The sequence below is a fragment of the Giraffa tippelskirchi genome, chromosome 14, assembly GCF_054371585.1.
Source record: "Giraffa tippelskirchi isolate mGirTip1 chromosome 14, T2T-mGirTip1v1.2.pri, whole genome shotgun sequence".
Classification (NCBI taxonomy): domain Eukaryota; kingdom Metazoa; phylum Chordata; class Mammalia; order Artiodactyla; family Giraffidae; genus Giraffa; species Giraffa tippelskirchi.
In genome coordinates this window covers 39,359,174-39,503,352 of record NC_137288.1, presented here as the reverse complement: position 1 = coordinate 39,503,352, position 144,179 = coordinate 39,359,174, and the positions used below count along the sequence as shown (strand labels likewise).

Genomic DNA, 144,179 nt, shown 5'->3' with positions numbered 1-144,179 from the left:
TGAAGAACGCTGGAAACGGTAAACTTGAATAATTACAAAATACTCATTTTTTTAAATGCATTGAAATAAATTTACTGATTAGAACAAAAAATAATAGCAATGCATCATGAAGTTAATATTATAAACAAAAATAAAATATAACAATAATACAAAGGATAGAGTGATATAAATGGAATTAACTTGATGTGAGGCTTGTTTTAAAGTGTTATATCCTTAATTTAAGTTGAATTTTAATAAAGATGAATATGACAATTCTTATAACAAAGGAATAAAATATAATTCAAAAATTATAATGTATATATAAAATGAATAAAATATACAATGAATATTTAAACATATATATAAGTAAAATATAGTAAAATATATGAAAGTAAATTTCCAATAGAGAAGATAGAATGAAATTTTGGACTCTTTAATGAAATTAAAGATTTAATATTAATAACGTGACAGAAGTTTTGTAAGAGAATAGAGAGACTTGAGGAAGAAGATGCCATTTTATATAGGGGATAAGTGAGTGGGGAGGATTAAAGACAGAATACAAATACCCTGAAGTACATTTTAATACATCTTTTATCCTTGCATTAATATTGTTGAAAGACCCCTATAGACATGTTCTTTGAATCAGCATCAGTTGCCATTGGACCAAATCAGGTGTCATTTTAAGTTCCACCATATTTGGAAAACACAATTTTCATAGAATTTTTTCAAGGAAACCATACCTTGGTTAATGTCAATGTCTTTAATTTTGATTGAAATAATTTTATATACTTTTCATAAAACTGAGAAATATCCATTCAACATAAAATTCTTTGCAGTTGGAGAAATTCTGTTTTGTGTAACCAACTATCTTTCAAGGAGTTCTCCATACTTAGGTCTGTATCCTGTGGGTATCTAAACTTTAATTGATGATTCATATGCATTTCACTTGAATTTTCACATACTTGTCCCTACTCACACTAAAAAACATTTAAGTTAATCATTGCACAGTCCCTGGTCTCAAATGTTTAATCATACCTTTTAATTTTTCAGAAGACTGAAATAACAAGAGCCCCTTTGATATTCCTGTATCTAGTGTGGTAGGTGGATAAAAGATTCTCCAGAGTGACATTCTTTTTATCAATGAAATTGTTTCTATCATCTAAGCACCTGTTAGATATCTGGAAGCATGGATTCAAATGATGGTTTCTGTGATATCTATAAACCTATAGAAAACTCAGAAGACATCTCCTGGTGCTTCCCCTACCCTATGGATGAGAAAACAGTGGGTGGAGAACCATAAAGTTATTTCTCTTTTAAATTGTCATTTACTTCCAAATAATCACATGTCATGATCTTAATAGGTGTAGGGTAACTTGGATAATGTGCCTTACCTGGTTTCCCTCCAAATCAGATAGGTAATAAAAGTGTTAGTTGCTCAATCGTGTCCAACTCTTTGAGGTCCCTTGGACTGTAGCCTGCCAGTCACCCCTGGCCATGAAATTCTCCAGGCAAGAATACTGGAGTAAGATGCCATTCCCTACTCCAGAAGATCTTCCCAACCCAGGGATCAAACCAAGATATCTCCCACATTGCAGGCAGATTCTTTTCTATCTGAGCCACCAGGGAAGCTCAATAAAAATTATATCAGAATAAAAACAATCTCATATACATTTCCTGTTTGTATTTTTTATCACTTCTTTTTAGTTCAGATTGGTGCTATTTTTTTAAATAATCAAATATGTGTTACAACCAAAGCAACAACTTTCAAATTTGTTAGCATAAAGAATGGTTACTTACACTCCAAATTTTATTTTCTTATATATTATAAATATAAGTAAGTAACTCAGACTTCTTGAATCAAAACAATTAGTACATCATAAAATATTTAGCACTTTAGCTTTTAGACAAATGATCTAATAACAAAAGTTGGTTAATTTATTTTCTTTTCTCTCCAGTGTTAACCTTCAGTGGGAGCTTTGCATGTGTTTTATCTTAAATTTATGCAAAAATAGATGAACATTTCCTAGCAATCATTTGTTTTGCATTTTTGCTGTCAGCCATTTTCTAAACCACCTGCTGTATTTGCCTTATGTTAAAAGTACGCTGTTGACAGTTACTAATAATGCAGATTAAATTTGCTTATGATGACAAGCAAAACACTAAGTAAAAACAAAACAATATAATCCTGCATCTGTTTTCTCTGTTTAAGTGGTGGCTTAAATACATTTGATTTGCAAGAGCACTAATTTATTACCATTTGGCAAGTCTTACTGAACTGAGATATAGACAGTATGTGAAAGAGAATATAATTACACAGTCTTTCAAGTATGGATCTGTTTTATAAAGTTAAAAGTATGTATGTAGTCTAAAACAAACCACTTTCGGTTCTTGTTAAATTTTCAGAAGTCATGAGAATTTGCCACTAAGATATATTGTCATTAATAAATGAAAACCTCTAAGCTGAAGACGAGCATCTTTTCTGAAGGCAAAAATTGTCAAGGCAGTCATGGATTTTCCATTTTGCATGTCCTTCTACTTTATTCTTCTTGGTGTGCATCTAAAAAAAAAGCAGCACAAAACAAGAACTTTTAAAGCTTAAAAGATGATGATTAAGACCTGACCCAGGGGACATTTGTTATAACAGGCCTGTGTTTGGAGAGTAGAAAAATGATGGATGTGATAGATAATTGTCCCTGGGACCCATGTATTTTGACCTGAAGAATTAGCCCTGCTTTGACAGACCTTCACTGTGAATTGTGGCTATCTCTGATGTTTCCATTTATTTAACAAGAAAAATATATGGACACTCATGATCCCATAGTCCTTGCCGCATGATCGCTTCTTGGATGCTTTTAACTCAGAGATTAATTCTTTGCATTTATTGAGGCAAAAGCAATATAAGCAAATTAGATTCAATTTATCCTTGTAAATAATGTAGAAATTGTAAATTATTATGCAGAATACTCATGTATATATCAAAAATAAGCTTTTTGTATTTAACACAATGAATTAATTTTTGACCATCTATGTTATCCTGATATATTGTCTCACACACTTTTGTTTTAAGGCCATCCATAAACAGATTCATATGAAATATCTGATTTGGCCAATGCAGCATTTAATCAGTCCTACCAGGAGTGAAAGTGAAAGTGTTAGTGGCTCAATCGTGAAGCCTTTCCTTCTTATACCTTACCTGTCCTAACCTGCCTCTTTCCAACCTATTCAATTAGGTTAGACACCTCTCTTGTGTCCTCAGAAGTGTATTCTATAAAATTCTTAAGTTTTCACAAATCATATTAAACATATTTGTTTGTATGTTAGTATTTCCCACTAGATGTTCAGCCACGTTAGGGAGGATAATATATTTTTTTCTTCAGTTATCACTCTTAGCCCCATTTCGAGGAACATTGTCCTACACAATTATTCAACATATAAGCAAAATATCATTAGTGCTACAACTAGCAACCAAAATGCTGAGGTTACCCAGATGGTGTGTCACGTTACATATTGATAATGACACAATTACATGGCAACGCTTAACCAATAATTTAGTTAAGTTGAAGCAAACTGCAGAAACAGCAATGCGTAAACATTGCTGAAAGATCTCATGTAGTTACAACAAGTTTCTCAAGATCAGTCTGCTGAAAAAGTCCTTTGTAGTGAGATTGTTTTAATTTTCATTTTTGATTTTGAAGCAATTTCAAATTTACTGAAAAGTTGTGAGCACAGTAAAGCATACTGCCTTTTATCCATCGTATAGATTCACTAATTATTAGCATTTTGGCACATTTTCTTTTCTTTATCTATATTATTGTTATTATTATTTATGAACTATTGTTACTGAATTATCTGAGAGTAACTGCAATACTTTGGCCACCTGATGCAAAGAACCCACTCATTGGAAAACACCCTGATGCTGAGAAAGATTGAAGGCAGGAGGAGAAAGGGATGATAGAGGATGAGATGGTTGGATGGCATCACCGACTGAATGGACATGAGTTTGAGTAAGTTCCGGGAGTTGATGATGGGCAGGGAAGCCTGGCATGCTGCAGTCCATGGAGTCACAAAGAGTTGGACATGACTGAGTGACTGAACTGAACTGAACAGAACCGGAATATGTATCTCTTAAGAATAAATACATTCACTTCTAGACTATCAGTATGATTATCAAATGCATCTAATTTAAAATGTGTACCTATTATTACCTAATGTTTAGTTTGTATTATATTTTCCCGATTGTCCAATAATTCCCTCTATGTATTTTCTTTTCCCAAATCAGAATCCAAACCAAGACTACCCTCTGCATTGAGCTGTCATCTCTTCAGCCTCCTTTAATCTGGAAATATCTTTCATGACATTTCTGTCTTTGAAGATACAGACTTGTTCTTTTTGTAGACAGGGCTTGTCTGATGTTTGTTTGTGATTACATTCAGGTTATGCTTTTTTGGCAAGAACACGGCATAAGTGGTGTTATCTTCTCAGAGTATCACATTAGGAGGCACGTCATGCCAGTTTGTACTCAATATTGGTACAATATTGATGTTAACTTCACACTTGTGAAGTTGGTGCCTGCCAAGTATCTCATCATAAAGTTACCACTTTCTGTTTGAAATCTGGGAGAAAAACAACTTAAAATTTATGAAATGTTTTATTCTTCACCGAATTTTCACCCAATATTTTTAGCATTTATTGATGATTATTGGCTAAATTAATTATAATCATGATATTGATAGTTACTGATGATAAAAAGATGATTTTATCACTGTTTAATTCTTTCTCCAGTTAGTGATTTATATGTAACTGTAAGGAAGAACTCTTCCATCTTTCTTATTAATTAGCTAATTCATCTATTTATGTGGGTTTCCCTTGTGGCTCAATGGTAAAGAATCTGCCTGCAATGCGAGAGACCTGGATTCAATCCCTGGGTTGGGGAGATCCCCTGGAGAAGGGAAAGGCTACCCATTCCAGTATTCTGGCCTAGAGAATTCCATGGACTCTATAGTCCATGGGGTCACAAAGAGTTGGACAGGACTGAGTGACTTTCATTTTCACTTCTATTTATGTACTTATTTATAACTTTGAGCTTCATGGATTCTTATTTTTTTCCCTTGGGTTTTCATTACTGTCTATGTGTATATATATATATATGTTTTGTTTTGTTTTGTTTTGTTTGGTGCTTAAATTGTCTCAGATTTGACTAATTGAAGTTCCTTCAAGTAGGCTTTACAGCCTTTTGTCATGCTCACTAACTTTTCTTATCTCCTTATTTTCTGACACCCCTAGTTATGCCACAGTTACTTTTTACACTCCTTACCCTAACCTTAGTCTTTATGAGAAAATTCTTAGGTAGGACTGTGTAATTTTGTTATGTGTTTCCAGATTCCACTCCATAGGTATGGAGCCACTTTGTATTCCTGCTAGTCATGTATAACACAGTCTATTTAGGCACATATCCTGTATTTCCTATTTGGCAAATGAGTGATGGTATATCTGTATAATTTTTCATTTATGAGTGTTTTGTGAAGTCGTCTGTAATTGTTGTGTTTTTATTTTTTTATAATTAGTATATAATTGCTTTACAATGTCGTGTTTGTTTCGGCAGTATGATGAAGAGAGTCAGCTGTATATATATATATATATATATATATATATATATATATATATAAAACGCCTCCCTCTTAGAACTCTCTCCTACTCCGCACCCCTATCCCACCCATCTGGATCATTACAGAGCACCCAAGCTGAGCTTCCTATGCTTTATAGCAGGTTCCCACTAGCTATCTATTTTACATATGGTAGTGTATATATGACACAGCAATCCCACTCCTGGAATATCCCCTGAGAAAACCATAATTCAGAAAGGTACATGTACCCCAGGGTTCATTGCAGCCTTATGAACTATAGTCCACCAGGGTCCTCTGTCCTTGGAATTTTCCAGGCAAGAATACTGGAGTAGGTTGGCATTTCTCCTCAGGGGATCTTCCCAACACAGGGATTGAACATGCGTCTCCTGCATTGGGAGGCGGGTTCTTTACCACTGAGCCACCTCAGAAGCCCCTGCCTTAAAATGTTTCCTATCATACTTCAAGTTCCTTTTACAGTATTTTTCAATAGATGTGCAACAATAGATATTGTTTGGAAGAGGAGTATTTCATATTTATCACATCAATGATAATTCTTGCCATCAGCAACTTATTTTTTCCCCCAAATATTTAGCCAATATATTTATTGGGTGGGCTTCCCTGGTGGCTCAGATGGGTAAAGAATCTGCCTTCAATGCAGGAGACCTGGGTTTGATCCCTAGGTTGGGAAGATGCCCTGAAGGTGGGAATGGCTACCCACTCTGGTATTCTTGCCTGGGAAATCCCATGGACAGAGGAGCCTGTTGGGCTACAGTCCATGGGGTCACAAAGAGTCAGACACGACTAAAGTGACTTAGCATGTATATAACCACCATAGGTCCTCTGACCAGGTGTCATTTGAGTTAATAGAGGGAAGCTGAGTTCAGTTCAGAAGCCAAGGAATCGGTTTTACTCTTTGATCAAAGAATGGAGAGGTGCAGGATCCCACCACTAGAGCACAGGCTTTCCCCACAGGCTGTGGGTGGGATTGCTTTAGGGCCATCAGGGCAGTAGGGAGGGGATGGAGTTCTCATGGGAAGGGCAGCTCTGCTGCTGGAGCTCCAGATCAGGGGGCCCAGCTCAGTGGCTCTGCACATGGCCCAGTGCTGCCTGCTTGAAATGAGTGTCATGAGCAACACTTTTGCACACGAACCACCAGGCATAGGAGCGGAGGTGTCACAGCAGCCATTTTGCACCAGGACAGGGGTCTAAAGCGTTAGGAGAGAGGTTTCTGCATGCACCCCCCTGTGAGCACAGGAAATGAAGCACAAAGGAAAAGGAAAAAAAAAAAATTAGACTTGGATTCTATTTTTATTTCCTAGTAATTGTTAGTGGGCTTTGTGGATGACACTCCCTCCCTATTAATTTCATCTATCTTTTTTATAGAATTCTACTATTGAATTTTATATTGTGTTTTATTAATATGTTTGTGATTTTTATTTTAACAAAAAGAGCACCCCTCTTTTAACTCCTGTCATTTTGGATTATAAATTGATATCTAGCTATTCAGGCTCTTGACATGTCTCTTCAAAATTTTGGGCTACTTTCATAAATTTACACTTTCAAATAGACTCCTTCCCTGCCAATTCCAATAAGAACATTTAGAATTTTGATGATAAGTGCTTTAAATTTGTTTCTTATTTTGAGATGAATTGACAGCTTTACAATGTAAAGCCTTCATAACTATGAACACAATTTATTATTTTAAGTACTTCTTAAAAATATAAAGTGCTATTTATTACCTTATGTCTTCCTGAGAAGTTACATTTTTTTTCTAATTTAATGACTCTGATGGATTTTTAAAATTTCTAGTGTTTGTTTTATACCTACTGGTCCCAATTTACTTGATTCTACAGTGAGATCCTTCTCACTAGAAAAATAGGGGTTACTAGCCAATACTAATCCCTACTAAGGTCAAAAAAGACAAGGATTATTGTGTCTCAAATTCCTAGTCATGTCATTTTTTACTGCATAAATGTTTTGAGAAATGGCTACTTGATAAATAAATGAAAGAGTTAATCAAATTATGCCCTAGATGTGACATGTAAAGCTATAATATTCAATCAATATAAAAGGCAGACTTTTTCTTCCCCATGTTTTAAGGAAAGGATTAAATTAGTTTCTCTTAGTAAGAATGTGTGTGTGCACTCAGTCATGTCTGACTCTGCTACTCGATAGACTACAGCCTGCCAGGCTCCCCTGTCCATGGAATTTCCAGGCAAGAGTACCAGAGTGGGTGGCCATTTCCTTCTCCAGGGGATCTTCCCAACTGAGGGATCAAACTCACATCTCTTGCATCTCCTGCAATGACAGGTGGATTCTTTACCAGCTGAGCCACTGAGGAAGCCCTGGTGATAAGAATAGGAAAATCTCAACCATTTTTATTCTGAATTGAAATAGAATTAAAGCCTGTAAGTTGGGCAATTGAAATCAAAGCTTCTAAAAATCTATATGTGTGTTTGTGTCTGAGTGTTTTTGTTAGAATATAGGTATGAAATATTTCAATATCTAGTAAAAACTGTTTTCTATGCATTTTAGATATTATTAATTATCAAGTTAAGATGGATATTACTTCTGTCAACTACAGTAAAGTGAAGAGATTATTATGGGCATAATAGCAAAATTAAAAAGTATAGAGAACGGTCAATAATATATCCAGAAAGTTTAGGTTTTTCCTTTCACTTGCTATCAAATGCCTAGACCATGATTACACATTAGAAGTCTTGATGATGACTTTCTACCCTACCTTTGGTTTCCACTCCAGCCTCACCAATAATAAAACTGGTATAGTGAAAAAAAAAATTGATTCTTAGATTTCATTATTAGGATGGTGGTGGCTAGAGGAGAGTGCAAAATTATGATTAATTACTCTCCTTAAAAGTTCATCAATAATTTCTAAAATAATTCTACAATGACAAGAGAAAAGACTGTAGGATTTCAATATCTTTAGACCATGACATTTTTGTACCTTGTTTATGTCCCTGGATATGTTCCAATGTCTCCTACTTTATAGTCTATGGGAACTGGAATAAAATTTGTATCCTACTGTTGTATGAAAATTGTGTAAATCTTAATTATGGTGAATTGGTCCATAGCGCTTTTCAGGTCTACTATATCCTTATCTTTTCTGTATATTTATTTTATTAATATCTGAGAGTTTTATATGAAACTACAATGACAAATCTTAATTATTTACTTAAAAAATAATTGTAATACACAGTGGAACTATAAGTAACTTTGTTCTGTATTTTTCAAGTCTCCTGTAAATGTATTATCATATTTTATAATTAAAAAATTAAAAAGTAAGAGAAAAAGTTCATTAATAAGAAATATAGAGAATTAAATAGCTATCAAAGTACTAATAAAAGAAAAACTGGAACTAGAATACATCAGTGTTTCTGTTAAAAGGTCTAAGACACCAAATGGTCTTATACCAGATGACTAGCCTTGGTTCCTTAGATACAAATATCCCTAGAATGGAAAATAATTCATTTGTTAAGTAACCAGTTTTGTAGAATAGCACTAAAAAACATAGCCATCTTCTTCTGTTCAATTTTTATTCACTGGAAAAAATACTATTCTAATAAGTTGGTCATCTATCAGACTTTTCTAAAAGGAAAAGTTTTACATGTGAGAGTTATTTTCAAAAATTATTATTTTAAAACATTTTTTGTAATTTATTCTGAATTGAGGGCAGGAGGAGAAGGGGACGACAGAGGATGATATGGTTGGATGGCATCACTGACTCGATGGACATGGGTTTGGGTAAACTCCGGGAGTTGGTGATGGACAGGGAGGCCTGGTGTGCTGCGATTCATGGGGTCACAAAGAATCGGACATGACTGAGCAATTGAACTGAACTTAACTGAACTGATTCTGAATTATAGAGGAGGCCACAGAATTCTCTATAAAACTATACTTTGTTGATTTTTGAGAGTGGGGGGGACACAGACTCCAGGATTGTGCAACAGCGATACAGTTGAACCCACTTTATACCCAATCCCTTTTATTTCCTTTCAGTTTAAGATTTGTATAATTTCCTTCCATGTTTGTCATTTTTATTAGATATATTCATGTATCATTAAAAATATGAGTATATTTTATTTAATTTATATAAACTCTACCATATCATATGCTTGGTTCAACAACTTGCTTTATCCACTAAATTTCAATCTTGTCAATATATGAGACGTTTCAAATAAATTATATAGTTATTTAACCTTTTAATGTACTTGAGTTTATTGATATGCCTATTGACAGATTTTTAGGTGGTTTCCAACCTAAAACATTATATCTCGTTTGTGTTTACAAACCTTGAACAAATTTTCTGGTAAGCAGAAATGATGTATTCTAGATGACTAGTTAGCTAGAGAAAGAGAAAGACAGAGCGAGACAGAAAGAGACAGAGGGAGAGAGAGAGTTAGGTTATAAATATGTATTTTCAATTTTATTAGGTTTTATTAATATTCTCAAGAGTGGTGAAAACTGAAGTGTGTGCAAATTCTTGCCATCCCGTGTCTTTATCAACATTTGATTTTTTTATGAGTTTTTAATATTGGCCAATGTAATGGATATGCAATATGTTTATTGTTTTCTCAATTTTATTTTCTGTTTATTAGTGAGTTGAGCATGTTGTCATAGGTTAACTGGCCACTTGGATTTACTCATATGTTATTTGCTTTTTATTTTTTCTGCCACTATAGGATTTTTCATTTTTTATTATTAATTATAAGATTTTTTCCCTTTGAAATATATCTTTAAAAAAATCTATGATGAAATTATATTCAGTTTGCTGCTTGTCTTTTAACTCTGTACTGTCTTACGGTGTATCTGGTGTACCAGACTACTTAATTTTGCCCTAATCAGATGTATTTGTTTGTTTATCTCTTTGCCTTAGTGATTTGTACTTTTGTTCTCTTATGTAAGAAATCTGTTTTTTATTGAACTCATTAAAGTATTTATGCACTTTCTTCTTGGTTTCATGTAGTTTGACACTACATTCTAGGTTTTACATAAAGTTTTTATTTACTATAACATGTAGTTGGAAACCACTTATGTTCTTTCCACAGATGAACAACTAATAATCTGCCTAAAAATTCAGTTAATAGTTAAAGGCATATATTTCTGGGCTCTCTGGTTTATATGTTAATCTATTTGTCTCTTTCTATATCTCTATCAGACTGGTAATTCTGGCTTTGCAATCCATGTTGACATTTGTATGTTTAATTTAGTGCCTGAGAGGTTTATTAGTAGATTTTTATTTTCAGATTTTCAGTTTGTTTGTCTCTGAAGTTTGGGTAATTTCACTCCAATTTTTAAATACTTATTTGTCAACCTCAAAAAAATTCTATTAGAATTTGATAAGAAGTATACTGAATTTACAGATGAATGATATTTTTAGGATATTAATTCTTCCCAGTCTTGAATAAGTACTAATAGCTCTCAGTAGTCATAAATTGAAAGATTAAGTATTAAAAGATGTTAACTCTCATAAAACTCGGGCTTCCCTGATAGCTCAGTTGGTAAAGAATCTACCTGCAATGCAGGAGAGCCCGGTTCGATTCCTGGGTCAGGAAGATCCGCTGGAGAAGGATAGGCTACCCAGTCCAGTATTCCTGGGCTTCCGTTGTGACTCAGCTGGTAAAGAATCTGCCTGCAACACAGGAGACCTGGGTTTGATCTCTGGATTGGGAAGATCCCCTGGAGAAAGGAATGGTTACCCACTCCAGTATTCTGGCCTGGAGAATTCCATGGACCGTATAGTCCATGGGGTTGCAGAGTCGGACAGGACTGAGCAACTTACACTTTCACTTCACTTTTACTTCCACTTCTCATAAAATTAATCTATAAAATCAAAGCAATATCTGACAAATAACAATTTTGGGAACTTCCCAAGTGGCTCAGTTGGTAAAAAATCTGCCTGCCAATGCAGGAGACATAAGAGACTCTGAGTTTGATCCCTGGGTCGGAAAGATCCCCTTGGAGTAGGAAATGGCAGCTCACTCCAGTATTCTTGCCTGGAAAATTCTATGGAGAGAGGAACCTGGTGGGATACAGTCCATGGGGTCACAAAGAGTCAGACATGACAGCGCATGTGCATGTAGAAACACACACAAAACACACACATAAAGTGATTGTAAAATTTATATGTGAATGTAAAAAATCAAGGAAAGCAAAGGCAAATTTTTCAAAGAAAAAGAACAGAGAAGATAGACTTTAACCAATAGAAAGATGTATTTTAACACTGAATTCATTAAGAAGGCAGTTTTAGTGTAAGAAATATCAGTTAGACCAGTGCAATAGAAGAGAGACAGACAGATTATGGTTTCCTGATTTATGACAGAGAATACAATGAAATGAAGTTAAAAGGATAGTGTTTTCAATAAATATTGGAAGACCAATTTGTATCCATATTGGGTAAATGAAAGAATATTAATTCCTATATCACATACTATATTCCTGACAAAAATGGGGGGAAAATTTATTTGAGCTTTGGGTAAGGAAATGTGTATAAATTATACAAAAACAAGAATCATAAATAAAAAATGAAAATTTGTAAATTGTCTATATGAAATATGAACTATTTTTTGGAAAGACAAAATTAAGATAATGAAAAGATAAGCTATAGGCATGGAGTATATATATATATATATATATAAGTTCTTATAAGCAATAAAAAAGAGGCAGAAGTCAAATGGAAAATTGGATAAAGTACTTGAGCTATTAAAGAATGGGAATAATCAAATGTTCACTACAAATTAAAAGAGGCTCTAACTCATTGATAATTAGAGAAAATAAATTCAAAATATGGTGCTACTCTATACCAAAAAAAAAAATTAATGAAATGAAAAGATAGATAAGAGATTTTTTAATGGCAATGTGGAATTTCTGGAATTTCCTGCAGGTGTTTCACTATAAAAGTAATTGCCCGTGTATAATAAAGGTACCTGTGACCCAGTAAATCTGCTTCTAAATGGATCAATTCAGTTCAGTCACTCAGTTGTGTTCAACTCTGCAACCCCATGACTGCATCATGCCAGGCTTCCCTGTCCTTCACTGTCTCCCAGAGTTTGCTCAAACTCATGTCCATTGAGTTGGTGCTGTCCATCCAACCATCTCATCCTCTGTTGCCCCCTTCTCCTCCTGTCCTTAGTCTTTCCCAGCATCACGGTCTTTTCCAATGAGTTGGGCCTTTGCAACAGGTGGCTGAAGTGTTGGAGTTTCAGCTTCAGCATCAGTCCTTCTAGTGAACATTCAGGGTTGATTTCCTTTAGGATTGACTGGTTTGATCTCCTTTCTGTCCAAGGGACACTCAAGAGTCTTCTTCAGTATCACAGCTTGAAAACATCAAGTCTTTGGTGTTCAGCCTTCGTTATGGTCTAGCTTCCTCATCCATACATGACTACTGGGAAAACCATACCTTTGACTAGACGGACCTTTTGCAGCAAAGTGATGTCTCTGCTTTTTAATAGGCTGTTCAAGTTCTTCATAGCTTTTCTTCCAAGGAACAAGTGTCTTTAATTTCATGGTTTCAGTCACCATCCACAGACATTTTGGAGCCCAAGAAAATAAAGTCTGTCACTGTTTCCATTTTTTCCCCCATCTCCTTGCCATGAAGTGATCAGTTCAGTTCAGTTGCTCAGTCATGTCTGACTCTTTGTGACCCCATGAACCGCAGCATGCCAGGCCTCCCTGTCCATCACCAACTCCCGGAGTCCACCCGAACCCACGTCCATTGAGTCGGTGATGCCATCCAACCATCTCATCCTCTGTCGTCCACTTCTCCTCCTGCCTTCAATCTTTCCTACCATCAGGGTTTTTCAAATGAGTCAGCTCTTCGCATCAGGTGGCCAACGTATTGGAGTTTCAGCTTCAACATCAGTCCTTCCAGTGAACACCCAGGACTGATCTCCTTTAGGATGGACTGGTTGGATCTCCTTGCAGTCCAAGGCACTCTCAAGAGTCTTCACCAGCACCACAGTTCAAAAGCATCAATTCTTCTGAGCTCAGCTTTATTTATAGTCCAGCTCTCACATCCATACATGACCAATGGAAAAACTATAGCTTTGACTAGATGGACCTTTGTTGACAATGTAATGTCTCTGCTTTTTAATATGCTGCTTAGGTTGGTCATAACTTTCCTTCCAAGGAGTAAGCATCTTTTAATTTCATGGCTGCAGTCACCATCTGCAGTGATTTTGGAGCCCAGAAAAATAAAGTAACCACTGTTTTCACTGTTTCCTCATCTGTTTGCCATGAAGTGATGGGACCGGATGCCATGATCTTAGTTTTCTGAATGTTGAGCTTTAAGCCAACTTTTTCACTTTCCTCTTTCACTTTCATCAAGAGGCTCTTTAGTTCTTCACTTTCTGCTATAAGGTGGTGTCATCTGCATAGCTGAGGTTATTGATATTTCTCTCAGCAATCTTGATTCCAGCTTGTGCTTCCTCCAGCCCAGCATTTCTCATGATGTACTCTGCATATAATTTAAATAAGCAGGGTGACAATTTACAGCCTTGACGTACTCCTTTTCCTATTTGGAACCAGTCTGTTGTTCCATGCCTGTTCTAACTATTGCTTCCTGACCTGCATACAGGTTTCTCAAGAGGCACGTCAGGTGGTCTGGTATTCCCATCTCCTTCAGAATTTTCCACAGTTTATTGTGATCCACACAGTCAAAGGCTTTGACATAGTCAATAAAGCAGAAATAGCTCAACTGGAATTCCATCACCTCCACTAGCTTTGTTCATAGTGATGCTTCCTAAGGCCCACTTGACTTCACATTCCCGGATGTCTGGCTCTAAGTGAGTGTGAGTGATCACACCATCATGATTATCTGGGTCCCTAAAATATTTGTGCATAAATTTATATTTACCAAAAGTCATATACAAGACTCTTAATAGAACTGTTCACAAAACTCAACACAAATTCCATTCATAAATAAACTATGATACATCTAAATAATGGAATCTCATATATATATATATATATATATATGAAGATACATAATAACAAAAACAATGCTACTATAATCAGTAGCACTGATGAAACAAAAAACAGTATTCAGTAAAAGATGTTATTAAAAAGGAGTACACAGCACGAGATTCTGTAAAGTTTAAGAACAGAGTAAATGCATCCATGGAGTAGTAACCAAAAGAGTGGTTATCCTTGTGGTAGAGAATTTAGACCCTGGAATGAGATGTGAGGGACTTGTCTTAGTTGCTAGAAATGCCTATTTCTTGTTCTAGGTGCTTTTTACACAGATATATTCACTCTGTGAAGGTGTTTTACCCCCTTTAGATCTTTGTGCTTGTCTCAATGTGTGTTTATATGACTCTAATCAGGAGACAGTTCATCAATTATTTTAATAGGAATGCTTTACAAAAATAAATTGTTTACTTATTGTTGACCTAAAAAAAGGGGGATCACACCATAGAATCACAGCAGCAACAACTGGGAGGAGCATTCTCCCCCCATGACCAAGCGTAAAGGGAAGACATTAGCATTTTTAAATCATGGAAGATTGAAAGAATGATGTCAAGTAAGAAAAACAGACCTTTGGGGAAGAGAGCATTGGTCTGTACTTGGAGAAGGGGTCGGTGGAGTTAGCGCCCAGACCCCAGAGCTAGAAACACCCCATGGTTGGTGTTAGTGTCTCTGAGAGACACAATGCAGCTGGTTCTTTAAATATTGCAGAAAACAGCTAAGAGTTGATACAAGGGAAGAAAACTGCAGTGGTAGAATCATTATGCTGGGGAAATGGACAGGAATAAAACACACAGGGAGGCAGGCAGTGAGAAGCAAGTCCACCTCTTCCAAATCTGCAGCGTCCCTCTGGCACTCCTATTGGCAGAGCTAACCGGGAACTGGCAGATCAAAAATGGAGTTTCAGCATCTCCACCACTAATCACTAATCAGTGTGCAGACTAATGAGCTCAAAGTAGAGAGGCAACAGCTTGACAACTGACAAAGCATAATACTTCAACAGAAATCATCCTCCTCCCGAAAAGGGAAAAAAATAATTATACAGGAATTAGAATCAATAATGAGAGATTATTTTATGTCCATAATTTCTAGCTGAGACACAAAACTAAGAAGCTATGAAATAAAGAGCTTATAGTCATATATTAATAAGTTATGAATGCACTTATCAGTATAAACAAGGTTAAAATTTAAGTGATAAACTGAAATAAAAAACCACCCACTTCTCAAAGATCTAATTATCCCAAAATTTAAGTGACTTCTATGATTCATTGAAAAGAACGGTGATCCAATAGGAAAATGTGCGCATGTGCAAATTATTTGAAGAAGCAGTTCAACAAAAAGGGAATACATACTTCTCTTACTTATGTGCATAATTCCAAACTCATTTAAAATTAAAAGTAAATTAAATTTAAAATTATACTAAAATTGTATCAGATTGTTAAACATCTGACAAAATAGTGTGTTGATAAAGATATGGAGAAATAACAATTATATATTCCTGGTGGGACCCTAATAAAAATATTTCTAAAAATAACAAATGTTCATGCCATTTAACCAACATTTCCTCTCTCAGGAAATGGTCTATAAAGATAATCAAATAGATGCAACATGCCATATTTAAAAGTGATTCATTATCTTTAAAGTGTATTTATGGTTGTTAAGGAAAAATTGTTATTGCTAATCAAAAGTTATGAAACAAGCATGGATATTATATAATTTTTGCTTCTAAAAAGAAAATAATTTATTAATTTACCTATATTTGTATAGAATATTCCTTAAATTAGGGCTTCCCCAGCGGCTGAGAGGTAAAGAATCTGCCTACAACACAGGCGAGGCACAGGAGATGAGGGTTCAATCCCTGGGTTGGGAAGATCTCCTGGAGAAGGAAATGGCAACCCATGCTGGGTTTCTTGCCTGGAAAAGCCCATGGAGAGAGAAACCTGGCAGGCTACAGTCCATGGGGTTACAAAAAAGTCAGACAAGACTTAGGGAAAACAACAGCAAATTCCTTAAGTAGTATTCAAAGAAACCTGATAATAGCAGTTGCCTGTGGGGACTGTATGTGCTCAGATTAGAAAAAGGGTGAGAGATACTTCACTATATGCTTCACACTATAAAAAAATAAATAAATAAGATTATTTTGTATTCATGGCAACCATAAATTTTCAGTACTTTCAGTCTCCTCACAGGTAACTTAAATTATTAGAGTCATTTCCATTCATTTCTCCCATCCATGCTTTATTCAGCAGGAGAGTAAGAAAGATATGGGAAGTAGAATGACATCATTCTTCAGAAATAATTATTAATGTCAAGCCATCATATTGTAAAGCAATGACTCATGTAATTGTACTGGTTTGAAATAGAATAATATTTCTCCGTGGGTAGATACTGTACATTTATGTTAATCGTAAATATTTATTCAATTTCCAATATCTGAATATATTATTAGTGTATTGGTACATTACATGCTGTTAATATTGGTTCCACATTTTAATTTTTATGTGAAGATTTTAACTATTGATATTCTTATGTATGTGAATAATACTGATGATAACAGAACAGTAGGGTTTTGAAGCTCTGTGAGATTTGTTGAGCTCTTAGAGGAATATTATATTTTTCAAGCTAGTTAGGTTTGGCACAGTTAATATTGAAATCTATAAACTACCTTTTTATTCCCCTAATGACAAATAGAATTGTTATAGCTAAGTTAGTGATCAGATTTGTAGCTATTTCAACCATCTGTGAATGAGCTACAAACAGAAATGAGCCCCTAGTAGAGATTTAACACATTTTGCATCATCTCACATCAGCTACTACTTTCAAATACTTATGCATAAGAGTAAGTTAAAATAGCTATCACTCACTTAGTCTTTATCAAATTACAAGCAGTGCACCATGCACTTTATACACAAATGTCACTGTCCAGCATATGACCTTGGGAACACTTACTGGGTTGTCTGGTAAAGAACTGGTCAGAAAAATGGGGTTCTCCTATCCAGGAGGAAAGGCTAGTCTTGCCCTCAGCTTTGAGGGAGAAAGATCCCAGTTTTTCAGTCTCAGAGACTGCAGCCAGGCCTCCTAACCTTCCTTGAAGAGGTTTGCTCCAAATTTGCTCCAAAATTTTTGCTCTTATAGCATTCTGTTTTTCACTGAGTCCCTCGAGTCCACTCCCATGCTCTATTCATTAAAAACAGAACGAAACAACAGAGGAGCGGCTTTTCTCGACTGACTGGAGTCATTCTGCAGAATTCCAGACTCACTGTGTGGCCAGCTGTGCCCTAGACCTACCACGTGTTTCAAAAGAAGGCCAAGAGAAGTCATTCTGTTTTATAAATCGCTGCTTCAAATGCCAGTATTTGCTCCAAACTTCTTCCATAACACATTATCCCTTTTCAATTGTCATAGAGAATCACATTACTTATAACATTATATGAAGCTTCCCTCATAGCACATCGGTAAAGAATCTGCCTGCAATGCAGGAGGCCCGGGTTTGATTCCTGGGTCGGGAAGATCCTCTGGAGAAGGGAATGGCAACCCGCTGCAGTATTCTTGCCTGGAGAATCCCATGGACAGAGGAGCCTAGTGGGCTCCAGTTCATAGGGTCGCAAAGAGTCAGACATGACTGAAGTGACTTAGCACATACACACTATATAATGTAACCACATCTACCTGTGTAAAAAATAGCCTTAAAATATCTTTACTTTTTCCTCCTCTGTTTCTCTATTTTTCCTTTTTTGAAGAACATTGACAGAGCATTTAGGAAAATTACATTCTAACACCCAGTTAGAATGACATGTAGAAAGCTATTCCAATTTCCTAGCCTGCTTTCTTGTAATTTACACAAAAGCTTAGTGAACTCTATTCAAATTCATAGATAAAAACTCTAATCTGCTTTAGAATCAAGTAAGTTTTAATCAGTTTCTACAGTAACACCAATATTAGTAAAACAGCTAATTTTCTTAGCTAAGTTTGATTTAAATAAAAGTGGAGACAAAAGTAAAATAGATAACATTACGCTACACATAGTTTTTTGACTTTCACATTTTCAATTTTTCAAATCATGAACTGTTCCATGAACAATAGGCTTAGACAGAACACAGTTAATAGAGTCTAGGACATATTTTTTACAAGTAAAATTTTAATCTGCCTTGCATTTTTAATTGTGCATTGAAAACTGGTAGATGTGCTCAGATGCTTCTTGACTGCAAATAACAGAAATCCCCTGGGACTAACTTAAAAAGAAACCCATCAGAAAATATTAGAGCTTTCAGTCTAAAAGATGCAGGCAAGACAGGACCTCCCAACCAGTGGGCTATAGAAAGAGATCATGCCCTTGCTCTCATTGTCTGGTCTGGTTGCTCTAGTCTGGGAGTCTAGTCCTGGCTGGCAGATCTTTACCTCTCCATAGGTGTGTTAGTAAACCCTGACTACTCATGACAGTTTAGTTTCACTCTTGAAGAAACCATTCCCTAGTGTATGGATCCAGTTGGCCAAACCCTGTCACAGGTGAGCATGTAGATACCAGAGAGTGCGAGAAGGACCATCTGACCCTTTGGGGCTACTGTAGAGGGAAGCAGTCTCCACTGCTCCTGTGTGTGATTCCTTTCAAACCAACAGGTGTTTAGATGCTTCACAGCCCCACTTTAACAGGGTAATTGTTGTTGTTCAGTGGCAAAGTAGTGTCTGTTTGTGACCCCATAGACGGTGGCACTCCAGGCTCCTCTGTCCATGGGATTTCCCAGGCAAGAATACTGGTATGAGTTGCCATCTTCCTTGGAAGATCTCACTTCCAAGAGATCTTCCCAACCCAGGGATCAAACCTGTGTCTCCTGCTTGGCAGGTGGATTCTTTACCACAAAAACAAAAACCAATTATTCCTGCTGTTGTCTTTTCATTCACATCCAATGACTATACTCCCCTTCCTAACATAGCATTGCACAGCTTGTTAAATTCATGTAAAAAAAACTTTACAAATGATATCATCATTTGATTTCACACCTTCAGGGACAGGAATTCAAAAGAGATGTTATTACTTTTTGAAGAATTAGAAAACCACGCCTCAGAAAAGCTGTGTAACGTCTTCATAAACACATACAAAAGTTTGAAACAGAGAGAGGCAGCACACTTTGGCTTCCTTTCTACAGTAACATACTGGTAAATGTTTGGTTAAAAAAATAATTGGATGTTTACTTCTTTCAGCAACGGCCCTGTATCCATGAGGATGCATTGGACCTCAAGCTACAGAATACACAACTAGCATTGTCCTACAATTGTAGACAGTTGTTATATCACAGAAATATAAGTCTCAAATTGGGGCTGCTCCAGGCTAGATAATATATCAGTTCAGTGATGTCAGACCCTTTTCACTTCCATCACTCTTAGCTGCTCCTCATGGCAGCATTGCCATGCATAACACACACAAACAACCCCAGCTACAGACAGGAAGTCACAGACTTGCCTTTTAAGCCTCTTAAATCGAGAGACCCTCCCCAGAGATCCAGGGCACTCTTCCCCTGAACCCAATCTGACAACAATATGGCAGTGGATGTCTAACCCAATCAATTTTGTTTGAAGATACTGAAATAAAGTTCCTCCTTGCAGAGAATGTCTTGTAAATGTGTTGAAGATACTTTTCTTTATCATTGTTGCCTTTGCATTGTAGTTATTGCAAAATTTTTCAAGGCAGTAGACAACTGCAGCATTCATGGGCACATGCCATAAAATGCCATTCAAGTCAGCTGTACAGGATCTGTGTAGGAGCTTGACATGTCATGAAAGTTCTCTAGTAATGAGTGAATGTTTAACACTTTGTGTTATGTTAGACATGCTATCAGCTCTTTCAGACTTTTTTACTTTGTTTTGTTTTTAATACTGCGAGGTTTAACACTTTATGTTATGTTAGATATGCTCTCAATACTTTGAGAAATTTTTGTTTTGTTTTAAATAGTGTGAGTGCTCCCTGTCCGATGTGTAAATTTATGATTAAGAATGCTGCCAGTTGTTTGATATTGGGAATGATTCACTATTGAAAAGAAAATCTCCTAATAATTTCAAATTTCTGGATTGGTTTAAGTGAAAAAGACATAGAAATACCAAGACGAATTGTTTATTAAAGACTGTCCGTTTGCAACTACACATGTGTGAGAATCAGTTTGAGAGGTCAGATGTAGTGAGGGGAACAGAAATGGAATGTGTTTATGTGTTTGTTTTGAAACTATAAAAAAATAAGTTTTTTTAATAATGTGCAGAGATATAGACTTGTAAGTTTTGGTTATAAAGTAAGCCTTATGAAATCTAATGCTAGGCTACCTCATCAATATAAGAAGAGAAAAATTAGAGAAAATTTTTATTTCAGTTACATCAGGGGAAAAAAGCTGGCATAAATGGAGTGAAATTTTCTAGAATTAAATTTTGCATCTTTTTCCTGTCACAGATACAATTTTCTCCCAAGTTTTACCAATGAATAGGGAAATGTAAGATTTCATAAATGTACTATAATCATTTAAGTATTTAAGACAGGCATCTTTTCAGAAATTATATTTATTTATTCGGGTGAGTTCAGCTGCTCAGTCGTGTCCAACTATTGGCGACCCCATGGGATGCAGCACGCCGGGCCTCCCTGTCCATCACCGACTCCCGGAGTTTACTCAGACTCATGTCCATTGAGTCAGTGATGCCATCCAACCACCTCATCCTCTGTCGTCCCCTTCTCCCCCTGCCTTCAATCTTTCCCAGCATCAGGGTCTTTTCAAATGAGTCGGTTCTTCGCATCAGGTGGCCAAACTATTGAAGTCTCAGCTTCAGCATCAGTCCTTGTGATGAACACCCAGGGCTGATCTCTTTAGGATGGACTGGTTGGATCTCCTTGCAGTCCAAGGGACTCTCAAGAGTCTTCTCCAACACAACGGTTTCAAAGCATCAGTTCTTCAGTGCTCACCTTTCTTTATACTCCAACTCTCACATCCATACATGAATACTGGAAAAACCACAGCCTTGACTAAATGGACCTTTGTTGGCAAAGTAATGTCTTTGCTTTTTAATATGCTGTCCAGGTTGATCATAGCTTTTCTTCCAAGGAGCAAGCATCTTTTAATTTCATTGCTGCAGTTACCATCTGCAGTGATTTTGGAGCCCAAAAAATTAAGTCAATCACTGTTTCCACTGTTTCCCCATCTATTTGCCATGAAGTGATGAGACCGGATGCCATGATCTTAGTTTTCTAAATGTTGAGGTTTAAGCCAACTTTTTCACTCTCCTCTTTCACTTTCATCAAGAGGCTCTTTAGTTCTTCTTCGCTTTCTGCCATAAGGGTGGTATCATCTGCATATGTAAGATTATTGATATTTTTCCCGGCAATCTTGATTCCTGCTTGTGCTTCGTCCATTCTGGCATTTTGCATGATGTACTCTGCATATAAGTTAAATAAGTAGGGTGACAATATACAGCCTTGATGTACTCCTTTCCCATTTTGAAACCAGTCTGTTGTTCCATGTCCCGTTCTAGCTGTTGCTTCTTGACCTACATACAGTTTCCTCAGGAGGCAAGTCAGGTGGTCTGCTATTCCCATCTCTAAGAATTTTCCACAGTGTTTTGACCCACACGGTCAAAGGCTTGGCGTAGTCAATAAAGCAGAAATAGATGTTTTTCTGGAACTCTCTTCCTTTTTCGATGATCCAGAGGATGTTGGCGATTTGATCTCTGGTTCCTCTGCCTTTGTGTGGTCGCAAAGAGTCAGACAGGACTGAGCAACTGAACTAAACTGAACTCCTCTGCCTTTTCTAAATCCAGCTTGAACATCTGGTAGTTCACAATTCACGTACTGTTGAAACCTGGCTTGGAGAATTTTGAGCATTACTTTATTTATTGCAGTTATATATATTATGGTATATTAAGCATGTTTATTTAAGCTTAAAAGTAATCACATAGGTCCTATTTTTGTTTACTATGGATACATGTTCTTTGGATTTTCTTGTGTACTACTTAGAAAAATTTTATTTTTCTTATGTATCAGTTACTATCAGAGACTGTTAAAATTTGCCATATGATTGTGGTTGCATCAATTTCTTCATTGTGATTCTGATTTTTGTGTGTCATGTAAATTTCAAAATGCTTATATTATTGTCATATCAAGAATTTTATTTTTCCTTTATGCCTATTTTTCTGATATTCATATAAATCAATACTAGCTCCCAATTTGTCTTTTTGTATCCCTTTAGTTTTCTTTTTAGTGACAGATTTTCTTTGTTCTTAACTTTATGTCTTCTGTAAACAGAGAAAAAAAAGCCAAATTGTATCTTTTGATCAATCTGAAATGCATTAGCTTTCACCTTCTGATGTGTTTAGATACCATTTCATTTTGTGCTTCCTTTCTTTTTCTTTTTATGACTTTTTTACAGTGTTCACATCTATTGGTTGTTATCATTATTATTTTTTCTGTCACATAGACATAATTTCTCTATATTTTAGTGAGTATATGAGTATTCAGCTTAATATATCTGTACTTCATCAGTATCTCTCACTTTATCTTCTCAAAATGAAGAAATTTACATGATAGTCTAAAGTCAAATTCTCCCATCACTTCTTTTCAGATTTCTGTTTAGTATTTTAGTTTAACCTTGATCCTGATTCATTCTAAATTATACTTAATTTTACCAAACAGCCATTATTATTACACAGCTCTGAATTCTGTATTAAACATTTATTCTCAAGGAAGTAATTTTATTATTCCATTTTAAATAGCAAAGTCTTATTTACATGTGCCCATTTGCTTGCCAATATCTTTACTTCCACTGCTTCTGGGACTTCATTATCTTCAAGGATGTTTCCTCTTCTTTCTCAAACACATCCTCTAGTGATTCTTTCAATGATAGATGCATTTGTTTCTCTGAAAATGTATTTATTTCATCTTCAGCTCTGAATGATCATTTAAATAAATACACGCTTCTACATTGAGAAATAACTTTTTCATTATTTTTAAGATATCATCACAGCATCTTATATTTCTTTCCTGTTGCAGACTCTGCAGTCAGTTTAATTTGCTTATATTTGAGAACGATCTTTGAGAAACTTTATCTCTGTTGTTCTAGAGTTGCAATATCTTGCCTGGGGGTGGGCTTATTATTATTTGTGGAATTTAGGAATCTGAAAAGTCCTTATTTATAACTCTTTGAATATTTTCTCTCGCTTGTTTTCTTTGTTCTGTACTTCTGGAATTACTCATTAGTATACATTGAATCTTATCCTATTCTTTATGTTATTTTTCTACATGACTTTTTGGTAAACATCTTTTTAAATTTCCCAGTTCATCAATTTTCTCTGCAGTTGTCTCAGATCTGCTGTTTAGTCCTTCTTCCCCACTGAGTTTTCATTTCGATAATGCCATTTTTATTTCTAGAACATCTATTTTATTATTTTGCAAAATCACACATTTGGCTTCATAGTGTGTTATTATTTTCTCATGTTATTAATTTTGTACTCATTATCAGAGAGCATTCTGTTATTTGAAGTTCCTTGGTACATAATCTTCTGCTTTAGTGCTTCCTGGTCCTTAATCTTTGAGGATTGCTTTTATCTTATGTCATTTTAGCTATGGTACATACCTACAGTGGGCTTCCCTGGTGAATCAGTGGTAAAGACTTCACCTGCCAGTGCAGGAGACATGAGTCAGGGAGGTCCCCAGCACAAGGAAATGGCAACCCACTTCAGTATTCTTGCCTAGAAAATCTCATGGACAGAGGAGTCTGGCAGACTACAGTCCACGAGGTCACAAAAGAGTCAGATACAACTTAGTTACTAAACAGCAACAACATACCTATTGCTACTGCTACTGCTAAGTCGCTTCAGTCGTGTCCGACTCTGTGCGACCCCATAGACGGCAGCCCACCAGGCTCCGCCGTCCCTGGGATTCTCCAGGCAAGAATACTGGAGTGGGTTGCCATTTCCTTCTCCAGTGCATGAAAGGGAAAAGTGAAAGTGAAGTCGATCAGTCGTGTCCGACTCCTAGCGACCCCATGGACTGCAGCCCACCAGGCTCCTCCGTCCATGGGATTCTCCAGGCAAGAGTACTGGAGTGGGGTGCCATTGCCTTCTCCATAGGAGGTCATTAATTCATTGAAATTCTGCAGGGCTTGAGTTCAGGGTATGCCACTCCAAAGAAGTCTCACTTTTCTGTCTGGGGAGCACTCAAGGGTAATAGCAACTGTGAAATTAAAATTTTGTGACAATGTTTTATTTTGTGTGTTACTAGATGACCTGAGTAATCTAAAGTTGAACTTCAAATTAATGTGAGAGAGAAGCCTCTGGTTATGAATTCTCAAAGAGTCTTTTTTGCCCCCATTCAGATCTCATATAAACATCCTAAATATCATTTTCATACATTGGGCCGAAAGAGGAAAATTTTAATTCTCTCATTTTCATTGGTGATGTAGCACTCTGGTGACCAAAATTTTGCATGTTTTCTCACTTCCAGCTCCCACAACTTGAAGCACAGTGTTCTACCTCACCTCTACTATGCACTGGCTTTAAAACACAAGCACTTGGGCAAAACTCATAATCTCCCCCATAGGGGTCCACAGGGTCAGTTTAATTGCCACATGTCTCTTCAGGTTTTAATTCTCTCTTTAGTTGCTCCTGATAATACCTTGTTTATTTTATTAAAAGTAAATGTATGTATCTAAAAACATCCTTTTACAGTCTATTCCATACGTATCAGTTTTATGGGAGAATTTTTTTTTCTTTTCTTAGTATGTTTATTTGCCATTCAAAGCACCAGTCATATTAAGCATACAATGACAGTGGAAAGGTTAAAGCAAATATTTAGCTATTCCTAATTGATGGAATTTTTTTTTCTAGATTTGAATGAGCCCACATAGATCAGTTTTCCCAGACAATGGCTCAATTTTTATTCCATCTTCCCAGGTATTCCAGATAGTAGTTTTTACTCATATCTTTATATTTAACTGAAAATAATGACAGCCTTTGAAAATCTTACTATGATTTTAGTAACAGTAACCAGTTATGAGATCAGATATCATGAAGAATTCATATTTTTAAAAACACAAATGCAACAGCTCATGTAGCAATTTGTTTTGAAATGCAATTATTAATATAAATCATTAAAATTGAATAATAGTTGTCAAGAAAATGAAAAATGTGCATTTTATATGTTCTTTTTTCCTCTCAAATGTTTACAAAAATATCCACAGTTTGGCAATTTTTAATAAACTACAAATTATCAGAACGTTTGTAAAAAGAGTACTTTGATTTCAAGGAAAACTGTAATAGCAAGAGCATAGTCATTGACTGTATTTATGGGTGAGAACAGAAGTGAGTTTTGAAAGGAAATAATGAGAGAAATGAGCTTCTCTGATGATTCAGACGGTAAAGAATCTGCCTGCAATGCAGGAGACTCAAATTCAATCCATGGGTCAGGAAAATCCTCTGGAGAAGGAAATGGCAACTCACTCCAGCATTCTTGCCTGGAGAACCCATGGACAGAGGAGCCTGGTGAGCTACAGTTCATGGGGTAGCAAAGAGTGAGACGTGACTGAGTTACTAAGCATGTGCACAGTAAGAGAAAGAACTCTAATTCTGGAAGAACTAAAGAGAATTTCTACTCCACCTAAAATAAAATATAATAGCCACAAAAGTATTTTCAAAAAAAAAAAATTTTTTTCCTATTGCCTGTTTTTTTCTAAGAAAAAGAAATGATTCCAGCAACTTTTAAAAATATTACCTTCCCTAAGTGTACTCAAGTGGCCTTATTTTATCTGAAATATTACAACTCATTTTACAATGAAAAAAATGGCCCATTCTGGGCTGTCTTTAAAAGTTTTGCAACAGTGTATAATTAAACAAGAAAATATCCTTAAAAGTCAATAAATATTTTTCTTAGAATTTTGAAATTTTTTTTGTCAGCTTATATGATTGACACATCTATCTTTGTTCCAATACAGATGAAAGACTTAAAACTTTTTTCTTAAAATTATAAATCTAATATCTTGGGCTTTGAATTCTCTTCAAACCTAAAAATTCAGGAGGCAATTATCTTGGCTAAACTATTAGATGTAGTTCTTATCAAGAACAGGATTTTTTTTCTGATGAGAACTATTATCATTATAAGTTGTTTGATTTCCTGCTGCATATATCTTTGTAGACACATGATTTATCTTTCATCCACTGTATGATAGTTACCTTCACTTATTCAGCAGGTATGTATTAATCATAATTGCCCAGGCACTGTTTGTACTCTGGAATACAAAGCAGGACGCAAATGAAAATTGCCATCACCATGATTTTAGGAATAATATAAAGATAACCAAAGAAATAAGTTATAGTGTTTCAGAGAATGAGAGTATTAGGGAGAAAATTAAAGCAGGGCTAAGGATAAGAAGGCTAGAATAACTCAACTTAAGGTTTTCATAGAAATATCAAGGAAGACCTGTAATGGTGAGAACAGGTCATGGGTGGAAAGGAAAGAAGCAAGGAGATTTTAGGAAACTCATTTAGTCATTTTGGAGTGAGCTAATGAAATCTTGGAAAAGATGATGGGGGCTTGGCAGCAGAGACTGAGAGAAATGATAGATACTTGGTATTAGCAGAGATGAAAATAAGTAATTGTGTTCTGTGTGAACTTGAGGCAAGATCCAACAGAATTTCATGACAGAATAAATATGGGAAGAAAATGAAATAGAGAAGTGAAGGGCTAACCCTAAGGAGATCATATATATCGTTGAAACAAATTTTTTAAGCTCAAGGTGGAGCCACTCCTGCCCAGAGTGTCACATCAGCCAAGCAAAATTTGAGTAACCTTTGTGTTCCCTTGAATGTTCCACTTAACCAGAAATGAGGTATATTCAATCAGCAGATCCCCAAATTCCAGGCCAACTCTGGGCTCTATACTTACTTCCTGTTTCTTTAATCTCTCTAAATAGAGGTGAGATACAACCCCAGCCAAGCAACTTAAGCAGAGTACTTCTTCCTTGTTTCTTGGCTTGCAGCCAGTCTTTTTCCCTACCTTGCAGTTCTCCACATTCTTGAGAGTGGAGATTATCCGCTTCGTGAAGTGTTACCTAAAGTTTGTTTGTATCATCTTAATTGTCTTTTTTGATATAATGTGTGAGGTTGGCAAATGATTCTGAAGGCTGAAATTCCGGAGAGAGATCTGGTCTGAGATATGAATTTGGAAGTACCTAGGATATAAATGCAGAGAAGGCAATGGCACCCCACTCCAGAACTCTTGCCTGGAAAATCCCAGGGATGGTGGAGCCTGGTGGGCTGCTGTCTATGGGGTCGCACAGAGTCGGACACGACTGAGGTGACTTAGCAGCAGCAGCAGGATATAAATGGAGAAAGAAATGGCAACCCCCTCCAGTGTTCTTGCCTGGAGAATTCCATGGACAGAGGAGCTTGGCAGGCTGCAGTCCACGGGGTTGCAAGAGTCAGACATGACTTAGTGACTAAGAGAGAGAGAGGATATAAATATTTGTATGTGGTAGCTCTATGCTATTAATATCATTAGGTAACACTGTAAGGGGAAAAACAAAACAAATGAACATAAGGACTCAGCTCTGGGTCACACCTACTTTAAGTGGTTGAAGAAGGAAGAAACCATCAAATGAAACAGAGCGAAAGCAGCCTGTAGGTGGGAGAAATGATATGGGGAGCATGATATCTGAGGACATATGAAGAAACTGTGACAAGGAGCCAGAAGTGCTCAACTGTGTCAAGTGCTGTTGATTAAAAAAAAAAAAGTGTGAGGACTGAGAATTACTCATTGAATTAAAGAATGCAGAGGTAATTGATGACCTTGTTATTGATATCTATGTGCTAAGTCCCTTCAGTCGAGTCTGACTTTTTGCAAACCTATGGACCATAGCCCACCAGGCTCCCCTGTCCATGGGATTCTCCAGGCAAGAAAACTGGAATGCGTTGCTGTGCCCTCCTCCAGGATATCTTCCTGACCCAGGGATCAGTATGTCTCTTATGTCTCCTGCATTGGCAGGCGGGTTCTTTAAATTCTGATTGGATTAAATGTAGGGGAGAAGAAGAGAGGCGATATTGGATGCAGTGCTTATAGACAGATTTCCTATGGAGTTTAATTTTTAAAAAGAAAGTAAAGAAATGCAGCAATATTTCCAGGAGGCAGTGATATCTGGAGACTGTTGATGTTTGTTAATAGGAAGCAGAAACAACTTCTTTGGGTGCTGGTGGAGATGACCCAATACAGAGTTGTAAAAAAGGGGCAGAGTTTCAAGTGGGCAGAGGGTATCTGAGTGAAGGTTCTTGAATAGGCCAGAAGGGATGGGATACAGTACACAAATGAATGATTTTTAGTTAGGAGCATGAAAAGTTAATGTTTCTTTTAGGTGGAAAAGTAATAGATTAGTCCCAAGAAAAGACTCCCTTTAGCCTGCTGGGGCCAAGAGCTCAGTCCACAGATGAATGGTAGTGGCTTGAGTAGAGAAACAAATGGAAGTGTGGAAAGATGCTTCCCAAAGTGAGCGGCACAGTGTTACTGCCAGACGTTTTTGGCAAACAAAAACAATGGTATACATGTGTAGGTGTGTGTCTTAGTCACTCAGTCATGTCATAACTCTTTATGACTCCATGGACTGTAGCCCACCAGGCTCCTCTGTCCATGGAATTCTCCAAGCAAGAATACTGGAATGGGGAGCCATTCCCTTCTCCAGTGGATCTTCCTGACCCAGGGATTGAACCTGGGTCTCCTTCATTGCAGGTGGATTCTTTACCATCTGAGCTACCAGGTAAGCACAGTAGTATGTGTCAGTCAACTTCCCCGGTGGCTCAGATGGTAAAGAATCTGCCTGCAATACAAGAGAGCCAGGTTTAATTCCTGGGTCGGGAAGATCCCCTGGAGAAGAGAAACCACTCCAGTATTCTTGCCTGGAGAATTCCATGGACAGAGGAGCCTGGCTGTAGTTCATGGGTTGCAAAGAGACACGACTGAGCGACTAACACACACACATGCATAAATAAGTCTAAATAGTGAGGCAAAGAAATAAATGTTTATTCATTTTATTTATGATTAAGTTGTGACTTCAATTTTTGCTTAAACACATCATTTGTGCTTTTGTTTATTATTTTGATCATAAATTATTACAATCATCCATTAAATTTTAAAAACGTTCTCATTTTGAAATCGAGTCTGTAATTTCTCACCTGTAGGCTTTGACTCTTTTGAAAACAGGAATTTTTCCTAGCAGAGTGTCTGATACTTACAAAGTGATCAGTGGGTGACTGCTGAACAAATGCCAAAAAGAATATCCACTTATGACAACATGGTACATTTATAACATAATAAAGTTGAACCTGTACTTTCACATAGTAGGTGATTTTTCTTATGGTGTATGGTTAGATTTCCTTCTGTATCCTTAGTAGTAAAATGATTCACAGTTGTTTTTGTAGGAGTTGCTGCAATGGTCTAACTTGAGATCTAGTTAGGGTAAATAGACCCTTCTTGCAAAAAATTTTCTATTGTATGGATATACTACTTGATCTGACGTCTTTTAATTGATTTTACTCTTCTTGGTTATATGTAATTAGAGGAGTATTTTTTAATAAAATCAATTTCTGTTACATTAACGTGAAATGTATTATATGTGTTTGTCCACTATATATACAATATGTAAACTATGCAAAGTTTTAAATAGGAGAAAATAGACATTTTTATTGTGTTAAAACAGTGCTTAATTTAACAATATAATAAGGATGCTCTTGAAGGTATGTGGCAATCATATTTTATAGGTTAAAATTCATATAATAAATCAGCTACTAAAAGAAGGAAAATAAATTGGCATTTTTAAATTTAATAAGTATTTCCAACTTATAGGAATTATGTACTTATGATAAATGTCTTCATGTGTTCCAGAATGTGTTTACATTTTCATAAACAAGAAAAAAAAAGTGAATAAAGCAATAACTCACAAAGATATCCACAAAGAAATGATTTATGTAGTATGTCAGTATAAAAATAAAGGCTGGAGAAATCGAAAACATACCTCAAAACTGCATGCACTCAAAAACAAATAAAATTCTGAACTAAGAAGAAACATGGAAAGAAAGTAAATGATAAAACTGAGCTTTTTCTACTTCACAAAGAGAAATGGCTGCCTTTTTGTTCATCTCAGTCAATTATTCCCATTATAGGCTCCAGATTAGTCTGCCCTTTTTCATTTTAAGTTGTTGAATCTATAACTCACCAACTGTCTTTATGAGAACTGAAGTTTATTTACATTAAAGAAAGTTTTTAAGTGTTTTTTTGTTGTTGCTGTTAAAGCTTGTCTTTTACCTTGTATAAAGGAAAACGATCATATATTTTACAGCACTTCTAAAAATTTGATTTGCCACTACTTTATATGGCAGCAGCATTATCTAGCAAATCAATGTACATTTATCAAGCGTTTACTCAATACACTATTCTAAGCATGCTTTTGAAATGTGTACTGACATTGACACCAACACTTTCCTTTATCAGCAAGTGGGTTATTTTAATTCAAAATGGCATAATCAATTGAAGGAGAAGCTGTTTTACAGAGGGAATAAGTTACTACTTTCTTAGTAGAATGTGTTTTTACATATCTTAAAAGTTTTATTACGTGTATTCTGGTCGTTTATATCCAGGTTTGATTAACCTTAATGTTTTAGATTCTACCGGATTGTGTTTTTTTGAAACAGATTCTGGAATGGAGTTTAGAATGCAAGATGTAGGTTCAGCTGTGATACAGGTCTAGCAACAGCTTTGATTGAACCCTGAAGAGGTCTGGTGCTATATGACCCATCAGTGTTGTCCCAAATATCATGCCGTATATTATCAGGGTTTTGTTTCTAGTTTTGTAAACATTTCTGTCTCTCTCGTTTGTATTTATTTACTTTTTACTGCAGAATAGTTGCTTTACAATATTGCGTTGGTTTCTGCCATCCATCAACATGAATCAGCCACAGGTATACATATATCCCCTCCCTCCAGAACCCTCCTCCCGTCTCCCTTCCCATCCCACCCCTCTAGGTTGTCACAGAGCACTGGGTTGAGCTCCCTGTGTAACACAGAAAACCCCCACCTGCCATCAGTTTCACATATGGTAATGTGTATGTTTCCAAACGACTCTCTCAATTCTTCCCAACATCTCCTTTCCCCAGTTGTCCACAAGTCTGTTTTCTACGTCTATGTCTCCACTGCTGTTCTGTTTCATACCTTGCCTCCATTAGACATTAGTTGCAGACTGCAAAGGACGTGACTTTTCAGATTGGATTGGCAGCTGAAAGCCGTCATTCCTGGCAGCAGGTCTCTGAGCCCTTGCACGAAGCAGGATTTGGGCAGCATGCTGCCATGTCTACTACAGATTCCAAATATTCTTAGCTGGAAAGGTACTTCAGTTGTATTGCTTTCATTGTGTGGAAAATTACTTGTCATGGTGACAATGATGAGGCTATACCATAGAGAATTAAATATTAGGAACTTAACCGAAGAAACAGGGTAAATGTATTATATTTTATACAATCAGTTGCCCTCAGTATTTCCATTTCAAATTGGATATGAAACATTTGAAAGGATTTTGTATCATTTAGCATAATTTAACAAACTATGACAGGAATTAGGGTATTTCTGATAATTAATCCTAATAATAAAGGATTTTACCAAAAATACAGCATTAATTCCCACCTTGCCTAATCATGAGGATAAAAGCATACTTGCTTTTTAGTCCAAGAGAGTCCTGAGTATGCATTTGGAATGTGATCATATTCCCCTTCACCAAGATACAGTAGAAGACAGGTTCTAACATTCACTCTTGTACAATTTAAATTAAAAAATGACAGTTCAGTCTTGTTTTTCATTTCTTGTAGGTGCTTAGTACTCTAGTACTCTTCTACTTCCGGCCACAGAGATCTCCTGCTAGTGGTAATTATAAAAGTGTTTCTCTTTCCTTCACTCATGATTTTTTGGTATAGTGATTTTTTCTTAATAAAAATACTTAATAGGCAAAAACGTAAATTTTTGTACACAAATCAAGGCTCAAATGTATAAGCTATTTTTTCACTTTAAAATTTTTTTTCCAAGTTTACATTGAAACAAATTTTCTATTCTTCTAAATTACCTTTTCTATTACGTAGTCTTGTATAGATGTGACAGTTGGACCATAAAGAAGGCTTAGTGCTGAAGAATTGATGCTTTGAACTGTGGTACTAAAGTGGTGCTTTAACTTTGGTACCTTGAGAATCCCTAGGATACTAAGGAGATCAAACCAGTCAATCCTAAAGGAAGTCAACCCTGAGTATTCATTGGAAGAACAGATACTGAAGCTGAAGCTCCAGTACTTTAGCCACCTAATGCGAAGAGCTGACCCATTGGAAAAGACCCTGATGCTGCGAAAGATTGAGGGCAGGAGGAGAAGGGAGTGACAGAGGATGAGATGTTGGATGGCATCATCGACTCAATGGACATGAGTTTGGGAAACTCCAGCAGATAGTGAAGGACAGGGAAGCCTGGCCTGCTGCAGTCCATAGGGTCACAGAGAGTCACAAATGACTGAGTGACTGAACAACAGCATTAAACATTCACTAATGATTTTCACATATATATATATAAATTAAACAGAAAAATATCAGCCCTCTGTTAGCAATGATTTATCTAATATTTCTTGATAACTCTGTTCAAAAGTACAGGGATATATGTTATCCACAGGATAATATAACTACTTGATATTTGATTTTGTATATATTATTTGGGTGTTTCAATATATTATTGAATGAAAATAAACATTTAGTAAAACCATTTTCAGGGTAAAATATTCAGCAGCTTTTCCATTCCTCTAAATAAGAACATTTTGCCTTGTATTAAAAAAAAAAATCCTTCCTGACTTAGCATTTTCTTTTTTAGGCTTTTCCTCAGGCTGAGAGTTTACTAGCTAATCAGCAAAACTCTCATAAGTACTTATCTAAGAGGAGAGAGACTAAAAAGACTATAAAATTACCACATGCTTTCCAGCCCTTAGTGATTTGGAACTTTTATTAAAAGTTTGCTGAGAGTTCCAAGTATTTGCAAGCCCAAAGTAAGACCAAGCTACTGATACGTTCCCTGTTCAACTGTCAAATGACATTAGCTTTGCCCTCTGTTATTAGTGTCTTTCATAAAATGCCATGGATTATGTGCAACATTATGGACCAATCCATGCACTGTCAGAGCTGGCAGGAAACTTGGTCTGTTTCAAACCGTCAACTTAAGACCAGAATTGAATTGCTTCACTGACTGTGTTACTGCCTCAACTCTCTTGAAAAGAAGTTGCTTATATCCTTTTCACCAATTCAGGTTTCAGTAAAGTCACAATTAAACTCCTCCCTCAAGAGCAGCATCGACTCCTAATATAGGAAATCTGTGTGGCAGATTTTAGAAAGTTAACTGCAGCCCAGCAAGAATATTGACACCTCATTTCTACATAACTTTTGAGATAGGTGTCAGAAAAACTTGCAAGATGTTAAACATAAATAGGCATTTACGTCTATGCTGAAAGGGCTCATTTAATAAAGTTGTCACACGGAGATTTATTATCTACTTGTAGTTATTTGTATTTTCTTTGTAAGTAGTTGACAGTTTCTGCTTGATTCTGACATCATAGAAATTTCTTTGTCTAAATCATATCACTAAAAGAAGAACACTGGCCACAAGGCTAATCTTTACTAGTCCATTTTATTTCCCTTCTTAAATCTCTAGGTTAGTAAAACTTTGAGGGAGAAGTTTGGCATGAAAATTGCAAGCTGCTCTGAAGGTAAAATGTTATATAGTACTATGAAGGGAGAACAAGAAAAAAATTTGATGGGATATATCAGAAATCTGAGACATAAAGCAAACATACATTTCCTTTTTCAGATTTTATTGGCATTCTGGAACTAAGAGATCCATAATGCTATACTGGAGTCCTTCATGGATTATGGAGTATTAAGGGCCAATTCTTCAGAGAAAGAGTTATGAGTGGACTTCATTACAGCAACTGAGGGTATCATATTTTATCAGCAACAACAACCTGAAGTGCTTAGCTCCCCCTCCCAAAAAAGACATGATATTGTTCCATATCATTACACAAAACATTAAAAGTTGAATACAAAATGCAGATATGTTAGATAGCAGATAGTAGGCATTAATTCAGAGAAGGCAATGGCACCCCACTCCAGTACTCTTGCCTGGAAATTCCCATGGACGGAGGAGCCTGGTGGGCTGCCGTCTATGGGGTAGCACAGAGTCGGCCACGACTGAAGTGACTTAGCAGCAGCAGCAGCAGCAGCAGGCATTAATTTCCATTGTGCTGTTAGGTGATTGTGGTTTTTCTATTTAAAGGATGTGTTTTATAAGAAAACACATAGAACTTGTTTCTCCTTAAGCTAATAAGAATCATGTATTTCAGTGACTAAATTTTCACTCTTCAAGCCCTGAGGGTAAAAACATGAGATTTCTTTATTCTATGTCTGATGGAGTGATGTTTTATATGAGAGGTCAAACTCTAGTAATAATAGCTCAACAAGTAAAAATCAGAAATGCATCTGATGCTTCTGTATTATGTAATCTAAAGACAAGGAAATATTTATTTTTAAAAAGCTATTCTAAAATATATATTTTTTCATATGAAGAGCATCTTCATATGAAGAGTTGCTAGGTTGTTTCCAACAACTCTTTCGCAATCCCATGGACTGTAGCCCACCAGGATCATCTGTCCTTGGGATTTCCCAAGCAAGAATATTGAAGTGGGTTGCCATTCCCTTCTCCTGAGGATCTTCCTAACCCAGCGATCGAAACTGCATCTCCTGCATTGGCAGCAGAATTCTTTACTATTGAGTCACCTGGGAAGCCCCATGAAGAGCAGATAACCCTCTTGTTTGTGCTTTCTCAAAATATAGTCTTTTCCTACATGTAAAGGAAAGTAATGTTCAATCAACACTTTTTTTTTAATTAGTTTATTTATCTATTTTTTAAATTTACAATATTGTATTTGTTTTGCCATACATTGACATGAATCCACCATGGGTGTACATGTGTTCCCCTTCCAGAACCCCCCTCCCACCTCCCTCCCCATCCCATCCCTCCGAATCAATACTTTTTTAAAAGTTTTTTTTTTTTTGTATGGGGGTATAGCCAATTAACAACGTAGTGATACTTCCAAATAAACAGTAAAGGGACTCAGCCATCATAAGAGGGAGGGAGTTTGAGGGAGAATGGATGTAATCAATACATTTTTATATCAATGTCTATATACCTACATATCATATGATATACTGTATGATAGATATAATGAGTATAGGGTATTGGTGAATTTTACAATTTTTCTCTCAGGTATATGTATGATAGAAACAGCCTATACATGATGTTTAAAGGAACACATAATGCTAGACTATGGGAATTCAGCAGTAAGCAAGATAGTCTTCTCTATGAGAAATTTATAACTTAGTAAGGGGAGAAAAACTTTAAGTAAAACTTTAAATATTTAACGTTTTAAATAGGTAAACATAAGATTAACTATTTAAAATTATAATAAAGTCTATAAAAATGATACTCTTATCTCTACCATGACAGGTTAGAGAGGGCCTACTTTGAATAGGACAGGTAGTAAGTTTTCTCTGAGAAGATGGTATCTGAGCTGTAAGCCAAAAAATGAGAAAGATCACTGACTCAAAATTCCTGAGTGAAAAAAAGTTCAGAAAGTAGAGCGAGCAAGTGCAAAGATAATAAGACAGCTGCAGTGGGTAAGCGGGAGCTAGGCAAGGAGGACAAAAACAGGATCAACTGTGGTTGGAAGACCAGGTAGTCATCTTTTTTAGCCCTCTTTGAGAAGTAATTTCTAGCAAAGAAATTTCCTAAATTTCTTTTAAGTTCTAGAATTTTTCTATTGATTAAAAATTCTTGATCAGTAATAGCTTAGTGATTAAATGGGAATCAGCCTTACTTTCTAGTCACAGATCAGAGGGTTTTACAGAGTGTTCAGGTGAATGCATTGTCAGCACAGCACCGAGGGATGTGTGGCAATTTTCTTTGAAAGGTCCTGTCTCTGACCCAGCTCTATCAACTACAAACTTACCTGGAAAATGTAGGAGGTTGCATGTTCAGAAGGAAGGAAGAGCTGGATTGGTCAGCCTAGGACCAGAATTGTAACCATGGAGCCTTGCTCATGATCTAATCGCAATCTATAGCTGATAAGGGTTTCCCCCGTGACTCGGCAGTAAAGAATCAGCCTGCACTGTAGGAGACGCAAGAGATGTGGGTTTGATCCCTGAGTTGAGAAGATCCTCTGAAGGAGGAAATGGCAACCCACTAGGGCTGGAAATGGGTTCTGCCTGGGAAGATCCCATGGACAGAGGATCCTCCTGTACTACAGTCCGGGGGACCACAAAGAGTCGGACACAACTGAGCGAGTGAGTATTCACTCACTCATAGCTGAAAAATGGCAGACCTGAGATCTGAATCTTTGTCTACATAATGTATTATTTCTTTCCTCCTTCATGCTTTCTTTCTTAGTTATTGTAGTCTTGCTTTCTTGTTTGCCGTTTTCTTTTTCTATTTTATTTTATTTTTTTTGACATTTTGCAGGTATTTCACTCTTTCTCCTAAAACTATCTTCCCTTACATAAGTTGTCCTTTCATTAAAATCTCTTCTTAAAAAACCATAAAGGGTGATAATGTTTTCTGTAGAGACCCCAACTGATAGACTTATCAAAACACTGAAATGTCAAGATGTCAAAAGGAATACCCACATATGCGGCAGAGTCACAGAGGAAAACCGTGGGATAGGAGCTAAGATTTTCAATGAATAAAGTTGTGGGACCAGGATATGGGTTGTTGATGTGGTTTGTCAGATGCCAAAGGATCTAAGTTTTTTGGAATAAGAAGTGAGGAGAAATGACTTGAAAGTGACAATGGGGAGCAAGGAGATCATTTTTCATTTCTTGACCCTGTGTTACTTGAGAGGCATGCAAGCAAGTTTCAGAAGTAGTCAGATTAAAATTAGCACTGGAAGTGACCAGAAAAACAATAGAAGAAGGTGAGACAGAGGAAACTTATACTCTAGGTTATATGCAATTTTCCTAGGATTCAGTGAAAGAAGTAGCAAGAAGAAACGTTTGTCTGCTATTGAAGTAGGCCAAGTTATTCAAAGCCTGTAAAATTCAAAAGCTGCAGAAAGGCATGTTTTTGGAGATATTAACAGCAGCACCATTGTAGATTTCTATGAATGATTTAAAGGAAGACACAAGACAAGGGGGAGCTTTTAGCACTTGGCATTATTTAAAGGTTTAAGGAGGAGTTGCCATTCCAGTATAAGACTAAAAAACAAACAAACAAAAAATCTGAGTTTAGAAATTCTGGGAGAAATCAGGATATTTATATCCTGTGGCCTATGTAGATTCATGGTACTTTTCAGGAGGAGAAGGGGACAACAGAGGATGAGATGGTTGGATGGCATCACTGACTCAGTGGACATGAATTTGAGCTTGGTGGGAGATGGTGAGGACAGTGAAGGCTGGTATGCTGCAGTTCATAGGGTTGCAAAGAGTTGGACACGACTGAGCGGCTGAATGACAAAAGAGACCATAGAGAGACTTCCAACTGTTCATAAAACCTCATTCTCCTCATTTGCCATCTTAATGAAGAGCTGGACTCAAGGCTGTCCAGCTAGTCAACATTTTTCAACCCCCTTGATAGTTAGGTATGGCCATGTGACCAAATTCAAAACAATGATTAGGAGAAAAATAATTAACATTTTTCACCTCTTCATGTATTTCTAGGGATTTTAAATGAAAATGAGGACAACTATAAACCAGTATTTTCTTTTTCCATGGTTTGTACAATTATAATATCCACTTCTGTATCCTTTTATTCATTTAACCTGTCTTATTGCTTTTCCACAGAACATAAAAAGTAGAGTCATTGTTTGACTTTTTATAGTGTGCAGTATTATATTTTAGAAAGTTACTATATTTTATCTAAACACTCAGCTTTAATAGATTATCTGGGGCTATTCGTTAATTCAGCAAGCATTTATTAAGTGCCTACTAGGTTGCAGGATTATTTCAAAACTTTATCTATGAACAAACCAGATAAAGATTAGAAACTTCATAGAATTTCTATTCTAGATGTAAGAGACAAATAGTATGGCAACAGTGTTGCAATCAAAGAGAAGGACCATATTCCAGCACATGCATTCTATTCTGAAGAAGAGCAAGAAAGTGATTGTGCCTGGAACATGGTAGGCTAGGGAGAATGGTAGACAATGAAGAAAGAAACAAAGAGTAGCCTCTGGCAATACTGGAATAATTCTCTGAGTGAAATGCCAGAACCATTGCCCGCTTTAAGCAGCAGGTTGATTTCACTTACTTTTTTTTATCACTGACAGCATTGCAATAAATAACTTATACATATTCCATTTATGTATCTACAAATATGGTATGATCATTCCTAGATTTAGAGTTATAGGAAAAAGGATATATGCTTTTGTAAATTTGACAGGTATTGTCAAAAATGTCTCCCAATGGAAGCTGAATAATTCATACTCCCACCAGCAATATATAAGTGTCTGTTTCTGTTTTTATTTATTTATGTACTCTTTTTCTGAAGTTTGTGTGTGTTGGCATTGCTCTATTTCTTTAACATGAAAGAGTTTGCCTGTTCCTTTTTTTTTTCTATTTGCTATTGTTTTGAGAATTTGAGCAAATTCACATGAAAATATGAATATTTCCTAGATAAAAGGGGCCATTTGATATTCTAAATGAATATGGGTTAATTAATAAAGTTATTAATAAATAATTAAATAATATTTAATAACATTAATTGATAATGCTATATCCTAAAGAGTCAGGACAGGACACCACTCATTAATAGAGGAGCAAATATGGGCCTGACACTTGTGAGGGAACTTTCATCTTAATGAAAGGAACATGTGTGTTCTGGTGCACATAGGAATGCTGGTTTTTTGGAAGCCAGAACTGGACTTTACTTCTCAATGTACTCTATTTGCTTTGTGAAATGAGGGACTACATCATTGATTGAAAATAAAAGGGATTTTGGAAGAAAAAGAGACGTGTAGAAGATAAAATATCTCCTATGGGACTGCAGAAAGGGACATTGCCTAGTAAACTATAATTCAGTTGAAATCACTGTTAGACACTGATTAAACAGGTGACCATAAATGTGTGGTGACACCAGTTGGCTCAGGTGTGTGATTTTCTGCAGTAACCTCCAAAGTCTGTGTACAGACAAAGATTCACCCACCACTAGATGCTTGCAAGGCACGTGGGATGAAAAACACCAGGTCAAGTTTGTTTAGAAATTCTTCAGGGAGGCCTTGAAGTCTTGAGTTGTGGAATTTAAGCTAGAAAGAAAGAAAATGTATTGTAAAAATTTTAAAGAAAATTTTAATTCCCTCCTTCCATTTAACACTATATACCATGGCCTGTGAGCTTCCCTGGTGGCTCAGTTGGTAAAGAATCTGCCTACAATGCAGGAGACCTGAGTCCGAGTCCTGGAAAGTACCCTGGAAAAGGAAATGTCAACACACTCCAGTATTTTTGCCTGGGAAATCCCGTGGGCAGAGGAGACTGGTAGGCTACAGTCCATGGCATTGCAAGAGACAGACACGACTTAGCAACTAAACGACCACCACCACCATGGCCTGTATCATGCTATGTGCTAGCAAAGCACAACCTCTGCCATATTAAGACATATTTTGATTGGTGTCCCTAATTAACAAAACTCATGGAATGTAACCAAAAGGAATTTTTCCCCCATATACTCTTTAAATCTCCTAATAAAGGGTAGTCTGTCTCTCATCACAGATGACACTCAGGCAGCCCCTCAACACTGCTGATCACTCTCAGTTAAAAAAAAAAAAGATTTTGTAATTCTCATTTTAAGTTAAGAACAGACTCAATTCAGCAAATAATTAACACTATGAAGATGACTTTTTTATCACTAAGTTGTGTCTTGGTCCATATGAAGAGACTGTCAATTTTCTTTTTTCAAGCCTATTTCCACCTTTACTACTAGAGGCCATTTTCACCTTCCTGGGTGGAAAAAAAAAGCAAAGGGAGGGAGCAGTGGTTAAGGGTAGCAGAAGGTTCTTTATTGACTGATATTTTCAAATCTTATTTGTGACCTCTGGGCCTAATCCAACTGTAAATCTCACACTCTCCCACGGTGCGTTTATTACACTATGGTCTTCAGAGAAACTAATATTACTATGAGTCTTTCATTATTATTTCCCTTAAATGAAATGAATATGGTTCTTTGGTGTTTACTTTTTTGTGATTGCCTACAGGATGATCAGTAGTCAACTACGAGCTTCTTTCTCCTCTGTTAGACAAGAAATACCAAATGATATCCATGTGGCTCTTTCCTCTTCTCCTGCAGGTTGCCTTGAGTGTGTGTGTATTAGTTGCTCAGTCATGTCTGACTGTTTGCCATCCTGTGGACTGTAGCCCACTAGGCTCTGCTGTCCATGGAATTCTCCAGGCAAGGATAGAGGAGCGGGTAGCGATTCCCAAGGATTGAACCCAGGTCTCCTCCACTGTGGGCAGATTCTTTACCATCTGAACCACCAGGGAGGCCTGCGTGTTGTCTTAGGGCCACAGAAAACTCTAAATTAACCTTTATTCTACATTGGCAGGAGTTAAGTTATTTCTCAATAAAGTCTTGTTTGTCTATCAGTCTCTATTTCTCTCTCTCTCTCATCTCTCCCATCCCTGTTTCTATCATCTCTCTCTGTATCATCTCTTCCCTTCTTGACCCAAGCCAATGCAAACAGCCACTTGCTTTCAGCCTCCTCAGCCACATATCAGACCCAAGTATGTCCCTCCAAAAGCCAAAAGATATGTTTGAAGCTCTTACCTTGTGGAAATCTAACATCTTATCTTGAAGAGAAGGAGAAAATGATCTTATTTTCTGTTGGAAGTTTGAATGGGTGAGTTGTAGAGGACATATCCTTTCAAACAACTATCTTTACAAATTCTCTCCCCTTTAATATCTGATATTTTATATGGGTATGGATGGGCCATTTCTAAGTTGTGTGGGTCCCTGAGTCAATAGTTTTTGAAAGGATTCCATCTATAAAACCATTTGATTATAAACATATTCTGCCTGCAATGCAGGAGACCTGGGTTCGATCTCTGGGTCGGGAAGATCCCTGGAGAAGGGAATGGCTACCCACTCCAGTATTCTTTCCTGGAGAATCCCATGGACAGAGTAGCTTGGCAGGCTACAGTCCATGGGATTGCAAAGAGTTGGGCATGACTGAGTGACTGATACTTTCACTTTTTCATGTTATAAAATTCATGGGTCCTTGAGATATATAATGATTTATCAAAGAAAATTTAGAATAATCAGAAAGAAAACAAATTTTTTTGTTAATTGTCCAGTCAGGGCACCTAAATACTAAGTACTAATTCAGTACCACATTTTCCTCCTCATCTCAAGTCCAGGCATCATCTTTTCATGTTTATTATTATTAAACCCACCATTTATAGTTAATTTTCTATCTTCCCCCTAAAGAGAAAAGTAGCAACATCATTGTTTCCCAGAGTGTTCTGACTCTTTGTAAACTGTTCATATCAAAATAATATAGATTTTCTTGCCTCTAAAGTTCCCCAATATTATGTATTTAATCTAGTTGTTACCATTATACAAGATGCTATATCATCCATCCTGTTCCCCATATATACTGCACCTGAATACCAGGGAGGAGCTTAGAACATTTTGAGGAAGGCATTCCAAAGTGTTGAGTCCCTGGATCAGTTTTCTCCGTCTGCTGTAACAAAGTGCCACAGATTAGGTGGGCTTCCCTGGTGTCTCAGCGGTAAGGAATCCACCTACCAATGCAGGAGGTGCGGGTTCGATCTCTGGGTTGAGAAGATCCCCTGGAGAAGGAAATGGCAACCAACTCCAATATTCTTGTCTGGGAAATCCCATGGATAGAGGAGCCTGGTGGGCTACTGTCCAAGGGGTTGCAAAAGAGTTGGACATGGCTTAGAAACTAAAGGACCACAACAACAGATTAGATAACTTAAAACAACAAAATTTTATTTTTTTGCAGTCCTACAAGCTAGAAGCCTGAAATCAATTTTTCCACAAAGCCATGCTCCCTCTGAAGGCTTTGGAGAAGAATCCTTGACTCTTCTAGCTTAGAATCAGTTCAGTTCAGTTCAGTCGCTCAGTCGTGTCCAACTCTTTGCGACTCCATGAATTGCAGCATGCCAGGCCTCCCTGTCCATCACCAACTCCCAGAGTTTACCCAAACTCATGTCCATTGAGTCGGTGATGCCATCCAACCATCTCATCCTCTATCGTCCCCTTCTCCTCCTGCCCTCAATCCTTCCCAGCATCAGGGTCTTTTCAAATGAGTCAGCTCTTTGCATCAGGTGGCAAAAGTATTGGAGTTTCAGCTTCAACATCAGTCCTTCCAATGAACACCCAGGGCTGATCTCCTTTAGGATGGACTGGTTGGATCTCCTTGTAGTCCAAAGGACTCTCAAGAGTCTTCTCCAATACCACATTTCAAAAGCATCAATACTTCAGTGCTCAGCTTTCTTTATAGTCCAACTCTCACATCCATACATGAATACTGGAAAAACCATAGCCTTGACTAGACGGACCTTTGTTGACAAAGTAATGTCTCTGCTTTTTAATATGCTGTCTAGGTTGACCATAACTTTCCTTCCAAGGAGTAAGCATCCTTTAATTTCGTGGCTGCAATCACCATCTGCAGTGATTTTGGATAATTTCTGGCAATCTTTGATGGAACTTAGCTGGTAGATGTATCACATCAGTCTCTGCCTCTGTCTTTAAGTGGCCTTCACGTTTCTGTCTCTGTGTCCAATTTTTTTTTTAATATAAGGACACAAGTTATATTACATTTAGGGGACACACATTAATCCATTATGATCTCATCTTGACTTGATAATATCAGCAAATACCCTATTTACAAATAAGGTCACATTTTGAAGTTCCAGTTAGACCTGAATTTGATGGAGATTCTATTAAGTGCAGTTTCTGAGACATACCACCTTAGATAAAGGCTGCACCTATGGAGATCAAAGGACAGTATATGAGTATGAAGCAATGAGTTGTAATCAGTTTGCTATGATCTGACTCATACGCACTTTGACATTTCATACTATTTTACCTGGTTACTACACTCAAAACTTCCAATTAACTATTTCCTTATAAGTATATATATTCAACCAATAATGAACTTAGGGTCAAGAAAATAATGTCTACATAAAATAACTAAGAGGTAAATATATCAGTTATAATCAATAGTATAATCAAGTAATATTAAAAATGTTGCAACAGCAACAGATGAAAATTTATAGCATACAGCTAAAGATATGAGTGAGTGTTGAACAACAATGAGTATACGGAAAAAAGTCTGAGTTGTACATTAGAATGAATTTTTAAAAATTCACAGGGTGAATTTCATGATATATGAATTTTACCTCAATTAAGCTATCTTTTAAAATGGTGCAGGAATTGTCAGCCTGAGATGAGGTTAATTGAAGCCCACATTTTAGAGTAAATCCATGTTAAGATATCTTCAAGAAATTGAAAAATGTAAATTGAAATTGTAAATTAGTTTTAAAAATATCTGTATCTTAAGAAGTGTGTGTGTGTGTGTGTGCATGTGAAATTCTTTTATTTTTGGAAATAAGGTTCATATTTTAAAAGCTGAATAATTATGAAACTTAACTAGTATTTGATTTTCTATAAATGCTAATATTAATTTATATCAAGTAAATAAGTGACAATTTTACCCTGAATTTATACATATACATATACATGAACTTATACATATCATAGCCTGAAGGGAGATTACAAATCTTCAAATTATCTCAGACAAGCAGCCTAATTCTTCACAGGACACATACTGAAACCATCAAGAAAATATATTGCTATCTAGTTGAGGTGAGATTCAGTCAGGGTAGTGAGGGCATTTTTATTACATTGTAATCCTGTTTAACATCTTTGTTAATCATCTAGTGGAGAAAGAAATACAAGCTAATGAAACTTAAATCACAATAAATTGTCGAGTCTTTTAACACCAATTAGTGCAGAAATGATAAAAAAAAATCACATTTGGTGATTAAAGGGCAACCACAAAATGAAATTCAACTTGGAAAATGTAAAATGGTCAGCTAGTAGCCCTTGAAAGTAAAAAACAAAATGTGTAACTGGTTTTTTAAGGTCACCATTCTAAAGATAAGTGAAAGATATTTAGTGAAATCCAAGAAGGCCTTACATTTGCAATGTTAATGTCAATGTCAACTTTTGCGTTTTAACTGGGTTTCATTTAAAAGTTTTAAGAACTATTTTCTCACCAGAAAGCTTATGGAATTCACAGACAAAAATTTTTGCCTTTGATTCATATTTTTCTTGCCTTAGAATAAAAATTTGAGGAGGTAAGAAAAGAGAATGAAGAGGTTTAAAAAAATGAAAAGAATTTGAGGATTACAAGTAAGTTACTTTCATTAACCATCATATAGAAGTAAAACAAAAATTTATAAATATTTCATGAAATGTTTGGAGTCAGTTTTTCCCACAATGTGTTAAGAGACATGATAACTTAGAGGTATCCCAGGAAATGGGCTTTCATTAGCTCACTAAATAATTCCTGACAGTTTCACAGACTATTCAGAACGGAGCTGGAGCTGCAATTTTAATATGATATCCCCAGTTAATAAAAATGGTGTTATTAATTAGTATTTAACATACAGAGAACAATAAATGTAAGCCCAAATGATAATTTGAGCAAACAGTATCTCACAGACAACTCCTATAATATGTAAAGAGAGAAAAACTACCTCTTCATATAATTTTTTCAATATAATTTTAATCATTAGCTTTAGGAAGAGTTTTAAGTATTAAACTTTATATAGGTTGATTGCATATTTTTCAAACACATATAAAGTAAAAAAGCTAATTTCAGGATAGAAGTTGCATATGCATGCCAAAAACCTTGTCTCTGAAATGAACAATTTTATGCCTAACATGTCTTAGATGGCCAGCCTCAAGAATAACATATAAAACATACAATGATAAAAAGTCATCATGTATATTGTAGGAGAGGAAAATTTGCCACCTAAAATGGCTGTTTAGCGTGTGAATTACTTTGAACTGAAAACAATCAAGGCCCCAAAGTCTCAGGTAGAAACTTTAACACACCCCCTAACCGCCTAAAAGAATATATGCAGAGGACCTGTTCCAGGAAGGGAGCTATCACCACAGATAATTATAGCATCAACTAGGTATGAATGACAGGGAGGAACAAGCGTGTGTGCTAGTCACTTTATTCGGGTCCCACTCTTTGCAACCCCATGGACTGTAACCCACCAGGCTTCTCCATCCATTGGATTTCCCAGGCAAGAATACTGGAGTGTGTTGCCGTTTCCTCTTCCAGGGGATCTTCCCGACCCAGGGAACAAAGCAAAGTCTGTTAAAATTCCTCATTCTGTCCAGGTTTCTCTTCATGACCCAGTAAACATTTGTTTACCAAACATCTCCATCTCAATGCCTTTCTCCCCTTCAAAATCCCAAACCAAAAAAAAAAAAAAAAAAAAAAAAATCCCAAACCACTGCCTCCAACATCCTCTTTGGTCTTTAGGGGAAGATGATAGATAAGGTGAGAACTTCAGCTTTTTTGGTGAGTTACTCAGTTTGCTGAGTAAAAGTGTACATGCTATCAAAGTTTTGTTTTGTTTTTTTCCTATTAGTCTATCCCCTGTCTATTTAATTCTGGGAACAGGCAGAAGAACCTAGAAGAGTAGAGGACAATTTCTTCCTCAACAATATGAAATGTGCCATTTATTTTTACATCTGGATATTTTATATTTGACAAGTGTGAACAACTAACATCTTTATAAAAATTACAAAGTAATTATTTCATCTTCAGAGTGTAGACACCTTTTAGAAATCTTAAAATAATATGGTTTTATAGGAAAAAAATTACAAGTAATAAAAAAGTGTTTTTCTATAGTAACCAATCTCATGAATACACATACTTTATTGCTTTGCACAAAGAAAAAGGAAGTATTGCTTTTAAAAGTGAGAGTGTGTGTGTGTGTGTGTGTGTGTGTGTGTGCGCGCGCACGTGTGCTCAGTCTTGTCCAGCTCTTTGTGTCTTCATGGACTGTAGCCTGCCAGGCCCCTCTGTCCATGGGATTCCCAGGTAAGAATCCTGGAGTGGGTTGCCACTTCCTACTCCAGAGGTTCTTCCTCTCTCAGAGATGGAACCCTTGTCCCTTTTGTCTCCTGCTTTGGCAGGTGGATTCTTTACCACTGGTGCTAAAATTAAAGATGATCCAGTAAAATATTCAAATGATTGAAAGAGGTAAAAATATTTTGAACTCTCTTATAGGAATCACTTAAATTACTGACTTTCATATTTTAGTTTAGAAAAATATGAAAGTAAAATGACTGTATGTTGTAAAATTGAGTAATAGCTGTATCTGAAAATCAGTCCACACTGGACCTGATTTACATAAACTTCTGTATACTTTGCATATCTTTACTGTGTAAGGTCTTCACTTTGAATTCGATGACAGCGTGAAAGCAAAGGAGAAATAAAATCAGAGTAAAAAGCAGTGAATTTTTCAAAGACAACAGCAGATGTATAAGCTGCATTTATAGCCATTTGCCACAAAGTACACCAGGCTATTCAGTGACTTTTATAAACTGAAAATATTTTTGAATAATAATTTAGCTTTGGGTGATGTCTTTTGTGCCCTTTTCAAGGTTTAAAACAACTTATACTTTGGTCCTAAGATCAAACTTGGGCAATGTCAATTGTATTTAAAAAGAAAAAAAAAAAAATAGGAATGGCCATGTAACAAAACAGAAAGAAAAGAGGCAAAAAGGCAAAATTGTCTTGATCCTAAATTCTCATTTTGCCCCACTCATTTTATTTCCACATACCTGTGGGCAATCCATAATGACATCGAAATGTGTTTAGTTTATTTATTTATTTATTTCTTGAATTGTAGGTGTATGTCAGCTAATTATAGTATATTCTTCCTCTTTAGCTTTATGTGTGGTAAGATATTTATGAGTCCCATCTTTTCTCCATAACACACTTTGGCATCAATCTTGGCTTCATATCTAAGTTGAGGTGGTGGTGGAGGTAGAGTATTATTAACATGGTGGTAAGCACGCATGGATGCGTGCTCAGTCATATCTGGCTCTTTGTGACCCAATGGACTGTAGCCCACCAGGCTCCTCTGTCCATGGGACTCTCCAGGAAATAATATTGGAGTGGATTGCCATTTCCTCCTTTAAACTCAAAAATGCTATCATCTTTCTAGAGCAAATCACTGCTTTCTCATGGGTTATGAAAACTTTAATAAGTTTTGAGAGTAGGATAAATTCTCTAGAGTAGCTGAAAACTAAACTTCTGTCAATTTGTGTCCATCCTAAGTCAAGCACCAGAACTCTCACACAGTTGCCAACATTTTTCCTGGTGTCTGTAAACAGATCGTCTTAATGTGCTATCATATGAAAGGTTCCAAAACAACTCTAATTTTATCTGAAGCCTATGCTAGGGGATTTTTTTTTCCCCAGCAAATTTAAAAGATGAAGTAATTTAAGTAAAAATTAGTTTGCAAGTATAATGTGAAGTTAATTACTTAAATATTTACATATGATGGAAGTAAAATCAGAGTAAAGATTCCACTTTATGAAAATCAGAGTAATACATTTTACTTATTGACTACGTTGCTGTATGCCAGGCACTATTTCAATGCTTGGGGCTTCCCCAGTGGCTCAGTGGTAAAGAAACTGCCTGCCAATGAAGGAGATGCAAGAGACACAGGTTCGATCCCTGGGTCGGAAAAATCCTCTGGAGGAGAACATAGCAACCTGTTCCAATATTCTTGCCTGGAGAATCCCATGGACAGAGGAGCCTGGCAGCTACAGTCCATGGGGTCACAGAGAATCGGATATGACTGAGTGAGTATGCACACACATAATCAGTGCTTATCTATTATGTCACATTTAGTCCCCACAACTACTCTGTGAGGTAATTATTGTTATGAAAAGTAAAAGTGTTAGTTGCTCTGGGGTGTTTGACTCTTTGCAACCCCATGGACTTTAGCCCATCAGGCTCCTCTGTCCATGGGATTCTCCAGGCAAGTTACTGGAGTGGGTTGCTATGACCTCCTCCGGGGGATCTTCTCCACCCAAGCATCAAACCTGTGTCTCTTATGTCTCCTGCATTGGCAAGAAGGTTCTTACCACTCACACCACCTGTTGTATTTAACAAATGAGGAACTTGAGCTTATGAATCACATTGGACTGAATTATGCTACAGTAATAAGTGAAAATTACCACGTCTCATAGGATTATGGCAATAAATGCTAGAATCTATCACAAAGAGAGTACAAGATAGATCTGAGTGTTTCTTAAGGGCAACCACCTTTGGTGTGTCCACTAAGTGAGCCATCCAATGAAAGTGAGGCTGATAAACAGTCTTGCATGTGTCTGTGAATGGAGAGAGCTGTGGATGATGGTGAGCACACTAACTCGGTAGGTCATGGTAGAGCTCATTTCTGCACCAAACTCAATTCCTTTTTTTCATGGATACATAGCTTAATGAAATTTCCCAGCCAGCTTTGTGGCACTGTAACTGAGTTTCAACAAGGAAATGTGAATATAGTGATAAATTTTATTCCCAGCCTTGATTCATACACAATTCTCAGGTATAATCACCCAGGTTCTTTTCCCTCCTACCATTTTGATGCAGATAACTGCCAGCATCCTGAAAGTCGTATGTTAAAGATAGACCAGGCCCAAGACAGAAAGAATCTAGATCCCTGAATCAGTTCTCAAAAAGAGAGCCATAATAAGAAGCACCCATTAGATTCCTCAAAAAACTGGAAATAGAACTGCCATATGACCCAGCAATCCCACTGCTGGGCATACACACTGAGGAAACCAGAACTGAAAGAGACACGTGTACCCCAATGTTCATTGCAGCACTGTTTATAATAGCCAGGACTCGGAAGCAGCCTAGATGCCCATCAGTAGATGAATGGATAAGGAAGCTGTGGCACATACACACAATGGACTATTACTCAGCCATTAAAAAGAATGCATTCGAATCAGTTCTAATGAGGTGGATGAAACTGGAGCCTATTATACAGAGTGAAGTAAGCCAGAAAGAAAAACACCAATGCAGTATACTAACACATATATGTGGTATTTAGTTAATCGGTAAAGATAACCCTGTATGCGAGACATCAAAAGAGACACAGATAAAGAGAACAGTATTATGGACTTTATGGGAGAGGGCGAGGGCGGGATGCTATGGGAGAATGGCACTGAAGCATGTAAATTATCATATGTGAAACGTATCACCAGTCCAGGTCCAATGCATGATACAGGGCATTCGGGGCTGGTGCACCGGGATGACCCAGAGGGATGGGATGGGGAGGGAGGTGGGAGGGGGGTTCTGGAGGGGGAAATCATGTACACCCATGGTGGATTCATGTCAATGTATGGCAAAACAAATACAATATTGTGAAGTTAAAAAATAGATAAATAAACTAATTAAAAAAAAAAAAGAAGCACCCATTAAATACATTAGTAGCTGAGGAATAAATTTTTGTCTTGTTTCAGACACTGTAATGTTTATAGTTTATATAGCTTCCGCATGTCATCAAATCTGCATTCATTCTCCCCTACCCCACAAATCTAACACCCCTGAAGACAGGATGCATAATACAATCAAAGGTGTTTTAAGATTGTCTACTAGCACTTATTCCTTCATCAAGAAGCAATGTTAGTTTTTACAATCAAGTGTCAGATTTAATGAAATATAGTAATCCATAGGCCATCTTGATTTCAAAATCCATCATCTTAATCTCTACCTACATTGTGTACCCTCTTAAGTTATGGACTGCATTGGGTATGTTATATATTTGGTTCATGGTATTATTGTTTGTTACCAGATTTCATTTTGTTGTTTCTTCCTTCCTGCTCAGTAATTCATGTGGAAAAGAACATGAATGTTTTTATAAACATATTTTTAAACTGTATCCCAGGTGTGTAGGCAAAAATTGATTTTTAAATGTGTTTTCTGCTCTTTAGAAAATCCAAAGCCTGTGATATAAATTGAAGATATTGCACATACTTTCCAGAGAAGAAGCTGCCATGTGGTCACACATGAAGTAAAGTTTGGCACAAATTAAAATGATTTGTATCATAAACTAAAGTACACTTAATGGTAAAGATCACAAAGAGATGAAATACACCTACCAATAAAGATCAAGAGACCATTTGTTACAGTGGACTTATTCTATGATTGGGCAGCAGAAGCTGGTTAGCATGATAAGAATATAGATCTTGACTCTTGGCTCTGTAATGTCCTAGCTTTGTGAATCTGGCGGTGGTATTTAAGCCTATAAAACCTACTTCTACTCACCTGTAAAATTATAATAATATTTATTTTATAAGTTTATTGTGAAGATTAAAACAGATACATTAATAATAGGTGTCTAGGAAATGCTAGATTCTTCTCCCTTTTATCTTACAGGATTTTCAGTTGACTTTTACATTTATCTGATTTATGATTTAACTAGATGAAAGTGAATGCAAAATTAGCTGCAATCTCACATTGCTTGCTTCAATAAAAAAGTGAAAGCAAATCTAAACTTTTCCCTGTGTGCCTCATTAGCTCAGTAAAATCTAATTTTCACTAATTTCTTTCTCTTCCTATGGGAAAGACCAAGTGATTATTGGAATTCATAGTCACATTTCGGAGTTTTTTTCATACCTCTCTGGACTTCTACTTTGTAACAGAGAACCTGAATTTGATTTTGATTTTAGGCCACAGAGGTAAAGGGAAGTTGATGGCATATTTTTGAGGAGAAATGGCAGAAATTTCTTTCACTATTTGTGAAATTTTCTCAAAGTTGCTAAAATCTCACAAAGGAATTGGATGCATTCTCATATCTATGGACCAAGAAATAGGCCATTGGCAAAAGAAGAGGCCATAACAACTCCCCTGAGGTAGCTATACTTCTTTTTTTATTAAATGGGGAAAAATAAACTGCTGAACTGGATGGAAAGATAGCTGTGACAATGTTGTTGCTCTTTTAGTTAGTAAGTCCCATGTGACTCTTTGTGACCCCATGGACTGTAGCCCACCAGGCTCCTCTGTCCATGGAGTTCTCCAGGCAAGAATACTGGAGTGGGCTGCCATTTCCTTCTCCAGGGGATCTTTGCAACCCAGGGATCATGCCCACATCTCCTGCACTGCAGACAGATTCTTTACCACTGAGCCACCTGGGAAGCCCATCTGTGATAATACCGCCTACTTATTATGGGCTAGCAGATATAGCTAGAAAATGCATTTTTACAGTTATAATGGTGGTTTTCCATAGTGTTAATGTTAGTCGCTCAGTCATGTCTGACTCTTTGCAACCCCATAAACTGTAGTCCACCAGGCTCCTCTGCCCATGCAATTCTCTAGGCAAGAGTACTGGAGTGGGTTGCCATGCCATCCTCCAGGGGATTGAACCTGGGTCTCCTGTGTTGCAGGCAGATTCTTTACAATCTGAGCCAATAGGGAAGCTCTTTCATAGTGTTAGAAGTTTCATATCCTTTAATACACTGATGCTAAGAAATTTTAAAAAGTGGCAACATCCTTTTACAAAATGTATTAATGGAGAAACAGTCACAGCACAGTTTTCCACTGAAGATGAGGTTCTGGAGAAAGAGAGATCACTGTGTGCTGTGAATGATTTAAGAGCAAAACAATGATTATAGTGAGCTTCCTCCCTGATAGTTCAGTTGGTAAAGAATCTGCCTGTGCTGCAGGAGACCCTGGTTCAATTCCTGGGTCAGGAAGATCCCCTGGAGAAGGGGTAGGCTACCCATTCTAGTATTCTTGGGCTTCCCCAGTGGCTCAGCTGGTAAAGAATCCACCTGCAATGGAGGAGACCTGAGTTTGATCCCTGGTTGGGAAGATCCCCTGAAGAAGGGAAAGGCTACCCACTCCAGTATTCTGGCCTGGAGAATTCCATGGACTGTGTAGTCCATGGGGTCACAAAGAGTCTGACACACCTGAGTCACTTTCACTTTCACTTCACTTTCTTCTTTTGCGAGGAGTACTGATTTAATATAAGAACAATAATATAATATAAGGAACAATATAAGAGAGCTTATGAACTTTCAGTAATATTGGAAGCAGAAACCATTAGGAGAAAATGGCAATAACTATGAATTTATTAGGTGAGAACTTAAGGGTATTATCATTTGGATATTATAAGACGTGAGAAAGACTGAGGAAGTTAGGTTTGTCATTACTTAGAGTAGTGTTTCTATTAAAGCATAATATGTACAATATTTGTTATAATAATTATATTTACATTCAGACAAGTACAAAAATAACTGTACAGATAAATTAGTTTTAATGACTGAGTTGACTCATGTGATCAACAGTCAGATCAAGAAATATAACATTATCACATATCCTTCATTGTCCTGCTTAGACTCCCTGTCTACCCTCAAAAGACACCCTTCTTTAGCATTACTAGGTTTGCTAATTTTCAGCTTCATATAAGTGGACTTATATAGCTTAATATTATCAGACTAATCCATGCAGTAATTTATTCACTTCTATCGATTTCTAATAGTCTATTAAATGAGTATACAGTATCTTTATCCATTCTACTATTGATAAGCATCACGGTTCTTTCCATTTTGGGGTCCTTTCAAATTGTATTGCTATGAATATTCTTATGCATACCTATTGTGAACATATATGCACGATTCCTGGGCTGTATACCTAGGGCTATATTCAGTTCAATTCAGTCGCTCAGTCATGTCTGACTCTTTGTGACCCCCATGAACCGCAGCACACCAGGCCTCCTTGTCCATCACCAACTCCCGGAGTTTACCCAAACTCATGTCCACTGAGTCGGTGATGACATCCAACCTCTCATCCTCTGTCGTCCCCTTCTCCTCCTTCCCTCAATCTTTCCCAGCAGCAGGATCTTTTCAAACGAGTCAGCTCTTCACATCAGGTGGCCAAAGTATTGGAGTTTCAGCTTCAACATCAGTCCTTCCAATGAACACCCAGGACTGATCTCCTTTAGGATGGACTAGTTGGATCTCCTTGCAGTCCAAAGGACTCTCAAGAGTCTTCTCCAACACCACAGCTCAAAACCATCAATTTTTCGGCACTCAGCTTTCTTTATAGTCCGACTTTCACATCCATACATGACCACTGGAAAAACCATAGCCTTGACTAGACAGACCTTTGTTGACCATGTCTCTGCTTTTAAATATGCTGTCTAGGTTGGTCATAACTTTCCTTCCAAGGAGTAAGTGTCTTCTAATTTCATGGCTGTAATCACCGTCTACAGTGATTTTGGAGCCCCGCAAAATAAAGTCAGCCACTGTTTCCACTGTTTCCCCATCTATTTGCCATGAAGTGATGGGACCGGATGCTATGATCTTAGTTAGATTCTGAATGTTGAGCTTTAAGCCAACTTTTTCACTGTCCTCTTTCACTTTCATCAAGAGGCTCTTTAGTTCTTCTTCACTTTCTGCCATAAGGGTGGTATCATCTGCATATCTGAGGTTATCGATATTTCTCCCGGCAATCTTGATTCCTGCTTGTGCTTCATCCAACCCAGCATTATTACTGAGTCATAATATGTGTATATGCTTAGTATTCAAGATACAGTTAAATTTTCAACATGGTTATACTAATTTATACTTCTGACAGCAGCATATAATAGCTGTTACTAACAATTGATGATATTATTTAAAAAATATTATCTAGTTTAATAGAAATATGATTATATACTTAGCTTTTATTTTGCACATCCTTTACTACTGATGATATTCAACACCTTTTCTGATATTTATTGACTCTTTGAATACATTCTTTTATAGAGTACCTGTCCCAGTCTTTCACCTATTTTCCTATCTGGTTGCTTGCTAAGAACTAACAGATTTGTATTCTTATATGTTCTGGATATCAAATTATGTTTAGGACTGCTGAGTTTACTGATCGGTTTGGGGAAATTGACATCTTTACAACATTGAATCTTTCAAATTATGATTGTGGTTCATGGTTTCACTTATTTAGACCTTTTAAAGTTTCTCTGATAAAAATGTTTAGATTCCTGTGAAGAGGTTTGGGACGTCTTTCATTGGATATGTTCCTAAATATTTGGGATTTTTAATACTATTATAAATGGTAATTTTGTATTTGATTTTATTGTCTTTTCTTTTTCTCTGCTTTCTTTTTATCCACATACTTTGCCAAATGAACAGATAAATTCTTATAGCTTGTAATAGTATTCTGTTTTTTTCTAAGAATATAGTGTGTTAGGTGAATAATGGCCACTTTACTCTTTGCTTTTTAATTCTTGTGCCTCACATTTTTCTCCGGTTGGATTGCCCTGAGCAGAACCTCTCATGACATGTTGAAAAAGTGGTGAGAGTAGGTGTCTGTGTCTTTTTTGTCCAGTCTTTAAGAGACATTCTTCAAATTTTCACTAGAAGTTGTAGTGTTGTTAATTTTTCTACATATTATAATCAGATATAAGAAACTTCCTTATAATTCTTGTATGCTGATTATTTTTTAAATATAAATGACATAAGATTGTATCAAAATTTTTATATCTATTAAAATGATTGTATTTTTCTTCAGTATGTTGCTACTGTGGTTAATTAATATTGGTAGAGTTTTGACTGCAAATCCAAATTTTACATTGATGTAAGAAATCTAAAGAAAATATAGTATTTATTCATGTTTTATGTATTAGTAATTCCATTAGCTTATACTTTATTTGGATGGCATCAGTGACTCAATGGACATGAGTTTGAGTAAACTCCGGGAGTTGGTGATGGACAGGGAATCCTGGCATGCTGCAGTCTATGGTGTCACAAAGAGTCAGACGTGACTGAGCGACTGAATTGAACTGAATATTTTATTTAGGATTTTGCATTTATCTTCATGAGAAATCTTGGCTTCTAATTTTACATCCTTCAATGGCTCCTTAGATTTTGGTTTCAAACTTATGCTGGCCTCATAAATTGGGGTAGGAAGTGTTCTGTTTTTCCATTCTCTAAAATAACTTTTTAAAATATTGGTGTTATTTGTATCTTAAATGTTTCAGTAAATCACCATTAAAACTATGGAGCTTGTGATGTTTTATAAGGATGTTTTAAAATACAAATTGAGTTTCTTTAGTAAATACAGGATGTTTAGAGTTTTCTTTTTATTCCTATTTCTGTTTTAGCAAATTTATCTTTTTGCTCCTCATTCTTTCTTACATTTCTCCGTTCCAGACTCAGATCATGTTCCTTCTGTCTGAGAATTCGTTTTAGTATTTTTTAGGTGCAATATATGGGCTTCCTTAGTGGCTCAGCAGTAAAGAATCTGCCTGCAATGCAGAAAACACAGGAGATATGGGTTCCATTCCTGGATGGGGAAGATCCCCTGGAGGAGGGCATGGCAACCCACTCCAGTATTCTTGCCTGGAGGACCCCATGGACAGAGGAGCCTGCCAGGCTACAGTCCACAGAGTCTCAAAGAGTCAGGCACTACTGAAGCAACTGAGCACGCATGCATGCAGGTATAATATATAGGTATTGTGTGTGTGTATATAGTCTATATATATAGACTGGTTTGGTCTCCTTGGACAGCAAGGAGACCAAACCAGTCAATCCTAAAAGAAATAAACCCTGAATATTCTTGGAAGGACTGATGCTGAGGCTGAAGCTCCAATACTTTGGCCACATGATGCAAAGAGCCAACTCATTGGAAAAGACACTTATGCTGGGAAAGATTTAGAGCAAGAGGAGAAGGGAGTGACAGAGGATGAGATGGCTGGATGGCATCACTGACCTGATGGACATAAGTCTGAGCAAACTCCAGGAGATGGTAAAGGGCAGGGAAGCTTAGCATGCTGCAGTTCACGGGGTCACAAAGACTCAGACATGACTTCGGGGTCGCAAAGACTCAGACATGACTTAGTGATTGAAAAATAACATATATATATATATATATCTTAAAAACATTTCATTTTGCTTTCACTCTAAAAACTTTTTTCTGGACATAGAATCTTAGTTTGTCAATTATTTCCATTTTTCACTTTAATGATTGCATTATATAGTCCTCTGGCTTTGTCAAATTTTCTAAAAGTCAGTTCATGGTCTTATGTGTTGCAATTTTAAGATTAATGTATCTTTTTTCTCTTGCTGCTTTCAAAATATACTTTCTTTGTCTTTGGTTCTCAACAGTTGGACCAGCGTATGCCTAGTCATGACTTTCTTTTATTCAGTAATGAGTGAAGTTTGTAATTGCTTGGGTTTATGGGCTGACATTTTTTATCAGTTTAGGAAAATCCTAGATTAAATCAAATCTTGAAAAATTCCTTTGCCTAATTTTCTCTCTCCTTCTAGGAACTCTTTTACAGATATGTTAGATATTTTGGTGATATAGGTACATATACACATGTGTGCATACACACATATGCACATACTTTATTTTTGGTACCTTCAATTATTCTCCTTTCTGTGTTTTTTCCTGTATATTTTCCATTGATCTATATTCTAGATCTCTCTTCCACTAATTTGTTGTTAAAACTAGGCAGTGAATTCTATACTGGTTATTGTATTTTTCGATACCAGTATTTTACTTTGATCCAACTCTTTGCGACCCCGTGGACTATACAGTCCATGGAATTCTCCAGGCCAGAATACTGGAGTGGGTAGCCTTTCCCTTCTCCAGGGGATCTTCCCAACCCAGGAATCAAACCCAGGTCTCCCACATTGCAAGCAAATTCTTTACCAGCTGAGCCACAAGGGAAGCCCTTTACTTTGATGCTTTATATAAATTTCAGTTATTTGGGGAATTTTCCATATTTCATTTCCTTCTCCTATATATAACTACATTTTCATGTTTAGAATCCTTGTCTGATAACTCTAAAATCTGTTTCAACAATGGGTCTGTTTTTACTATTTGTATTTATTTTCTCCTATTGACTTTCAACCATTTAGTCCTTTCTCTTGACATGTTTTGTTTATGTTTTGAGTGATACCAGACCTCATAAAAAGAACATTTGTATAGCATCTACAGCATCTTTTCTTAAGGAGCTTTTCTGTTTCTCTTGCTAGGAAGATAGGGAGGAAGTTGATCACACTAATCCAATTTGGCATGACCTGCCTTGAGTCTAGATTGTCGCTTTCATAAGTCTTTTAGCTCTGGTCTGCTCAACCTGTTCCTAGGTCATAACCTTGAGGGGTCCCACCTTAGATTTTTGGTCTTTCAAAGTCTCCTCTTCCTCCCCTGGCCTCTAAACTATTATTTCATTCATCACAGCTAAGCACTTGCTAAAATCTCCATTTGATTTTGCTCAGCCTTGCTCGATCTATTAATAAGATCAGTGAAGTGAAGTGTTAGTCACTCAGTCACGTCTGACTCTTTGTGACCCCATGGACTGTATACCACCAGGCTTCTCTGTCCATGGGATTCTCCAGACAAGAATACTGGAGTGGTTTGCCATTCACTTCTCCAGAGGATCTTCCTGACCCAGAGATCGAACCCAGGTCTCCCTCATGGTAGGCAGATTCTTAACTGTTTGAGCTACAGGGAAGTCCTTAAGTCCATCAGAGGCATTCATTATTTCTGTTACAGTGTTTTTATTGTTAGTGGTTTTTTTTTTCTTTTTTGGTTCTTTCTTAGGATTTCCATCTCTCTACTGACATTGTTCATCTGTTGCTGCATAGTTGTGTGTGTGCTCAGTTGCTTCAGTCATATCCGACTCTGTGTGACCCTGTGGACCATAGCCCACCAGACTCTTCTGTCCATGGGATTTTCCCAGCAAGAATACTGGAGTGGGTTGCCATGCCCTTCTCCAGGGGATCTTTCTAACCCAGGGATTGAACCCATGTCTCCTATGTTTGTTGCATTGCAGGCAGATTCTTTACCGTCTGAGCCACCAGGGACACCCCCATATGAATCCTAGCTTAAATTTTTCAGTCTAGTAATTCCAGCATACCTGTCATGTCTGGTTCTGATGCTTGCTCTTTCTCTTCAAATTGTGGGGTGGGAAGGTTGGGGGTTTTTATTTGCTTTCTGTCTTTTGGTATGCCTTGTCATTTTTCCTTGGTAGTTGGATATAATGTACCAGGCAAGAGGAACTCCTGCATATAGGCCTTTAGCAGTGCGCTGGTATAGAGGGAGAGAAAACATTCTACAGTCCTATGGTTAGGTCTCAGTCTTTCAGTGAGCCTATGCCCCTGGCCTGGGGAGATCACAAATGTTTTGCAGGATTTTTTTCTCCCTGATTAGGCAAGATAGCAGGCTAGAGTGGACAAGGGGTTTAGATACTTATCTTCCCCAGGGTAGTTAGGCTCTGAAAATACCCCTGCAGGTTAGGCTCTGGTTAACTAGTTTCTCCTTGGGATAGGTCATGTTAAGAGTGTTCTGGTATATTTGAAAATGGTTTCTTTTTCCATCCTCCTGCATGAAACTCAGTGGGATTTTTTTTCTCTGGTATTTATTGTGGGTGGGAACCTGCTTGAACTCCTGAAGGTAAATCTCACAGTATTTTGGGGACCCTCCTATGAAAAAAAAAACCTCTGGACTTTTTTAACTCTCAGCATTGTCCACACCGTGTCTCCAGCAGTTCGTCAATTATATAGTTCAGATTTTCCTGCTGTGACTTTGATCGCACAGTGGTTTCCTTGAGTCTGAGCTCTGGGAGTCCATGGCATCATGAAGAGTCAGGACAGGACTGAGAAACTGACACTTTCACTTTCCTTTCCTCTAATCTTTAGGGTCGTGGTCTGCCCTTACCCTTCCCTCTCTTTTGGACCCAACAAGAGTTGACATCTCAGTCTGTTCAGTGTTTTACTTGTTAGGATGTAGCGCAGTGACTTCCAAGCTCATTATATGAGGACCTGGAAACTGGAAGTCTTTAGTTTGTATAAGATTTCATCTTAGCCTCCTCGATGGTCCCTTTGACTTTAGAACTCAGTAAATATCTCAAATGGAAAAGCTAAAGAGCTTGGAAGTCAGTTCTCTTCCTCTCTCTCTCTCTGTCTTTTTGTTTAGACTTATACCTTGTTCCTAATTCACAAATGCTCTATGTTATGTATATTATGTGTTAGTTGCTCAGTTGTGTCTGACTCTTTGTGACGCCATGGACTGTACCCCGCCAGGCTCCTCCATCCATGAGATATATCAGGCAAGAATACTGGGGTGGGTTGCCATTTCCTTCTGCAGGGGAACTTCCCAATGCAGGGATCAAACCCAGGTCTAATTTGTCCTTTTCTGGTCATTCTGTCCCCATGAGATTCCCTGATACTATGTTGTTCTTCAGAGTCTTGAGTGCCTTGTCTCAGTTTGTGTGCACCTTAGGCTTATACTTCACACTCAAATGGGAGAAAAACAAACAAACAAAAACAACTACAGAATATTGTCATACCTCTCCAAATGGTTTTGCTTTTTGGGCAATTTTTTCCTTTCAAGTCCAGGTTGCTTCCTCAGCTCTCTAATACATTAAAACACACACACACACACACACACACATTTTAAATTTTCTCTGTGTTTTCTACTTCCTGATAGGAACATAGCATTGCTAGAAATCTTCAAGTCAAAGTCGTTCAATCATTTCCAACTCTTTGGGACCCCATGGACTACACAGTCGATGGAATTCTCCATGCCAGAATAATGGAGTGGGCCCTTCCCTCCTCCAGCAGATCTTCCTGACCCAGGAATCGAACTGGGGTCTCCTACATTGCAGACAGATTTTTTACAAACTGAGCTATCAGAAGTCTTCAAAGCTACTACTTAAATTGTTTCTAACATAATCACTGGCACATTATATTTTTTTTCTGAAAGTATATCTTCTTTGCATCCAAAAAGGTCACCAAGCCTCATTTTCATTATCATACAGTTCCAAATATATTAAATTTCCTTGTGATTTATTTTAGACCCAAGTTATTTAGAAGATTTTGCTATTTTTTTAGACTTTTGAGGATTTTTCAATTATTTTTTGTTGTTGTTGTTATTGCCTTCACTGTGGCCAGAAAATGTATTCTGTATTATATGAGATCTTTTAAATTTGTTGATGCATGCTTTATTGTGCCTATGATCAGTTTTGGTAAATGTGCCTAGCACACTTGAAAACAACATGATGTCCTTCAGTTGTTATTGGTAGTATTCTGTATGTCAATTTTAGGATCAATTTTTTAAAAATAATTTTGTCTCATCTTTCATAACACTCATGTTTTTTGTATTCTTGTTCTACTACTAAGAGGAGTACATGAAAAGTTTCCCAATATATTTGTGGTAATGTTTATTTCTATTTATTCCTATTAATTTTTTGTTTTACTTAGTTTAAACCTAGGTATTGCAGCCATGAAATTAAAAGATGCTTACTCCTTGGAAGGAAGGTTATGGCCAACCTAGATAGCATATTTAAAAGCAGAGACATTATTTTGCCAACAAAAGTCCGTCTAGTCAAGGCTATGGTTTTTCCAGTGATAATGTATGGATGTGAGAGTTGGACGGTGAAGAAAGCTGAGCACCGCAGAATTGATGCTTTTGAACTGTGGTGTTGGAGAAGACTCTTGAGAGTCCCTTGGACTGCAGGGAGATCCAATCAATCCATCCTAAAGGAGATCAATCCTGGGTGTTCATTGGAAGGAGTGATGTTGAAGCTGAAACTCCAATACTTTGGCCACCTGATGCGAAGAGTTGACTCATTGGAAAAGACCCTAATGCTGGGTAGGCTTGGGGGCAGGAGGAGAAGGGGATGACAGAGGATGAGATGGTTGGATGGCATCACCGACTTGATGGACATGGGTTTGGTTGGACTCCGGGAGTTGGTGATGGACAGAGAGGCCTGGTGTGCTGCAATTCATGGGGTCACAAAGAGTTGGACATGACTGAGCGACTGAACTGAACTGATGATGTGCATATGAACTAAGATTGATGATCCTCCTGGCACATTGACCCTATTATCATGCTGGAGTATCTTTCTACAGCTCCAGTAATTCTTACTGCTTTAAAGTCATCTTTGCCATTAGCATAGCTATACCAATTTACTTATTGTTTTTTTTTTTTGTTTTGGCATGTTTCTCATCCTTTCACAATAATGTTTCCTTTATTTTTAAATGTCAGGTGTATTTTTAAAGCAGTCTATATTTAGATTAATAACTATTTTTATTTGATAATTTCTCATCAAATTACTGAATTTGTTTATACGTTTGGATTTATGTATATCTATTGTTGTTCAGTCCCTCGGGTGTGTCTGACTCTCTGCGACCCCATGGATTGCAGCATGCCAGGCTTCCCTGTCCTTCACCATTTCCCAGTGCTTGCTCAAACTCATGTCCATTAAGTCAGTGATGTCATCCAACTATCTTGTCCTCTGTTGTCCTCTTCTCCTGACTTCAATCTTTCCCGGTATCAGGGTCTTTTCTAATGAGTAAGCCTTTTGCATCAGGTGGCCAAATATTGGAACTTCAGCTTCAGCATCAGTCCTTCCAATGAATATTGAGGATTGATTTCCTTTAGGATGAATATCTATTACATTACTTTTTTTCTTCCTATTTCTTGCCCACTTTTGAATTGATCAAGTTATTTTAAATTTATTTTTCATCTCTATAAGATTGTTAGTTGCAAGCTCTTTTTCTATGTTATTATTCAAGAGACTATAACAAAGAATCTTTGACTTAGTAAGATTTAATACATATGAATACTTTCCCTGCTACCCTCAAAATGCTAAAATTTGAAAACAATGTGACATTATAGACACCCTTGCAACCTTTTGTGTTAGTGTTGCCAAGCATTCTCACTTAATAAATAGAATACATTTATGCAATTCCAGCAACACACATTGTTATTAATATTTTGTAAATTTAGAGTTTTCATTGTTCTTTGTATTTTCTTGCATTTCCACGCTTCTGTTCAGGGTAAGTGAGAGAAGCTAATACTCAACATAGGAGATAAATCAAAGAAATTGAGAAGGAAAGGAAAGAGTATTAAAATCTATTGATTTACTATTACATGTCAGGGAATGTGCTCTGGGTTAGTAACAATAAAATTAATCATTAATTTTCTGCATACCAGGAGCCACGCACTATCCTAATTCTTTCTATGCAGTATACCTTTAAAGCTTCAGAAAAATCTTCTGGAGGTTGGTGCAGCCCCTTATGATAAATGGAAATAGGTAAAACTTACCTTTCAGTAACAGATATATTTTGTATCCTTATATGTGCTAGGAGCTGCTTGAAATGCTGGGGATGGAGCATAGGAAACAATAGGCAAAAGCCTGGTCATTGTGGTGACTACCTTCTGGTGTGAAGAAATAGGCAATAAAATTAACAAGTTAATATATGGATGGCCAATGATGTGAGAGATGATGATATATGCTAGTGAGAAAAATAAAGCATACATTTGATTTGCTATATTCATAGGGTGGTAAGAGATGGCCTCAGTGACAAAGCTTCATACGAGCAAATTCCTGATTAAAATATCAGACTCTGAAAGTTAATTAGGGCTCAGAAAAGTTAAAAACTATAAAATTTGTAAAACCAGTGGAATGCTGAGACAGTGTCCCCAGTTACGAAGTTGAGGTTTATTCCACTGGTCGACAGAGACAGGAAGACTAGAGGTAGGGAATACTGGGGGGAAAACATCAGACCTGAAAGAAATATTAACCTTTTCCAGATAAATATTTTCTAACCCTGTCATTCTTTATTTCATTAGCTTAGCTATTCCACTACTTCCTTCTTCAATGGCAAAAAAAAATTCTTATTTCTTAAAATTAAGAGGTATTTATAAGTTATCCCCAAAATCTTAACACAACTTTAAATTTTATAGATACATCTACATGGCATTCATATAAACAATCGATCTTTTCATGCTGTATATGAGGAAACAAGATACAGACATTCTAAATTTACTCAAAGTTGCACTTAAGAAACTGCTTTCTTATAATCAAGTATCAATCAATACCAATTAAAAATGCATACATTGATGACAAAAAGCAGTGAATTTTACTTTTATGTTAGGGATAAAAAATAAATTGTTTTTACAATATCTCCTATCATTCATACTTTTTTTCTGTAGCTTTCCCAAAACTTCAATGGAAACTGTTGTTGCTGTTGTTTAGTCACTAAGTCATGTCTAACTCTTTTGAGACCCCATGGACTACAGCCTGCCAGACTCCTCTGTCCATGGGATTTCCCAGGCAAGAATACTGGAGTGGGTTGCTATTGCCTTCTGCAGGAGATCTTCCCAGCCCAGGGTTTGAACTCATGTCTCCTGCATTGGCAGGCAGGTTCTTTACCACTGAGCCCAGGGAAGCACATTCAATGGAAACTATCTTGTGAAAAAAATTGTGTTTCACTCGGGAGGAGATTGAAGGAGGAACTAATGAAGCTGAATTTCATCCAAAACTGATCTAATATCCAATAGGTAGGATTGTCAGATAAAATAAAGACACCCAGTTAAATGTAACAAATAAACAATAAATAAATCTTTTGTATAGGCCTGTCCTAAATATTGTATGGGACAGACTTACACTAAAAAAAATAATCACTTTTATCTGAAATTCAAATTTAACTTAAATATTGTATTTCTAGTTGTTAAATATGGCAACCCTAGTAGTAGGAACAACTTATAAGATGATCCAGAAATTGAACCAATTCAGCAGAAAGAATTTCAGACCAGAAGGAAAATAGACTCCCAGAAAATAGGCTGTCTTACTAGCCCTGTGATGTCATGCGTTTTGAATGTCCAAGAGGAGTAGGTGGGATATTAGGGGTGGGAGAGAGGAAGGAGTTGGTATAATCTGCTGGGGTGGTGGCAGGAAACCTCACTTGAAATTTGAATTATTTTTACATTAGAAAACTTTATAAAAACATTCCTTTCTCTGAAAGCAGTATGTTGATTGAGTTTCCTAGGTTTGAGTCTCAATATCTCCCTTGTCTTAACCTCCTTTCATAAATACTTTATGAAAGATTTTTCTAGTTGTATTTTTCTATTTTCTAGAAGTAAATTCATATAAAACTGCTACTTGCTGATGCCACAACATCCTTACAGGCCACTTAACTACCCCATCTCAAAAAGATTCTAAAGAGAACATTTTACTTTTTATTTTGTTGGGTTATAGCTGATTAACAGTGTTGTGATGGTTTCCAGTGAACAGGGAAGAGATTCAGCCATATATATACACGTATCCATTCTCCCCCAAACCCTTCTCCCATCCAGGCTGACACATAACATTGAGCAGAGATCCACGTGCTGTCAATAGGTCCTTGTTGGTTATCCATTTTAAATTTAGCAGTGTGTACATGACCATCCCAAACTCCCTAACTATCCATTCTAAGTCCGTGAGTATCTTTCTGTTTTGGAAGTAAGATCATTTGTATCATTTCTTTTTAGATTCCACATATAAGGTATGTCATATGGTATTTTTCCTTTGCTGTCTAATTTACCTCACTCAATATGGCTTTAAGAGTACAGTTTTAATGACCATTGTGAAAGATCATGTTGATTCTCTTAAAAATGTAATTATCATTTTCATGATATATTTTAGAAAACATCCCATATATGCTTACCAATTGACGTTTTCAAATGTAAATACATATGTGAAAAACCACGCTGAAGTTATAAAGTAAAAATGGTTTTACTTTGTGGGCAAACTCTTCAGTACTTGAAACCATATTATGCAGTGTGATATATATATATATATATATATATATATATATATATATTCCATGTTAAAAAGTGTTTATTAACATTACCAAAGATATAAGAATGAAATGATGCAATAACAAAAACAGAAAAATGTTTACAAAATTGTAAAGGTATATCATTGCCCTGTAGAAATGATTAAAACATTGGCACAAATTACTATGACATGCAATATTATTTCCCAGTTAAGAATTACTTGGATATATTTATTGACTGTGTTTCTTTATCATTTAATCAAGTTTTCGGAGAAGGCAATGGCACCCCACTCCAGTACTCTTGCCTGGAGAATCCCATGGACGGAGGAGCCTGGTAGGCTACAGTCCATGGGGTCGCTAAGAGTCGGACACGACTGAGCGACTTCACTTTCACTTTTCCCTTTCATGCACTGGAGAAGGAAATGGCAACCCACTCCAGTATTCTTGCCTGGAGAATCCCTGGGTCGGCGGAGCCTGGTGGGCTGCCGTCTATGGGGTCGCACAGAGTCGGACACGACTGAAGCGACTTAGCATAGCATAGCATTACAAATAACTAGAAGGGTGGTCCAAATCTATGACCAAACTTAGATTATTCATTTTTATTTTGTTATGTCATAATGTATTTCTCATTCATATAAAATTTTGCCACTTGAGTAAATTGTTTAAAATTCTTCACAGATATGCAATATGAGGAAAACCAAAGCTGTATAGAGGTAACCATAATTATTAGCAACTATTAAGTATAAATTATTTAACCAACTTGTTTTTACACAGCAGTAAAGGCTTTGAGTGCACTTAGTTTGTCAAAAATGTTTAAAGGCAGTTTGCATTTATATTCCAGTGCACTGCTTCAAAAGGTCATTTTTCTAAAGCATGCACGAAAGACAAAAAGACAAAGAAAATCCATTTATTCTCATATTACCCTTTCATCAAAACGAGGACTGAATTGCCATAGGGAAATACGATATTGGTGACATTTTCTGAGACAATGACATCTATTTCATCATGAACTTTTAATATTTTAGACTTAAGAGGTAGAAGAAAAAATAATATCTAACATTTAACATTGTGCCACTCTGCTTGTATCATCCAGGCTCTCCACAGGAAACAGATTTCACACACAAACAGGGTATATTTAAAATATACCTGAAGACATATTAGTGAAAAGACTATTTACAAAGTGTGAGCAATTCAGCAAACCAAAAAGCTTGGATGAAGCCCACTTGGGGCTAGCAAGAGGTGTTAGTAGTCATATATCTGAAGAGGTAAAAGGATTGCGCAGTTACTAGAACTGGGAAATGTAGCTATAGTTGGAAGAGTAGGCTCCCAGGAAGGAGCTGTGCTGTTTAACAGACTCAGCAGGAGTCCGTTTAATGTGTACCCCCGTCTTAATGTTCTCCCTCCATCCTATCTTCCCAAGTGTTTCCCGCTGATTAAATCCAACCCTATGGGAAAGGAGCCCATCGGTGCATTCTATAAGGTTAATTTCCTGGGAAACAGAATAAGGTGGGAAAGGGTGAAGAGAAGACCTGGAGGTGCCGATAAAAAATCCAACTCAGTCCACCCCTTTTGCTTCTCAATAACTACTCTCATTCTTTTTCTTGATGAAAAACGTGTGTACCCATACAAAATATCCTAAGCTCTCATTTAATCATAATATGATAGCGCTACAGATAAATTTCCACCTAAAGTAGAAGTTTTTAGCCACCACCATTTCATAGCATAGTGGGAGAGAAAGGAACAATTAATATGAAACCTGGCTTTAACAGTTCCATTTCTGTACCTGCTGTCTTGCAACACCCATTTATTGTTCCTTTTACCCTATGAAGTTACTTAGAATGGATTCAATTCTTTATCAAGTGGAGTGATCCAAACCTTGATTCTTGAGATCTGAGTCCTCTTGGCCCTGTCTTTATTAGACTGCTGAGTGTTCCACTGACTACTGTATGGTAAAATGCTAAAAGGTACTGAAAATTCAGTGAATCCTCTGGTTTCAAACGTTGTCTTTCTTGTCATATTGTGTCACAGCAGCCAGCTGCTTTCTCCTTGGTAATGAAGATCAATTTCTTCATCAGGATACTGACCCTTTTCTCTGCATGACATGATAAACCAGAGAGCAATTTCAGTTTTTGGTATTTTTTTTTTAAGGAGCATAAAACTATGATCCCTAGTAGAAGAATTTCTAGCTTGGAGATCGAGATCTTTAAAGCCACTAAAATAAAGGTCATGGAAACAGAAAGCAAAAATTCTTCCAGTGATTTATTGTATATAATAGTAAAAAAAGAACACCCCCACCTCTAACCTCATAGTTTCCCTAATCTAAGTACTCTAGCTATAGTAAAGGGAGAATCATGGAGTGTCTTTTGGTTTATGCCATATATTACATGGTAAATGGAGAGTGCCATGACCTTAAAGGGACTTGTCTGCCAGTCAGTGCTGTAACTAAACTTTCAGCAGGCTGTTTCACCATTCTATAAAGCCAGCTGCAATTGAATCATGCGCGTGTGCTAAGTAAGTAAATTTCATGGATGCCAGCTCATTGCTTCACTTCTTTGCCATACAAATGAATAGCATACACTCATTGGTGGTGACGTTATGTGCCATGTTAGAGAAAAGATATCTGAAAGTCCGTGAATAGTGTCATAGGCAGAAGTGTTACAAATAGGAAGGCATGTTTGCATCTATCTATCCACCTATCCCTGGGGACAATGTAATTAACCTGCTACCAGGTGGATAGCTATTCTCTTGGGAAATCATACACTATCAGGTAATGAGCATTAGCCTCTGGGGTCCACAATAGCCAGAGAAGCTTTGGTGAGGATAATTCTAAGCCACCAACATCATACATGGCCTTTATGCCAACCTCCATGGCTACTTCATATGTAGCTCTATCAAGCAATCAGAAAGTATTTGGGAAAGAGTCAGTGAAATCATCTGAAGGGTCACAGTCTCCATCCTTTTGCTTAAAAGCTTCTCTGAAATGAATCTATTCTGACGATCATTTATAACAGACACAATTCCTTTCATCATTGATACCTATACCAAGAAGTTTGTTCAATTACATCTTGTCAAGACCTAACAGAAGTCTTGCAAATCTTGTTCTTTTCAAAGCCTTGACAGGTCAAGCAACCCATTAGCTAGCATGTTGTTGTTCAGTCGCTAAATTGTGTCTGACTTTTACGATCCCATGGACAGCAGCACACCAGGCTTCCCTGTCCTTCACTTTTTCCCGGAGTTATGCTTAAACTCATGTTCATTGAGTCAGTGATGCCATCCAATCATCTCAACCTCTGGTGCCCCCTTCTCCTCCTGCCTTCGGTCTTTCTCAGCATCAGGGTCTTTTCCAATGAGCCAACTCTTCACATCAGGTAGCCAAAGGATTGGAGCTTCAGCTTCAGCATCAGTCCTTCCAGTGAATATTCAGAGTTGATTTCCTTTGGAATTGACTGGCTTGATCTCCTTGCAGTCCAAGGGACTTTCAAGAGTCTTCTCCAGCACCACAATTTGAAAGCATCAATTCTTCAGCACTCATCCTTCTTTATGATCCAACTTTCACCCTTTACATAGTCTCTTCCTTTACATGAGACAAATAGATGTGCTGCCCCAAGTTCTATCCACTAGGAGGATTTCCCTCTACTGAAACTTTTAGGCCTTCCCTGAGTAGGGCCATAAAACATCGGCTATCCACTGCTGGGTGCTCTCATATACTATTGTAGTGGCTGCTTTCCCTTGAAATACCAGGTGCTCATAGAGAATTCCTTGTGAAGCCTGAGACATGATATGAAGGAGGAACAGTAAAACAAAAGCAACAGTTACACAGGGTGTCTAAGGTACCTGTTTGCCCAGTGTATTTGTTTTCTCTGATTCATCTTTGTTTTGTTCTTAGACACTTCACCTTTCATTTTCAGTGGAATATTGAGCTATACACCATTGTTTGACATAGTGAATTAGATCATGCTCAAATCATGATAGGCATTTTAGTTCATGCTTTTCTCTGGTGCTTTGTTATCAGGAGTTTGGATTCTAGAAACAACCCAGGAGTCACTTTTCAAATGACTTCCGAGATTGGCAGGTGGGACATTTAATGCTGGAAATATCTAGATCCGTCTGCATGAGGGAACATTTATGATGTTGAACCCACACAAGTTTAATCCCTGAAAAGGAGAGCATGACCATAGTATAAGACTCAAACTGAATCTGAGCCATGGTTTCCTCTTAAGGTCTGCCAGAGGCTCCAGTACAAGTTTCTGAGTTGTTTGTTTTTTTTTAATACTGCAGGGAGTATCAGCTTTTCTATAAAGGGATAAATAGTAAATATTTAAGGCTTCATGGGCCATACAATTTCTGTCACAGCTATCCATTTTGTCATCATGGCACAAAAGCATCCGTAGACAATAAGTGAAAGAAGAACTGTAGCTCTAGTCCAACAAAATTTGCTCTGTGTGTATGGAATTTTAGATTTAATGTAATTTTCACAAGTCATGAAATACTACTCTTGATATTTGTTTCAGCTATTTAAAAATAATGTAGAATTTATTCTTAGCTCACAGTTCAGTTCAGTTCAGTTCGGTCACTCAGTCGTGTCCTACTCTTTGCAATCCCATGGACTGCAGCATGCCAGGCTTCCCTGTCCATCACCAACTCCTGGAGTTTACTCAAACTCATGTCCATTGAGTTGGTGATGCCATCCAACCACATCATCCTCTGTCGTCCCCTTCTCCTCCCACCTTCAATTTCCCAGCATCAGGGTCTTTTCAAATGAGTCAGTTCTTCACATCAGGTGGCCAAAGTATTGGAATTTCAGCTTCAGCATCAGTCCTTCCAATGAATATTCAGGACTGATTTCCTTTAGGATGGACTGGTTGGATCTTGCAGTCCAAGGGACTCTCAAGAGTCTTCTCCAACACCACAGTTCAAAAGCATCAATTCTTTGGCGCTCAGCTTTCTTTATAGTCCAACTCTCACATCCCTACATGACTACTGGAAAAATAATACCTTTGATTAGATGGATCTATGTTGGCAAAGTAATGTTAGCTCACATTCTACACATAAACAGATGATGGGCCAGATTTGGCCCACAGACTGTAGTGTGGCACCATGATCTATGGGGACATGAGGCCCAAGTAACAAGGCAACTTGAACTGCAGGCTTACTTGCTGAATATGTGGTTCTAGCAATAGCTTCAGGCCTTCTCAAACTAACAGTTTTATCAATTGCTCAGTAAAAGTATTGAAGTAGCATACCAAATTGTGGTATAAGTTGACTTCAAAATCCAAAAGCATCATGAAACATGGTGACTTTTTCTTGGTGGTAAATATGGACAAATTCTTAGAAAGGATAATCTGATATGATGAATCTCAGTCTCCCAGCAATTTCAGCAATGTGTCAGGCCCCTAAACATTAACAGAGTTTATCTCTTTGGCCTGCATAAATCCCACTGGGGCATCTGGAATATTTACTGCTCCCTGATCACTTCATCTATCTAGCATAGCATCTTCAGTATAAATGAGTAACATGATGATGGTCTACTGGTACATCAATAGTTCACGATACTTTATAGATACTTTTTCCAATTATAAGTCTGTTGAGTTTTGTTAGGCCTCAAATATAAGTTAAGATATTGGTATAGCAGAGGTAATACTAGCTTGTTATGGTAGCACTTATTTCTCTGTTTTGTATGTGATAGGTTATAGTTGACTCTTATGGGTTTGAACTGCACAGTTCCACTTACATGTGTACATTTTTTTTCCAATAGTAAATACTATGTGATCTGAGGTTGGTTGATCTGAGATGCAGAACTGAGGGCCAGCTATAAGTTATTTATAGAGTTTGGACTACACAGAGGGTCCTGATAATGCTCACATTGTTCAAGGGTCAACTGTATATAAGAGTGAAGGCACAATAGACTGGATGCTAGGTTGGGAACGTTTCCCCATTTTGTTAATGACCTCTTCTTGAATGTCGCTCTCATCTGCATAATTCATCACCAAGTTGGTATACCATTCAGCAGGAAGGAGTAAGGAGAAAATGATGAGTATGTTCATTCCTTTTCATGGGACAACCTAGGAAATGAACACATTGCTTCTGTTAATATCCCCATCAGCTAAAATGTAGTCACCAGGCCAGAAATAGCAACAGCAAAGAATGCTGCATAACATATCTTTAGTTGGCTCCCTATATACCCAGACTTAGAGATTCTAATCTTAATGAATTATTAATATTATTATTATATAGAAACAAGGTTTGTAAAAAGAATTCTAAGTTCTAACCAAATAACTACAACTCAGTCATAAATATGACTAACTTTAACAGAAACAATTGTCTCATTGAATAATAGAATATTAGAACTGAGAAAAATTTTGAGATGATTTAACCCTAAGCATGTATTCACATTAGAATAAACTGAATCCCAGAAATAAAAATTAATTAAAGTAGCAGAGCTACTTCCTGGCAGACCTGGGATTACATCTCAGATCTTCTCTCATGGGTAAGTAGTTAAGCAATCTGCCTGCACTGCGGGAGACCTGGTTCGATGCCTGGTTTGGGAAGATTCCCTGGACAAGGGCATGGCAACTCACTCCAGTATTCTTGCCTGAAAAATCCCCATGGACAGAGGAGCCTGCGGGGCTACAGTCTATGGGGTCACTAAGAGACATACCTGAGTGACTAAGCACAGCACAGCACAATCCTACTTTATAGTCTCTCCTCTTATCATGTTACATCTAAGTTCTGTGTAGGGATGAAAAGGTGGGTAAGGCATAGACTTATACATACATTGTTACCCACTGGAACCAACAGTATAATGAGAAAACGTGCATACAAATAATTAAGGATAAACAAAAACATAATAAAATAAGTGATTTTATATAATGTTAAAACAAAGAAAAAGCAATGCATGCCCATGTGTAAAAAATAGAATGTTTTATACCTGACATGTCTATTGAATTAAGTATATCTTTGTAGTAAAATTATAGTAATCATAATTTTAAAAATAAGCAAAAAACTACCCATGTTCTCTAGAATATTACAAATTATTTTTTCAGTTTGAATAAGTATTTTTAAATTTTATCTTAATTTTTATTTTGTATTGGAGTATAGCCAATTAATAATGTAATAGTTTCACGTGGACAGCGAAGGGACTCAAGTTACACATATACATGTATACATTCTTTCCAGGTTGTATCCAGGTTACACATATACATGTATCCTCCTTTCCAGGTTGCCACATAACATTGAGCACAAATTACTTTAAATTGGGCTACACTGGACGAGAAATGTAGGCACTAAACTAAGACAAAATTTAATTCATAGTAATGTATCAAAGACTTCATTAGAAGCATACCTTTATATATTTCCAAAAATGCTCATAGAGTTTATTTATATGACCAACATCTACTATAATCTCGTACTATTCAAAGTGAAAGTGAGATTCTCTCAGTGATGTCCAACTCTTTGTGACCCCATGGGACTATACAGTCCATGGCATTCTCTAGGTCAGAATACTGGTGTGGGTAGCCTTTCCCTTCTCCAAGGGATCTTCCTGACCCAGGAATTGAACCAGTGTCTCTTGCATTACAGGTGGATTCTTTACCAGCTGAGCTATCAGGGAAGCCCTAGTACTATTCAATGTACCATGTTTAAACTGATTAATGCCACAGAATTGTATCTCCCAGTAAGTGAATGGAATTTAGAGACTTCAAAAAGTCAGTACACATAAAGTGCTTACGTTGTGCCTAAGCATATTGAAAGTACTGTGTAATTGTTTGATATTAGTATTGCTTTTTATTATAATGGATATTTACTTCTGCAATTTTGCTGATATTTGATAGATACATCCTAATCATCAAGACACCTATAGGGTCCCACTGCAGTAACAGTTACCCCTACATGTAAATTCTCTCATATAAATAAGTATATTCATTAGTTGGTCATCTTTGACTAACTTTTTCTCATGGTAACTGTATGACATTATAATTGCTAAATCATGTAGTTACCATCTGTAGCAACCATGTGGAATGGGGAATATATTATAAAATTATAAATGAAATTATAGATTATACAATGTTATAAATAACCGTTTATATCAAATCTGTAGAGAGAGTTATGGCTAAGATTTTTTCAGAAATAAGATATTTCATCATATATTTTTCTAGAGTATGGTACATGAACTGAAATTTAAAACACTAATAGGATTTTGCCAGACATACAGGTCAGGAAGGGCAAGAAAGTTCTGGGACCAGAGTGGAGCTCGAATATTCCACAGAAGGAGGCAATTATAAGGAGAAGCATGGTGACTTTGGAGAGCTTTATAGTGTAGCCTGGGATACAATTCTGATCAGGGTGAGGAGTGAGGAGTGATAGGAATACAAAAGCCAGTTCCAGCCAGGTAGAAAGTTTAACTTTCTCCTCTAGTCAAATGGTAGCCATTCAATGGGGAGTAAAATAACAAGATTGGCCTTTTAGAAAAAGTCTTCTATATCCATGTAAGATAAAGACCAGAGTAGCAAAATTTGGAGCAAGAAAACTTGTTATATGACAGCATTGAAAAATGTCCAAACCAAAATAGTAGGCAATAAGAATACAGATTTTCTTGAAAGAACATGTCTGCCAAGTCTCAGGTTAAATTTAAGATGTGCTTCCAGTCATTTTAGGAACAAAAGATAATATGTAGAATATCTTATACATAAACATGGGCATTAATTTGGATAAAACAAACTATATATATATATATATATATATATATATATATATATAGGTGTAAGTTGCAACATCTTATGGAACAGATATTTTCTTTTCAATTATTAAGGAAATAGAATGCCATTCAGCTTTGACAAAATGACTTCTAGGTTAGTTTGTAGGCACTTTGTGATCTGCAGTGTATGTCAGCTGATTTTGATCAATTCTATAGGCAAATCTCAAGTCTTCAGTGTTCAGAGTAAATCCATTAACAGTATGTTAAACTGTAGGAAACACTGGTGGCAGTAACAGTACATCCTAAATGGCTTTGCTTTAAGTCATGAAAATCTAGAAAAAAATCAGCTGACATACACTTCAGCTTTTCTTCTTAGGGTCTCATAAGGCTGAAATAAAAGTATCAGCCAGGGTAAAAGCTCTTGTTAGACAACACTTGAGAAAATGGTATTTTCTGCCTATGGAGGCACTGAGAAATAATCTGCTTTAAAGCTCATCGAACTTGGCAGAATCTAGTTCCTCATGGCTATAAGTTTAAAGTGCCTATTTCCTTTATGAATGTCAGCTAGCAGCCTGTCTGGTGCCTCAGGATCACCTCTCTAGTCCTTTCCACCAAGCTTCCTACCTACATGCTTAAGCCACTGATGGTGGACCAAGTCCTATTCATGCTCCACTGAGTCCTGGCTTACCCTTCTGCCTCCAGCTGGAGAAAAAGCTTTACTTTTAAAGGGCTCATGTGATTGAACTGCAACCACTTGGATAATCTTCCTTTTGATTAATTCAACACTAACTGCTTAGTAACCTTAATTGAATCTGCAAAATCCTCTTTGCCATCAACAGCATAATCACCAGTTCCTGAGATTACAGAGAAACCAGGGTGAGAGGATCACTCTAGAAATGCGCCTACCACATGGAACATTTGTTTCACTTTTGTAAAAGAATTTAAAAATTTTCAAGATCTCCTAAATGTAATGTTTTCACATTCATCTGATTTTGCTATGTATTGTTATCCTATGGATATCACAAATTCCGTTTTCTTAAGTGTTGTCTTCCCTTTTTTTTTTTTAGTTTGCTATCTCACTTTCATTGTATTAATACTTTGCTATAACTCAAAGACTTACTGATAGTTTATTTTTGGTTTTGAAAATGCTTTGTCAACAGGTGAGGGTATGTGGGAGATGCAGATAAGTCTGGTCTTCTGGGTAGACTCAAGGTCTTAGCAGTAACCTTGCAGCATCCCATACAACTTAGTCCAAGCATCCCACTCAATGCTTTAGTCTTTGGCCAAATGCCCTGGTCCACTCAGTCCAAGGAGAGGAAGCCTGTGAAACTCCCCAGGCAAAGTGGCTCCAAGTGACTCCCTCTCCACTCAACTCTCCTACTTAAGCGTGTTCCCCTATTGCTTGTGACTGCTTCCAGGTCTGTTTCTCATTATATCTAACCATACCTGCTTTCTAGCTTTCAGAAACTCCTCAACATGGCTTTCTTTCTTGTTTTATCGTGATATGGGTTTATTCTGTCATTTCATAGGATTTTGAAAGGGCAAGAGGCTTGTCATCTTGATCCTCTCATAGAACATTCACTTCATTAAAAAACACCTTGTTGTAGCAAGAAGTACAAAGATGTTAAAGACATGATTGATTCTTTGCTTTTAAGGGAAGAAATATTAAGTAAAGAATGTATTTACTCACTTAGTCATGCATTCAATAAATACATATTCTGTTTCTTCATGTTTCCATATATTGTGGTGCTTAGATAAAATGACAACAAATACAGGCATAGTTCCTGCCCTAATGGAGATTACAGACTAAAGACGATACATAAAAATAAACAAGTATTCATAATTAGGCATGAAAAGTATTGTTATAGGTGGAATGTAGCAGGTTAGGAGACCATAACATAGGTTAAAATACTTTAGATGTGGCAGAAAGGGAACAGTCATGAAAGAATTGCCCTCCTCTGAGATCTGAAAAAAAGAAAACTAACAACAAAAGGTATTACTCTGATAAAGCTGATATTCTATGGAGATATGTGTCTCTGATTTGAAGTTCTGTCCTTCTAGATGCATAGATTTTTTTTTGGTTTTGGCCCAGGGGCTCAATCTTCAGGCCTATTTTCAGTTAACTCTCAGATAAGAATATAGTTTTATTACAATTTGTTATGTGCCAAGGGCATACTGATATGTATGACATCTACACATTCCTATACAAAAAGTGAATCTATAAATTCTTTTAATCAGGTATTAACTGTGTGGGAACAATTATATGCAAAGTGTTGTGAAACTATATGAATATGTTTCAGTTCAGTTCAGTTCAGTTCAATCGCTCAATTGTGTCCGACTCTTTGCGACCAAACCCATGAACCACAGCACGCCAGGCCTCCCTGTCCATCACCAACTCCCGGAGTCCACCCAAACTCATGTCCATCGAGTTGGTGATGCCATCCAACCATCCCATCCTCTGTCACCCCTTCTCCTCCTGCCCTCAATCTTTCCTAGCATCAGGGTCTTTTCAAATGAGTCAGCTCTTCGCATCAGGTGGCCAAAGTATTAGAGTTTCAGCTTCAATATCAGTCCTTCCAATGAACACCCAGGACTGATCTCCTTTAGGATGGACTGGTTGGATCTCCTTGCAGTCCAAGGGACTCTCAAGAGTCTTCTCCAACACCACAGTTCAAAAGCATCAATTCTTTGGCACTCAGCTTTCTTTATAGTCCAGCTCTCACATCCATACATGACCACTGGAAAAACCATAGCCTTAACTAGACAGACCTTTGTTGGCAAAGTAATGTCTCTGCTTTTTAATATGCTGTCTAGGTTGGTCATAACTTTCCTTCCAAGGAGTAAGCGTCTTTTAATTTCATTGATGCAATCACTGTCTGCAGTGATTTTGGAGCCCAGAAAAATAAAGTCAGCCACTCTTTCCACTGTTTCCCCATCTATTTGCCATGAAGTGATGGGGCCGGATGCCACGATCTTAGTTTTCTGAATGTTGAGCTTTAAGCCAGCTTTTTCACTCTCTTCTTTCACTTTCATCACACATGAATATGTATGCTTACATGCAAATACTTGGCCCATTGGAATATAAGAAAAAATAGAAACAAAAGTAAAATTTACCCCTGAAAATCTAATCAACAGTGAGTTATAATTTGTTGATTAAATCTTTTGTATCACCTTTGATTTCTAAAAGAAAGTAAAATTTCTGAACATAATTTAGAATTTTCTGAAAGGATCTCAATAGTTCTCAAAGGAATCAAACTACATCCTAACTACATGGCTAAAAAATAAAATCAAAATTCCATAGTAATATAAGAAAGGAAATACCTTTATAGAAGAATTTCATCAAGTAAAGGTTTTCTTTCCTTATTGAATCAGAGCTGTACTTAATCAAGGCCTGAGTGGACTGCCAACTTCCCTTTTTATGTTCTACAAGAGAAAAGGCATCCAAAAATAGATTTCTGTTTCTTAGTACACTCTAAGTCACTGATGTTTCAAATCTCAACTAAAATTGTAGTTTCATAGATTAATTCAAGTGGAGGGATGAAGAAATATTCCTTATAACTGAAACAAAATAACAGTGAATTATCAGCTTGGGTTCTATGTATGGTAAAAAAAAAAAAAAGAGATGATAATAGGTCTGGTTTTAATAGCTTAATTGTTATATAATTGATATACAAAAACTGCAAATATTTTAATGTGTACAATGTAATGAATTTGAACATATACACCACAGTCAAGGTCATGAATAGATTTAACACCTCCCAGATTTTCCTTGTGTCCTGTTTTTATTGTGTTTGTTTGTTTTAATGTGTGTTGTGTTAAGAACAGTTACCATGCTACTTGCCCTCTTGACAAATTTTGAAGTGAAATAAGTCTGCTCTTTAACCTTTGTTTGTAAAGATAGAAGACCCCTCTGGATGATCCAAAATCCTGCCCAGAGTGTGACAAACTGTTGGACTATCTCTTGATTACCCATCAATGACAAGTAAAACTGTGCTTGCCATCACCCTTTTGAAGTTTACTGAAATGAAATTTCAAGGCTGCTCCTAAATGAACAAATGGCTAAGTGAGTTCTACAACAAAAATAGATTAGATATTGAACTTTGCACAACAATAAATTGCAGGTTTAACTGCCTGAAGCAATTGTATACATGACCCTATTTTATGACAGTTATGTTTATGAAACCAGTTCAAATGGGAAATCCAGTATATCTTTTTGAATGAAGAAATTGAACATCTTCAAACTTGGTTTAATCTTGCAGGAGTGTACTGGCTGTTCATAGATTGTTTTTTCATATATAAGAAATATACGTGGTTAAACAGGTGTTAAATTCAACAAGCAAAAAGCCTTGTCATGGCTCTTCACAAGAAGAATATTATCCCTCAAAAGAATCAAAAACTTTCTACTCACTACACTATATTACCACTAAATAACACTACAACAAAACAAAGAGATTAACTTTTGAACCGCGTAATTCTTTGGTTGTGTTTATTTCATTGTATTTCATTTACCTTAAGCCCTTCACTGTAAGCTACACCATTGTTTTATGTCTATGCCAACAATAAGGAAAAAATAGTGCCAATTAAAGGATGACTCAGTGTTTTAACAACTGTCTTAATTAATGCAGGAAACAGTCACACTAACTCTTCCTCTACTCTGGAGTTTTGGCAAAGGCTTCTGACGTTTGCTACACTGCAGTGAGCAATATTCTACTACTGATCTTAAAAACAAAAGTTAAACAGCTTCTTGAGGATATCTTTTTCCCTGAGATCCTATGAACATTTGGCTGCTGCTTAGAAAATTGGAGAAGGAAATGGCAAACAACTCCAGTATTCTTGCCTGGAGAATCCCATGGACGGAGGAGCCTGGTAGGCTACAGTCCACGGGGTCGCAAAGAGTCGGACACGACTGAGCGACTTCCCTTTGCTTTCCCTTTCCCTTTCAAGAAAATGATGAATTATAGTCCTTTTTCTAGTTATGAACATTTGTTTCACAAATACCAAATTTACCCCCCATTGATCATTTTTCATGCCTTCCTGAGTAGATCGTAACGTTTTCATTTAATGCCAAATCATGGGGTAATTCTTTACAAACATTTTCAGTGGCAATTACACTTAACATGTTTTGTGACAACAGGGTATATAACTCCATTAAAAGGGAGAAAAATATATAGGTGTATCTAAATATGTCCAAAAACAAGTAATGAAACTATGTCACAACTGCCACCTACCCCAAATTCTCTTGTTTTTTCAATGATCCAGCAGATGTTGGCAATTTGATCTCTGGTTCCTCTGATTTTTTAAATATAGCTTGAACATCTGGAAGTTCTCGGTTCACATACTGTTGAAGCCTAGTTTGAAGGATTTTGAGCATTACCTTACTAGCATGTGAGATGAGTACAATTATGTGGTAGTTTGAACATTCTTTGGCATTGCCTTTCTTTGGGATTGGAATGAAAATTGACATTTTCCCGTTTGTTGCCACTGCTGAGTTTTCCAAATTTGCTGACATATTGAGTGCAGCACTTCAGCAGCAGCATCTTTTAGCATTTGAAATAGCTCAAATGGAATTCCATCATCTCCACTAGCTTTGTTTGCAGTGATGCTTTCTAAGGCCAACTTGACTTCGACTCCAGGATGACTGGCTCTAGGTGAGTGATCACACCATCCTGCTTATCTGGATCATGAAGATCTTTTTGTATAGTTCTTCTGTGTATTCTTGCCACCTCTTCTTAATATCTTCTGCTTCTGTTAGGTCCCTACCATTTCTGTCCTTTATTGTGCCTATCTTTGCATGAAATATTTCCTTGATATCTCTAATTTTCTGAAAGAGATCTCTAGTCTTTCCCATTCTATTGTTTTCCTCTATTTCATTACATTGTTCACTTAGGAAGGCTTTTTTATATCTCCTTGCATTTTTTTTTGGAACTCTGCATTCAAATGGGTATATCTTTCCTTTTCTCCTTTGCTTTCAGTATCTCTTCTTTTCTCAACTATTTGTAAGGCCTCCTCAGACAACCATTGTGCCTTTTTGCATTTCTTCTTCTTGGGAACAGTTTTAATCACAGCTTCCTGTACAGTATCATGAACGTCCATCCATAGTTCTTCAGGCACTCTGTTTACCAGATCTAATCCCTTGAATCTATTTGTCACTTCCATTGTATAATTATACAGGATTTGATATAGATCAGACCTGAATGGCCTAGTGGTTTTCCCTACTTTCTTCAATTTAAGTCTGAATTTTGCAATAAGGAGTTCACAATCTGAGCCACAAGTCAGCTCCCAGTCTTGTTTTTGCTGACTGTATAGAGCTTCTCCATCTTTGACTGCAAAGAATATAATCAATATAATTTTGATATTGACCATCTAGTTATGTCCATGTGTAGAGTTGTCTCTTGTGTTGTTGGAAGAGGGTGTTTGCTATGACCAGTGCGTTCTCTTGGCAAAACTCTGTTAGCCTTTATCCTGCTTCATTTTGTACTCCGAGACCAAACTTGCCTGTTATTCCAGGTGTCTCTTGACTTCCTACTTTTGCATTCCAATCCTCTCTGATGAAAAACATGTCTTTTTTGCGGTTTTAGTCCTAGAAGGTCTTCTACATCTTCGTAGAACCATTCAGCTTCAGCTTCTTCAGCATCAGTGGTTGGGGCATAGATCCAGATTACTGTGATATTGTAATATATAACTATCTTCATATGTTAAAAATACTCTCCCTCTTCTCAAGCTGAAACTTGAGTCCAATAACTTCCTCCATTTGTTGTTCTTCTATTTCCTTAGGGCTATAAAAGGAGATCAAATCTTCTTTCATAGTGCTATTCTTTCAAATTACTGAACTCATTATCTTTTCTGTATTATTTCACATTAGTTCCCAGAATACTTTCTTAGATTGCATGATTGTTGCTATCCTTTTTTAATTAATCACTAACTAATCTTACTACTTTAAAGTGAAATGAATAAAATTACCTATAATGTCTTCCATGTGCTCAAATGAATGTAGCAAAAAGTGGGACTACTAACTGCTCATGCCTTAAGTCTCTTCTGTAGTCCTCTTATCCCCATGAATAGAAACTAAATCATTTTGGATGTTGGTCTTAAATACAGCCACCATTGCTAGTTTGTAATTATATGTGTATGAATATAGACATACAATTATTTCATAATTATTTAAAGATATTTTCCATAGATAAGTGAAATAACTTCATATCTTGTACTTTTTCTATGTGAAATAACTTTACCTATTCATTGGTATAGTAATACATTTTTATGTTAGAATTTAGCCAGAATACAAAATAAAAGAACAAAAGATGAGAAAGGGAGCAAAGTTATAATGGAGTGAGAAAAAGGCCTCAGAGATTAAAATGAATTGAGAAGAATAAATGAGGAACGGTAGAAATTATAATTAGCAAGTTTAATACAACAAGCTCTCTCTATATATACTTGGGCTTTCTTTCCTCATCTTCCTTAAAAGACATAAAATTATATTAAGTAATAATTATAACAATGTATTGTTGGGTTTATAAAATAGATAAATGTAATATATACATAACACTATTAACTGGAATATCAACTTAGTATAAATCTGTAGTAGATTCTGATGTTAAGATATATGTGGTAAGTCCTAGAACTATCATTAACAAGATAACTCAACAAATATAATAAAAGTCATTAAGGAAATTGAGAAGTTACACTAGAAAACAATCACTAAACTTTAAAGAAAACAATAAAGAAGAAGCAAGAAATATATGAGACATAGAAATCAAAAAAGTAAAATGATGTGGCCATTAGGCAAGAAAAACAAATAAAAGTCTCCATATTTGAAAAGAAGAACTAAAATTATATGTGTAGATTACACGATCCTGTATATTATAAAGTCCTAAGAATCCACTAAAAACCATTAGAACTAATAAGTTTATTCAGTAAATTTGTGAGCAATAAATAAACATACAAAATTTTATTCTTGTACACTAGCAAGGAACAGTATAAAACTAAGAAAATAATTCCATTTAGAATATCCTCCCTAAAATAACTTACTTATGAATAAATTTAACAAAAGAAATCCAAAACTCACTCTAAAGCAACCTCCTCAATTATGAGCCTGTGTGATTTTATTTGAATATACACTGGTTACAGATTGTTAAGATTCTTGTCTATATATATTAATTTTTTCATCAAATTTTAAAATTATCAGCTATTATTTCTTCAAACATTTTTCCTTTCTCCTTCTTTATGTGATTCACGTTACATGTACCTTACTATGTTTGATGTTGTTGTTCTATTGTTCTGTTGTTCTGTTCATTTTTGTTCAGATTAGATAATATCTGATATTGATCACACTGCATATTCACTGTTTGCTTTTTGTCAGCTGTTTTATATTTGGTAATCAGCACTTCTAATAGGTTCTCTGTTTTCTCTCACTCTTTTTGGCTTTTGCACTTTTAAACTCTACAGTTTCCATTCAATTCTTCTTTTTAACTAGTTTTTATTTCTCTATTATCAAATAATTCAGAAATTCTTTAAATCAATAGAGAAATTAAAATGATACTTAAAATATGTGTTTAATGTAAAAGAATAGAATACAAGAGGAGCTGATACAGGAACAACAACAAAAAAAAAACATAAAAATCAAATGTGTGATCTGGAGAATAGCCATTAAGTAAATAATAATTTAAAAGTCTAGTTTTAAAAATCAACAGAGAAATTAACCTGGTGCATTTAGACGTATTTAACAGCAAATGAGGCAGCATGGAAAAATAGAGAACAACAAAAAAAGAAAAAATATAGAAAATAAACACCAAAATGACAGATGTAAACTCAGCCATATCAATAACTACATTAAATGTGAATGGACTAATCACTTCAATCAAATGGCAGAGATTCTTAGACTGGATATAAAAAAGCCTGACTTTCCTACATGCTATCTATAAAGATATATTTTATATTCAAAGACATAAATAGACTGAAATGATAGAAAAAATGTGTACTCTACAAATTGTCTCCATAAATTAACTGAAGTGGCTATACAAATATCACAGAAAATGACTTGTATTTCTTTTAAGAACTATTTCTAGAGACAAAGAGAGGCATGTCATAAAGATGAAAGAATCAATATATCAAGAAGATATGACAATTACAAACGTATAGGTACCCCAGTAATATGAGAATTAAAAATGTCTTCACACCTAAATACTCCTCTCCTGAAGAGGGAGGTGGATAAGTTCTTCAATCTTTGTATACACCTGACATTTTTGCCATGAGCTCTTTGCAGTTATGGAAATTATTTTCCTTCTGACAAGTGTGATTTTGCAAACAATTTGTTAAGGAAAAAGACAGAAGTAACTAAATGTTGAAACCATGTCCCAAAGTCATGAGCATAAAGAAAGAAATCATTTGCTCTTAGCTCTTTTGGAAATGATTGTCTCACATGGGAATGAATTTATATGCTTCTTATGTGGAGTTTGAGTCCACAGCTAAAGGGTATACGTATTATTTTGGTTCATGCATGGCCAAATCTGTCATTTTTTAGGTTTTAGGTGTTAAGGCTGAGTCTTAACCATACCAAGAACCTTGTACATGTTGGGTTTTCACAATATACTCCACTGATTTTTTTTTAATATAATTTATCTATTTTTTAAATTTTGGTTGTACTGGGTCTTTGTCGCTGCACACGGGCATCTCTAGTTGCGGAGAGCAAAGGCTACTCTTCGTCATCATGTGTGGGCTTCTCCTCGCAGTGACTTCTCTTGTCGCCGAGCACAGGCTCTGGGTGCATGGGCTTCAGCAATTGTGACTCATGAGCTATAGAGCTCAGGCTCAGTAGTTCTGAAGCATGGGCTTAGTTGCCCTGCAGTATGTGGAATCTTCTCAGACCAGGGATTGAACCCATGTCCCCTGCATTGGCAGGTGAATTCTTATCCGCTGTATACCACCAGGGAAGTCCAACTCTACTGATTCCTTAAGGAGCTTGTCAACTTGTCATTATGAAAATTCCACCTTTGGAGCGTTATATGCTATGCCATTTTTACTGCTTCCCTAGAAGAAGAAATATATGTTCGACTGGTCTTGAACATTATATATTTTCATGAAGGCTACAATTATTAATTTATTCTAGCTAATCTTGGGTAATGCCATTTTTAAAAATTGAATCATTTGGGGGGCATGTGGATGAGTGATACAGAACACACTTTGTCAGAAGGATGCTTTGAGATTCAGAAACATAATCTTGCATTTTTTTGTCCTGTTGTCTTGACATAGAGCTAATTTTCTCAAGAACAGCTATAATGGAAATAAAAAATATAAAAGTTTCATTTTCCCATCCTTCAGAAAGGCTTCTTAGCCTACTTTGAAATCCCCAAAGAATATCCAGAAAAGTGCCTATCAACTGAAAAATGTCAACGCTGATGCTCTGCTTCAAAATTAAAGCACAGAGAAAAAGGCTGCAAAACTAGTACAAACTTCTTTGGTGTCTCTGAAGGATTCCTGCCAGTGTTAACTCACAAGGGCTCCTGCAGCTGTGAGGCCACTAACACAGTTTGCTCCCACGTCCGCTCACAGTACATCCTTTCCTGTAAATGATGGAGTAAGCCTATAAAAATTAGGTGAATAAAATGGGGAGGTACCCTTGAAGTAAATTAAACAACTGTGGAGTTTCCATTGATACTTCAGACCAAGCCCCACGGACGATTTATGCCTTGAATGGGGTCACAAGTTGAATAGAATCTTAAGGTTCTGAAGCCTACATTCAAAGCCTACATTAAATGGCCTAGTGTTCCAGAACTGATTCTTAAAATGCCAGATTTCAAATAGCAATCATCTGAATTCTCTCAGCCTAAAGACATCCTTTTCTTCAATTTCAAAAGCATTCCTCCCAGGAGTGCTCAGTCTTCTCTTTGGTGTTTTTGATCATGGATGCCATACATTCAAGCTCTCACAGTAATCATGAGAGAGGAGCAAAAGATAAGCACCCAAGAGTTCTGCATTCCCACAGTAGACTGTAATAAATGGTAATGATATCACAGCTCTCACTCACCTTAGCTGGTGTTTTGGAAAATGCTGATGCTCTGCCCAGAGAGCTTGGATGTGTATATGGGGGTGAGGGAGGGGGCAGGAAGTAGTCACATTTTGTGTTTTTGTTTCCAAAACTCAGCCTGGGCAGTTTTTTTCGGAAGACTGCCCTCAGGTTACCAGAGCTTTCTTTGCCTGCCTTGTACAGGGATCAGGAAGCACCTGGGAATTTATATCTCCCTCACCTCAAGTCAAAACAACACCGAGGCATAACAACATTTCCAAAAACCCTCGCAAGATCAGAATGAAGCCTTTTTTTTTGCGGAAATTTACCTGAGATGGTACCTTGCTTAGATTTTCCATGTCACAACCCTCCCCAGCCCTGCTTTCCCTGCTCTCTTCCAATTTCCCATGAAGCATTTTCTTAATGAATCTCTCACCTGTCAATCCACACCTCAGTATGCTTCTGGCAATCTCAACCCATGTCCTAGCCTGGCACCATGGGATTAAGCCGCCCTCATAAAAAGAGCAAAGACATTTTGGTGACATTTAGAGGAGTAGAGGCTTCCCTGGTAGCTCAGCTGATAAAGAATCTGCCTGCAATGCAGGAGACCATGATTTGATTCCTGGGTCAGGAATATCCCCTGGAGGAGGTCATGGCAACCCACTCCAGTATTCCTGCTTGGGGAATCCCCATGGACAGAGAGACCTGGCAGGGCTACAGTGCATGGGGTCACAAAGAGTGGGACACAACTGAGAGACTAAGCACAGTACAGCACAGAGGAGTAGATGGGGCTTCAGTAGCTAAAGAAAAACAAGGGGCCTGGTAGCCTTTAGTACCACGTATCTGATTCTTCACCACCCTTTCTGTTGCACTTTTTTTGTTCCCCTTCAGTTGTGCTGTGACTTTAAACTCCCCTTAGAATTTCCTTGTGGGAAAACCATCATTAATTTCACTCCTTGCTCTCCTTCCATTGAAACATATTTGCTCATACTTCTTGAGTCTCAGAATTTTGAACACTGTCCTCTAATTTGATAAAGTAAGTTTAGCAAAATTCAGTCATAATTGTTACATGTTACTTACTTCGTATGGCAATCCACTCCAGTACTCTTGCCTGGAGAACTCCACAGACAGAGAAGCCTGGAGGCCTATAGTCCATGGGGTCGCAAAGAGTCAGACATGACTGAGTGAATGCTTACTTCTTAAATTTATATACAAAATTACCTCTAGCATATATATTCAAAGCAGAGCATTAAGATAAAAACATGAAAACAACTCAGTTCTTATCCTAAAGAAAGGTAAAATCTTAGTGTAAGTCCACAGTTAAACTAGAACTTTTCAAGTGTCATAAGAGATATATATACAAAGTGCTGTAAGTGTTCAAAGAAGGAAAGGAAAGAAACTCTGAGCCAGGCATTTTTTTGCATGTCATTTCATTCAGAATATTAAGTTAAATAATATGAAGTACAGGCTCGTACTTTCTACAGACAAGTCAGTGAGCTCAAATAAGTTATTATGAAAAAATATGAACAAACTCTTTGGCCAACCTAATACTTGACTGAGGCACATCACAGGTGAATGCAAAAGCCAGGATTGAAAGTAGTTTTTTTTTTTCTGCATCCAAAACCTGTTCTCTTTCCTCTACATTACTTCAAATAAGGGCAGCAAAGAATGCTTAAAATTTAAAATTTATTTAGGAAGTTAGATAAAAGATACCATTTTTATCAAAGATTGAGGTATTTACCTTACCTATATTATTCATTCTGGCACTAATCCTACCGAGTAGATATCATGTCAACCACTGACAAATTTTTAAAAAAAATCAAATGAGGTAAAACTTGCTCAAGCTCACACAATGACAAGACTTTGATCCCAGGTCTTTTAATCCAAAAACCTGATATTTTACTCAATTTTCTGCTGGCTAGAAATTGAGAGGAATGTTCACCAGACCAAGTGGAGAGTAGGGAGAAAAATAGAGCAGGGGAACTCTGAGTGTGTATGGGGAAAGGGAGTGGACAGTTTGGCTGGGGCATCATCTGATGAACCAAGGGCAGGAGGATGATGTAGACTGGCTGATGCTCTGCTTGGGTCTATGGCAGTTTGATATCAACTCATGGGCAATGGAATGTTGCTGAAGATTTTCAACTAAGAGCATCACATGGTCAGAGCTGAGTTTTAATATGTCAACTTCTTATATTTTTGTGGTAACATATTTTATACACACACACACACACACACATATATATACATTATATATTAACCACAAAATCAGTTCAGTTCAGTTCACTTCAGTCACTCAGTCGTGTCCAACTCTGCGACCCCGTGAGCTGCAGCACGCCAGGCCTCTCTGTCCAACACCAACTCCCGGAGTCCACCCAAACTCATGTCCATTGAGTCGGTAATGCCATCCAACCATCTCATCCTCTGTCGTCCCCTTCTTCTCCTGCCCTCAATCCTTCCCAGCATCAGGGTCTTTTCAAATGAGTCAGCTCTTCGCATCAGGTGGCCAAAGTATTGGAGTTTCAGCTTCAACATCAGTCTTTCCAATGAACACCCAGGACTGATCTCCTTTAGGATGGACTGGTTGGATCTCCTTGCAGTCCAAGGGACTCTCAAGAGTCTTCTCCAACACCACAGTTCAAAAGCATCAATTCTTTGGTGCTCAGCTTTCTCTATAGTCCAACTCTCACATCCATACATGACTACTGGAAAAACCATAGCCTTGACTAGACGGACCTTTGTCGGCAAAGTAATGTCTCTGTAAATAAGTAATATTTACTATTTTGGTCAATGTACTTTATATGAGGTAGATTTGGGGTCTGGTTAATTTCCTTTTGCATCATTTAATTAACATTATGTAAGATATTGCTGATTTTATCTTCACCTAAGACAGACTTTTCATAACCTTCAGATACAGTACTCACTAATGTTATCACTGTTTATAAATAACAAAATGCCAACCGTGTCAACTGCTGTCCATTCCAAGAGGGCCTAAGCCTGACCATAAGGATCAACCAAATACAAAACAGGGTATGAAAATTTAATCTAATTCAATAAGATAACCATGACCACAAAGCTTGAGGATAAGAGTTGTGTGTAGTGGTAACATTTGACAGTGGGTGAAAGATTAGATCATTAACAAGGACATTTATTTACCGTATGGCAAAAATTGAGATAATCCTTGGGAGACCAACAAGTTCAGGAACCAGGCAAGGGCATCGGATGTCCCAAGATACTGGCTGGGATCAAGGGCAACTTCAGGCTCTGACTACCTTGGATGTGCATATGAGGTAGCTAGGAAGGGTGAGGGGAAGCCGTCAGAGGCATGAGAAAATACTGGGCTTAGGAAACTGACTAGAGAAGTCAGAGAGGAACGCTCCCCCTACCACAAAAGGAGAAAAGATAAGATGTTTATTACGTGGTGCTCTAAACAAACTTAGGATGTTGTTTATAAAACACTAAGAAATTGCTCCATGTCCATACAGGACATTTCTAGACCCAGGGATCGCATGAGAGAATATTTACTCTTATGCCAGGAAGGGCTGACACAGTAAGTGACTGTGACATGTGTAAGAGATACTGGGACAAAGCAAAGATCTAAATCAATTCATTTATTCATTCTATAAAAATGTTTCGAGCACCTACTAGATACTAGGAATTGTTCTAGGTACTGGGGATAAAAGAATGCAAAATTAACAAACCAATGATGAAAGATAAATGTTTCTCGCCCTTGAAGCTTACCTTCTGGTGAGGAAGACAGACAACAAATACACAGAACTAGTAAACACATAACATGTCAGGTGTAAGTGCTTTGAAATGCAATTACAAATTCCAGTGACATGTCTCCTTGGTATAATTCTGAACCCAAATGCACATGTAAGGAAGAAGGACAGAAGAGAGTATATGACTCCTGACTGGCATCAAGGCAGAATGGAAGGAAAGGTCTTTAAAGGTTCCAGAACAGCCCACATTGTCACCATTACTTGCAGAGCAGGAAGTGAATTATTTGCTTCTCAGCATGCCGCCTCTCTGTCATTTCTGAAGCAGTAAATGTACTGATGCAAGAATGTGAGAATGAATCCAACTCCCTCCCCTCGGGAGCAGCCCAGCACGGTTGCTTTGTCACTTTAAATAAGAGCATTGTTTAACTTTTTGAGTGAAACCAGCATTTATTGTATTAAACATGTAGATGGTTAAAGTTTTTTAAATTATCAATTACAGAGCCCAGGATTCTGAATTTAATGAACTGTTACTCTAGGTTCATTAAAGTAGGACTAATTTTCACTCTGTTATAATCTATGTCTCTAATTTCAAAATAATGGAAACTCCTGGAAATTGCTATCAAACTTTGAAAGCATTATCTGCTATTGAAATATGTACTTCCAAAGAAGACTCTCTGTGCCTGTTGAACCAGCCAGCCTCACGGTATTACCATTAACCCTCACATGTTGATTAAATACTAGTGTGACCCCAAGGCAATTTCAACTAAAGATTTTTTTTTTCCTTTCTATAGGCCTCATGCCTCCAAAGCTATTAAGCTACTCTATTCTTCTGCTAATTATCTGAAATGTTATTAATCTGAAGCCTAAAACTCATAGAACTTCTTCAAAGCTACTCTACAATGACAATGGAGTTGAAGTTAAAAATATAATTAACAGATTGAAGAAAGAGATTCTAGTGGTTAATTTCCAAACTTTTAGACCTTAACACACATGCTGTTATCTTCTTTTGTCTGATTTTTTTCTTCCCCGCCACAAGTCATTTTTAAATGGTGAATTTGCATTCTTTTGAATTTTGCAAAAAGATTGGGAAATAGTCACCATTGAAAAACAAATGAATTACTTTCAGATGCTAGCTGATATTTTTAATACTTTGATTCGAAAATCTATGTAATCTATAACCTATTTTATTACCTTCCCAGTGGAACCCTCACCCCCACTCCGCTTGCACTCCTCAAGTTAATAGTGCCCTCTGGAGAGATGAAATTCTAGAAGCCCTGATATAGAATTGTTACTCTTCTATATAGGTCTTGAGCCCTAAGGAATGCAAAGATAAAACAAGCATGTATTGTGTCTCCTGGTAAGGGGCTTCTCTGGTGGCTCAGATGGGTATTCCTATAAGCTGTGTGTGTGTGTGCATACATGCTCAGTCTCCTAGTCATGTCCCACTCTTTGTGACCCCATGCGCTCCTCTGTCCATGGGATTTTCCTGGCAAGAATACTGGAGTGGGTTGCCATTTCCTCCTCTAGGGAACTTTCCCAACCCAGGGATCAAACCCGCGTCTCCTGCATCTCCTGCATTGCAAGCCCGTAAGCTGTAGGATAGGCAGATCCTTTAAAGACTAAGTAATAGTGATTTTAATTGTCAATAACACACATTTTTATCATAACAAATGGTCTGTAATAAATGAAACCAAGTTTTATACATCTAGTGTGGTTGGCTTCTTGTGTGTATGAAACCTTAAAATATTTTGACAGCTATTTATGTCAATAAGTATTTCCAGAAAAAAAAATGAATTATGTTACATTTGAAGGATGTTTCACTTATATCATCCTGACCTCATTATACATTGAGAAAGTGGTCATTAAGTTTTAACCACTCCTTAATCAACTAGTTAGCACAGTGGTCTTGACCTAAATAAGAAAAAAAAAGTCAATTTAGATTGAATCTGTTATGTCAAAGATATTTTTATTTTTATTTTATTTATTTATTTTTTTGTGTGTGTGTTTTTATTTTTTATTTTTTTTTTATTTTTTTTTTATAAATTTATTTATTTTAGTTGGGGGCCAATCACTTCACAACATTGCAATAGTTTTTGCCATACATTGACATGAATCAGCCATGGGTTTACATGTGTTCCCCCTCCTGGACCCCCCATCCACCTCCCTCCCCCTCCCATCCTTCTGGATCATCCCATTGCCCCGGCCCTGAGCCCTTGTCTCATGCATCGAACATGGAATGGTGTTCTGTTTCACATATGATAATATACATGTTTCAATGCTATTCTCCCAGAACGTCCCACCCTCACCTAAGATCACCCTCACCTAATATCACCAAAGATATTTTTAAAACAGCAGGATTGGGTTTATTCTAGATTGAAATAGACCAAATCTTACTTTTAAATTGTTCATTAAGCTTTTGCTTCTTTGTTTTTCCTTTAAAAAGAAGTTTGTTTCCTCAGAGGTATACATGATTTCAGCACACTGACAGGGCATCCGTTTGTCAACCACTCCTTTATTCAAAGCTTTATTCAGCAAGTGTTAATTGATCAGTAAAGACAAAGAGAAAGTGTTGTGGTTATAAGGGTGAAACAGAAGAATGGGTTTAACCTTTACAAACTTATTTTTCTCATTCATAACATGGAGAAAATAAGAGTACTTATTCTTAGCAGTGCTATCAGTACTACATAAAATAATGCTAAGAAAATGTATTTGGTACAGTGTAACCTCTCAACAGTCTTCCTGTGCCTTCTGTTCTGATTATATTTATTCTTTTTTTTTTTTCTGAAGGGGTCATTCCTTTTGTTCCTGATTTGTTTTGCTTTTCTATCTGCACTACCTAGAAAGCACTTCTTTCCTATAGTGAACTCTTTTTAACCATGAAGTTCTAAGTTGCCCATAACTCTATTATGAAATCTTTATTGACTTTGCCTCCTCTCCCCACCTTTTTGACAGGTAGAACTGACCTTCCGTACTCTTATACTTCTTGTGTACATCATGGAGCTTTTTGTTCTAGCAAACACATTTTTTTTTCAAATTCATGATGGTGTGAAGAGCGATGCACATGTAGTAAAAAACATACAAAGAATTTTGAATTTTGATCTTTTTCTGGGCTGGTGATACTGCTTGTAATAGTGGGAAGCAGGAGTGAGCCATCACCCCAATCAGCCACTCTACAGTGGCTGTAAGTAACCAATACACTTGCAACCATATGGTTTTCACCTCTAGTACAGTAGTCATTATTATGTTATGGACTGAATCATATCTCAATACCTTGGAATGCACAGTACTTGGACATGTTTAGGCCACCTCATCAATGGTATTTAATTAGACATTCCAACGAACTAATTTATAAATATACATTAATATATATCTTAAATATATATGCACACATATATGTATAATATATATTTTAATTTGTGTTAACATACATACCTAGTTTTATATAGTCAAATAGTTTCATAATGCTTGCAACTAAAAACAATGGTCATCTGCCTTCCCCTGGATTCCTACTCCCTATAGGCTATCAGTTTCGCCTCTTTAAGCTGTTTCCTCTTGCACTATCTTCTTGTTCCTAAATAGCATGCTTATAATATGAATATGCTATGTTATTTTTACATTTTAATGTTTAGATATTATTATTAAATCCCACCAGAGAAGATGGAGATTTGCTTTTTTTATGTTCCTCCCTCTCCTAGAGTGTATGGTTCATGATTTTGGTTAAATAAATATTAGTGTTAACATAATTATGACCACAGAAATGTTACTCTCAGCTCAGTTGCAGAAAACTAGAATACCAAGTAGCAAGCCCTTTGATACTTCTATCCATGAGAATTAGCAAGCTTCTATTCAGCTGGAAGGGACCCTTCCTGCCTTGCTTGAAGTCTGCAATGTATTCTGGTGAGACAGTTAGTTTACTAACAAACAAAATAATTTCTCTCCATTTGTTACTCCCTGTATATTATGGCTTCCAATCTATAATATTAGTCAGATTTTAATACGTTTCAGGAGCTCAGTTACAAAGTTAAAGCTACAGGGATTACCCTGGTGGTCCAGCGGTTAAGACCATGTGCAGGGGGCCTGGGTTTGATCCCTGGTCAAAGAACTAGATCCCACACGCCCCAGCTAGGAGCCTACATGCCACAACTGAGACCCAAAGCAGCAAGTACATAAATTAAAAAAAAAAAAAAAGAAACGTTAAAGTTACAGAAAGAAGTTTACAAGTCAGATGTATTAAAAGATTTTGCTAGATTGTATGAACACGGATCTGGAAAACAGGTGTGGGAATGTATTTATGATGTTAAAGCAGAAAAGGAAACAATTTCAAAAATATTGTTGTGAGTCAAGATAGCCCCAGGCTCACAACCTATCTAGATCCTATGATAAAGTCTATGGAAACGTCTCTTAACCATGACTTTCAGTAATATTCTGATGCAAGTAGAAATAGAAACTTTGGTAAGTGTTGCGATGACTAATTTCTATAGTCCGAGGGGTAATGAAAGATACTGCTAATAGAATGATATTTATTTTCAGTATCAATGCTGGAAGCAATCAAGACGTTCCTCTAATTTATAGGATGAAGATATATATACTCTACTCAGCACCAGAATGAGCTAAACTAGATAAGCCATTGGTAGTTACTTTTTGATCATGGAGTCCTTAACAATACATTTAGTGGCTACTTAGAGAGTTCCTACTTGAATCAGGGACTGGAAATATTTTATGTGCACCAATCGAAGATCTAATTTGAGCCATCACAATAACCATATCCTGGTACCCAATTCTCAAAGCTGTATCAAATCACAGAATTCAAGACCCCTGAAGTCCTCTGAGTATACTTGTGTAAGGAAACTCTGATAATATCATAAAAATATACTTTAAACTTTCTTAACTTTTTCTTACAGCTATTTTTCAGGCTTATTGTGTGCCAAGTAAAATATCCATACTGCTTGAGGGTGATTGAATATTGATTCTTTTTAAAAATTTTTTTTAGTGAAGTTGATATACAATGTTGTGTTTCTGCTTTGTAACAAAGTGAATCAGTTAAACGTGTGTGTGTGTGTGTGTGTGTGCTTAGTCACTCAATCATGTCTGACTCTTTGCGACCCCATGAAATATGGCTCACTAGGGTCTTCTGTCCATGGATTTTCCAGGCAAGAATACTGGAGTGGGTAGCCATTCCATCCTCCAGGGGATCTTCCGGTCCCAGAGACTGAACCTGAGTCTCCTGCATTGCAGGTGGATTCTTTATGTCTGAGCCACCAGGGAAGCCCAGTTATACATATATCTGCTTTTTTTTAGATTCCTTTACCATGTAGGTCATTGCAGACCTGTTGAGTAGCGTTTCCCTGTGCTAATCAGATCTTTATTAGCTCTCTGTTTTATATATAGCGATGTGTATGTGTCATATCACTTCCCCACCTCACTCACCTGTTTGGTTTGTGCACAGACAGATGTGTCCTGGATAATGACAGCATTTATTGTGAATGTAAACAAAAGATGACCAAAGTAATGTCTATTCTTCCTGTTGTCCCTTTGCTGTAGGACATTAGCGAAGAGCTTTGTCTCTGTTACATTTGTTTTTCTTGCTGCTGCTGCTGCTCCATCAATTCATTCATGTCTGACTCTTTGCAACCCTGTGGATTGTAGCCAACCAGGTTCCTCCGTCCATGGGATTTCCTAGGCAAGAATACTGATGTGGCTTAGCATTTCCTTCTCAGGGGATCTTCACAACCCAGGGATCAAACCTGAGTCTCCTGCATCTCCTGCATTGGCAGGGGGATTCTTTACCACTTGAGCCATTGGAGAAGCCCATCGTTTCTACTTCCACAATGTAAAGAACAACAGAGGCAATTTGCATTTGGTCAACAATGATATTGACATTATTTTATCTTTATTCTTATGCTTTAGAATTGAATAATTATTGAAATCTGTGCCATAATTCAGTATAACAGAGCCTTGATAATCTCAGAATTTCAAAGTAAATGAAATTGGGCTACTCATGTGATTGTCAAACTATGGTCCATTAGCCAAATTCAGTCCACAATCTGTTTCTGTAAGTCCTGTGGGCTAAATACAGTCATTACACTTGTAAAAGTTTGCAAACACACACATACACATGTACACCCACTAATATATGACAGGAACTAAATATGGCCCACAAACCCTGAGATATTTATGTTCTGGTGCTTTAGAGAAAAAATTTGCTGTAGAAAACTTTTCTACTCTGAGACAAAACAAAAATCTTATCAACCCATGATCTACTATATCAATAAAATCCTATTAATAGTATCTAGTAAGCAGGAAGTGAGAGTAGTGTGTGATGACTTTTTTTATTGAAGTGTAGTTGACTTACAGTGTCCTGTTAATTCCTGCTGTACAGCAAAGTGATTCAGTTATACACACACACACACACACACACACATATATATATATTATTTTTTAATATTCTTTTCCATTATGGTTTATATAGGATATTAAATGTTGTTTCCTGTCCACTGCAGTATCCACTCTCTATATCATAGCTTACATCTGCTAATGCCAACTTCCCACTCCACCCCTCCCCTATTGCCCTCCCCATTAGCTAGCAAAAGTCTCGTCTGTATCTATGTCTATTTCTGTTATGTAGATAGGTTCATTTGTGTCATATTTTAGATTCCACATAAAAGTGATATCATGGCTTTCTCTTTATGACTTACTTGGTGTGATAATCTCTAGTTGCATGCATGTTGCTGCAAATGACATTGTTTTGTTATTTTTATGGCTGAGTAGTATTTCATTGTGTATATGTACCACATCTTCTTCATTCATCTGTCAATAGCCATTTAGATTGCTTACAGGTCATGGACATTGTGAATAGTGCTGCTGTGAACATAGGGGTGCAAGTATGTTTTTGAATTAGAGTTTTGTCTGGATATATGCCATGGAGTGGGATTGCTAGATCATATGGTAGCTCTATTTTCGGATTTCTGGGGAAACTGCGTACTTTTGCCCATAGTGCTCCACCAACTTACATTCCCACCAATGGTGTAGGAGGGTTGACTTTTCTCCATGCCCTCTCCAATATTTGTTACTTTTAGATTTTTTTAATGATGGCATTCCAACTGATGAGAAGTAGTTATCTTATTTGCATTTCTTGAATAATTAGTGATGTTAAGCATCTTTTCATGCCTATTGGCCATCTCTTTGTCTTCTTTGCAGAAATCTCTATTTAGGTATTCTGCCCATTTTTCAGTTGGGTTATTTGGTATTTTGTTATTAAGTTGTATGAGCTAATTGTACATTTTGGAAATTAAGCCTTTGTTGGTCATTATATCATTTGTAAATATGTTCTCCCATTCTGTTGGTTGTCTTGTAGTTTTGTTTTTGGTTTCCTTCAATTGTGCAAAAGCTTGTGAGTTTGATTAGTTTCCCTTTGTTTAATTTTATGTTTATTTCTATTGCCTTGAGAGACTGACCTAAGAAAACATTGGTGCAGTTTATGTCAGAATGTTTTGCCTATAAACTCTTCTAAGAGTTCTTTGGTGTCATGTCCTATGTTTAAGTCTTAAAGTCATTTAGAGTTTATTTTTTTACATGGTGAGAATTGTCTAACTTCACTGATCTGAGTGTGGCTGACCAACTTTGCCAAACACCACTTGCTGAAGAGACTGTCTTTTTCCCATTGTATATTGTTGCCTCCTTTGTTGAAGATTAATTGACCATAGGTGTGTGAGTTTATTTCTGGGTTCTCTATTCTCTTCCATTGATCCATATGTCTGCTTTCATGCCAATACCATGCTGTTTTGTGGATACTTATAATACAAATGTATGCCATGAGGTATAAGATAAATCTCATGAATGACTGAGTCTGCCAAATCCGTGTCATTTCAGTGCTTCTGGTGTTTTCAGATACTTCAAAAATCCACTGTAAAGTACAATAGACTCACTAGAAATAAGAAAAATGCACAGTGCTTCATGGAGCATCCTTTGGGTTTGGGAATGAAAACATTTAGGTCTAATCCATTTGTTAAATGAACTCTCTGACTACCAGCTTTGACTAAGGTCCAAAGCAACAGAAGTCTCTCCATTCTCCAAGCACAGTGCTGCCTACCAGCTCTGTCCTTGCTCCTATAAACCAAAGGTTACTCAAGTTTCGGGGGAAGACTGAAATGCTCTGTGGAATTAGTGACAAGCCCCAATAACAGCAGGGCTCAGTAAAATACAGCCTGCAGGGCATCTGCCTGATATTATTGTCTTATTGGAACACAGCCATGCACATTCACATCCTCATTGTTTTGGACTACCTTCATATGTTCTACAGTGGTCAAATCGAGCTGTTGTGACTGAGACCAAATGGGCCATATGTCCCAAGTCTCTATTAACCAGCCCTTAAGGAAAAAAAAAAATGCTAACCCCCAAATAAGTGGTTTACAGAGGATTTCCTTAATATTTGGAGAAATTTACCTGTCAGATGCTACTCTCCTTTCAAGAAACAGCCTTTGGTTTACTCTTCGTCCCTCATAGAAACGAAGTGACTGAATCAAGTGACCACATGACCTACACTGCCAATGATCCTGGGTGCATGTTAAGTCATTTCTGCCATGTCCAACTCTTTGCGATCCTATGGACTGTGGCTGGACAGGCTCCTCAGTTCATGGGATTCTCCAGGCCAGAATACTGGAGTGTTGCCATGCCCTACCACAGGGTATCTTCCCAACCCAGGGATTGAACACGTGTCTCTTACATCTCCTGAACTGGCAGGCAGATTCTTTACCACTGAGCCACCAGGGAAGCCCTGCAAATGATGTTATTGGAAATACTGGGCTTAATTCAAAAATGACCAGCAGCCCACTATCATCAAGTAGAAGTGATATGAAAAGGACTTGTTTTTAGCAGGACACTGTGTGTGTGTGTGTGTGTGTGTGCGCGCGCTCAATTATTCAGTCAGATCCGACTCCTCTGTCCATGGGATTCTCCAGGGAAGAATATTGGAGTGGGTTGCCATGCCCTCCTCCAGGAGATCTTCCAGACCCAGAGATCAAATGTGCATCTCTTGAGTCTCCTGCATTGGCAGGCAGATTCTTCACCGCTAGCACCACCTGGGAAGCCTGTAGGGAACTCAGGCAAAGCAAGCTTCATGAGCTTGTGGCTTACACGCAGTATACCTTCTCCTGCCACTCCAGTCCCAATCCCCACCTCTGTTCTCCTGGGAGTTTCTCTATGACTGATGGACTGAGGAGGAAACTAGCAAGACTGGATAACAGATGATATGCTGGAAGGAGACTACTGTAGCATTACAGCTCCACTCATATGTGACCCTAAAGTAAAAACAGAGAAAGAAAGCTTTCAAAGGGAGAGAACATCAGAAAGTATGTTCTATGGTTCATTTGTTCCTAGAAGAAGCATCTCTTTTCCCAGAAAGAATTTTTCTGGTGGAGATGCCTGGAAGGAGATACAGTTTTATTCATGAGTAGTAACTAGTCATTTGGTAGATTTTCAGGGACTTGAACAATACAGAAAGACTGAAGGAGTTCTGGGAAAGAGTTACCTGGACAGAACTTTCAAAATGGAACTAGAAAGTGATGTTGCTGTTTCATGAAAAAAATTAAAACAAGTCTAAAATGCAAAGGAGGCTTTCAATAAACAAATGAAAAAATAAATTAACTGTCATGTGGCTATCAGTTTTTTTCCTAAGTCACACAATTACATGCTCAATTAGCTCGTGAATGAAGTACCCATTTTTGCAGGAATGGAGAAATTGCATGGATTTCTCAGTTAGATTTTCCTCACCAAGTCTTCACTGACTATAGCATTACTGTTCAATATGCCAAAGCAGGGATTAACTCTGAGCCCAATTCATGGCCATATTCTGGAGGACCTATCTATAACTGGGTACCATACATATGTTTATTATATATGCATCTATTTTATGTTTATATATAATATTATAAATATATATAATATATAATTATATTTACATATGGCTTCCCTGGTGGCTCAGATGGTAAAGAATCTGCCTGCAATGTGAGAGATCCCTGGGTTGGAAAGATTCCCTGGAGGAGGGCATGGCAACCCATTCCAATATTCTTGCTTGGAGAATCCCCATGGACAAAGGAGCCTGGCGAGCTATATAGTCCATGGGGTTGCAAAGAGTCAGACACATCTGAGCGACTAAGAACAGCCCAGCACGTATTTACATATACATATAAATATACATTATAGTATATATGTATTTACACATATACGCCCTTTTCTTATTCAAAAGATGCATATTTTAGAGCAGAAAACTAAGACAAAGGAATGATGCTTGTGATATTCACTGGTCATAAGAGGGACTCAACCACTCAGAGGCAGCTGGCCTTATAGATACTAAAATCTAGAACCCAGCAAGTCACATTATATTGTAAGATTAGTATGTTTTCAAAGCTATATAGTTTATGCTCTGAAAAAGCAGTCGATATGTATAGCTGCTACCCTAAGAGAAAGTTTATATAGGTTCAGAACTGTTAGAAATGGTTAGAACTGTTAGAAATGTTAGAAATTTCCATCTGGAGTGGAAATGCTGGCAATTATATGAATGAACTCTAATTAGTTTGGATTAAACTTGTTCCTTCTGTATGTATAAATTTGAGTCTGTTGGTTTACTCTTGGTGTAGCAGGAAAAGTTACTTATGCCAGGAGTCCAGAGTTGTGAATGCTCTAATATTTTATCCTCCTTACAAACTGACAAGTTGGCTGGTCAGTTTAGTGAGTGAGATGACTAGGTAAGAGAAAAGAACTTTATTATTCACAGAATAATGTCTTCAAGCAAATTATCTCTCAAATCTAGTGAACGTTAAAAAAAATCATATATTACATTGGAGAATATGGCTACATTCTGGTCATTTCAGGCTTTTCATGCCTTACTAATACCTAAAGGTTAAGAATTGATTTTGGTATTGTTTGCACAACTGATATATATTATTAAGAAAAATGGAGCGCCTACCATTCCAACTTGTGTTGGAATGGTAAAGAGGATGTTTGAAAACCAAGGAGAAGGATTCGTATGCCTCCTAATTCTGCTGTACTTAGTGATAAAAGATAATATAATATCTATGAACAAGATTACCATGAACTCAGTAATAAAAACATGAGTAACATAAACAAACACAAAACAAAATTTACTCTCAGGTAAAAATCCTGAGGGGTTGATACACTGGTTAGGGGTCCAGGGAAGAGGAGACTGGTCAGAAAAGGAGAACTTTATAAATACAAATTATAGATTTGTGACAAGTTGCATAATTTAAAGTGTCCACTCATATTTTGTTCCTTTTTGTGTGATATTTTCCTTTATTTTTAACCCACAATTCCTCTACTTAGATAAGACATGTAGACAGTAGTTAAATTTAAAATGTAACCTTATATTTATTTTATAATGAACCAATAGGCTCTATGCTTTACCTGAGGATTATCTAAAGACCTGTATTTAAACCTAGAGAAAGTAACTGATGTGTCTTCTTTGGTTTCCCTTTTAGCGAGCAGATGTACTTACTTTTATTCAATGAGAAGTGCGTCATGTTAAAAGGAACACATTATTTGTGTTGTTTAGGGAAATGTATGCGTATGAAGAGTGTGTTTTGATTTTAAGTAGGAAATGTGGAATGTAGTGAAAATCTGTCATGTTTGTAGTCTGTGTTTGCACTCAACATGTTTGGAAATCACTTCCTAAGTTGGGAGTACTTCATATTTAACTTCCATGTCCCCAGTATAAATGGCACAGCTCATTCCTTAGCCTTCCTTATGCTACCATGAGACACATGACCTTGATTTCAACCTAAGCTCATGTATACAGCTATATGAGACTGTTACTTAAGGAAGAAAACACAGGTATACATAGAGTCTGTCTTTTGGCCAACATCATCATGGAGGTATCCAGCTCTTTAGGAGTTCCAGTGTTGGACCTGTGACATTTCTGTAGGATGTGACGTTAGTAGTACATAAAGCATCAGTGTGATTCTTGCTAATCTCCTCCATGTGGATATACTTCTGCTGTGTGTTTTCTGAGCTCAGTTTTCTTGTCCACCTAGAGGTTCTGAGAGCTAAATAATGGACTGTAATACCTTCCCATTTATTGAAACTAACCCAAGTGGATTTTGTTGTTTGTTAGTAAGATTCTTGGCTGATATTCTTGAATATGTTGCTAATCAACACTCATACTGTTAATGGGTCTGGGTATAAAATTCTACTTTAGAAATCATTTGTCATGAAAATCTTGATTTTGATTAAAAGCGTTTTATCACATGCAGGGTGGATTGAGTGGTAAACATATAACCACCTTCATGGTTCTCTTCATCATGTAAGCTTTATCCTTTCTCTCTGGATTATGGTAAAATTCTCCCCACTTTTATTCTTGACAAAGAGCCATAGTTATCGCTACTGGACTGAAAGTCAAAGCCATCACCATTGCACAAGACCCTGCATGGTCTGGGTCCTGGATCCAGTTTCTCCTGTTACGCTGGATCTCTTCTATCCTGCTACAGCTACATTGGTTCCTTGCACATTCCAGGTTCATTCTGACTTCAGTTTTCACATGTTCCCTTTGTCTGAATAATCTTTATATCAAAGAGCTGCATGGCTAGCTCCCTATCTCCTTCCAAACATTGTTCAGATGTCCTCCTTTCAGTCTGTCTTCCCTGACAACCCTAATTAAAATCATAAGCTTTTACTATTTCCCACAGCCCAGGACCCCACCAGGCACAGGATTCTCTGTCTCCTTGGTGTTCTGAGATTTAGTTTCCAATTGTGTGTGTGGGTTCCATCTACTTGGAGATAGCATTTGATCCTATAAGATGAGAGTTCATTCCTATAAGACATCACCCCACGCCCCCCACTTCAGGTGCTAATCACAAGCCCAGCTGTAGCCTATGCTTCTGACCAGTTGTATATAAACCAGAGGTTCCCAAGACCTCTTCCTTAGTACAACTAACTTGCTAGAGCGGCTCACAGAACTCTGAGAAATATCCTAGATATGAGATTACTGGTGTATTATAAAAGAAGGTGAGTCAGAAACAACCAGATGGTAGAAGTGCATGGGGAAGGGATGGGGAAAGATGTGGAGCTTTTGTGCTCTCTCCACCCTCCCACCCTTCCTCCCAGGGCCTCCACATGTTCATCAACTCAACAGCTCTTTGAACCTGTCCTTTTGGATTTTTATGGAGGTTTTATTTGTCTTCCCTAGTGGCAGCACCTGCAATGCAGGAGCCTGCAGGAGACATGGGTTTGATCCCTGGGTCAGGAAGATCCCCTGGAGGAGGGCATAGCAACCCACTCCAGTATTCTTGCCTGGAAAATCCTGTGGACAGAGAAGCCTGGCGGGCTACAGTCACTAGGGTCGCAAAGAGTCGGACACAACTGAAGCAATTTAGCACACATGTGTGGAGGCTTCATTACATAGGCATAATTGATTAAATCATTGGTCATTGGCAATTGATTCAACTTCAAGCCCCTTCCTTCTCCCCAGAGGTCAGGGGCTGGACTGATGGTTGCAATCCTCTAATCATAAGATTAGTTCTCCTGTTAACCAGCCCCCAAATAAGTGCTTTCTAGAAGTCACCTTATTAACATAACTAAAGAATGTCCAAGGGCTTCAGGGAGCCATAAATCAGGAGCCCTGGATGAAGACCAAATATACATTTCTTATAAAGTTAACCCTTGAACAGCACAGGTATGAACTGTAGAGGTTCATTTACATGTAGATTTTATTCAACAAATAAATATAGTACTATACGAAATAAGTTTGGCTGAATCTACAAATGTGGAATCAAGAATACAGAAGGTCAACTATAGGACTTGAGCATCTTTGGGTTTTGGTATATACAGGGGTTCCTGGAACCAATGTAGCAATACTTTATTCCTAGCTTTCTCTTGGCAGCACTAATTAACATGTAAATTATGGTAGTATAGCATAGTATTAACAGCACAAATTCTGGCATCAGATTATCTGGATTCAAATGTCAGTCTGCCACTTAAAAGCTGTGAAATCTTGGACAAATTAATTTTCTCTGTGCTTCAACTACTAGAGCTGTAAAGTATGGATAATTATAGTCCCTGTCTCATGAAATTGATATGAGGAATAAACAAGTTAGTGTATGTCTGTGAAGTGCTTAAAAGAGTGTGAATAAACATAGTAAATGCTACCTAAGTATCTGCTAATATTAGTGATTATTGTCAAACATTGCTTATTTTTTTCTCTTCTTTCTCTCATTACTGGAATATAAGTTACATGGCAGCAGGGATTTTTGAATATATATTATGCCCACATATACATTATTCACTTATCTATTTATCTATCTACCTATCTTTCTCAGTATAGATATTTACTGCTGCATTCCCGACAACTAGAACAGTGCTGTGCATGTAGAAGGAATTCAATAAATGAATATCAAATGGACTTCAGCTGTATTTTGTAGTGGTTGCCTGGCTATGTGGGATGGTTACCCAATATCCAATCTTTTCAGTCATTTCCAATAGCCTTCAAAATCTGCAAAGAGGAATCCTCCAAACTGCTGGGTGTTATCAGCCTGAGTGTCTTCAGGCTGCAAACTGTAGTTTCACCTTTCAATATGTGAATTTTAGTTATCTGTTTTTGCTTCAGTGGCCAGCATTCCCAGGTTCAAAGAAACATTAGTTAAACTTTTCAGACATTAAACCTCTAGCTACCAAGGAAAAGGAGGTGTAGTTACCTGACTGAGGGGAGCTGAGAGAGGTTTTAGGTACCTAATAGCTTGCTAAATCAGATTCTTAACCAATGCACTTGCTTTCTGCCCCTTGCTCACCTCTAGACGATTGTAAAGGTTATCGCTGTTCCCCAGTCCTGGGCTATTGAGTGTCCTGGAGGAACCAAAGGCGTGCTCGGAGGCTCCTGTGCCCACCCTCCTTGAAAATCCCTGAGGGTCAACCTTGTGTGTTCTTCCAAGTCAGCCATCACTCATCAATCTACGTTCCAGCATTCAAAGTTCTATTGTCTTCTTTCCAGCATTCATTTCTCTCAATTTCTCTGTGTTCTTATGGATCTATGTCTATAAAAATATCTTGATAGTTCTTTCAGTGAGATTTTAGGAAAGAACAGATGCTAATATGTGAGTTCAAATCACTGTTTAATAAGCTTCCGATATTTCCATCACAGTAAGTGCTTGACTCTGTCTGCTGATGGGAGTGAGAAGAATCGTAAGAAAAAAATTTAATTTCATGAAAAATGATTATGAGTTAATTAGTATATCAGGGCTTTCTAGACAGAGAAAAACCAGTGTGCAGAAATGTGAGCATTTCATAATTTGTTTAAGAAAAACCATTGCTTTTGGCACACGTATCATTTGTTTGATTAAGATCGAGTTATCTTACATTAGCAAAGTTCCTGACAGAGTTTATGTATCAGAATATAGAGAGATATTTTTAAGGAGATTTTTAAAGAGATTATTTTAAGGAGATTTTCAAGTCATGGAAACCAAGGTTCTACTTTAAAGTCTTATTTTAGAATATCAAGGGTCAGTCTAATATATACACTTTCAAAAGCATCACAAGCTTATCTAATGTATAAAATTACCAAGAACTGTTCAACTAAATTAGCGTTTAGTAACATCAGTTGAAAATCATCTTTATGATAGTCCCCTGGATGACAGGGCTTCCCTGGTGGCTCAGATGGTAAAAATTCCGCCTGCAACGCAGGAGACCTGGTTTGATCCCTGGATTGGGAAGATCCCCTGGAGAAAGGAATGGCTACCCACTCCAGTATTCTGGCCTGGAGAATTCCATGGACTACTCCACGGGGTCACAAAGAGTTGAACAGGACTGAACAACTTTCACTTTCACTTTCCTAAAAGACAAAATGAGGCACTTACATATCACTTATTTATTTAATGGATATTTTAAAACAATCTTAGTATGTTCCCAGTTGTCAAGGAACTCATTCCCTAGTGAAGGATTATCCTTTAGTGTAAAATGGTTGGGATTACATCGTCTGTGACCAAGTAAAGGGACACGGATATTTCCTTGTAGGTCTATGATGTGTCTTTTATCCTGATGTCCAAAATAATAGTAAAACAACAACAAAGAATGAAGTAGAGCAAAGGTCTCACGGTGGCCCTGACTTCTGTAAGAGATCTCTTAAACTCAAGCAAGGCACACAGTGTAGAGAAAAAAATGATACCTTACCTTTTGGGGATAGTTACATTTACACAACATCCAGCAATGACAAATAGGCACATTCTTCCAGTCTAAATTTGCTATCTTGGATCAAGGACAGGTAGAGCAGGAAGTTTTTTAAAAAGGGAAGGGCAGTAGCTATGGTGGGAATCTTCCTTTCACCTCCATCTTTCCCTGCAGCAGGACACCTAATATAGCTCCCAGTCACTATATCTCTCTTCATGAATCTGCTTCCCACACTTCATGAGTTTGAATCAGGAGATAGACATCTGTGCCCTTAATTAACAATTTTAAAACTACAAGTACCAAAAAAATAGCAAAGCTTAATATAGTCCTATTAAGAGTTAGTTAACCTACTCCATAATATTACTGCTTCAGCATCTGTTTTGTGTGGCTAACGGCTTGACAGTGGCCTCCCCCAGATATACCTACCCTAAAAACAACCCACAGAGTCATAACTAAATGAAGGTTCCTGATATTCCCCCAACACCCCTTGCGATAGTCTCCCCTGCCTTCTAGCTCCTTTCCCTGTGCGCCCCTTAAACAAGAATCCCTTGGAGATTACCAAAACACCACTCTTTCTGGTTTGAACTGACCAGTCTGACCTTAGGCATGCCACATGTAGGCCTTAATAAAAGCATGTGCCTAAGTTCCTGTGGCTCACTCCCCTGTACCCTACCCTGACCTCCCCACATGACCCCTCAAGAAATGCTGTGTACCTCCTCCAGGACATGTGAGTAATTCACTGTTCTGTTTCAGTTCCCACGTGGCCTTTTGTTGAACTTCATCACCTGCCACTTTGGGGGTTCCACCTAAAAAAGTTAATTTAACAAAGTCACAGCAAGTCCTCAATGTAAAAGCAAATATAATTTAAATGGGCAATTTGGGTGATAACTTTTTTTTCAGAGAAAGAAAACAACAGATCCTAATACTCTGGAAAAGATTGGTTCGGCATATCTCATTTGTGGCTTTAGTGAAAAGTGAGCCTGCACAATCCCAGTGTTAACCAGTGCCAGTTCCATCAGTCAAATCGGAGGAACATGGAGAAATATGCAGAGCTGGTTCCTTGCAGCCTGTCAGTATGTCACTGTGATTGGAGTGACCCAAAACAATAAGCCTTTCCAGTTTCAACCATATCTGGTCAGAGCTTGAATTCTTCAGCCAAAATCTGCAGCCAGACTTACTTGAGAAGAATTTTGCTGCAGGTAGGACCAGATAAAGACAATTCAAGCATTTAAGTTGCTTTTCTGGTGATGCAGTAAGGTTGTCTATATTAACTGAATGGTTGTGAAATCCTCATTTTGACTTACTCTGTGCATACTAAGATGGATCCAAGTCTTCAACTAGCTCTTGAAAATGTATTTACTTGAGTAAAACCCCCCATATTTAATAAAAATAAATAGGAAAAAAAAGCAGTGAGCCTTGTGTGCCTTAGCTCAATAGAACACAACGATCAGTAACATTTAGATAGTGCTTGTTATGAGTCAGCCTTCTTCTCAAATAGATCAGTTTTATAACTTGACTTTGGAAGTAAAGAATCTGAGTATTGATTTATCAATAATTGCCAATGTGTGCTCTCTGGAAAGGCTTTCCATTTTCCCAATTTGGAAAAAAAAAAAAGGATTTGTAAGACCCTTATTGATAATTCCCCGACTTCTCTTTCCAGCTTCATCCATACCTGTGCCATTAACCACTGACCTCCATCTAGATTTTAAATATTTTTGTGTCCTTACACATTCTGCTTTCTCTGTCTCTTACTTTTTCTCTTTATTGGAACACACTTTATCCTTCTCTTCCAATGGATAAGTTTAATTCATTTCTAATTCCATTCATGAATTTCATTTCCTAGGGAAATCTTTAGCTTCTTCTAAAAGCATGGCATATCCATATGAAATATTTGTTTGTGCATACATGAATGACCTCTTCAGTTCAGTTCGGTCGCTTAGTTGTGTCTGACTCTTTGCGACCCCACAGACTGCAGCACGCCAGGCCTCCCTGTCCATCACCAACTCCCGGAGTTTACTCAAACTCATGCCCATTGAGTCGGTGATGCCATCCAACCATCTCATCCTCTGTCATCCCCTTCTCCTCCTACCTTCACTCTTTCCCAGCATCAGGATCTCTTCCAATGAGTCAGTTCTTCACATCAGGTGGCCAAAGTATTAGAGGTTCAGCTTCAGCATCAGTCCTTCCAATGGCCTATAAATAATGATAAATTGGCTCTCACTTTCCAATATTTAAATTGATTTTGTTCTATACCTTTACAGAGCCTAGAATAGTAAGAATACTATTGATTTGTTCTTGTTCCCTGTTGTGATTTGACTGTCTCTACTGTTTATTTTCTGAGTATACTTGTCATTGCTTTTAACTAGATATTTTTCCAAAATCTTCCAGTGGACTCCATTGTTTATCACTATTACAGTTCTTGATAAATATACAATATATGATATTTCTAGTAGTTTAGTCTCACAGTCTTTGAAATACTCTAATCAAGTGATGCCTCCACAATATTTCAAATATTTATTTCTATTTTCAGTATTCTACTCTGACCACAGATTTCCAGCTATCTCATGCAGTAATTTCGTACATACCTTTTCGTTGTTGTTGTTCAGTCACTAAATTGTATCCAACTATCTGCAATCCCTAGAATGCCAGACTCCTCAGTCCTCCACTATCTCCCAGAGTTTGCTCAAATTCATATCCATTTAAGAGACTTTCTATTTTTGGGCTCCCATATCACTGCAGATGGTGATTGCAGTCATGAAATTAAAAGACACTTGCTCCTTGGAAGAAAAGCTAAGACCAACCTAGACAGCATATTAAAAAGCAAAAACATTACCTTGCCAACAAAGGTCCATCTAGTCAAAGCTATGGTTTTTCCAGTAGTCATGTATGGATGTGAGAGTTGATCTGTAAAGAAAACTGAGCACCGAAGAATTGATGCTTTTGAACTGTGGTGTTGGAGAAGACTCTTGAGAGTCCCTTGGACTGCAAGGAGATGCAACCAGTCCATCTTAAAGGAGAGAAGTCCTGAATATTTATTGGAAGGACTGATGCTGAAGCTGAAACTCCAATAATTTGGGCACCTGATGTGAAGAACCAACTCATTTGAAAAGACCCTGATGCTGGGAAAGAATGAAGGCAGGAAAAGAAGGGGACAACAGAGGATGAGAGGTTGGATGGCATCACCAACACGGTGGACATGAGTTTGAGTAGGCTCCAGGAATTGGTGATGGACAGGGAAGCCTGGCATGCTGCAGTCCATGGAGTCACAGAGTCGGACACGACTGAGCAACTGAACTGAGTCAGTGATGCTATCATACCATCTCATCCTCTGCCACCTCCTTCTCCTTTTGCCTTCAGTCTTTCCCAGTATCAGGGTCTTTTCTAGTAAACTGGCTTTTCACATCAGGTGGCCAAAGTATTGGAGCTTCAGCTTCAGCATCAGTCGTTCCAAAGAATATTCAGAGTTGATGTTTTTTAGGATTGACTTGTTTGATCTCCTTGCAGTCCAAGGGACTCTCAAGAGTCTTCTCCAGCACCACAGTTTGAAAACATCAATTCTTTGGTGCTCAACCTTCTTTTATGGTCCAACTCTCACATGTGTACACGACTACCAGAAAAACCATAACTTTTACTATATGGACCTTTGTCAGCAAAGTGAAATCTCTGCTTTTTAATATATTGTCTAGGTTTGTCATAGCTTTCCTTCCAAGGAGCAAGTGTCTGTAAATTTCATGGCTACAGTCTCTGTCTGCAGTGATTTTGGAGCCTAAGAAAATAAAATCTATCATTGCTTCCAATTTTCACACTTCTATTTGCCATAAAGTAATGGGACCAGATGCCATGATCTTAGTTTTTTAAATGTTGAGTTTCAAGCCAGCTTTTCACTCTCCTCCTTGACCTTCATCAAAAGGCTCTTTCATATATACTTGTGACAGGGAGTTTTATGTGTCAGCTTAACTAGTCAAGGGGATGCTCAGATGCCTGATTGAGCATTATTTCTGAATATATATGTGAAAATGTTTCTGGAGGAGATTATCATTTGAAATGGTAGACTGAATAAGCAGTTGACTGCCCCCAGTGTTAGCAGGCATCATATAATCCATTGAAGATTTTGTGTGTATGTGTATATGTGTGTGTGTGCTCAGTCATGTCCAACTCTTTACGACCCCATGGACTGAAGCCTGTACTAGGCACCTCTGTCCATGTGATTCTCCAGGCAAGAATGCTGGAGTAGATTTCCACTTCCTCCTCCAGGGGATCTTTCTGAGCTAAACCTGTATCTCCTGCCTGTGCTTCCTGCATTGGCAGATGGATTCTTATTCTTTACCGCTTGAGCCAACTGGGAAGCCCTCATTGAAGATTGGCATAGAACAAAATGGTGAAGAAAAGTTGAATTCACTCTCTGCCTGACTGTTGAACTGAAATACCCATTTTCTCCTGCCCTTAGTGCTCCTGGTCCTCAGGCCTTCCGACTCGGACTGGAATCTACACCACTCTCTCTGGCTTTCAGGCCTTCAAACTCATTGGCCTTCCTGGATCTCCAGCTCGCAGATAGAAGAGCATGAGACATTCAGCCTCCATAACCATGTGAGTTAATACACACACACAAATATGTATCCCCTATTGATTGTGTCTCTCTAGAAAACATTGATTATTACATACATGATGCCGTGGCTACAAAAAGTAATTATAATAATGATGAAAATTTCTCTTTGTTGGTTCTGTGAATCAAGCATGCTATTAAGTGCTTTACAGGCAGTGTCTCCATTGGTACTAGCCCTGTAGGTTAAACAGAGGATCTATGGGAAAGTGGAATATATCCGTCTCATTCACTATTATGTATCTAATGAAGAGTGTAGTACCTGGCTCATGTATTTTATTCCTTTAGATATTTATTTAACAAATAATTAATAGTTATTAAGCCCATTTACAGATGAAGAAACAGGCACACGTATTTTATATAGTTTGCTTAAAGGTGGTTACTAAGTGAGAAATCTGTGATTCAAAGTAAAGTATATCTGATTCCATATTGCATGCTTAAATACTATTATAATTTACTTTTCCCTTATCTTTTCATCTTTTTTCTAAGTCAATAAGTGCATTTTAACCCACATCTCCTTCTGTGTTTAAACATGATGTTATTACTTTAATTATTCTCTCTTTGAAATCTTTAATTTCTCCTAGTCTAATTAATTTTTATGGGATAAATGAAGAAATGAACAAAGACCTATATGTCATTCTAAGAATGCAGAGTAGTCTGATTCTATAAAACAAATAAGACATAAGCCATTGCTAGTCAATAATTAATCACTTATTATGTTTAATGCTTTAAACACATCAGGGCAGAGCTCTATGCAAAGCATGGTGATGAAATTTGCAGATCAGAAGAGAGAAAATGAAAAGATACCACAGTGTGAACTACTTGCAGGCTTAAGAAGAGTGTGCAAATAATATTATAAATAATATTAGAGATTCCTCATTACATAGCAAGAAAATTCAAGAGTTTTGACCATGCTTTTGATGCAGAGGATGCAGTGTTAATTGGACACTCTAATAAAATTTTAAATGGCCAACCTACTCACACATTTAGTATTTCATGCCAACATAGGCATAAGGACTGTGTTTATAGTGAGATTACCTTAAATATTTGACTTCATGACAGTGTGAAAGGCAGTAAATCACCCACATCATTAAACTTTGCACCTGATGGTTAGTTTTATGTTCCAATATCCAATCAAATACTGATGTAGAGAATTTGTAGATATGATTACGTTGCCAGTTGACTTTAAGGAAGGAAGAATATCCTAGATAAACTTCATGGGCCTAATTCAATGAGTTGACAAACTATGAGACTAAAACTAGGCTTTCCTTAAGAAATTTTACCTATGAATAACAGCTTCCATTCCCTTGTGCTCAGGAGTTCCAGCCTCCCCTTCCTGGAGGCCTTCCTTAAATTTCAGAATTGCTTCTCCAGCCCTGACAATCTCTTAAGTCTATTCCTTGCAATAAATCTCTTAATATAAACATCCTACTGCTCCTGTTTTTCTGGTAGAACCCTGATTGATACAATGACTTATGCTTTTGTATTAAAAATGATGAAGTTGTGTGCATCTATGTATGTATGTGTATTCTTATTCATACATAATGCTCATCATCTGAAAAATTATTATCAAAGCTTTCCTGTTTTGTAAAGTTCAGGGCTAGGCTATGAACTGGAGTAAATATAGATTTAGTCTTCTTATCTTTATAATACATGCAAGTTGAGGGTTTGTCAGTATTCTAGTATAGTCTTTTGAACATTAATCAGTCAGAATTGGCAGTTTTGATAGGCCAACTACTAGCTGAATACCAAATGCAGAAGCAGTAAGCCATCATTTTTAGACAGGTTATTACTTTGAAATGATTACTATTTAAGATAACTTCCTCCATATATTTAATTCACACTTTCTACCATTTCAGCTGTGAAGTGCTTTGATGTAAACTGTATCTGTATGCAGTATATGTAATACTAATGCTTTTAGTAAGTATGCCTTTGAAGTCAAGGGGTTTTTGATTATTCTAAATACATCAAGGTATGAGATACACTGCAGTCTGTTTATGTTGATGTTATATTAATACTTTAACATTGCCAATGGAAATTTTTACAGAATTTCATGATTACTTAGACATAAAATTTGTTTCTTAAATTATTCCTTCAGAATCCATTTCAAGGGTCATTTTAAGTCAAAATTCATACAATATCAAGCTCTTTCAATAATCATGGGGTATAACTTTTCTGCCTAAGAGTAGAAAAAGCTTACAACAAATTTTATTGAAAAGAGGGCTGTAGAAAAAATAGGCACAAGAATTACAGACACATATATACACATACATAGAATGGAACTATTTCTACATCATTACATATGCATAGTCTTGATTCACCCTTGTTACAAGTTTGTATTCTTAAGCAAAAGAAGAGAATAAACTCATCAGCTAGTGAAAAAGTACATTTGCATGATACGAAATCTTATAACTCATTATAGTTTTTCTAATCAACTCATCTGAATAAGATATGATGATGATGATGATGATGAAAATGAAGATATAAGAGAGCAATAACTATTTTTGCATAGTAAGACTAGTCTATAAGGGTATAGTCCAATTAAATGGAACAGAAACATTTACCCCATATGATTTATTTATCTCCACAGCTGCATGATGTCGATGAGAATCAGAAATGCCAATTTTATTGTTTGTTCACAATTTTAGGACTGCTTCTAGTGATTGGAACTAGACTCTTATTTTCCCCTCAAGCAAGCTAAGATAGTACTCAAGAATAAAGTGAAAAACAATAGACAGTTTTTCAGTATAGTTCAGAACTATATTAATTTATGAATAACTAGTTACTAAATTATATTGACAACTTTTATAAAGGAAGAAAGAAAAAGTTATAGCATGAAAACATATTCAAAACAGTAACAGATGTTCCTAATAAAAAGTAATGTGAATTACTATACTAAGTAAAGAAAAAATTTTAAATATATAGTAGTATACAAAATTTTTAAAAAATATGACTTTATTTAAATTGATATCAATCACCATCCTTTAAAACCAGAAATACAAGCAAGATGCTAAGTATTTGAAGTAGAAAATTATAATGATCATCTACATCACAATAATTATTCAGATTCTAAGTCTATACTATATCTTACTACATTTTAAACTAAATTTAATAAAAAGAAAAAAAGAATAAGCTAAATTGAATGAACAGACAGAAGCAGTTAGATTTTTCTTTTTCTTTTTTAAAAGCATCATTACATTTGGATAATTATCTCCTGCCCTTCAAATAAAAGGATGAAATTTGAATTCAGTGATTGTGTGGGTAGATGGGTACAGGATGGGTGAGAGGGGAAAAGAGAACTCCTAAATGCAGAGATAGGGGATAAATACAGTGTTATATTCAGAACAGCTATGAGGGTATTACTCCACTAATAAATCTTTGCTCTATGTTAGTAATAATCGTCAGAAAATTAATCCATGGGGGAAAACTTAGAAGATGCTTCAAGGGAGCATCCTGGACCCACTTGAAGAAGAGCACACAACCAAATTCCAAGCAAGGGCAGGGTTGGGAACATTTCCTGAGATAGGGTGAAGAGCACAGACACCTCTATCAGCTGAATAGCACTTCACAATAGGAAACTGGATCACGAAGAGTTCTTTTAGGGCTAGTGGGGAGTTTAGTTTCATTCCAAACATACAGTTTATTTGTAAAAGGCAGTGGTGCTTTATGAGAAAAGATTATGTTAAATCAAAAGGACTGAGGTTTAATTCTTACTAATGTAAAAAATAATTTTTGTTTATCTTGACTTCAGATTTAACCTAGTGCTCTGTATTTTTTTCTTTTTTGTTAAATCTGGCAACCCCCAAAATGAGGAAGGTGGTTAGAGGGCTCATATTGTTACCCTGATTTCTGGAAAAGAAGACAAACATAAAAATTAGAATAGTGGAGATAGCCAATTATCCTTTTTATACCTTTTCTTCTTTCTGCTGTTTACTTGTTTCTCTTCCTCCTTTCGCTTCCACTGTCCGTCTCTCTTAAGGAGCACTAATAGTGGTAGTAGTAGTCATAGTAATAGTGATAGTAGTAGTGGTGTCAGTAATAGTATTGGCAGTACTAGCAATACTAGTAATATTACTCTTTGTATAATGCTTTCACGTGCATCATCTTAACTTGATCTTGAGTGACTTAAGTATTTTTTCATGTAGATACTGAGAATGGGGAAGAAGGAAAAAAATCACAGAGATCCATTTAATGCATTTCTCTGTTTAGACATATTCTTACTGTGAAAGTAGTACCTTTCTAAGTAGGGCAGGTAAAATGAAGTTGAGACATAATCCAGATTAATTCAAAGCCCAAAGCTTCTAACTAATGAGTAAAGTTGTACTGGGGCTTCACTTTTAGGTGAGTTGCTATATTGACTTTGTTCATTGAATGAAAGGATTTTAATTAAATGTATTCACCTTGGCAAAGTTTAGAGGAAATTAAGCAGACTGTATTCAGACAACTCTGTATTAATGAACTGAAGGAGAAAAGTGAGGCAAAAGTTGTAATGTTACACTACTTGTTCACTTGTTGGTCTTTTAATTTTCGTGATACAGGTTATAGTATATGTTGACTAGATATAACCATGTCATCAACTCTATACTGTCCTTTAGTAAGAGTAGTGTGCTGTGCTCAGTTGTGTCTGACTCTCTGTGACCCCACGGACCCCATGGACCACCAGGCTCCTCTGTCCATGGGGGTTTCCAGCAAGAATACTGCAGTGAGGCAAGAATACTGCAGTGGGTTGCCATTTCCTTCTCTGGGGATCTTCCCGACCAAGGGATTGATTCCATATCTCCTGTGTCTCCTGCACTGCAGGCAGATTCTTTTTACAGCTGAGCCATTGGGGAAGCCCAATAGAGTAGTAGTTTTAAACATTAGTCTTAAGTAATATTTCTAGAACATAAAAGTGATTGAGAACCATCACATGAAACACCTTGTTGGATATTGCGCCATAGTGATTTTTTAAAATATGATATAGCATTTTGTTTTTGTAATAATTTGTATTGTTTAGTAATCTATCATCCTCTAGTTAACTTTTATGAAAAATTTATGTTTAGCATTGTAATAGATGGCTAACAAAAATTTCATTTTTACCTTCCCCAATATACCTAGAAGAAAGATATCATACTTAATTTGTGAATTTATTTTTGATCTTATAGTGTATTAGTAAGTGGCTGAAAGTCACTCAGTTGTGTAGTTGTAAAGCTAGTATTTGGACATACTTATTTTTTACCATTGAGAATAATGAACATACAATAAGCTCTCCATCTTTAAAGGATACAATTAACTTTTGACAAATGTACATACCCATGGGAAAAAATCACTGCAATCAAGATAATGTACATATTCATCACCCCTAAACATTTCCTTTTGCCCCTTTTAATCTATCCCTCCATCCTTTCTAGTCACTCTTCTTGTCCCCAGGAAATTACTAATTTGTTTCATGTTACTAGAGATTAATTTGCATTTGCTAGAATTTCATAAAAATGGAATCATGCAAAATATGCAATATCTTTTTCTGGCTTCTTTCACTCAGAAGAATTATTTTAAGATATATCCATTATATTTTAAGACATAATTGTCCTTATCAATGATTTTTGCTTCATATTGCTAAGCTGTATTGCACTATATCAATATACCACAAATGTTTACCCAGAATCAGTTACTATGTATTTGTATTATTTCCAGTTTGATGGCTATTACAAATAAACTGCTAAGGACATTTGAGTATGTCTTTTAATGATCACTGTTTTCATTTTTCTTGGATGAGTACATAAGAGTGAAATGTCTAGACCATAGATTAGTGTTGTCACTCAGTTGTGTCCGACTCTCCAGCCCTATGGACTGTAGACCACCAGGCTCCTCTGTCCATGCGATTCTCTAGGCAAGAATACTAGAGTGAGTTGCCATGCCCTCCTCCAGGGGATCTTTCCAACCCAGTGACAGAACTCACATATCTAACATCTCCTGCATTGGCAGGCGAATTCTTTACCACTAGCACCACCTGGGAATGAATTGTATAGTTACTATTTTATTTATTTTCTTCATTCATGAGCTACAGCTCTTTTTTTAGTTATATTAGTGGTTTCTTTAGGATTTATGGTACACATTTTTAACATATCACAATATATCTTCACCTTATACCATACTGTTTCACATATAGTAAAAGAAACATAACAGTGTATTTCTTCTCAGACTTTGTGCTGTTATTTTTCTACATTTTATTTCTATCTGTACTATAAACTCCAAAATATATTGCTATCACTTTTGCTTTAAACAATTGACTTTCTTTTTAAATACTTTAAAAAAAAGAAAAATTCTTTATATTTGCCATTTCCAGTTCTGTCTTTCCCATTGTGTAAGCCCAGGTTTCCATCTGCAGTCGTTTCCTTTTTACCTGAAGAATTTCTCTTAAAGTGCAGGTCTACTGATTGATATTCAATTATTTCATTTCTGTGTATTTCAAAAAAGTCTTTATTTTTGATAGTTTTTTTTTTAGGCAAAAATATCAAGATTATAAATTATTTTGCTTAAAATTTAAAAATCTTTTCATCTGTGTTCTAGCTTGGGTTGTTTCTGACACAAAAAAAATCTACTTTCTCCTTTATCCTTGTTCATTTGTATGCAATATTTCTCATTTCTCTTGGAGTTTAATATTTTCTCCTTATATCTGGTGGTAAGTAATTTTATTTTGATGTGCTCTGGTATATTCTTTGTGCTAGGGTTCATTTTTACTTTTTGAATCTTTGAACTAATAGTTGTCATCAAGTTCAGGAAAAAAAATGTCAGTCATTACTTCTTCAAGTATGTTTTTTTATTTCTCCTTCAGGCACTTCAATCTAACCTATATTTAACTCTTGAATTTCTCCCATAGCTCACTAAAGTGCTGTTCTTTTTTTTTTATCTCTGTTTTATTTTGAGTAAACTCTATTACTGTAGCTCCAAGTTCACTACACATGTTTCTGCAGGGTTTATTACTAATTATATCCAGGGCACTTTCATTTTAAATATTATATTTGCATTTTTAGAAGTTAAATTTGACTCTTTTTTATACCTCCCATTTCTCTAATTTATGGGATTCCCAGGTGATGCTAGTGGTAAAGAAAGTGAAGTGAAAGTCGGTCAGTCATGTCCGACTCTTTGAGACCCCATGGACTATACAGTCCATGGAATTCTCCAGGTCAGAATACTAGAGTGGGTAGCCTTTCTCTTCTCCAAGGGATCTTCCCAACCCAGATCAAACCCAGGTCTTCTGTATTGCAGGAAGATTCTTTACCAGCTAAACCACAAGGGAAGCCCAAGAATACTGGAGTGGGTATCCTATCCCTTCTCCAGCAGATCTTCCTGACCCAGGAATAGAACCGGGGTCTCCTAAAATACAGGGGGATTCTTTACCAACTGAGCTATCAGGGAAGCACCAGTGGTAAAGAACCCACCTGCTAATGCAGGAGACGTAAGAGATGGGAGTTTGATCTCTGGGACAGGAAGATTCCCTGAAGAAGGAAATGGCAACCTACTCCAGTATTTTTGCCTAAAGAATCCCATGGACAGAGGAACCTGGCAGACTACAGTCCACAGGGTCACAGAATCAGACACAACTGAAATGACTTAGCACAGCACACATTTCTCTACTTTATATGGTCAATTTTTTCTTTACCTTCTCAAACATACAGAAGATAGACATATTCACTATTTTAATATATTTTTGTACTAATTATATCATCTTAACCATTTCTGATTTAGTTTAGATGAATATTTCTCCTTATTATGGATAGCATTTTCCTGTTTCTTTGCATGCTTGGTAATATTTGTTTGACTGAACAACATTGTGAATGTTAGATATGAGAACTTTTTGTATTATTAAAAATATTGTTAAACAGTGTTCTAGGAAAAAGTTAAGTTACTTGAAATCTGCTCCTTTCAGATTTTGCCTATAAGCTTTGTTATGTAGAATCAAAGCAATATTTAGACCTTCATTGGTATACTAAATGATGCTTCATAAATTATCAAGCTTTCTACTCTGTTTAGAACAGGCAATATCTCCTCTACTTTTTATGTCACATGTACTTTTAATTTAATTCTTTCTTTCTTTTCCTGAGTATTTTCCTTATATGTGTGAGTTGGTCTATACTCAACTGAATACCTCAGGTGGATCCTCTAAAGATCTCTGGGTTTCTCTTCCTCTATTACAGTCCTCTCTTTGCAGTTACTCTCTGCTGCAAATTCATTTGATTTCCTCAGAATCTTAACTCAGAGAGACATTGTCCTTTGATTGGGTATTCCAAGGACCACAGCCTGGAAAATTCCTCCAGTATAAGACATAGGTCTCACCCCATTTGTTTCTCATATTTTAAAGATTATTCTCCTTTGTTTTTTGATGTAAATATCCTGAGAGCCTTCTTTTATATACATAGAATTGCCTTGATTTTTAATTTCTTCATGCAAAGAAGTAAATGAGTCCCTATTACCCATGTTGTATAGAAGTTGAATTCTTTGAGAGGCCAAGTTTAAGTCTTCATATTAGAGTAAATTGAGCAATTTATTTGAGAAGATGTAGCATTGTCGTGGGGCTTCCCAGGTGGCGCTAGTGGTAAAGAATCCACCTGCAATGCAGGAGACCAGGGTTCCATCCCTGGGTCCATAAGATCTCCTGGAGAAGGGAATGGTTACCCACTCCAGCATTCTTGCCTGGAGAATCCCATGAAGAGAGGAGCCTGGTGGGCTACAGTCCATAGTATCCCAAAGAGTCAGACAAATTTGAAGTTACTTAGCACGCACAGCATTGTTGTGTGAAAAGGAAACAATTTAAGATAAAGCGTATACTTATTGTGGCCATATGTTTTGTATTTTAACTTTAGTAAAATATCTTGTAATTTATTTTTATATTTACGAGAGTTTTCTGGACTCTAACTTGTCTTCCTCAACAAAGGACAAATCGAGATAAATCTTTTTCTATGTTGACCCTGTATTTTATATTTATAGTGACTCTGTGCCATGGCAAATGATGACTTCCTTTATAATTTTCCAAATTTTTATCAGTGCTATTATAGCACAAATAGCACCTTAATGAAAGGAAAATGTGTTCACCATGTTTATGAAAATATTTTAGAGTGTGTAGTTTTATATTATTTTTGTATTCAGTTCAGTTCAGTCGCTCAGTTGTATAATTTATGACATACTTTGAGTCTGAGACTTCAGTTTCAACAGTAAGCAAATACTTAATAAGTGATTAATTATACTAAACTCTCCTGTGTCTTTTAAATAGGTGAGAGGAAAAATTGAAACAATCATTTGCATAATTCAAGTTAAAAACAAATAAGCAAAGACAATAAAACTATTATTTGAAATCCTTTCAAATACAACAAGAGGGCAAATTGTTAATGCAATTCCCCACACAAATCAATTCAGAAATAAACTGTGGTTTCAAATATCTTGGATATTGTCTGCATCTACTTTATTTGCATCTCCACGCATTCAAAGGGGTTAAGGGAATCAAGACAAGTATCTGGATAATTCAGAAAAGAATTATAAGCCATGTTAACAATTCTTCATCAAGAGTTACACATGGAACTTATCAAGTAAAAAGCCCACTGCAGACTAAATTGGGATTACAGAGTAATTACTGTAGTTTTCATAATTAGGAAAGTGATTTTTTTTCATTACTTAAGCTTCTCTTTACAGGGAAACTAATGTACTTAAAACTAACAGAGGGCAACTTCTTTATTGAGCTTGACTTAGGTGTAGTATATAATCAAAATATCATTTTAGGTTATTTTGATTATGATATTTTCATATGTGTGTTTTTTTTTCTAAATAGTTTTAATTAGCAATACCATGATTGTGATGGACACAGAGATACGCTACCTAGAGCGGACCTCTGGGTCTAGTGGACCCACCTGCAGAGTGCATTTAGCAAAGAGTCTACAGCTATCAGTCCTTGCAGGGGTTGCCTCCTCTGTAGAAAACTGTCTGCCACAAGGTCAAGAAAATCTCCATCAATAACTGATCACTGCACAGGTATTCAGGGTCTGATATGGGACAATTCTTATTGGTGATTTCAACCCAAGAGCTCTCTATGCGATTAGCTGAGGTTGACCTTTGGCCTGCATTTTGGATTTACATATTCCTTCCCACACTATAGCTATTAGCCTCAAAAGTACTCCTTAATTAGTACTTCCCACTCACTTCTGTGTTGAAGTATAGTTGCTAATGAAAGTATTTTTAGTTGCAGTCCAAATGTGCGTGTTTGCTAAGTCACTTCAGTTGTGTCTGCCTCTTTGTAGCCTACCAGGCTGCTCTGTCCATGAGATTCTCCAGGCAAGAATACTGGAGTAGGTTGCCAGGCCCTCCTCCCAGGGCTCTTCCTGACCCAGGGATCAAACCCACGTCTCTTATGTCTTCTGCATTGGCAAGCGAGTTCTTTACTGCTATGTAGTCCAAACAGTAGGCCATAAAGATGGAGCCTTAGAACTTACTGAAGCAGGCCCCACCCAATTCTCAGTGAAAAAACCATCACTGGTAATTGTGAAATAATTTGATGGTAATTGTGAAATAATTATAAAAACTTTTACTGATGGTGAATTGGCATCAAATCCTGGTGGTTAATTACACTGTGAGTGTGATAGATCTGGTTTGAAAAGTACGAAGGAAATAGTAATTATAAAGATAATGGAATTGTATGGCTGGAGCTAAACTCCTTTGATATATGCTGGCTTAAAAAAAATAAAAAAAAAATAACAAAAAGCTAAGTGTTTAGCAGGCAGCTGAAAGCCAGGTATGAAATCTAGAGGACCTTCTTGGTAGCATAACCTCCGGGGGAAGAGCAGAGTAAGCTATTACCAGTGCCAGTCTGGATGTCTCAAGACCATATTACATTTCAGAATATACTATGACAGAGTTGGGAGAGAAAATGTTTAATATTGTCTGTTCTTTGTAAGTACAAATTTTCATATGTGTGCCACATCAGCAAACATTTTATTGGTTAAGGTCTTGCCAGAATCCCGTTTGGAGCAACATACAGTAGACTGCATCTTGTACCTCACACCATGATGAAAGAAGCATACGCATCTTTGGGTTCCAGAGTTAATATATGCCACACCTGGAAATACTGTACTCATCAGTAAGACTACCAGCTTTGAAGAGGCCTTAGAGAAGAAACTGGTTAGAGAATGTGTTCAGCTGTTGCTTAGCAACCTCTTCAGGAACTCCTGGGTAAAATCTGATCAACTGAGACCTGGGCTGGAGGACTCCCCTTACTCTGGTTTATTGAACCCCCTCCTTTCTCTGCTTCCAAGATCTATAAATAATATACCTTGTGGCTTTGCTTCCTTTGTGTGGATGTATCGAAATTGCACCTTCATTCAAAACAACCCCATGGGTTTATTTTCCTAGAGTGGGAGCTCAGATGCCGACAGAGCTACCTGTGGACTCCATGTGGGTGCCTTGTGCTCCCTCATTCATCCGGCAGGTCATTATCTGAATATTCTTAATTCAATACACCAGCTCCAGCTTCTCAGAACAGTTAGCTTATTATGTGGATTCAAGCAAAAAAGTGGACACTAGCTGCCCTACAACTTCATACATTGGTAGCCTTAAAATAAAGTTGTGAAGAAAAATCCTCTCCAACAGTAGCAACTGATATCCATTTTGTGTGCCAAGAGATAGGCAGTGAGGAATGCCTGATCTGAAGTTGGGTAGGAAACAAACTGAAAGAATAAAGACAAGAATGTCTCGGGTAGAGAAACATAGAAGGACATGTGGAACTGGGAGAAGAGTGTAGAGATCTTTGTACCAAATGTTAATGCCAGCCTACCAGAAGTAATTTTTCATGGAAGAGCCACTAAAACAGACAAACAGTTCAATCATTAGAAGTCACCCAGCCTCTGTCATTGGTCACCCTATTGTTGCATAAATGGACATATGAACAGAGGGATCACAGTGCCAGAGATGGAGATTTTGCATGGACCTGTAGCCATGGATTCTTACTTACCAAGGCTGATATAGCTACCATGGACAACAAAGGTCCACCAATAAAGACCAGTGAAGGGCCCTGTAAAGAAATGGAGCTGGGTGGCACAAGTCATGGATTACAGTGGATGCAGAAATACTTCATCTGCTTTATCTTTCAAGAATGGATTTGTCACCGTGAATGCATGGGGTCCTGTCAATAACTTCAGGAATTATTTCAGTTGCAGGAAACAACTTTCTTCATCACCCCACAACTACAGACACCAAATCCTCTATCTCTTCACACTCTGAGGGACCAGGTCTGATAGATGTGGTTATAAAGACTCAGCTATTTCTACCTAATATGGGGCAATTCTAGTAGTCCATTTTAGCTCCAGAGTTCCCCAAGATCATGGCCAAAATTGTTGTTTGGTTTGCATTATAGATTCTACATGTAGTCCTGCTTTCTTCCCATTCTTTTCACAAATGTTGATCCCAAAGGCACTTCTTAATAAACCTTGCAAACTAAACTCCATCTAAGAATCTGCTTTCAGGATACCAATATACTACAATGATATAATGGAAAGGTCAAATAATCTGAAGACCTACAGACCTGCATTTGCAATTCACCAGCTCCATATGGTGAACAAGTTATTTAACCCTTGTAGACCCTGGTTTCCACATATAACCCTTTCTACCAAACAGTTTTTCTTGAAACAAAACAGTAGCTTTATTCTCTGCACTGTGGGCTTCCCTGGTGGCTCAGGCGGTAAAGAATTCTCCTGCAATATGGGAGACCCAGGTTTGATCCCTGGTTTGGGAAGATCCCCTGGAGAAGGGAAAGGCAACCCACTCCAGTATTCTTGCCTGGGAAATCCCATGAACAGAGGAGCCTGATGGGATACTGTGGTATAGCAGGAATTATCTGGGTTATATCAAATTTTGGATTAAATCTCAAGTATTGCACTTATGTTCAAATATATATATATAAGTATATAATACATATATAATATGCAAACATATGTAAACAAAATTGAATATATACATACATACAATCATACACACATACATACAATACATACATACATGTATGTATATATATATATACATATATATATATATACACAATCTTGTTTAAATACGCTTTAAATACATTTGCACATACACAATATGTGAGCAATTAACTGTTTATACTTCTCAGGAGATACACTGTTGTAATATTTTTAAAGCTTTCATCAAAACTGGCTATGCCATGAACCTTCTTTCTTCATGACTGTGTGGTAAAAATCCAGTGCAGAAAAAATTTTTCTCTATCATGTCAGTAAATTGATTTACACATAAGCTAAAATAGAAAAGAAAAGAAAAAAAAAACCGGGTAGGCATATTTACAATTCAAATACTGTCATCCAAATGCATATTAAAATAAATGACTTTGGGGCAGTGTTAATGAACCAAAAGTAATTCAGTTACACAAGTTGAAACGCTGGAATATTCATATCAGTTATTGATGAGTTCTACATTTCACTAAGTTGTTTCATTACCAGTAACCAGACAAAGGCTAATATCTTTTAGCTAGGCTGAATTGGCTTTCATTATCCTCAAAGTACCTAGACATGCAGATAACTTTCAGTTTCACTTCAGTTCAGTTCAGTTGCTCAGTTGTGTCTGACTCTTTGCGACCCCATGGACTGCAACACGCCAATCCTCCCTGTCCATCACCAACTCCCAGAGGTTAGTCAGACTCATGTCCATTGAGTTGATGATGCTATCCAACCATCTCATCCTCTGTTGTTCCCTTCTCGTCCTGCCTTCAATCTTTCCCAGCATCAGGGTGTTTTCCAATGAGTCAGTTCTTCACATCAGGTGGCCCGAGTATTGAAGTTTCAGCTTCAGCATCAGTCCTTCCAATGAATATTCAGGACTGATTTTCTTTGGGATGGACTGGTTGTATCTCCTTGCAGTCCAAGGGACTCTCAAGAGTCTTCTTCAACACCACAGTTCAAAAGCATCAATTCTTTGGTGCTCAGCTTTCTTTATAGCTCAGCTCTCACATCCACACATGACTACTGGAAAAACCATAGCTTTGACTAGACAGACCTTTGTTGGCAAAGTAATGCCTCTGCTTTTTAATATGCTGTCTAAGTTGGTCTTAACTTTCTTTCCAAGGAGTAAGCATCTTTTAATTTCATGGCTACAGTCACCATCTTCAGTGATTTTGAAGCCCCCCGAAATAGTCTTTTACTGTTCCATTGTTCCCCCATATATTTGCCATGAAGTGATGTGACCAGATGCCATGATCTTAGTTTTCTAAATGTTGAGTTTTAAGCCAACTTAAAGGAGAGGAGAGAAAAGTGAATTTCAGTTTACTTTCTAGATATTTAATTTCTATCTTCCAGACAAAGTTGCAAACTTATTGAAGACAAAGGCATAATTTTATATTTTCTTAATTTTAATGCTGTACACTATAAAATTATATTTTTCAAAAATCTTTACCTGGACTTTACTTATAACTGGTCACAATTAGTTGAGATATCAGTCTTCAACTTGTAAAACATGTCCCAATGTGGTTAATCAGATTTTAGTTTATAGAAGCAATAAATAAATTAAGTAAAAAATTCCTGGGGGCTTCCCAAGTGGTGCAGTTTGTAAAGAACCTGCCTGCTAATGCCAGTGCAAGAGACTTAAGAGACACGGGTTTGATCCCTGAGTCAAGAAGGTCTACTGGAGAAGGAAATGGCAACCCACTCCAGTATTCTTGCCTGGGAAATCCCATGGACAGAGGAGCCCTCCAGGCTACAGTCCATAGGATCGCAAGTTGTACATGACTGAAGTGACTTAGCACACACCAAGTTAAAAAATTCCCAGCTGAGAATAGTAAAATCAATTGACCCTCTCCTGAGTAAACCTGTAATTCAAAAAATAGGCTGGTGAGATTATTCGATAATAAAATTGAGATTCCAAATACACACTTAGGAATGAGTATGAAAATTAGATTCTCAGGCAGTATAATGAACAAAATACAGTGTGTCAGCACCCTCCTGCAACAATGGGAGAGACATAAAATCTCCCAATTATGGAAAAAAAAGTGAGAAATTCTGATTTAAAAACCCCAGGTAGAGAAGATGTTTGCCAAATTTCAGGTTTAGAGACCACTGAGCAAAAACTAAGTAATCCTCAAGAGCAAAAATAAATAGAATGTGTCCCAAAATAAATTATAGTAATATATGAATGCATTTGTTTAAAAAAAACAAATAAATTAGCCTTTGAGTTACATTTTAGCTAAAAAATTCAATTCTAATTTTTCTTAGAAAATGTATTCAAGTGAAAATAGTAACCATTTATTAAATGAAATGCAACAGTACAAAAGAAAATTCATCTTTTTAAAATAAAAATGATTCTGAGTGCATTACTGATAAATATTATTTTAAAAGTTCTAGTTTCAAAACTGAGATTTTAACCATTCCATTATAGCTGTTAGCATTGTGTATTTGTTTGTTTATTAGAATCTATCTTCAGATATAGTCCATTCACATTATGATTATTAAAGCACAAGTTTCTGCTTATAGGTTCTCATTTTTGTTTTGTCCCCTAAATGGCCCATGTTGAATACATTTGGCTGTTAAAACACTGCTGTAGTCCCATCACTGTATGTATCATAATTCAGTATGTTACAAGGAATAAACAAATCGATGAAATGAAGGCAATATGGCCACTGCCTAGAAAATAATGTTAGCATCTTGGCATAAAGAGTTTATTTCCACATTTTAAAATATTACCGACTGCATTGAAAAGGACCTATAGATCTTGAAAAGTATAAGCAAGAACAAGGATCTATCTGAAACTGAGCAGGCCCCACACTGCTCACAACAGCTCCAGAGAAAGTCCGGGATATATATATTTTTTACTATTATTTTTTTTTTTTTTTTAATTTTTTTTTCTTAAATTGAAAAAAATTTTTTTTCTCTTCTTTCCTTTTTCTTCAAGTCCTCTATTACACCTTTAACTTTCATTTTCATAACCCACTATTAACTTGCAAAAAAAAAAACAACCCTATTTTTGAAGCAAACTGCATACATATATCTTATACCTTTTGTGTTTTCTTTTTTTACTGTTTTTTTCCTGTTTTACTTTTTTTACTGTTTCTTTTTTTTTTTTTACTGTTTTACTGTTTTTTTTCTTTTTACACTGTTTCCTTTTTTCTTTTTTTTTTATATTGTAAGTTTTATAAGAGTCTAACCTCTACTCTAGATTTTTAATCTTTGTTTTACATATTTGATATCAATTTTGTACATTTAAGAACCCAATCTTTAGGACCCATTTTTACTCAGGAGTGTGATCACTGGCCTGATTACTCTCTCCCCCTATTGATGCTCTTTCTTCTCCCCCAGGGAACCTCTATCTCCCACCCTCCTCCTTCTCTTCTCAACCCAATTCTGTGAATCTCTGAGGGTGTTCTGGGTACCGGAGAACACTTCAGGAACAGGATACTGCCCAGATCTCTCTCTCCCCTCTTGATTCCTCCCTTTCTACTCATGCTCACCTCTATTACCTTCCTCCCCCCTCTCTATGTATCTCTGTGAACCACTCTGAGGGTTCCAAACTGTGGAAAGCACAGAGGGAAGTGCTTACTGGCTAGATTGCTCTCTCCACATTTGAATTCCCCTCTTCCCCTCCTGGTCACCTCAACCCCCCCCCCCCCCAACTCATCTCTCCATGTAACTCAGTGAACCTTTCTGGGTATCCCTCACTGTGGAGAATCTTTTCACCATTAACCTAAAAGTTTTATTATTCATGCTGTAGGGAAGGAGAATACACTGTTGGTGGGAATGCAAACTAGTACAGCCACTATGGAGAACAGTGTGGAGATTCCTTAAAAACTGGGAATAGAACTGCCATATGACCCAGCAATCCCACTGCTGGGCATATACACCAAGGAAACCAGAATTGAAAGAGACGCATGTACCCCGATGTTCATCGCAGCACTGTTTACAATAGCCAGGACATGGAAGCAACCTAGATGTCCATCAGCAGACGAATGGATAAGGAAGCTGTGGTACATATACACAATGGAATATTACTCAGCCATTAAAAAAAATACATTTGAATCGGTTCTACTGAGATGGATGAAACTGGAGCCCATTATACAGAGTGAAGTAAGCCAGAAAGAAAAACACCAATACAGTATACTAATGCATATATATGGAATTTGAAAGATGGTAACGATAACCCTATATGTGAGACAGAATAAGAGACACAGATGCATAGAACAATTTTATGGACTCTGAGGGAGAAGGTGAGAGTGGGACGTTCTGGGAGAATAGCATTGAAACATGTATATTATCATATGTGAAACAGAACACCATTCCATGTTCGATGCATGAGACAAGGGCTCAGGGCCGGGACAATGGGATGACCCAGAGGGATGGGATGGGGAGGGAGGTGGGTGGGGGGTCCAGGAAGGGGAACACATGTAAACTCATGGCTGATTCATGTCAATGTATGGCAAAAACTATTACAATATTGTAAAGTAATTAGCCCCCAACTAAAATAAATAAATTTATAAAATAAATAAAGAAAGAAAGAAAGAAAAGATAAAATATACATTTTTACCTATTATAGACAGCAATGTCTGAAAGTGGAAAAATTTGAAAAAAACAATTTGAAAAGAATTTATATTGCATTGGAAGTTACATAGCATCTCAGGAACTGTAAGAGGGCTGATGGAGGAGAAAAGGAAGGTACATTCTTTTGTAAAATGAAGGCACAAATGCAGTGATATAAGACACACACATCAGAGTATACAACAGGTAAAGACACGGTGACTTCAAAGGCTAGCTATATAACAAAGAGCAATTAAGTTATTAATATGAGCATTTTATCTTCACATTTAACACAAGTGTAATCTTATGTTCACTGAAGGGAACATTAAATGGGAATAGTGTTGGATTATACAACCACTGTGAAAAGAGAAGTGAAAAGCAAAAGAGAAAAGGAAAGATATACCCATTTGAATGCAGAGTTCCAAAGAACAGCAAGGAGAAATAACAAGTCTTTCCTCAGTGATCAATGCAAAGAAATAGATGAAAACAATAGAATGGGAAAGACTAGAGATCTTTTCAAGAAAATTAGAGATGCTAAGGGAACATTTCATGAAAAGATGGGCACAGTAAAGGACAGAAATGGTGTGGACCTAACAGAAGCAGAAGATATGAAGAAGAGGTGGCAAGAATACACAGAAGAACTGTACAAAAAAATCTTCATGACCCAGAAAACCATGATGGCGTGATCACTCACTTAGAGGCAGACATCCTGGAACGTAAAGTCAAGTGGGCCTTAGGAAGCATCACTACGAACAAAGCTAGTGGAGATGATGGAATTCCAGTTGAGCTATTTCAATTCCTAAAATATGATGCTGTGAAAGTGCTACACTCAATATGTCAGCAAATTTGGAAAACTCAGCAGTGGCCACAGGACTGGAAAAGGTCAGTTTTCACTCAAATCCCAAAGAAAGACAATGCCAAAGAATGCTCAAACTACCGCAAATTACACTCATCTCACATGCTAGCAAAGTAATGCTCAAAATTCTCCAAGCCAGGCTTCAGCAATACATGAACCATGAACTTCAAGATGTTCAAGCTGGTTTTAGAAAAGGCAGAGGAACCAGAGATCAAATTGCCAGCATCTGCTGGATCATTGAAAAATTAAGAGTTCCAGAAAAACATCTGTTTCTGCTTTATTGACTATTCCAAAGCCTTTGACTGTGTGGAACACAATAAACTGTAGAAAATTATGAAAGAGATGGGAATACCAGACCACCTGATGTGCCTCTTGAGAAATCTGTATGCAGGTCAAGAAGCAACAGTTAGAACTGGACATGGGACAACAGACTGGTTCCAAATAGGGAAATTAATATGTCAAGGTTGTATATTGTCACCTTGCTTATTTAACTTATATACAGAGTACATCATGAGAAATGCTGGGCTGGATGAATCACAAGCTGGAATCAAGATTGCCAGAAGAAATGTCAATAACCTCAGATATGCAGATAACACCACCCTTATGGCAGAAAGCAAAAAAGAGCTAAAAAGCCTCTTGATGAAAGTGAGAGAAGAGAGTGAAAAAGTTGACTTAAAGCTCAACATTCAGAAAACTAAGACCATGGCATCCAGTCCCATCACTTCATGGCAAATAGATGGGGAAACAGTAGAAACAGTGGCTGACTTTATTTTTAGGGGCTCCAAAATCACAAAATGGTGACTGCAGTCATGAAATTAAAAGACACTTACTCCTTGGAAGGAAAGTTATGACCAACCTAGACAGCATATTAAAAAGCAGAGACATTACTTTGCCAACAAAGGTCCGTCTAGTCAAGGCTATGGTTTTTACAGTAGCCATGTATGGATGTGAGAGTTGGACTGTAAAGAAAAGTGGATTCATGTCAATGTATGGCAAAACAAATACAATATTGTAAAGTTAAAAAATAGAAAATAAACCAATTAAAAAAAAAGGAAAGCTGAGCACCGAAGAATCGATGCTTTTGAACTGTGGTGTTGGAGAAGACTCTTGAGAGGCCCTTGGACTGCAAGGAGATCCAACCAGTCCATCCTAAAGGAGATCACTCCTGAGTGTTCATTAGAAGGACTGATGTTGAAGCTGAAACTGCAATACTTTGGCCACCTGATGCAAAGAGCTGACTCATTGGAAAAGACCCTGATGCTGGGAAAGATTGAGGGGAGGAGGAGAAGAGGACAACAGAGGATGAGATGGCTGGATGGCATCACTGACTCGGTGGACATGAGTTTTGAGTAAACTCTGGGAGTTGGTGATGGACAGGGAGGCCTGGCGTGCTATGGTCCATGGGGTTGTGAAGAGTCAAACACGACTGAGCGACTGAACTGAACTGAACTGACTGATACAACCACTAAGAGGAGAGACCCTTCCAGCTGATGGCACATACATCTCTGGGAAGTAGGTCCCTAAGTCAGCTTTTAAAATGAGATGGGATGGTCAAACTTAAGTGTTCTGAGGAAAGTAGATATTTTGACTTTTTAAAAAATTTACACTGAAGGAAACAGATGCAGTATGTTCGTGTATATATATGGAATCTAGAAAAATTATATTGATGAAATATTTGCAGGAAGGAATGGAGATGCAGAGGTAGAGAATGGATTTGTGGACACAGTGAATCAGGGAATGAGTGGGATGAATGGAGAAACTAGCATCAACATATGTACACTCTTGGGTGTAAGATTGATAGCTGGAATAGCACAGGGAGTCCAGACTGATGCTCTCTGATGACTTGGAGGGATGGGATGGGAGAAGGGGAGGGAGGCTAGGGAGGGAGGAGACATATAATTATAATGTGTGTATAATTTGACTAATTTGTGTTGTTGTAGGGCAAAAATCAACACAACATTATAAAATTTTTAAAAATTTAATATAAAATAAATATTTTTAAAAATGAATAAGCACTAAATATATAGCTTCCAGACAATAAAGGAAAAACAACTGCTAATTAAAAGGACTGGAATAAAAGAAAGTTAAAGGAAGCAGAGAAAAAAAACAGAACAAATAAAAAATAAAATATGATAGGGAAAGAATTCAAATAAATGTATAAAGTCACCTAAGTTGCCAATTAAAAGACAGATATTCTAATATTGACACTTAAATGGTATAGCTTATAATTTTATAAAAATAAAAAATATAAAACCATTAAAATGTTGAAAGTAAATATTATTAATAGAATAAATACATTAGGGCAGAAATGATCTAAAGTTCACTGATGGTGACATCTTATAAAATATACATTAGGGGAAAATAGTAATGGCATAGGAAAAGAATCCTTAAATTCACCAAGATTATATAAAACTCTATAACCTGGTTGACCATAATAACCTGTTCTCAAATATGTAAGGGAAATAACTGACTGCTGCTGCTGCTAAGTCACTTCAGTCGTGTCTGACTCTCTGCGACCCCATAGACAGCAGCCCATCAGGCTCCTCTGCACACAAGATTCTCCAGGCAAGAATACTGGAGTGGGTTGCCATTTCCTTCTCCAATGCATGCATGCATGCTAAGTCACTTCAGTCGTGACTGACTCTGTGCGACCCCATGGACAGCAGCGCACCAGGCTCCTCTGCACACGGGATTCTCCAGGCAGTGTTACATCTATAGATGGACAGATCAAGCATAATAATATTCCTCTAACATTCTTATTCCACTAATTGACAGTCAAGTGAACAAATAAGGACACAGAAAAAAAGGTTTTGAAAGATCTGGTAAACTTGATTGACAGATTGGTTTAAAAGACGTATGTCTATATAATAACTAATTCTAGCAATTATAGAATTAATATCTTTCTCAAGCACACAAGGAACATTTATGATAAAGTAGAACAATTTCTAGTTCTTAAAGTAAGTCTAAAAATCATTCCAAAAATCAGTCATATAGGCTAGGAGTTTTGTTCCATTCAAGGAGACGGAGAAGCCTGGCATGCTACAGTCCATGAGACCCCAAAGAGTTGGACACAACTTAGCAACTGATCAACAACAAGTATTTTTAAATGAAATAAGAAAGAGATAACTGAAATTGCAAATCTCTATAAAGATAGGGTTAACTTGTTGGTCTCTGATAGGAACTATGTTATTCCTAGGAACTCCAGAAGTCTGCTACTGACTCTTGTCCAAAGCAGGGATAAAATGTACTAGCTCATGATTTAAAATGTGTTATATAAAGTCAAAAACTCCCTTAAAGTCACTCTGTGCTAATCTGTCTATGTTATTTACTGAAAATATATAAATTGATCACTCGAATCTGGTAAAAACAGTTTCCTGGTTTGGTTTTAGGACCAATGGGGCACAAAAGACCTTCTATAAATTTGTACCTTGACCTCCTTGAGAAAAGGACATCTTTTCATGTATCTTGTTGGTTAACAATTTTAAGATAAAGCATCTCAGGCAAGTGAGAAAGGATCCTGGGAGTTGTGTCTGGAATTTGTTGCACCTCTGTGTTTACCTGCTATACTGTTACTTTCATTAAAAGCCTATGTGAGTGTGCTCAGTGAAGTCTCATGGGCTCGTCAATGATCCATCCCACTCTTATTACAGCAGTTGGTACTATGAGCACAATGATATAAAGGAGGCTTTGGGGACTCTACCAGCTCAAGTCCCACAGATGAGATTAAATAAAGGGGAAAAGGTCAGGATTATGCAGAGGGGAAAAAAAGGAAACAGAAATAAAAGGGAGAAAGAAAAGCTTCAGGCAATTAAACTAGGTGGAAATGTTCAGATGATTCATTAAAGCTTGCCAGAAAAAGAAGGTGATAGATGGAGTATCTGTTAACATTTTGTGTGCTTAGTCACTCAGTCATGTCTGACTCTTTGCGACCCCATGGACTGCAGCCTGCCAGGCTCCTCTGTCCATGGGGATTCTCCGGGCAAGAATACTGGAGTGGGTTGCCATGCCCTCCTCCAGGGGATCTTCCCAAACCAGGGATCAAACCCAGGTCTCCTGCATTGCGGGCGGATTCTTTACCATCTGAGCCACCAGGGAAAGCCAAGAATACTGGAGTGGGTAGCCTATCCTTTCCCCAGGGGATCTTCCCAACCCAGGAATCGAGTTGAGGTCTCCTGCATTGCAGGCAGAGTCTTTACGAGCTGCCAGGATGCTCTGCCTTCCACTAATAAAATCCGGTCGCAGGGCGCCGCACCATCTCTCTTAGGGCTGACACCGTGTTGATTAAGAGAAGAAACTGGCTGCTGTGTCGCTGCAGCAGTGGCAGCGCCAGAACAGGAGTCCCCGCAGAAAGGATGGCATCCGGTCCGTGCCAGTTGTCTGTGCTACCCACAGGCAAACACTGGGCCAGCAGGACTTTCTGGTGATCCAATGGTTAAGACTCTGAGCTTCCACTACTGAGGGCCCAGGGTTTGATCCCTGGTGGGGAAACTAAGATCTCATATGCCACAAGGAGTGCATGCGTACTCAGGCGTGTAGGACTCTCCGCGACCCTAGGGACTGTAGCCCACCAGGCTCCGCTGTCCATGGGATTCTCCAGGCAGGGATACTGGAATGGGTTGCCGTTTCATTTTTAATGGGTCACTATAAGTCAATAGGGCCTTCCCAAGTGGCACTAGTGGTAAAGAACCCACCTGCCAGTGCAGGAGACATTAAGAAACAAAGGTTCCATCCCTGGGTGGGGAAGATTCCCTGAAGGAGGGCATGGCAACCCACTCCAGTATTTATAATTTATAAATCTTAAATGCAGACAAAAGCAGATCTTCTTAAATCTCATTAGAATCTTATTTACAGGAATAGGTTTATAGGAAAAGACCAGTGTATTTGACCTTTATAGAAAAATTTGTCATATTTAAAATAAAATCATGAACAATTGTCTAGAAAATATATAGGGAGTAATCTTTTGCAGGAAGTAAGCTAACTTAGGAATAAGAAAGTTTTTATTTCTACAATGAAATTTTAAACACTCGTGTATTTTGTAACAGTATTTCAACAGACTTTTAGTTAGTTTGGTTAGGAGATTAGAGTAATGTTATTTACTTTATTTCCATTATTTCCATATTCAAACAGAAACTTAAAAATTTTTTTAAGAAGATTAAATGTAACTGTGGTCACAAGATAGTTTAATGGGAACATAGTATCAGACAGATTTTTTTTTAATCATTGATTTATATAAGTATCAACAGTTTGGGGTCAACTAAAAATGTAATATATTTAGAAAAACAAATCAATAAAGTAGCATTGAGAATAAAAAGTAACTTCCACATTAGAGCAATTCAATCATTAACAAAAGAATGCTACTAAAATATAGCTAGGCTACACAATGTGCAGATTTATTAATTTTTAAAGAACAGAGACTGCCCATCTTGTAAAAATGTTGTTTTTAAGGTGTAAAAATATGAGGTAAAAAAAAATAATATGCAAATTATTTTTTATGGCTTTAATTGACTGCAAAAAAGGAGGGAAGAAGAAAAGAGACAAAGAGCAATGTTACATTTGAATGTATAGAGTGAGATACTAAATAAAATTTTAAAACTGAATGCATCTTCATCAAGTTAATATATTACTAAGTTTACTGAAGGAGAACAGCAATATTCTAGCATTAGAAAATACTATCAATATAAGTTCTTTTGTCAGATTGTTGATGAAAAATATTATCTCGAGAAATGCATCAGACTTTTGATAGAATTAATAGTTAATTCATCTTTTAAGTTCTCATCAAACTACACGTGCAAAGAAATTCTTTTAACCTGATGAATTTTGTATACTAAAACTTCACTTTAAACATCCCAGAGATGAGTCACACTTTAAAAAATTTTAAATAAAAGACTGAACAGAAATAAAGATGACCTCTATATCCCAATTATGTCACAGTGAACTGAAAATTCTTGTGGCTAGCCAATTAAATAAGATAGAAAAACAGAAAAAGAGGCAAAAGTATTTTAAAGGAAGACAAACTCATACTTATTTGCTGACTCTGGTTGTCTATAGGATAACCTAAGACAATCTGTAAATCATTAGAAGCAATAAGAACATGCAGCAAATTGTATTCAGATCACAATCTTCAATAGCTAAAAATATATATCAATAATTAAAAATACCCCATTTACAATATGAGCATAAACTAATATATTAAGGTGGGAAATTGCTGCTATATATACATAAAATATGTATGTACATATATACATAAGTTCTTTATTGAAATAAAAGATTATGAATTATTAAAAAGCATAAAAGAAGCTCTGAATAAATAAAAGTGCATAATAAGTTCACAAGTGAAAAACTTTATACCTTAATTCTGTCTAAAATACATCAATCAGTGCAATATAATTAAAATGAAAATCTCAAAAAATTTTTTTCTTCTAGACCTTAAACAAACTGATCCTAAATTTAATGAGGATATAACAAAAATATCTAAAATAGTTCTAGGGCAAAATTAAAAATAATAATGGAAGCCTTCGTCTTACCAAATGTCAGAACTTATGAAGACTGTGATTCATCTTTGTGTCATATCCTTTTGCCTTTTCATATTGTTCATGAGGTTCTCAAAGCAAGAATGCTGAAGTGATTTGCCATTCTCTTCTCCAGAGTTTTGTCAGAACTCTCCAGCATAACCCTACCATCTTGGGTGGCCCTACACAGCATGATTCATAGTGATGCAAGATCAGAAATGGACAATATACAGAATGGAGAACTTAGACCCAGAAAAACATGTTCTCTTGGTAGAGGGACATTACAAGTCATCAGGCTAAAGTAGAACTATAAGTAAGTGATGTTACAATACAGTGTTTGCATAAAGGAAAAAAAAAATTGGTTCTTATCTTACAACTAGTTAATCCTAAAGGAGATCAACCCTGAAATTCATTGGAAGGACTGATGCTGAAGCTCCAATACTTCAGCCACCTGATGCGAAAACCAGACTCATTAGAAAAGACTCTGATGCTGGGAAAGATTGAGGGCAGGAGGAAAAGGGAGTGACAGAGGATGGGATGGTTGGATGGCATCATTGACTCAATGGACATGATTTTGAGCAAACTCTGGGAGATGGTGAAGGACAGGGAGGCCTGGCATGCTGCAGTCCATGGGGTCACAAAGAGTCAGACACGACTGAGCGACTGAACAACAACAAATCTTACATTATATGAAGTATTTCCAGATGGTGAAACAACTCAATAGAAACACTGAAATTTAAAAATATTACGAGAAAGTTGTAGGAGAACATGTCTGATATATAACAGTGAATTAGTTTTAAATTGAATACATAAGCACATCTTATAAAATAAAGGTAGATGAATGTGACTGTATCAAAACTAGGAACTGCTACATGACTAACATTGCCAGAAACCAAGTTAAAAGATAATCTAGGATTGACTAGAAAACAATATATGCTACTTTGTAACAGATAAATAGTTATTATCCAATAGCATTTCTTAATTCAATAAGAAAGAACACATATATCCTAGTAGGAAAAATTATAAGATGCAATAATAAGCAATTCACTGAAGAGTAACCTGAGTCCAATATAACAATCAGAGTATACCAAAACATTTTCAACAATAGGAGAAGTACCAGCTTAAAAAGAAAATAAAATTTCTTACTCATACAGGCAAAAAAATTTTAAAGTTTGATAACATCATATACTAAAAAGGGTCTTGGGGAAACTGTCATAGGTACATATGGGAGTATGTTTGTGGGTGCTCAGATGCCTCAGTCTGTGTACGACTCTCCATGACTCATGGACTGTAGCCTACCAGATTTCTCTGTCCATGGGATTTTCCTGGAAAGAATACTGGAGTGGTTTGCCGTGGCCTCCCCCAGGAGATCTTCCTGACCCAGGGATCAAATCTTCATCTCCTGCATTGCTGGTGGATTTCTCACCACTGAGCCACCAGGGAAGCCTTTCTCATTTTCATATTGATATAATAGAGAGCAAAACAACTGTGAAAAAAAGAAATTGCAGTAGTATGTTCAATAATTAAATAAAACTCATATAAAGTACTATTACATGTTGCTCTCTCACATACAATCAAAAGACATACTGGAAATTTAAGCAATGTGTATTAATCACTGCTTTAGTACAGGGAAAGCACAAAGGGGTAGAATTTGGGATGAGGGACAAAGGTGGCTTTAGCTTTATTTATGGTATGTATTTCATCAAAATAGACCTAGAACAAATATGATATAGTGTGGCAAATAGAGAGAAGCACAAAGAAGAAATATAAATCATTCTACCACCAAGAGAGCGTTAACCGCCAAGAGAGCTGAAATTGAGTGAACATTACTTCAGAGTTTTATTGTTGCTGTTGTTTCTGCCTTTTTAATGAGGAAAAAATGGTAAAATCATTTTGAAACTCCTGAGATTATAGTTTGGATGAGTTTATAAGTAAAGTAAGAGTTTACACTGAAAAATATTTAAAGTATACTTTATTGTGGTTCTCAATCTCTTTTTCTATCAAAACCACCAGATCACTTACCTTTTCATATGCAGCTTGTTTCCATGGGCCAACAAGGTTCTATAGACTAGAGCATAGTGATGAATGGTATACCGAGTGATACCATTTCATATTTTCTCTATCACTGATCCAAAACACTGGTGTTTTCACAACATAGCTGAGACGAGCCTTTCATATTTTTAGAATTTATTTTTTTAAGAAAGCAAAATTGATTTTTTTTTTAGCTTCTTTGTTTTGAGTATTTGTTTAATTCAGTTTAAGTCTCAGTGTTTTAATGATGAATTAGTATCTTTCACCTTGGTTGAAAACTCTAACAAACCTAAGTATTGACTACTTCAACCATGTGGTAGTGAATGAGACCTAATTGCAACCTGCTGGCAGCAAGTAAATTGTATGATTGATTTTTTGATAAAAGGATAAACCATTTTAAACATTTGAATCTACAAATCCACAGTTATGAAAAAACAGCAGGCATTATCTGGCACCAAGCAGAGATTATGAAAGATGAGTGAAGAAAGTTTGTTCTGTTTTCACACTCAGAAATGTGCTTCGCTATTACAGCTTATAAAAAGAAAGGGAAAACAATTGGCTTTGATGGAACATAAAATTTTTAACCTACAGCATTTAAAAAAAGCGTTTCAAGGCTGAGGTCATGTGAGTGTACTATACACTTTCCTTTGAATATTTTCTAGGTGTAAGTTATAAATAATGAACCTGTTGGTGAAGCAAATACTTTTATATATTATTCTAATGTTTCTTTGAAATTAGAGAATCATCTGAAAATGAAGGCACTTCTGCTGCTTGAGATCATTTTGACATACATTTTATTGTCTTGATTTTGGGGTTTTCTGAAACACACACTCTATTCTTGCTTCTTGGAAGACAACCTGAATGATTTTTGCCTCTACTCAGGCATTTTGATCTTCAAGGAGCTTTCAATGAATATTCCTAATTTCACAAATGGGTAAATGTTACTTCCTCAGTCATTTAAGGTTAGATACCATTTTACTGGGCTTCCCTGGTAGCTCAGATGGCAAAGAATCCATCAGTAATGCAGGAGATGCCAGTTCGATTCCTGGGTTGGGAAAATCCCCTGGAGAAGGGATAGGCTACCCACTCCAGTATTCTTGGGCTTCCCTGGTGGCTCAAATGGTAAAGAATCTGCCTGCGATGTGGGAGACCCAGGTTCGATCCCTGGATTAGGAAGATCCCCTGGAGAAGGGAATGGCAACCCACTCTAGTTTTCTTGCCTGGAGAATCCACATGGACAGGGGAGCCTGGAGGGATACAGTCCATGGAGTTGCAAAGAGTCAGACAAGACTGAGTGACTAAGCACACAGCACAGCACCATTTTATTAGATATCCCCATGTCTATGCAGCTGCGAGTAAAAATGTGAAGCAAAATATAAGTATGAACATAAATAGGTGAAAATCAAGCACTTAACAATTTTACAATACTGAATTTAGGGTCTATATTATAGACTTAGGAAATAAAATCTGTAGAAAGTAATTGACAAAAGTTGTTGCATTAGCATTTATCCAGGGAACTTATTAGAAGTATATTTATTTTTGAAAAATAAAAAGTAATCATATATACAAACTGCATTAATTCATCACTTAGCAAATATTTGAGAACCTATGATATCATCATATTTGTTGTACTTTGCCAAATCAAAAAGTATAAAGGAAGGCTTCCTGGTGGCTCAGTGGTAGAGAATCTGCATGTCAATGCAGGGACACAGGTTCAATCCCTGGTTTGGGAGAATCCCACGTGCCTCAGGGCAGCTAAGCCTGTGCGCCACAACCCCTAACCCTGCATTCTAGAGCCCATGAGCTGCAACTACTGAAGCCCAAGTGCCTAGAGCCCATGCTCCACAACAAGAGAAACCACTGTAATGAGAAGCCCACTCACTGCAACTAGAGAGTAGGCCCCACTCTCTGCAGCTAGAAGAGAAAGGCTACAGGCAGCAACAAAGACCCTGTGCAGAAATAAATAAATAAATCTTTTTTAAAAAAGATTTATTTATCTGTTTGCAGATGACATGATCCTCTACAAGAAAACCCTAAAGACTCTTCCAGAAAATTACTAGAGCTAATCAATCAATATAGTAAAGTTGTAGAATAAGAAATTAACACACAGAAATCCCTTGCATTCATATACACTAACAGTGAGAAAACAGAAAGAGAAATTAAGGAAACAATACCATTCACCATTGCAACGAAAAGAATAAAATATTTAGGAATATATCTACCTAAAGAAACAAAAGACCTGTATATAGAAAACTATAAAACACTGATGAAAGAAATCAAAGAGGACACAAACAGATGGAGAAATATACCATGTACATGGATTAGAAGAATCAATATAGTGAAAATGAGTATACTACCCAAAGCAATTTATAGATTCAATGCAATCCCTATCAAGCTACCAACAGCCTTTTTCAGAGAACTAGAACAAATAATTTCACAATTTGTATGGAAATACAAAAAACTTCGAATAGCCAAAGCAATCTTGAGAAAGAAGAATGGAACAAGAGGAATCAACTTGCCTGACTTCAGGCTCTACTACAAAGCCACAGTCATCAAGACAGTATGGTACTGGCACAAGGACAGAAATATAGATCAATGGAACAAAATAGAAAGCCCAGAGATAAATCCACGTACCTATGGACACCTTATCTTCGACAAAGGAGGCAAGAATATACAATGGAGAAAAGACAATCTCTTTAACAAGTGGTGCTGGAAAAGCTGGTCAACCACTTGTAAAAGAATGAAACTAGAACACTTTCTAACACCATAGGCAAAAATAAACTCAAAATGGATTAAAGATCTAAACGTAAGACCAGAAACTATAAAACTCCTAGAAGAAAACAGGAAAAACACTCTCCAACATAAATCACAACAGGATCCTCTATGACTCACCTCCCAGAATATTGGAAATAAAAGCAAAAATAAATGGGAAGCTAATTAAACTTAAAAGCTTTTGCACAACAAAGAAAACTACAAGCAAAGTGAAAAGACAGCCTGCAGAATGGGAGAAAATAATAGCAAGCGAAGCAACGGACAAAGAATTAGTCTCAAAAATATACAAGCAACTCCTGTAGCTCAATTCCAAAAAAATAAACGACCCAATCAAAAAATGGGCCAAAGAACTAAACAGACATTTCTCCAAAGAAGACATACAGATGGCTAACAAACACATGAAAAGATGCTCAACATTGCTCATTATCAGAGAAATGCAAATCAAAACCAAAATGAGGTACCATTTCATGCCAGTCAGAATGGCTGCTATCCAAAAGTCTACAAGCAATAAATGCTGGAGAGGGTGTGGAGAAAAGGGAACCCTCTTACACTGTTGGTGGGAATGCAAACTAGTACAGCCACTATGGAGAACAGTGTGGAGGTTCCTTAAAAAACTGGAAATAGAACTGCCATATGACCCAGCAATCCCACTGCTGGGCATACACACTGGGGAAACCAGAATTGAAAGAGACACGTGTACCCCAATGTTCATCGCAGCACTGCTTATAATAGCCAGGACATGGAAGCAACCTAGATGTCCATCAGCAGAAGAATGGATAAGGAAGCTGTGGTACAAATACACAATGGAATATTACTCAGCCATTAAAAAAAATACATTTGAATCAGTTCTAATGAGGTGGATGAAACTGGAGCCCATTATACAGAGTGAAGTAAGCCAGAAAGAAAAACACCAATACAGTATATTAACGCATATATATGGAATTTGAAAGATGGTAATGATGACCCTGTATATGAGACAGAAAAAGAGACACAGATGCATAGAACAGTTTTTGGACTCTGTGGGAGAAGGTGAGGGTGGGACAATCTGAGAGAATAGCATGGAAACATGTATATTATCATATGTGAAACATAACACCAGTCCAGGTTCGATGCATGAGACAAGTGCTCAGGGCTGGTGCAATGGGATGACCCAGAGGGATGGGATGGGGAGGGAGGTGGGAGGGGGGTTCAGGATGGGGAACATATGTAAACCCATGGCTGATTCATCTCAATGTATGGCAAAAACCACTACAATATTGCAAAGTAATTAACCTCCAACTAAAATAAATAAACTAATAAAAAAAAAAAGATGTGTTTCTTGACCTTGAAGTCTAAGAAAGTGAAAGTGAAGTGGCTCAGTCATGTCGGACTCTCTGTGACCCCACGAACCTCTGCTCATGGGATTTTCCAGGCAAGAATACTGGAGTGGGTTGCCATTTCCTTCTCCAGGGGAGCTTCTGGACCCAGGGATCGAACCTGGGTCTCCTGCGTTGTGGGCAGACTGTTGACTGTCTGAGCCATCAGGGAATCCCTTTGAAGTCTAAAGGTTTTTTGTTTGTTTTTAAATATTACGTGCTACAGAGACAATGAGAAGGAATAAAGTATAATGAAAAAAAAAAGTAAATGGTATGGCACAAGTAAGTACGATATAAATTTAGTTAGGGACAAAATTATTGGAGAAAAATCATGGAGAATTGCATCTTAAACTTGATTTTGTAGTAAAAGTAAGATTTGTAGTAGCCAAGAGAAGGTGTTCAGAAAGACCAATATGTGGAAGTGTGTACATGTGTGCATGTGTGCACACACATGCGTATGTGCTGGGGATGTTTATGAAGAATCCTGAACGTTTGCTTTTGCGGTTTAAGTTAGACTATATGTAGAGATGGAGAAGTGATTGGGACACAGGAGGGGGAGAAGTGGAGGCAGTAATATTCAAGTACATAAAAAAGTGTTATTGTAAAGCAATAAAGAGAAAGATTTTTTTTAGCAATTGACAAACTAAAGACTTTCAATTAAAGAAAAAAATTAATACTGACCAAGCTAAAAAAGAAAAATACAGGTATAGAATTAGGAGGTCATCTGGTTGCAACCTCTACTCTTGGTTCTTTAAGGAAAGTTGAACAAATTTATTTCCCATTAATGGGGATGTATTCCTTGGCCTATTAGTATGGCAAAGTTTTAAAAGGTGGATTCTAGGAAAAATAAATCTCATTTAAGGAAAATCTTATGCTGTAATACAGACACAAGGAAGCTTTATATATAACAGGACAACAGCCAAGTTAAAAAAACTCAGACATTCTAATTTCTTGTTTCATTCAGTTGAGCAGCCCAATCTTCCTGAAAATATTCAAGAATAATTTTGAAAATAATCTGTCACGGCTATAAACTAGTAACCAGTTAAGAACATTAAGCTCAGTGTTTCCCTATTTTGCTTAATTTCTTTTACCTTCTTCTTTTATGTGATTATTCAAAGTTTGTGTTATTTTGGGGTCATTCAGCCCTGCAGGCAACAATTCAGCTCAATTATTTTGCTTTCTGCTGTTGAAATTACCTCTTTTCAGTAATGATGCTTTTTTGAGATGTGAAACACCCAGATGCTGCAATGATGAACATCATTTAAATACCTGAATAAACAAATTTATCCGAGGGCTATCAATTTTTCTTTTTGAAGCTCTCTGAAACATTTCTTAATGTATCAACCTTTGTTAACAACTTCATCATGTTTCTAATTAACTGCTGTTTCCCCTTCTAGGCTAAAAATATGCTAACTAAATATTTCTATGGTTAGAGAAGGAAGTAAAGGGAATTCTTTTTCAACTTCCTTTTCTAAAGACTAAGAGAAAAAGTCTGAAATAAGCACATGTGCTCCATTCTTCTCATGTTTGGCAGTGTACTTTTCATCAATTTGCAGAAGTTACTCTTTGGTACCCAGCTCAGTGCCTAGCATATAGCAGGCCTTCAACAACTTTGTTTCTTTGATATATAAATCTTCTTATATAGTCCTCTCTAGAAACTAGCCCCCCTCTTCTTCACGCCTTGGGTCCTCATCTTAAGCATGTTTCTCGTTTCTGTTAAGTTTCATACTGTAACATCCCCTCTGTATTCAAGCCCCTTGTTCCAGCCATGATAATGTGCCTGTCACCTCGCTGTGACTTCTGCCTCCTTCATTACCCTCCCTCTTTGTGAGGAGTCCTCCAACGGGGAGCACACCTTTCACATACAAACCAAGCAATCCATAGGCCACACCACCAAGCATTAACCCTATCAGATTCTGTTACACTCTGGATTATTATCTACCTGCTCCAATCACTCAGGGCCAAATTTCAGACAAGAGACAGCCCCTATGCCCCAGAGCCCACTGAAATTATTCAAATTTAGCCAATCCTAAGCCTTCTTACCTACCCTTGTCTATTTCTTCCCACAAAACCACATCAAGGCTCTTGTTGACGTTTCTCCCTCTCTTTATGTCTTGTGATGGGTCCATTTGATCCTTCATCAAAGGAGTGTTCCCTCTCCTTAGGAACCATGAGTAACAGACTATCTTTTCAGTGATAACCATCCCCTGATCTGTTGGCCTTTCTGTACCTCAAAATTTCCATTAACACACTGTAGTTTAAAACAGTCCCAGCATTTACTTTTTATTTATTTATTTATTTATCTACTTTCTGCTCAATATCTGCTCAGTTTCATTGAAAGCTTCCCATAGTAGAGTATGTTTCTGTCTGTGCCTTGGCTCTTGACCAAATGTCCAAATTTACCCTGGGTTCAGGAATTAGACATATTGGTGAGTTGGCCCACCCTATCCTGATCTTTTCACCATTAAATCTGATATCCTAGTGCCTTCTGAATATATCTTTTGGATGGTCTAGAGGCAACTCAAGGTCAATATATACTTAGAGTTATTCAAAATCTCACTTGAACCTCTCCTCTGTCAGTAATTTCTATCTCAGCTCTTAGACTAGGGTAGCAAGAACTATCTGAATATGTTCATTCCACCAATCTGCCATTATCCTAGTTCTAGTCCTATCATATTTTGTTTGGACTATGGCGATGAACTTCTCATTTGTTGTTTTGCCCTTATCATCACATTATTTTTCACACTGACTCCTATGTTTCTGAAATTTGAATGCAAACACGACCTTCAAGATAAAGCCCACAGTCTGTCACTTGACCTTTAATGTCCTTGATGGTCTAATTATTGCCTAATTCTCAGCTTCACCTGCTGTATCTCCCTGTCTTCATTTTCTTTCACTAATAATGCTGAATTGCTTATTTAAGTTCCTACCAAGGTGATGGAGTTTTATGCTTCATGCCTCTGTGATTGTCTTCCATCTGCCAACCATCTTCTCCAAATTGTTGCCTTAGCTGAATCCAGCTCATTCTTTAAGACTTAATTCAAATATCATCTCTTCTAGAAAGACCTCCCCTGAACTCCCCTGATCTAGTGCTGTGCTTTTATAACTAATGCCTTGAAATGTTGTGTGCAGTTTACACTCCATCTTGAATATATTTCTTAAAGATCTTCAGCTGTATTGTACATATACTACTGAAGAGTACATCTTAACTTTCTAATGCCTATCATAAGGCCTGGAATCATGTAATCAATATTGTTTCAAGTGAATAATAATCATCTAGCTGAATATGCCTGGTAGAGTACCAGTAGACTCTGTACCTCAATTCCCTGGTCTCTTGATACAAAGATTAATCAACATGGGGAGATTTAGTAAAAATATCTCCAGTTAAAGACTCATCCTGAATGGCCTATCAGATTCATTAATAAAAGCAGAAGCTAGTTAAATGTGCAATGAGAATTAGGGTTCAAACAATTGGGAAGGTAATATTGATAAAAAATACTTGCAATAGAAAATAGTCTCCAGGTTCCCTTTTACATTTATGTTCATGATATAAGTTTTACTTACTTCTATGCCATTCTAAAAATAAGTCCTTGTTTTTGATTCACCTTTTGCCTTTAGGG

General features: G+C 36.9%; 2 long non-coding RNA genes across 2 annotated transcripts; both read left to right on the top strand.

Annotated features, from left to right (window-relative positions):
• The first annotated feature begins 31,308 nt into the window (after positions 1-31,308).
• On the top strand, positions 31,309-35,381 carry LOC145534219 (uncharacterized). The gene is made up of 3 exons (XR_014074354.1): positions 31,309-31,363; positions 31,488-31,547; positions 32,448-35,381. It is a non-coding gene; the product is annotated as an uncharacterized LOC145534219 (long non-coding RNA).
• Positions 35,382-36,796: 1,415 nt separating this feature from the next.
• Positions 36,797-121,966, top strand: LOC145534216 (uncharacterized). Its single transcript, XR_014074351.1, has 3 exons — positions 36,797-36,998; positions 109,353-109,492; positions 120,477-121,966. It is a non-coding gene; the product is annotated as an uncharacterized LOC145534216 (long non-coding RNA).
• The last annotated feature ends 22,213 nt before the right edge of the window (positions 121,967-144,179 follow it).